Source organism: Fusarium musae, chromosome 6, assembly GCF_019915245.1.
Source record: "Fusarium musae strain F31 chromosome 6, whole genome shotgun sequence".
Lineage (NCBI taxonomy): Eukaryota > Fungi > Ascomycota > Sordariomycetes > Hypocreales > Nectriaceae > Fusarium > Fusarium musae.
Window position 1 is genome coordinate 1,555,185 of NC_058392.1, and position 134,872 is coordinate 1,690,056.

The window sequence follows — 134,872 nt, forward strand, 5'->3', positions numbered from 1 at the left end:
GTACAATTGGCGAGCCACGATCCTCTGATCTACACTCTATTCCTTCGCACCATAGACAAGCTGCACTGGCCAAGTCGTTGTTAGCAGTTATGACGTCGGAGGAACAAACGAAGTAGGATATTAAGCCACTAGGGATACCCACAGCTGAAAGGTACAGGGGGGCTTTGTCGATCGCAGTGCTCTTCTGGGCTGTAGGCTGCTAGGCAGACATTATTCGCTCCGTAGTGTACTCCGTAAAAATGCCTGAATAGAGTGAGCATTCAGTTGTCAGCCAGTCAGCCTAAAGTCACCAAGGATCCTCGGGTGAAGGTCAACAAGGCTGTAAAGACACCCTTTACTTGAATCGGGATATAATATAAGGTAACCACTACATCTAATAAATATTAGGTTCTGTTTGCGACAAAACACCGCGCAAGAGGAACATATCAGAGACAGATTGATAAGCACAGTTGAATAATGATTAGGTGCGGCCCTTGGATACTATGAATAAGCTGTTGTTTGAATGTCGAAACAGACTCCTTCATATCCGTACATATTGCGGAACCAATCAATGATTGTTAAACGCACGGTCCAATCACCCGCTAGTAAGGTACTGTATGGATCGATATCGTACGGAGTAAACAAACCCCAAATCACTGCCTCTCTCCAGATAAGGTAGGTTTCATCAGGCCTACCAACCTTGAACACCTACAAATACCTAGGGTATCTTAGGCAAGGTCAGCATAATTGCATCTCCAAAAGACTGCCTCGTGTACACGAGCATACAGCAAAAGAAGCCGTTGGTCCTTCTCTTACTCCCGAGTATTCCTTCTTCTGAATTCTGGGACGCGGGCGATCCTTCACCAAAAGAGAGGTCATCTCGTTTTCACCAGTTCGCAAGGAGATTCGAAGTTAGGGAGAAAGACTACCACATTACATCCAACAAAGCAATGACGACGCGGAACGTGAGTGGTTCACAGGTGCGACAGAGCATGGCCGCTAGTGGAAGTGCTGTCAAGACACGACAACTCGTGAGTTCCCTCAACCCTTGTTACATCACTGGTAGTTATCAATCAACTCCTTGATCGTGTGAATTTAAGGACTCGGGCTGCAGAGCGGACCTGTTCTAAATGAAAACAACATTTGATAATGGTATCTAACTTAACCCAGGCACAGCTAAATTCTCAACTCGCACAGTTGTCATCAAATCTGTCCGACACCGAGAACTTGCTACGGATGACAAGTGTCCAAGCAGAAGCTATGCGTGGACTTGGTAGTTGGCATGGCGGTTTGTAAGTGTTTTCGATCCGGTGGATGGTGGTGGTGTATGTATGAAGCAGAGTCGCTGACTTGATGGACAGGTTCATGGCAGCAAGCAAGGTCTTGGGAGAGGAAAGTGTCAAAGAAACTGGACAGCCAGGAAAGTAGCAATTGAATAGCCAATATAGGAGAGACAGAAAAGTGATTTTCTGACAAGGGATGGCGAAAATTAAGCATGAGTTATGTTCCATTAGGCGTATCGCAAATCGCTCTGAAACCGCTTTTGTCAAAAAAAAAAAACATCCTCTCAGCAAGAAGTTATGCTTCCTGCTGACTGATGTGTAAGAGCTTGGTAGAATTATAGCATCGATATCTTTATAAGCTTCTCCAGTGCTCCCAGCCTTAAGAAGAAGGCCGGGTGGCTTCCCAAAAGCCCTGGTCTGTAGTCTATTGTCAGCATAAAAATATGCTATGAGAGGATGGCAACCTCCAGCTAGAAAGCTTGAACTGCGATGGATATAGCGGAGAACACATATGTTCTAGTGCAGTTGAAAAAGTGCAGTTTCAATGTTCGAGTCAAGACTCAAGCAGCTTTCCCAGTCTCTGGCTTGACGTAATTTCTCTGAATACAACTTAAGCTGGGCTTGGTCCTTGAGCACGACGTCAGTCTATTCGTTGCTGGAACGACCTTGGCTTCCTCTTGTTTTCTTCAAGGTCCCGGCGTTTGGCCTGGCGTTTGGCCTGGTGTCGAGATGGGCCTTTCGTGTGGTGTTGTCTGGGCAGCCGGCCCTTGTACTTTTAATTCATTGCTGCTATGTTCTGTGCCTTCTTTATAATCAAGCTGTCGCATGTGCTTCCGCTTTTGTCTCGGGGCACAGACTGGGTATCTCTTGACATTACCACAAGTCTTGCAGTTGATATTTAAGATATCAGCCCATGGCTTTCGCCCTCCTTTGCTCGCATTCTCCACGGTTGATGTACAGGTGTCACCCTCGACCAGTAGAGTGTCGCAAAACTTGCAAATAGTTTGCTTCATAGCCGGACTTCGCCGTATTTGTGCTTTGAGAGTCACAGCTCGCAGGTCTGAAAGGGCCTCACGAGACAAATTCTTCAGCGCCTTTTCCTCGTTTCTTATTTGAGAGGAAACCTTGTGCCCGTGGCTTGAGGCTGATGATTTTGCTGCAGCATCTTGCCCAGTTGAGGAATGTTTGGTAAGATATGAGGCAGCTTGATAGAGGTACGATGCTCTAGAGTAGATGATGCGGTTCTGGACACCTTTTGGTTCCTTGCCTTTCGCCATTGGGACTTCTGAGATATGGCGGGTTTTTGCTGGTTATCAAGATATGAAGTGGTTGAGTCTTGCCTCAAGGTACCTACTACCTATACCTGAGGTTGCTGTGTGTTAGGCCAGTGCAGAGAAATGCCTGGCACTGTTTATATTCATGTCACGTGATTGGGCTCCGCACGGTCCTCTTTAGCCAGCAGCGACCTTGCTTGCTCCCGCCTGCTTTCTAGCACCTCCCTTCTCAGCCTCAACAAAGACTCTTTCAAGCCAACCTTGGAACGAGTATCCTGGTTCCCGACACCTTTCGTCATTTCACATCTTGAAAAACGCATTTGATTCTCTTTCTGTCATCTCAACAGCACGCCTGCGCCACTTTTTCGACACCCTACGACGACGCGACTCGAACATAATCGCGTCAGACTCGTCATCGCAACTTCGCTGCAAAGAACAGCTTCTGCAATAGCCTCCGCATCAACCATCTAACTACCTGTAAATCCCGGTCAACATGTCTCACGAAGAAGATCTCATTGATTATTCCGATGAGGAGATCGGTGGTAACGAAACCACCGCCACCACCTCCAACGGCAAGAAGGGCGAGCTTGCTGCCGGCAACAATGTCGACAAGAAGGGCAGCTACGTCGGCATTCATTCCACCGGTTTCCGCGATTTCCTTTTGAAGGCTGAGTTAATTCGCGCCATCGGCGACTGCGGTTTCGAACATCCATCGGAGGGTCAGTCTTGATATTTTAATACCCTAAGTCATCATATCCCCTCCCTTCAAGCGTTCGTCCATCTCGCAAGCAAGAACAAATGGCCACTTTTTTTTCGCAATCGTCATTTTCGTCATCGTCGGCGCGGTCAAGGCTGGATCTGAGAGATGGTCCATATCCGGGCGGACAAAGACCACGGGTGAGAGACGTGGTTCTCCGCAAAACCACAACATTGTTGTCAGAATTATCATGCGTAAGCGGATAATATGTCAATCGTTGTCGCGAACGGATTCTTCTGGTATATACGAGGGCAAAACAAGGAAAACGCGAGGCACCAAGACACTTCTTGGTGCTCCTAGGCTATGGTTGCTTGTGCAACCAACCGGCCTGTGAGCCCTTACCTCACGTCGATATAAAACTCTTCCAAATCCATATCAATGGAAAATGCGAGAATACAATGGCTAAGCTGCGACGATGGACGGACACTTGAGATTATACCCGTCGTTCGTTGCTTCTTAGAAACCCACTCTAACATCGGTTCGATCGACAGTTCAACAAACCTGTATCCCCCAGGCACTGCTCGGTGGTGATATCATCTGCCAGGCCAAGTCTGGTCTAGGAAAGACAGCTGTCTTTGTTCTCGCTACCCTTCAGCAGGTCGAGCCTGTGAACGGAGAGGTCTCCGTCGTTGTTATGTGCCACACCCGAGAGCTGGCTTACCAGATCCGTGACGAGTACAACCGCTTCAGCAAGTACATGCCCGATATCAAGACCGGTGTGTTCTATGGTGGAACTCCCATCAAGACCGACATGGAGACACTCAAGAACAAGGACACTTGCCCTCACATCATCGTCGGTACTCCTGGACGTCTCAAGGCCCTCGTTCGTGACAAGGCCCTACGTCTGGGCAGCGTTCGCATCTTCGTGCTTGATGAGTGTGACAAGATGCTTGATCAGCCTGGTGAGTCTCGCTCATGCAACCAACTTTCAACGTACGCTAATGGCCTCAGATATGCGCACGGATGTGCAAGATGTTTTCCGCGCTACACCTCCTCAGAAGCAGGTTATGATGTTCTCGGCCACCTTGTCCGAGGAGGTGAAGCCTATTTGCCGGAAGTTCATGCAGAACCCCACCGAGCACTACGTTGATGAGGACACTAAGCTCACTCTTCACGGTCTTCAGCAGTTCTACATCAAGCTGGAAGAGAAGGAGAAAAATCGCAAGCTCAACGAGCTTCTGGATGAACTCCAGTTCAACCAGGTCATTATTTTCGTCCGTAGCACTGTTCGTGCCACTGAGCTTGACAAGCTCCTCAGGGAGTGTAACTTTCCTTCTATTGCCGTCCACTCTGGCGTTAGTCAGGAAGAACGGTGAGTTGCCATGCCGGGCCTTTAAATGTTGTGCTTGCTTCTAACATTATCCAGTATTCGTCGCTACAAGGAGTTCAAGGAGTTCAAGAAGAGAATTTGCGTTGCTACCGATGTCTTTGGACGAGGTATTGATATTGAGCGAATCAACCTCGCCATCAACTACGACTTATCCAACGATGCCAGCTCCTACCTGCACCGTGTCGGTCGTGCTGGGCGATTCGGTACCAAGGGATTGGCCATCTCATTCGTCAGCACCGACCAAGACCAAGAGGTGCTCAAGGAGATCGAGAAGCGATTCGAAGTCGCCCTTCCGTATGTTGCTTCCTTCCTCTTTTCTTCATTATCACAGCGACTAAAAGTATCCAGTGAATTCCCCAAGGAGGGTGTCGATGCCAGCACTTACATGGCCTCTTAAAGGGCTGGATGAGACGGTGGTTCACACTGCAACAAATGGTGAACGTCTTGCGCTGCTGTAGGCCGCTGGTGAGAAGCTAGGAAATTGACGCTGAAAGACTGAGACGGTGAAGGGCAAAAGTTGCAAACGATTTCATCTTGGTCAATTGTATTCGTTATTTTTTTTCAATGGAATCGTATTACGATGCTCATGTTTTATAAGCAGCCTAGGCTGTTCCCTTAGCCAAAGTGTGTTACTTGCGAACACCAACGAACGACCTGCAGATTTAGCTACACTGTAGGTCTCGCGTAACAATTATGCCTTGAAGTTGACTCGCTCGCTTTGACTTGTAGCTTCACAGCAGTGGTCAGGTGGTTCAACACATATTCGTAACTCGGCCACGTTTATGACTGAAATACGGGAACTGAGAAGCGATGCCTCCCGTCAGCGTAGGTGAGTCCAACCAGTAGATTATACAGGTAGGTTAGGTATCATTTCCAGTTTACCGCGCTGATACAAAGAATGAAGGGGGGGTGCAGCATGGTGCACAAAGCTGGCGTATATTGAGGGCTGCCTATAATAATTTCTTCACTACAATCAAAATCTTCGTGAGATGAATCACATTCCCATCGACTTTCAACCTTCCCGTGATATCTACAGTGGCAGTATACGAACCGCAAAGCCAATGGCCGTCCTGTTGGCACTTATTCCTCGACAGGTAAAACAGCAGAGACATGCCGTACTCACGACAGCTTGACTGGTTCGGCGACATGCCTAGCAGACAGCTTGTCCCCATCATACTTGAGATGGTTCATTCATCACGGCTTTTTCCGTGAATCTCCTGTTAAGATCAGCGGCTCAGCTTATCTTGTGGGGTACAGGTATAATCGCGATCCCCTCTTCCCCTGTATGCGTTCGGATGCATCATGTACCTCAGTTGTCCAGAGAACATTCGACAGGTTTCGATGAGACTTGCATTTCCAAGTCACCAAGTCATCAAGTTCGTGGCTTGACAAGGAGCGATATCGGATTCCGACTACATTGCATAGTAGTTGGTAACTCAGTTCAGGCGCTTTTTGTGGCTTCTTGAACAATGCCTTTGTGTATAAGCCCGGTATTCAGGATTCAGCACAACAAAGTACGATGAGACTTGCATCGTTAACTTTAAATGGCAGGCCAGGGCACTTCTGATTTGATATGCACAGCGTGTGGCCAGCATGGACGTAGCTACCTAGGCAGCCACGTTCTCGAGCATGGAAGTTGTCTATCTAAGCGCGCGTTCGAAATCTGACGGTGAAGGAGTCGAGGGCGTGGGTCAAGCAGGGGTCGTGCTAAGGGACTGGGAAGAAGTGTGTTTTTCGGCTACCACAGTAACTAAGGCACGGAATATCAGGACAACTTTGAATACGTAGGCTGTAATAAAACCTCACAGAGCACCGCATGGTCGTAACCATACACAGCCATATGCACGTAGTAATAAGTAGTTTCTAACACACATCTTGAATATGAGAGTTTCCGTGGGGCCCCGAAGTTCCCGGACTGGGGGCCGGAATGTGGGGGATAAGCTTGACGAAGGGTTCACTCACTGTTCGAGGACTTGGTCAGAGACTGAGGACGACACGAACAGAGAAGGTGACTGTATTCGGTAAATCCCATTGTTTCTTTGATAAACCATTGATCCCGTGAGGGGCTTCTTCCTGCGGTGCGTCATGACATCTGTACTCAGCCATCCAACCGAAGCTGAGGCCTAGGCGGCGGTGCAACCTACACGCAACCTGAACCACTTCGCCCTCTGGCCCTTCACAGGAATACGTAGGAGGGTGCTGTGGGGCAAGCATTGGTATCCTATCCACCTTTCGAAGTGACTGGGCAGCCCCGGACATGCTAAACACTCTTTATTGTCTAGGGTAAGACAGCGAGCGTATGTTTCCAGACGTAACGCATACTGAATATATATTAATACATACACCAGCTTACTAATGAGATACTGTAACTACTTGAACGCCATTTTCTCGAGACGTTTGTAGTCTCGAGAGGCAACCGAGTGGTACTTCTTTACGATTCTCGAACTTACCAAGGGTGCTACTGTGGTGTTCATTTGTTGTTTAATAAGAGAACAAAGGTTGGCAGCACTGAGTCACAATCAATGGGCCAACCACAACGTCCATGGGTAGGGCAAATGGAGCCTCGGTCGTTGAAAGTTCACAGCTTCATCAGCACACAGAAAAAGTGTGCGTTAAGATACCCAGTAATTGTACCGTGATCATGTTACAGCGGGAGCACGATGCTCGTGGCGAGCCCTGGTTTATCATTCTAGCATGAACAGGTTACCTGAGAGCAATGAGCCTTGTCCATGCCCGCCCGGATCTGTTAAGGATCCGGTGACCGAACGGGTCCCGTTTCTGGACCGAGGAGGACACTGAACAAAACACAAGTGGAGTGTCGTACGGCGGACCATAGAGCTCGGTACGCGCGACTTTGAATCGGGACTTCTGGCGAATAACAAAGAAATTGAAATCTGTTAAGGGGCTGGTAGCGTGCCGCCACTTGGTGGGCGCACGAGCCGGATGAAGGAGCATTCATCATGTCCAAGAACATCGAGTACGTACATGACTGGAAAAGGATCGTGTTTCACCATCAGCGGATACATCACGAAGGAGAAGAAGTACCTGAAGAAACGAAGAAGCCCACGCTCACGCTCATGATGTGCAGCTGATGAGGAGTTGTATAAGCATCTGTGGGAGCAGAATCATGAAGGCGGTGTCTGTAAATCAGCCTTCTCATGATAGGCTAGAATAAAGAGAACACCAGTCATCACGCAGATGGAACGAGAGAGGTTTTTCGAGGTAGCACATGTGGTAACAGTATTATCACAAAGAAGCCAGTAATTTCGATGACGAAGCTCATCAAACTTAGCTTGTTGAGATGACCGAGTCAACTACTCGGTCAAGGTCCCAAGCAACCGTACGTAGCCCGACAAGGCTTGGTGAACCAACCAAGGTTAACACAAACAGAGGGACAGAATTCTCCTGGACACCACATTGGCGACTATATGATCATGTCGAAGCAACTCTGTCCTTGCCCTGCATGATAGCCTTTGAGGCTTGTGTTTCTGCAGTGGGCAACAAACCGAGTCGCGGAGTCACGATGTTGGTGTTGGATCACTACCTGCCTGTCTGCCCTACTGCCTTACTAAAATGCCAGGTGTTTGAGGTCTACTATGTAGTACCCACCTTGGATGACTGTATCGGAACCGTTCAAAGGACTTTAAGTCACTGTGGGATGGCTGTATTCCCCATAGATGTCCGATGAACAAAAGCCCAGAAATAATGGCGAGACCTTCTACAATAGATCACGCGTAAGTGTGAGGGGAACAGGAGCCTTGAATTAATCGACTGTGACAAATGCCAAACATGGTAAAGGCCAGAATCGACACCGGACTTGAACATGCGTTCAATGACCGTGATGCGATAGGGACTACTCCGTAGATAGAACTTTATATTTTATCAGTCTCGTAAATGCCTCTCGTTACCATAGGTGTGCCACCGTACTTTAGTGGCAAGATATTATGTACATACATGTCGATTTTTATTGATGCTGACGAAAGTAAACAGATGTCAAGTTTTGAAGAAGAGATCTCGGATTCTGCCAACAGACTTATTCGGAGGCGAGACAAGCTCAGACCGATCATTCCTACCCACATGTTTATACAATCGATTCTCTCGAGATTTGTGTGAGACAGGCTTCTTTCCATTGGGCAGATTGTTCGGCCTTCATTGAATGCTCCTGTGAAGGAAGCTAGTTACAGCGCAGCTTCGAAAGGCTGAGTGAACGATGTCCGGGCAACATCTTGGCGACAGTACCAGTATAATCCGTACACTTGCCGTCAAATGAGGACCAAACACCCCCTCTCTTGGCTATATTGTAACCACCATCATGAAATACCAGATTTACCAATGCTCACGAAGTGTTGGCGCACAAGACGGAGGTGTGCATTATCAAAAGCTGAGGAGAGGAGTCTTCACACACTCGAGCCAAGTTTTGGAGGGTATGCTCCCACCCAAAAAAGGCAAAAGGCTAAAGCGAAGCACTGGCTGTCAAGATTCAGCTCAGTAGCATTTAATTGAGCATCATACTGGGTAGTAAGGTATCAGCTTCTCAGGAAAGCTTGAGGTTTCATTATGCGTGAGGCCAAGAGTCCGGAAGTACATATATCAGGGGCAACCGTGTAACAACTGACTGATCCCAGGAGAAGATGACGAGAACCTAAAACGAGGATGGCTTCTTCAATTTCGAGCACAGGCAGTCGACAACTCAGTCAAGAGTCAAGGAACCAGAAAGGGTTGGTACGGTGACCAGGGTGGTCGGGACGGCAGGGATACGCGAGACGGACAAACCTGGCTGGCGTGCTAACCCAGTGAAGTGTTCAAAGATGAGGTGAGTCAAATCCAAGTCGTTGGTCATCGTCACGGAGCTCGGTACCTACCTGCCTGGCTGGCTAGGTACATACAAGTATGTAGCAATAAACCTGACGAAAGCTGCAGCAGAACAGAGCACCATCCCATTACTGACAAGGCTCCATTCGAGTTCATGATGATTGCATGAAGGAAGACCTGCGCCGTGCTTGTTCTCATGTGAGGCCCATCCAGCAAGTAAAGACCAAGTTAGACATACGTAGCAGATAGCTACATACAGCAGGCCTCTTAAACTTGACGATGAATCACACGTTAGCGATAAGTCAACCTCATACTTCTCCTCACCGTACGTACAAGTACGTGGAATTTCGATGCCAGGGAAACAGAAATCCGTTGATGCCTTGAGGCCTTGATCAAGACTCAAAAGCCCGGGAGGTGGAGGTGGAGGTGGAGGTGGATGGCGCTGTGGAAAGGGTGGATGGTGGAGGGGAAAGACACGCGCTGTTAAATATCGAGGACCAATAAGGCGACGCCAAAAGGCAGACACGCTTTTAGGCCCATCGTGGAAGGCCACGCATGTACAGGATGCGCGATCTATGCACAGTGTCGCACGGAGCTGGAAAAGAGGGGCTTCACGCCGTCCAGTGTGAGATGCCAGGGCAAGATTAACCAGCCCACTGACTGGTTGAAAGGCCTACAAGGGCTCGGTCGTACAGTACGGATATCTCTCACAGACACTTCTGCGAGGTACAGTACCTCGCGTGCTGGCCAGTCTTGCAGCGCGCCGTAGGTACCGACGCTCAACTCGCCTCTCCTCTTGGTCTTGCTCACGCTTTCGTTCTCCCAAGCATTCAAAACTATGCCATAGCCCGCTGCTGCCATCTCCCGCCTTTTCCCCCTCCCCCCATCGAACAGCATCATCGCCATAATGTTCGATTTCGCCCTCTGAATCCGTCCCCAAGCGACTCTCTGAAGTCTGCTCTGGATCGTGTACATCTCCACTCTCCACGGCGCCTTGTCTTCATCTTTGTTGTTGTTTTGATCTTGGTAATCTCCTCTCAAAAAACTTGTTCCAACCTTGCTCAAACCGTACCTCTCTCAGTCAGGCCGCAGCGGCATTCACTTGCACTCTGCGACTTTTCACTCAGACTCACACACTCACTCTCTTTGCCGCCTGACGCTGCGAAGAGTCACACTTTTGGCCTTGCCTACAAATTCCAGCACAGCACTGCCTAGGTCCAGCCCAGCCGAGTCCAGCCCAGCCCAGCCAAGCCCAGCCGAGCCCAAGCCTAAAAGGTTGTCCACTCGAGGGACCAACCTTGCCTCCCCCGGCCTTCGCCCGCACCCGTCCCAAACTCTCAGGCAAGGATCATTGCCTTCTATCAGTGAGGTGATTCCACCGAGAAGTGTCCTGTCTGCCACTCGAGTCACTCACTCTTCGTGTCAGTCTCCGGACTCGCTGTATTGCTCACTTGCCCGTGGCCTCTACCACCATCCCATCCCATCTTCAGTTTCACTCATCTATCGTCATTTCGTTCCTGTTGTTCTATTCACCTGCTCCAACCAATTTTCTGTTAGTGTTTCTCTGACTCTATTTCTGGTCACCTGTACGATTTCCCCGTTCACTGTCATTCCCCTGCCAGGCTGCAGCCCGCTATCAGTTCCTTCGCCACACTCACAGTGACGAACGAACCTCCTGTTAGTCATCCTTGTACCGAACCAGGCACAGGCTACCACCTCGCACACACTCTAAAACGCTCTCTCCGAGATCGCCAGTTGGCTTACACCTGCCACACGCCCCCGCCGCTTTTGCTCAGAATTGCCACCGTGCAAAACCAGAAGAGTCACATCCCACCACCGCAGGCTACCACCAACTCAACGCCTCACTCGCCCCTTAGGCCACTTAAGCAAAGAGTCACCCTCTTTCGGCCATCTAATAAACTCCCTCACCACCTCTTTCAGGTCATCTCATCTTCAGCCACACCTTCAACAGTACCTTGCATAATCAACTAACACCGACTTGATCTCTATTAATTCTCAACCTCTGAAATCGATTTCCACTATTCGATCGCCCTGATGGTAGCCTTGTTCTAAGACTACCATTCGCTTCCAACCTCACTCGAGATTTGAAGCCTTGCCGCAATGCCTGCTGAAAAAACATATCTTATTCCTGTCGCCGTCTCCGCTTCGTCCTCCGGTCTCATCGTTTGTGTTATCAAGTCGCTTTTGCACTTTACTGTCTAGAAGCTCTCTGAAAACACGACCAAGGTTATACCTCGAAGCAGCACTTACACGCGCTGCAACGGAGTATCGTTACTCGATTTTGACCCCGCGAACTTATCGGCAAACCACGATCTGATTGGTGGCTTAGCCGTAGACGGCGACTGGATAACCCCCTGAATTGATTGCAGTTCAGGATCCTTTTATTCACTATCCAACATGATGTGCGACGCAACCGTGTCGCCCGCTTATAACCTCTCCTCCCAATATGCACCCTACAACACCTCAATAGCTTCTTCCGCTTCGACTTCCACTACTTCTGTTTGGTCCGACACCACCTCTCAGATTTCCGACGACTCCTCTCTTTCCGCACACTCTTCCGACTCCGACTCTTGCGATTCCTATTTTTCGAGAAAGGCCGCCGTTGCTGATTGCAGTCTCAACTTGCGGCGTCGCGTCCAAAAGACACAGACGGAAGCACTCCCCGCCGAATTACGCCAGAACCCACGAAGAACTTCAAATGCACGCGCTGCGTGCCCCCCGGCTCTGGTCCGGCAGTCTGACCGAAAAGTTAACTTCGTAGATAGCCTTGTCGGTATGTTATGACTGGATTGTGATTACTCGTCCATACGCTTAGCCTTCACCTTTCTAGATTCGTCGACACATATCGTTGAAGCCATCTGGCCACTCTCCTCTGTCGCCTGCCGAAATGAGCTTGGAAGTAGGGCCGTTCTTCCCCTGCGCACATTTATTCAAGAGACTTTGCGCCGGTCACGAACCAGCTACTCGACTCTGCAGGTCGCTCTCTATTATCTAATTCTCATCAAGCCCCATGTGCCGAAGCACAACTTCACCATGGAACAGCCTGAGGACCGACACGCCGATCGCGCCCTTCAGTGCGGTCGTCGTATGTTCCTCGCGGCTCTGATCCTTGCCTCAAAGTATCTTCAGGATAGAAACTATTCTGCCCGGGCCTGGAGCAAGATTTCGGGACTTCACACTCAAGAGATCAACCAGAACGAAATCGCTTTTCTCCACGCAGTCAACTGGAAGATGCATATTGTCGATGAGGTCTTCCAGCGATGGACCGATATTGTTCTCAAGTACACGCCTCCTCCGTCTGGCCCTCCTTCTCCCGGAGGTGTTCCCCAGGTCGTGTCCCAGCAAGTCGTGGATTGGAAGCGAATCATCTTGGGTCTGAACCCGGAATTGACGAATCTCGCCTCATTGATTCCTGCAACTCCTGCTATCCCTAGGTCAAGTGATCTTTGTGCTTTGTCTCCTCGCAGTATTCTCAATATGCCCCACCAAGCTCAGAGTTCATATGGCTATGAATCTGCGGAAGCCACACCAACTCCCCAGCCCTACAGTACTCCTATGGCTATGGAATCAGCGGCTCTAGGATACACTTCTAGCCGCGCGGCCCCTAGTCTCGGTATGCTGCCAACTCCTCGACTTACCCCTCAGAGCAGTGGACTCTGCACTCCTGCAGCGAGTGCCGCTTCCCACATGCTTAATAAGTCTTCTGCGATGGGTTTGGCCATGGCTCAAGCCAACAATGCGAACACATCTCAGTACCTCGATCGTCTCCCTGCCACCAGGACATCGTCCCCTCAAGTCTACTGCCCTACTCGCCGATCTTCCCTTGCTACTTCAGTGTCAACAGCTTCATCACCCGAATCGATGATTTCGGATTCGTCGCGTTCCTCGCGCTCTTCTTCCATCTCATCTTCTTCATCGCTTGTTAGCGCGACCCTCAGTTCTTCCAGACTGGGTATGCCGTCGCGATTCCGAGCGTCGAAGTCATGTAACGAGAGATTGAGCCAGAAGCCGACAATCCCTTCGGTTCCAGAGGATTATGATGTGCACTGTGATACGTCCTCCCCCGAATCTTACACCGGCCCGGTTGGCAAGCTCGTGGACCTGTCTCTGGAGTCTTCCGTGGCGAGACGACAGCAGGAACTTGAGGATATGGCTCGCGATTCTGATGCCGCTCGTGCTTTACAGGAGCTCCATAATTATCGTGCAGCTGAGATTGTGCCCGCAACTGCCCCTAGAAGTGGCACGAAGCGAACTAGAACCGCCTCTATGGACAACTGCCTTCAGGAAAACGTTCGCGAGATCCTTGGTGGTCGTTGTTCTACCCAGCATCCTGCCTGGCCCGATACGTTGGTTCGCACTCGAGGGATTATCTCTGAGTCGAATCTCCAGATCCCCGTCCGTCCTAGCTTGCCTGGTACCGGCAAGCGAGTCTGCTGCTCTGCCGAAGCGGCTCAGGGCTACGAAGTTTCGTCTGTCCATCCTGCTATCGGCCTTCGGGGACCTGGTATGTTGGAGGGTATTCTCAACTAAAAAAAACCAATCACACGTTGGTAACGATATTCACTGTTCCAAACTTGATACCCTGTCGACTATAGATAAGCTATAAACGACTTGAAAGTCAAGAAATAATGTCGAATCAAGAAAATTCTCTTTGTTAAATATATTGATGTGGCGGGTGGAAGAAATGGAGTCTTTTGCTAAAAGGCCTTGATACCACATTTGAGAGATCACAATTCTGCTCTATCAGCGTCTGCAGGTATCTCGACTTTGGGCCGAAAAGCGTGTTCATTTGCCTGCATGTCTCGTATGGGCTACGGAGCAAGAGTGGTGGCGGCGACTGTCTGTTTTCAAGGGGTCGTTCGGTGGTGAAGAGTACATATCTTGTATGACTAGGACGACGCTGCTTTTCTTTGTTTTGTACTTGTTACTGTTATTTATTTGGCTTTTCTTGGTTTGCTGCCAAAGTCTCATGTGTGGACTTGACGGCACTGAAAAAAGTATCGCACGGCGAAGAGGAGAGGCGAGAAGGTTAAGGAAGGTAATCGGTTTGATTTGCTATCAAAACCGAGCAGACAAACCCGGTCATCCAAGAAGAACGACCCCGGCGTCAAAGAAGGAATCTGCAAGGTAATCGGTTTTGCATCAACTGGAGTTCAATTTGCCCTTTCCTGCAATCAAGACATCCCAAGACCGCATGTTGTCTTCGGAAACAGCCAAAGCTTGAATCCACTCGACCTCGTCAAAGGCAGACTTTGGGAACTCAAAAGGCAAGAAAAAGCAGTCGATTTCGGAAGCGGACTCGAGCAAAGGAGTCCCAAGAATGATCTGAATTGAGGAGAGCGATGACGCTATGGCGAAATCTAATAGCTAGCTTGAAACAGTCCTCGCGGTAGTGGACTCGTGGCAGTCATTTCCAATCCCTTATGGAACCAATTTTCGGATAGGAGAAGGACGCACGAGCAAAGCAAGACAAGCACGAAATCAAAAAGCATTATGCTGGAACACTAAATTGCCCTCGCCTTTCACGCAAACTGAAGCGAACCACTCGCCATTTGTGACTACGTGATGCGTCAGAATCGAATACAGACCAACATCTGCATGTCGATCCGGACTATTGAAGCCTGAGGACGCTCGGGGAATGAGATTCGAGAACCGGAGGAGGTAAGGCATGATTCTTACCATAAAACTCTACATTGAGCATGTGTTTAATTTATCCAAGGTTGCCCGATGTGTGCTTGAGCGAATCGCAGTCACACTCCCAAGCAATGCACGCTGGAGAATCTTTTCACTCGGAAGTTCCAGGAGCGCCTTCAACTGCCGCCGCGAAATCCCGGAATCGCGTGGTCCATTGGACATAATGTGCTAACGGCGTGAGTCATATCCCAACTCCTTGGCACAGTCTTGACAGTATGTATGTTACCTTGTTTACCCCTGTCTTTGACCTCTTTTCCTCAAGTGCGGTTTAAGTGGCATCATTAGCAAGTCTCGTGTGTAAGTGCATGCGTGTGTGTGTTTATTACGTACAGGGCTGGGCTTTGGTTGTTATCGCTAGGGGAACATCGTGAAGTTTAGTGCTACAAACAAGATAGGCCGTTGGCTGAGGTGGAGATGAAAGAAGTCTTTCATAGGCAATGCGACATTGGAGGTAGAGGTAAGTTTGCTATGAAGTAAGTCTTGTTGAGTTTAAGATGTTTCCATACGTGATATTCTGCGTTTCTTATTCATGGTGTTGAGGCGTTCCACGACATGTGGCCATTTCGTTCAAGACTCGAACCGTATGAAGCCTGGTGACATTCTATCACAAGGTGTACCCCCATTAATCTAGGAAGGTCTATTAAATACACAACATACTTCTAATCATGGTGAACTCGATTCCTTATTTTGAGATGTGTTGGCCCCGCAACCGCCAGGGCGTCCGGGTTTGTGCTAGTGATAGGATGCACGATGAGCCATTATGAGTTCACACGAATCCTGCTGAACCCTAGTGCGACAACATTCACTGCCCTGACTCTGATGTTGGCTGAAGCCAACTAGGTTATGATATATGTCGGCGAGCTGAATGTGGTAGCTCGAAGTGACAGTGCTTACCCGATTCTTGCGGGTGCAGATTTGGACATGAGGGGAACGGAACAACCGGGAGGCAGTGCTGTCTCTTTGGCCGAGAAACAAGACTACCAGCCGTTTATTTCGGGGAGCTTGAAGTGCCAAAGCCATCGTGGAAAATCCCTATTGTTCCATAGACCTGTCGGAGTATCTCCTTCGAAATGACACTATCAGCACCCCATTTCAGCCGTTGATCAATGCGTCTTCTTTGCTCTCTGGCAACATCTCTCGGTAGACCCTGACACAGTGCAGTGAGATCGATCAAATTTGTGATGAAGGCGTTAGGCTCCGGTGCGTCGATAAATGCGTTACGAAGACAGTCCAGCTGAATCTCCCACGATCTATCATGCTCTTCTAGGCCATAAACTAGCCCACCCCTGCGGAGCCAGAACAGGAGGCGTAGATTCTTTTCGTCCCATGGACCGGTGATGAGGGATGTAGGAATGCGTACCTTTGGGTGAATATCACAGCCACCCCATGATCCAACCCTTTCGAAAGGTTTCCAGGACAGAACCTCCTGATAATCAGCTTCAAAACACTGCTGTGAGTTGAAGTGCCCTACGCCACCTTCGAAATCATGGCCGTGTCCATAAATAAAGGGATCACCGTCATCATCCAACTGAGGAAGATAATGACGATAATGTTGGTCTCTGGCATACTTTTCTACCCAGGTCTGCTGCGCCTGGAGAATGAATTCTGCCGTGATCCAAGGTAGGCACAATATGGTTGACTAAACCAACAATATTAGACAGTGACATACTCTGAAGCATGATGGTGTTGACAAACCTGGAGTTGCCAATTGCCAGATACACGATTCTTATCTAGTGCAGCAAACTTCTCAGGGTCACCGAACGATTGTTCCCAAGTATCCTGGAATGCCCATATGATGAACCTGATGAGAGTAGCCCGCCCAGACAGCTTTGATCCTATGAGCGGCGCGGACCGGGGGAGGGCAACATTGGCGCTGTAAAGGAATATACTCTCCAAGATTTCGGCCGGAAGAGCCTGAATAGCCGGCCTGCAACGCGTAGATCGAGAGGCGAGGACATTTGATAGTGAGCGCTTCATTCTCTTGGGGGGGCTGATATTGTCGTCAGGGAGAGATGCGATAGTTTGCCGAGGAGACGGGTTGTCTCTCGATGGAAATTTCCGCTTGCTTCGAATACGTATAGGCGTAAGGCCCATGGCGCAAGATTATACAGGATCTGAGAGTGATGCTCATGAGATGGACGAGCCTCAATGGCCTGAATTACTTGAGGCCGATGTGAGCTTTAGAGAATCGTCTATGGCTCAAGTTGGCAATCCAAATACATGTCCTCTCGAAAAAAGAAAATATTGGCCGTTGACCTTTGAGGTGTTGGTCCTGAAACAGTCGACCTATAGAAAAGTTGTTGGGGGAACATTTTGCAAGAGAAAAATTGCCATATTTCGAAGATTCAAAGGGCCGTCGGCAATCAAGGCGGAGGCGTGAATTCATAGCGCCAACGAGAGTCAAATATAAATATTTATCCGAAAAAGACAGGAGGCATTCAATTCATCACATCTACGTAGGTAGGGCAAAATATCTACAAATTTGTGATTGTTTAAAGAACAATTCCTCTCTCGACATGTTGGACAGATCCCAAGTCCAAGGTAATAAATAAATAAGTCGAGGTAACTGAATATGGCCTGTGCACCACCATCCGAGACCCGCCAGAACCAGTGGCTTGGTCCCGATGACTAAGGCGTCTTTTTCGACATCGACTTTTCTTGATATCATCGATAACCTAGCCTAGAGCCTGTCTTCAAAAAGAAACGCCGCATCATATCCAATACCTTACCAATGCCGACGTGATACGGACTCCCAGTGATGCAGTCAGCCTTGTGCCTTCCGGTTCCATCACGAAACCTCCTGCGATTCCTTCGGAGTCAGTCTAAGAGGGCTTTCTCCAACGCAAACCATGGCCGAACCTCGATGACCACACCAGTTCCATGTTGTCGCACACGAACACTAGATACTATTACGACGCGGAAACAGTTCACAACCTTGGGAATAGTACGTCAGAGAACAGTGACTGTGCCCAAACCAACACTCTTCCAAAGAGATCCCACCTCACGGAAACTTCAGGATTGTCATCAGCCCTGGACGGCCCAACGCTGCTTCAGCACCAGTCGAGGTGCGCGCAAGTTATTCAAAGGCCAAGACCCAAACCCAGAGAACCCACCAACATGGGAACGATTCCTCAAATTCGCAGGAAGGAAGGATAGTAAAGACTTGAAGCCAGACGATCTCCCAAACCACGACGAATATGCTGATGGCTCGTCAATCTTCAACAACCGGCGAACGCTTGCGGCCAAAGCTGCATCCGAGCCTCGACTGCGATGCACGGAAGTCGACGAGCATGGGAACGTCATTCTCGTTGACGGAGAATTCAAGAAGACTGAGCTTATTGCAAAGGTACGGGTGTCTCGGCCGTATGGAAAGATTTCAAGGATATAACAACTAACAATGGATGTTTTCAAGTTCGGCTTGCTGCCTCGAGATTTGCGAAAGATTGACTCGTCAAACTTGCCTCATATCCTTATTCGCCCTTCGGCCATTTTGCTAAACCTACTACATCTCAAGGTCCTGATCAAACATGACCGAGTGCTTCTATTCGATATTTACGGCTCAAAGACATCGTACCCCCAATCGGCCTTTATGTACGACTTGCAGGGCAAACTACAACAGAAGAATACACAGGCATCAGGCGCTCTGCCATATGAGTTCCGGGCATTGGAAGCGGTGTTGACCTCAGTGACGTCTGAACTTGAAGCTGATTTCGAGGCGGTGCGTGAGCCGGTCATGCATATTCTTAGCGAGCTGGAGGATGACATTGATCGAAGCAAGCTCAGAATGCTCCTTATTCTATCCAAGCGAGTGAGCACCTTTGAGCAAAAAGCAAAGTTGGTCCGGGATGCCATCGAAGACCTCCTCGAAGCCGACGATGATCTCTCTGCCATGTACTTGACGGAGAAAACACATGATCTTTACAGGGGAGAGGACGACCACACCGAGGTTGAGATGCTTTTGGAGTCTTATCACAAGCTGACTGACGAAATCGTGCAAGAAGCCGGCAACCTTGTCTCGGGCATCCGAAACACGGAGGAAATGTAAGGAACCCTTACCCTTGACTTAATGTTGATCATATTACTCACTCACAAATATAGCGTTCGTGCAATTCTGGACGCCAATCGAAACGCTCTCATGTTGCTTGATCTCAAATTCAGCGTTGGGACGCTTGGCCTAGCCATGGGAACGTTCCTTGCTGGTCTCTACGGCATGAACTTGGAGAACTTTATCGAGGAGACAAACTGGGGTTTCGCTGGTGTCACTGGTGTCTCAGTCGTCTTCTCGCTTATCGTATGCTGGTATGGCCTGACAAAGCTGCGCCGCGTGCAGCGCATCAAGATGATGGATGACGAGCGACCGCGGATCCCCCGCGGGCAGGCCTATTTCCCCGATGATCGCTCGGCGCTGGGGCTCCTTGATAACAGGAACCGCGAAATGTTGCGGCGAATCAACATGCAGAAGGCCGTATCGCAAAAGAAGAGGTGGTTTGCATGATCTTTTCGTTCAGACAGACCTCCACTATGTTATTGCGATATTAGATTCCCTGGCTCAGAGGCACGGATTTAGCCACGTGTAAAAACTAGATATTTCTGGAACCTACTAGATACCTACTCATCTCAATGAGGTTGGAGTTGAAGCGAAAGATACCCAAATGCGGACAGCACACACACATCCTGACAGGCATCACCCTCCGTGAAAACACAACAATCTCGGACCTTAATGGCACATCGTAAATATGACGACCAATGAGGCCACCAGCACAAGGCCAAGAAAGTCCAGATTCCCCCATTTTGCCCATCTTGGGGGTCTCGATCGTCGTGGTGACACCTATGCCCTATCGATTGATCTCATCATGACAGTGTGACGTCAGAAAAGATTCCTCTTTAGCCCTCCATGAGTCCTCGTTTAATCCAAGCCTGGTCCTGGTCCTGGTCAATGGCGGCTGGCCGGATGGATAGAAATTAAGGTGGTGTTGTGTTACAACACACAATCTGCAGGTGGATAGGGGAGGCAAGGGAAGGGAAATCAGCCGAGTCATTTTGCAGGGAATCGTCTCGAACAATTGATTGTCCTGACGTTGAACGTAACCTCAAACAAACCCGCAACGGGCTACAGCGGCAATAAGATATGACAGGCCTTGTTTTTCTTGGAGCAGTAGCCACATTGGGAACGTCATCATGATGCTACAGCCAATCAATGATGACCTGTCATTTAGCCACAGCCGTTAGTGTGGCTGGTGGCTGGGTCATGAGGGAATCGGAGATCGCAAACTGACGTCAGGAAATAAACATGACGGAGGAAGGTATGATCCAAGAAAAAGAAAAAGGAAAAAAACATGCAGCAGGCGCGATGGCCAGCACAACAAATTTCAGATATATAAAGACGGGACCTCGAATAAACTTTCATCTTTCACAACACCAACTCCAGATCTACAACAGAAATCTCAGCCTTGTCTAAGAGCTCATCAATCACAACCAACCGAACACACACACAAAGCACCTACATCACCTACTACAACACCTCTACAAATATCCACAATGGGCGGTATTATGTCTTGCGTAAGTCACGCCCCCTAGATTCTCTCCAGGAGGAACATATGATATTGGTCTACACATCAAACTCAACCCATCCACCACCAACCCCAATTTCTTGTTCCTTTCTCCCACTCCTCCGACTTGGCCTCTACCTTCATCTCGCTCCTTTCAGTGACCCTCCCCACGCCGCTCTTTTTCTCTCCACCCCACTCTATCAGCCTCGCCTTGAACGACATCGCTAACAAGTCTCTCCAACAGATCCGGTCATGCCTCCAGACAATTGGGGATGTCATCATGGCTATCATCAGTGGAATTGGTAGAATCTTGACCGCCATCGTCAACGGAGTGGTCAGCTTCTGCGCTATTCTGGTCCGATTCCTGACCTGCGGCTATTGTGGTTCGAAGGGAGGCAGAGCGAAGCGCCGGGGAGGCTCTCATATGAGGACGACAAGGGTTTAGACGATGAAACACCAGAACGAACTTGTTTGTGATACCAATTTGATAAAGGATAATGGGGTCGGGAGAGCTATGTTAGTTTGCGGAGGAGTTTGCTACGGCCGTTTGGGATTTCTTTTCTGATTTCTTTGACGTTTATCTGTCAGCATTAGGATACCCAATCCTTACGATTTTTAGCAAAACCTTCAATCTTGTAACATTCCGTTAGTGCACAGTTTGAATTCCACTGGTGATATCACACTTTGATTGCGGTTGGTGACAAGGCCAGGGGCGGGCAAAAAAAAAAATTAACGCCTTTATCCTAAGCATTGAAAAGACTTAATAAAGACTCCCCTAAACTTAGACTAAATTGCCTAAGTTTATTCTAGTATCATCTTCTAAAGCCTTATCTTTTCTTGCTCCCTGCGGTGAGGGTGATGGTCGGAAACCGAGTCGACTTATATGGTTTATTGGTTCACTCCCTTCTACATGCCGATTCATTCTGCGGTATCTGTACATCGTTTAGCATTGGCTTGACATTAGTCGTCCTCTTCCATGACGTTGCGGTTAAAGAATCCATGGATCTGTCGTCCAGCCGTTGTGCCGACCAAAGGTGCCAGTTCTTGGACCGTCATGTTGGCAACTTCACGAATACTCTCAGTCTTGAGCACCAGATTCTTGATGTTTTGTGGAGTCACGCCTGGCACGATGGCAAGCATATCCTGGGGCTCCTGATTGAAGGCTTGCTCCTCGGCCCTTGTGTCCTTATCCAAGCCAGCCCTGACAGCGGCTATCGGATCAGGCTCTTCCTCCTGAGTCTTTAAGGATTCAAAGATCTCGGCCGTCTGGTACGGAGACGAAGACCAGATGATGCGCAACTTTGGAAATGCCAGTGTCAATAATACTAACTTGGATTGTAAGTCGGACGACATGTTGGTCGGAGCGACACTGTTCAAGCTTCCAGATAAATCGGCAAATGGCTCCAGAGTGAAGGACTTGTTCTGGTCAAACTCGATGAGCAGCATCACGCTTTTATAGTACTGAAACATAGTCTCGGCTTGACTGTAGAGTCGGCCATCCTTGAACGACGAGATCAGATCACTGATAGATTTCCGTTCTACACAGATATTTGGCGATAGGATGTAATCACCAACTGTGAGCATACATGGTACAATAACAATAGAGCGGCCGTGGAGGAGAGATGGCAGAGAGGAACGGAATTCTCGCACGTCTACCACAACACGTGGCGGCTCAGCTGTTGCTGCAAGCCTTCCACCACCAGCAATACGTGTGTTGACGGTACGGAGAAAAGCCTCTTCAGGATCCTCAGCTGGGTCCACGGTCATGACAAGGGACATGCTTGCCCTCTCCTTGATGAGTTTTGTAAATGCATCTTTTTCTCGTCGAACAGATGACAGGTATTTTTGCTCCTCCACTGAGCCGCCATAGTACATAAAGTATACCCTCACGTTTCTGTCGTTATGAGATGATCGGTACACTTCAACTCGGCGAATAAAGGCGGCGTCTGGCTCATACATAATTATGTATCGTGGCTTCGTTTCCTCAAGGACATGCTCGTCCTGGTCTCCATCATATGCGTGAATGACGACGAGGTCTTGCATATCATATAGTTTGAAGTACTCCTCCATGTTGTCGAGGGGATCTGCTACCACGTCTTCTTTCTGCTGTGCTTCTTCTTCCGTGATCTGTACCTCAGCCATGAGATCCGCAACTTCTCCCGGTTTCTCAATGTACTGCATAATACTGCCATTCTCAGCACGGCCCATGCTTACGCCGACATTTCCTCCGCCGCGCACTCGTCGTCGCTTGTTTGCAGGAGTCTTTCCACCTCTTGACCCTGCGAAACCTGGACGAGTGTCCATGGCTCCATTCAGAGCCTTCTGGTTTTCGGAAAAGAGAGTGGCGCTGACCTGAGCAAATTGTCTCTTCCATTTCAAGTAGTTCCTCAATCGCCGGCGCATCATGAAAGCGGCAGAGGGCTTGTCTTCATCTTCATCGTCCTCACTTGATCGTTTCTCCGTCTTGGGCTTGACGTGCATGGTTTGTAAGAAGTCTCGCAACTGTCTGCAGGTATCGGTGTTTGAGCACATGATCAGGATGGTGCCGTTGGAATCGTCTCGAACTGGAGGTTCAAAGTACAGATCACGATCAATTTCCTCCAGCACCTCAGCCAAAAGAGCCCACTTGGGTAGCTCTTCAAGCACAGGCCTTAGAGAGTCGATGTTATCTTCCCGAGCCGCATCCTTGGCACTAGCGGAGTATACTCTTCGTCTTGCCGTGTCGAAAATGGTCTGAGCAGCATCAAGGAAGAGCCAGGGTGACTGGGTTTGACGGGTCGACCCTGGAGGAGGGGAGTGAGCGGCATGAATGGTATCCAAATGCTGAAGGAACGAAACAGCATCATATGCCAGAATAGAGTTGAGCATGGTTCTGAGAACAGTCAAGTCATTCACAATCTGTTTCGTCTTCCAGCTCACGCGGTGCCAGTTGGGATCCAACTGTCTCCGAACCATGATGTCAAAGTTCTTGAGAAGAGCGCTGTCGAGGTTCCAATCGTCCATTTCCAGGCCACTGTTACCTTTCTTGAGCTCGTGAATACTGACTTCAACACATTCCATTATGGCGTTTTGAATCTCACGCATCGAGTCTGTCATAGGGACTTCGAGTTCAATAACTTCGGCCTTCTTCTTTCCTTCCAGAGATTGCGCGACTGTGACGTGGAATCGAGGCCAGAGCGAGGCTTTACGCAAAAAGAGGTTCCTCATCATAGTAGCCAAGGGTGAGAAGCCAGTGGTGAAGGGATCGGGGTTATCCGAAAAGGCTTTCAAGAACCCAACCTTGTTCTTTTGACGATAAACTCTCAAGATGAAGGCCTCGAGGGATGTTGCGACAACGCGATCGGCATGAAGAACAACAAGCCCTGTAATTGATTCAGGATTCAGCAAACCTGTGAGAAGGTCCACCACTAGAATACGGGATGTGATGCTGAAGATTCCGCCTCCAGAGTACATCTTTTCCCTTGCGCCGACGCTTTGAAAGTCCGTGTTGACGACTGTCAGGCCACGCGCTTTCGGGGACATGCTGATGGCGGCATGTTCGGCCAATGCTTCACCAATCCAGCCATTTTCTCGTTCATCAGCGGCGACTATAACAATAAGATTGTTTCCGCCGGCGTCATACGAATGGAGGAGATTGTTGACAAGGCGCATCAGCCCCAGGCCGCGTGCGATAACGACAAGCTCATCTTCAGCACGAAGCTCCTGGAACAGAGTCTGTTGGTATTCCTAAATCAATGAGCGAGGGATCATCCTTGAAAGTCATGGACAAACCTACGAGTGGGAGTGAAAGCTTCACTGGCTGGGGAGCATTGCTTGCAGACATGCGGGCCACCCAAATATTGGTGTTGACAGACGATGTGTTGAAGGGGTTGATAAAATGACAAGCTACTATAGTCGTGAATGATGTATTGAAGATCTTAGTGGGGAGCTAGAGCCATGGCGGGGACTGTGTAAGTTGCATGCATAAGACAGAGCGGCCATGATGGAAACGAATGTTGGTTGGTAATTAATTATAGATGGTTTCTTAGATAAAATGAAAAGAACTTGCTTGAAGTTATTTTTTTTTTTTTTTTTTTTTTTTTTTTTTTTTTTTTTTTTTTTTTTTTTTTTTTTTTTTTTTTTTTTTTAAAAAAAAAAAAACCTTTTATCTACTTATAATTATTATCTATGATATTAATATGTTGTGCTGATCATGTTTTCGGCCTGTCTCATACCAGCGACAGCGTCACCTTGTCATTTGGGATTTACCTGCGTCAGCTTAGCCATGGGCTAGTTTCTGACTCTATGTCATCTGTTTTAGATCGAGAGACCGTGTCAAATATCGAGATTGACATGATGGTGAAGCTACTGCAAAACATTGCAATTGTATGCAGCTGATCATTCGTTAGAGTACAAGGACCATGGCAAAGTCCCTCTATTTGGTACTAAGTAACGCTAGGTATTTTAGAAGTCATGATAAGATGAATACAGCTTAAACCCATTGAATTCTTGGAACTCTCCAGACATGACAAATGGGCGCATGACTCTGCCAGTGTAGATGATACACCCTTTTTCTCTGTTTCGCATTCCTGAGACCAAGCTGGCCAAGTTGACATACCTACACACCAAGATGTTTGTCCTTGATTTTCTTATTAGCGATATCCACTTACACACATTGTGCACACCATAACCACCATCTCCACGTCATTGTTCAAGATCCTGTAGTGTCCTAGATAGCACCTAGCTATGCAGTGATTTCAACAGTCGGCGGTTTTTGGGAACAAGGGACCAATGAGAGGTTGTATACATCCTCTTGTGACACTTCCCTAAAGAGTTTGCGTTTCTGGTTGTCGCAACATGCGCCACAGAATGGTCTTACGTACCTACCGGTACTTAGGTAGGTAGGTACCTTAGGTAGGTAGTCTAGCCAAAGAAGACGACGTCATCGCCTCATGATATGGGCGGGCCAGCGACTACAAAAAGACGTTGACGACCTGTAATTGAGCAGCCACAAGCTCTCGAATCAACCCAACAAAGAAACTGCAATCACAACAAGAACCCTTAACTTTCTTAAACCAATCACCAAAACAACTCTCAGAATGACTGGCACCGAGCAACAGAAAGAGGTGAGTTGACTGCACTGGAGTCTTGGTTACTGAACCCAACACTGACCGTTTACTTACAGGGCGAGAAGCAATTCTCCATCCAACCCATCAAAGATGAGGCCAAGGACAAGGTCTCTGCTTTCAACGCTCACCCCGGACCCGCCGTACCCAAAGATATGCCCCAAGAAGAGGGCACCAAGGAGGAGCGCAAGGCCAAGATGGAGGCTCTGAACAAGAAATAAGCGGTCGACTTCTGTGGCAGAAGTCGCTTTGTTGACATGACTGTATGACTATATCTGGACTTGGGACTGGGTTTCTTTACGATTTATTTATACAAACACTCAAGACATTTTGTCCTGACTTGCACTGGAACGTGTCGATTGCTAATCGTAGTCTCATGTTGGTATCATGGCACTGACCAACGGCAGCCTCGGAACCCCCTGCTGACACGCAGCCATCCAATATCTGCCCCTCATCGTTGGTAGACTAGGTAGATTTGGAGCCGAGACAAGCAAGGCTCGTGAGGTCAGACATTGGGGCTGGTGAAGACTCGAAGTCATATCAGAACATAGACATTTACATACACCCAGAGGCATGTAAAAATTGTTCTCGCTGCCTCCCAAGATGTTCCGTTGTTAGTCGATAGCTGGCACATCAACTTCGTAACACATCAATCAAGTTCAACGGCCTAGATGCCCCTAAATGCTCCACTACCTTAGGCGACTGCAGTTATCTACTAACCCAGGTATCTACTAACTTAAGACACCTCCCTTAGGTAGGCTGCTAAACTCTGGCTGCCCAACAGTCGACTGGTGCCATGCGAATTTTCTAGAACCTGGCAAAGTGGCTGAAGCGGTGAACCATTCGATAGGTAGGGACCTGATACATTACAAGTTGACCGCTTGCGTTGCATGCCACAGTCACAATTATCGCCATAAAAGCATCACTACCTACGTACCTAGCACACTACCTTAAGCTTCCAATTCCCTCCCGCCCACCAGAAAGCAAACTTGTCAAGACGTACGGATAGGCGTATCTAGGTTGCCCCGCCCCGAGAACTACAGTACAGTTAGTAGGTACTCAAAGTGGCTGTGGTACTGTAAATTAGGTGTGCTTCTGCAAGGGTTCTAGCTTGTGGCTGGTGCTCACTTCTCTCGTTGCGGACTGGGCTCTGTCTGGCTCTTTACACATCATCCCAACCGACCGGTGGCCCAGTCTGGTTCCTGTTCCCCACGGTCGACGAACACCTTTTGACGTGCGACGACCATCCGTGCTCGCCTACGCCATCCGAGCGAGAATCCTTTCCACTCAAGCCCGAAAGCCCGGGCGCTGCTCGCACACTCTCTTGGTCATACATGTCTATTCGGCGACAAGAGTTTGCACCTCCCATACCCCAAGATTTCGGTTGCCTCACGCAAGCGCCAAGCGATTCTGACGAGACGCTGCAAGAGGAGAGACCAGACAAGCGCCACTCCGCGCGTCCAGTCCAGGCGACAATCGACCAACTCATCCTACCTTTGGCTCATATCCGTCGTTACTGTTTCTCTGGCATATCCGATTACACGACACTGCTACAGTAATCAATACTCGATTGCGCCGCCACAATGCCATCTATTCTTAACGACGATGATAAGGATACCGTAAAGCGGTTCATCCCCAAGCAGTCCAACAAGATTCAGGCCGTCGCTGTGGCCAGGCTCTACGTAGCATATCCCAATCGCTCAAAATGGACATACACCGGACTACAGGGAGCCGTTGCGCTCGTCAACGATCTGGTCGGAAATACATACTGGATCAAGATGGTGGATATTTCGGTATGTCCACGATCCAATATCTAAATTGCTCCCACCACACCTGACCACCACATGCTAACTTGTTCAGCCTTCCAATCGAGGAGTTATTTGGGACCAGGAGATTTTCGATACTTGGAACTATAACCAAGACCGAACCTTTTTCCATACCTTCGAACTCGAAGAATGCCTGGCTGGTCTGAGCTTCGTCGACGAAAAGGAGGCCAAACAGTTCAAGAAGAAGATGGATGAGCGAGAGAAGAATGCAAGCCGAGCTACAAAGGCGACACCCTTCGGTGGAGGTGCCCAGCCAGCCCATAAGCATGGTCTGTTGGGAGGGCTATTCGGACATCGCCATTCGACTCATATAAGCTCTCAGCACACAGCCCCGACCCCTCCGGAGTCTCCCCGGATGCCACATAACTCCATTCAGCATCATGTTATCAACTCGACGCCCAATCTCAATGGCTCAAGACCTTCTGAATTTGCACTCTTAGATGCGTTCGATCCTCTGTGGCGCGAGCACTTTGGCGCAGATCTTCAAGACAAGGGTTTGACGGACGACTTCATCAAAGAAAACCAAGAGTTTATTGTCGACTTCCTGAGAGAAGAACAACAGAAGGCCAATCAGCCTCATTCGACACCGCCACCACCTCCAGCAGCGAAAGCACCCTCGCCAACGCCAACTGCGAACGGCAATGAAGGAAGAGGCTCTCGAGCGCCTCCGCCGCCACCGCCGCCCGGTGGTCGACCGCAGTCAGACGGTCCTCCAGCGCCCCCGGCTCCGAGAAAAGGTGGCCCCCCACCTCCTCCAGCCCCGAGACGGTCGGGCAAAGCCGAATCTCCGGCGAAGGATGCTGCGCCTGAACGAGCGCCGTCGCCTCCTCGACCCAAGTTTGGTGTCCCTCCACCATTGGCCGACGCTGGCAAATTCGCACGTCAAGATCCTCCAAGGGCTGTTCCAGCTACGCCCACTCCTGGACCCCCTCCTCCTCCTCGACCGGCCAAGACTCCTATAGAAACACAGAAGAATGAGAGTCACAGATTCGGAGTTCCTCCTCCCTTTCCTGGTTCAAGGGTACCCCCACCAACACCTAGCCGTGGGCCTGTTCCTCCTCCTCCTCCCCCTCGACCGGCCGATAACCACCCTGTGCCTGCAGCTCTTCCTCCTCCTCTGCCTCCCAAAGTACCGGCTTCTTCAGCTCCACCACTGCCGCCTCCAAGCTCCCGGCCTGTTCCTCCTCCTCCAGCAGCCAACAATCACCCTCCTGCTCCACCTCCCTTACCGGCGACAAGTGCTCCTCCACCTCCTCCACTACCACCAACATCAACAAATGGTGCACCTCCTCCGCCTCCTCCGCCCCCTCCACCTCCAGGAGGCCTTGGTGCACCGCCGCCTCCTCCGCCTCCCATGCCGCCTGGAACTGGTGCACCTCCTCCACCTCCTCTCCCTCCTGTTGCTGCAGGGGGGGATCCTGGCCGATCAGCCATGCTGGAAGGCATTCAACGTGCTGGCGGAATCAACTCTCTCAAGAAGGTTGATCGCTCACAGATTCGCGACCGAAGTGGTGTTCAAGTTGGCAGTGTCGGCGATTCTGGCGGTGCGAATGCCGCACCTGCAGCACCTGGTGCGCCTGGCGGTGGCGGCGGCATGGCCGATGCGTTGGCTGCTGCTCTCCAGAAGAGAAAAGAAAAGGTCTCCAAGAGTGGTAAGTTCAGCATGCGTTTGTTAGTAAAGAGTGATGAGCTAACACAATATAAGATGACGAGAGTGACAACGATGACTGGTAAGCTAAACCACATCAGCACAAAATCCAAGAGAAGGAAGGAGGAGCGTGGTAGATATAGTCGACAAAGGATTATCGACCTGTCTTTTATAAAATCTGCACTTATGGGCAACGACGAGGATTGTGACGAATCAACCAGTTGCAGACGTATCTTGGTTGCGAATCAGCACCAGCATCTGAGATCGGGCTTGTATCACCAAATGGTTCTACTGCGCCTGTAGCATTTCCAGTTGGCATGACAAAAGTTGGTTATGTTCTATAGACACCCATAGCATTAACGAGATTCTACAAGATTACAGAATGACTAGCCCACAAAATCAGCAATAGTTAGTGCGTTGCATTTACTATTCACGACATGAATGCAATGCGAGAATCAAAGAATATTTATGAAACCATAGTAAGCATTTTCCTGTCTTGTCTAATCTGTGCTTTTGAGACGAAGGTGATGATCGTAAAGCGTTAAGAAAAAAACGTGTTCGTCCAGTAAAAACAACCTAAAAACGGAACAAGACAGAAAATTCGATCGTGATACTGAAAGTCCAAAAGAGAACGACATGCCGTGACGTCCCTCCCACCACGGCCGTCTACGACTCCACAGCAACTACTGTCGTGGGACCCGACGCACAGAGCTTTGGGTGCTCGGCTCCGGGTTTGAGAGAGAAGACAATATCAACAACACCAGCCGCGAAATACGTTTGTATCACCCGGTAGCGTCGGGGGCTCGGTGGAGAGAGAGAAGGGGATTTGGAGGGGCTTTGGCGAGCTTAAATGTCGTCAATGTCGACCTCCTTCTTGTTGCCAGCGGCGCCATCGTCAGAGTCATCGTCTGAATCAGCGTCGCCGAACTCGAAGTAGGCCTCGCCATCCTCTCCCTGGCCGAAAGAGTCGGTTTCGTTGATCTTGGCGTTCTCAGGGAGCTCGCCATAAGACTTGAGGGTACGGGCTTCGTCGGCGGTGTACTTGAGAATGACGTCGCCCTTGTTGTCCTGGAAGTCACGGAGAGAGAGGAGGATAATATCACCCTGGTTAATCCAGACCTTCTTTCGCATTTTGCCGCGAATCTAAGAAGGGGATGTTAGCACGAGTCGTCGAAAGAAGGACATGAGCGTCCTGCTTTCGTTGCACCGCGTCCTAGGCAGGCAAACTTGGGGCGACTTACGTTGGCGAGACGCTTGCTTCCATCGAAGCACAGAGCCTCGAGACGACCGTTACCAAGCATCTTCACGACCTGAGCATACTCTTGGCCATCCTCCTTGAAGGTGAGCTCTCGGCGCTGGTCATCGTTCTCCTTGGTACCACGTCTGCGGTTCTTTCCACCCTGTCCAACTGTTAGAGACGGTTCCTTTATTACTTGCTGAAGAACTTGGGCGATGATGGTGGGGGCGGGGCAGGCGGTTGGCGCGTGAAAATGCGATCCGTCAATGAAAAAAGATGACAGTCGAGTATAGAAGGATATGTGTGACTTACCTTTCCCTTGTTCTTAGGCATATTGGCGGTTTGTCGGTATGCGTGAAGTGAAGAAGAGATGTGTTGGTGGAAGAAGAAAAGTTGGTGATGATGTTGTGGTGTCGTTGTTGGCTTGGGAGAGAAAGTGGATTTTTCCTGGGCTTCGCTGCTGACTGACACAAGAGGTAAAAGCTGGTTGGGCGCAAGACAAATGTGATACATTAAGTAGGTACTGTCCTCCACAGTGACTCAAGCGTGGCGCAGCAAAGGTGTTTTCAGTGCAATACGATAAACTTCCAGTCTGAAATCTGTAGCAAGAATAGCCAACTTAAAAGCTAGAGCGTATCGGTTTAATCATACATAGAGTTGATTAATTCTTTATTAAGTCTAGAGATTATCCTAAGAAGAGAGCATCATGCCTAAAGTCAAGTACCTATGCTGAATAATATGACGCAGATTGGTTAGCGACACAGCCACAATTATGTGGCGTTCCTAGTCGAGCATGTTGAGAAATCGTAAACTCATGAAATCGATTTGCGCATCGTGCTTCATCATGCTTGATTCCAACTTCCCTGGCGCACTCCCTCGCAACTAGGCAACGAACGAACGGCACCAAGTCACCAAGTCACCCAGAAACTCTCATCTCCGAAGAAAGTATCATATCCCACCTCAACATGATAGTATCCCGTCGAAATCTTGCATCATGACAACGGCACAAGTCTTGCCAGGTGTCAAACTCCTGCGATCGATACCCTCCCCCAGCTACCGACTTTACTCATCAACCCCACGAATATCTCACCAAAATACAAAAAACCGCCCTCAAAAGACTCCTAGCAGGCCAGGGCAGTCACCGAATCGAGACGGAACGAAAGGACGGCCTAAATCGCCCCGGATCTACATCCCACCAGCAAACGACCATGTATCACCATCTGGAAGACTGCTCACCACACCAGAAGTCTGGTCATTTCTTCAAGAAACAGGCATCGAGTACGACAACTCTAAGGCTACACGTCTGCATCTGGGGCCTGACGAACAAAAAGTGAAAGTATTATTCAACTGCCTTGTTCAATACTCGCCTCGATACATCATACACCCCTACCATCTGCAACATTTAAGGCCTGGAATAGCACCAATGCTACCCATAATCATGAGCAATTACCGACGCAAGCTGGCAGAGGAGCCTCTCTGGACATACACAATATGCAGGGGAGGGGGCAGTACCGTGGTGCGAAACCTGATGGCCAAAAGACTGACAGGCGCATTCTGGAGAGCCTTGAAAGATCTCGGATATTCGATGGATGGCCCGCGGGGAACGCTTATGGTGACGATCCACGATCCTTTGAAAGTCGCCCAAGCCCCAGCTCATATTTTTGGCGAGGCTGTTGCAAAGCAAGTGAAGCAAACCTGGGAAGAAAAATACATGTTGCAAAAGAGACATGAATAGCTGGGCATACTTGAAAGCCAAGACTGGATATATCGGCACGAACTATGGTGCATTCTGCGCAACATTAGTGTTTCGGAAATTGGTGGCATCCTCGGAAGGGATGTGAGGGAGTATCATTGATAGGGTTTTGGTTGTGGAATTTGCGGGATCCTTTGTCTGCATAGAGCCAACCTATCGGTAGACCTGAGGACTGGATCAGATTTGCGTGGGCTAGTAAGTCATGTGTGTACTTGATGCTATGATACCAATGTTTTTACCAATAAACTGTATATTACTATTCAGCCATGTTAAGTTGAGCATTAGTCAATATGTAAAGTAGTGAGCCTTAAGATGAGACATACATACCTAGGTAGGTATGAAAGGATAATATCCATGTGATACCCCCCGCCGTGGTAACACCCACGGATGGGAGATGTCCATGAGTTTTGTCCTGGCTCTTATATTAACTCCCGAGTCCCCACTTTGTAGTGAGGTGCCCTGAGGGCGGAGAGCCTCAGAGGGGCGCTAGTTAGTAGGTAGCAAGCCTCTTAGGGGCCCAGGGCCTAAGCTCCAGGCAGTCTTAGGTGCTCAAATTTGCTGGGCTGAATGGGAGCTGGAGCACTTTGTCTTTAGTGCCCTTGCTGGCTGGCGTGCGTGTCCTTGCTCATGCAGCTTGTCCCAACCAAAGATTCCACGTCGAGGTTCCATCCCTATCGCATTCGCAATTATCAGCAACCTTTCTCGCTTCAACTACAGATCAGATAGGCGATTTGGTCAGCGTCGTCTTTAGATTCTCCTTTTCGAAGATACCCTTGTTTCACCTTCTCTTCTCCCCTTGCATAATTGCCTAGAGACTACCCTCGGCGTCATCATCACCCTTTGATTGCTGCGACACTCGCAACGATGCTCGTCTCTCTCACTGTCGGCAAGGTCGATGCCGGCGTTACTGTTCTTCTGACACCGGACAAGCGCTTGGTGAGCTTGCAGCATCTTCTCTGTTTGTGATAATTGCTAATGCAGAGAGTGCCCTTAGATCGAATTCCCATCTATCCTCCTCCCTCCCAACATCTCGTCAGGCAGTATCGTCGACATCAACGTTTCGCAGAACGCGACCAAAGAAGCTGCTGCAGATCACGCATTCCGTGCCCTCCAAGACAGCATCTACAACTCATTTGGTGCCTCGGAGCCTTCAACTCCAGTGCTGCGATGCCGCAATGCAACCCAAACCTCGGTCGTTCTTGAGTGGGATCCTATTCAGCTTGCTACCGCCGACCTTATTTCTTTGAGTCTCTACCGAAATGGTCAAAAAGCTGGAAATATCCCTCGCCCGTTACAGATGCACAGCACAAAGATTAGCGGCCTTGCTGTTGATACAGAGTATACCTTCCACCTGGTCCTGCGCACAAGCGCTGGCACCTTCATCAGTGAGCGCGTCTCCGTGAGGACTCACAAAATGACGGATCTAAGAGGTATTACCATTACTACCGGTATTCTGCCTAGTGCCGTCAAGGACAGCTTGACAAATGCGGTTGAGCGCATCGGGGCCAAGATTGTTGATGGCGTCCGCATTGACACGACGCATTTTGTTACTACTGAGGGACGTGGGCAGCAATGGGAGAAAGCTGTCGAGAGCAACATTCCCGTCGTACGTCCCGAATGGGTTGAGGCTTGCGAGAAGAGTGGCCGCATTCTAGGTGTTACCAAATTCTATCTTGATGCTATGAAGCCAGGCCCCCCAGCCGAGGAGGCTTCACCTCCACCTCCTCCAGAGAAGGAGGAGAAGAGCCTGCCCGTGCCGCCTGCCCACAACGGCGAGCAGGCATCTCCATCAGAGGAGAAGCTAGACGAGAAGGTCAAGGAGAAGGAGGAAGAGGACGCGCGAAGGAACGGCGGAAAGCAGAGCTCCAGCGGTAGCAGCACTGAGGGCGAAGAAGAAGCCGAGATCGAGCAAAAGACGAAGACATCACCACAAGAGGAACAAAAGGTACGATTCGAGGATAAAGAGGAGCAGAAGGTTGCCCTACGACCCGCCCATAATGGTGAATCAAGTAAACCCGAACACGATGATAAGCAAGAAGCGTCGGATGACGACGCAGAAGAGGAGTCAAACGCGAAGACCGCACCTACACCAGATGGAGCATCCTTCCAAGAAGTGGAGCTATAGACCAAGAGGTACTTCAATTATGTGGTTGGGATTGACTTTGTTTGAAAAGATAGCATGATTAGGCAGTGAGTGGACAGTGGTCCCTGTCTGGTACGGTCTCATGTGGTTATGTTGACTGGCAAGATCTTGGTGAAAGGGCAGAGCAGATACTGGTTTAATAACTTGATTTTCGCGCAAACGACTCTGAGTTGCGTTATTCTTTCAGCTCTTTTAATGATCCACGCCTCACTTTATGGGAGGATCTCCTTGTTGTTCCAGTCCATACACTTGCCTCGCCCTTCCAGGGGGAGACCCGTTGCGACTTTTACAAGTCTGTCGACAGCGAATTCAGGGCTGAATAGTTTGCCCTCCTTTGTACTCTCCCAGAAACCCTTGCTCAGGTCTGTCTTGACCGTGCCAGGGTGATAGGCAATGGAGATGGCCTTGTCACCACTCCGCCCACGGAGAAATATGTCGTAACTCTTGCCCAGGCTGATAACTCCTGCCTTGCTCGCCCGATATGAGAACCATCCCCCAGCCCTATTATCTGATGTGGAGCCAACCCGAGCTGCCATACTGAGCCACACCGAATACGGAGGCATCTGTACCTCATCACTGTTGGGGCTGTCCTCGAGCTCAGAGCTCCGCCTGGGAAGAAACTTGTCAAAGTGTTTGATAAGGAGGAGAGGACCCATGGTGTTGATGCGAAATTGCCTCAAACTAGCCTCTGCGTCTATCTGGTTGACATTCTTCTCTGGTTTGAGGACCCCAGGAACCGCGCACGCAAGCCGCAGGTGATGCTTGTCAGGGGGGAACAGTTCAGCAGCTCTAGAAGCTGCATCAATGAGAGACCCCTCGTCTGTGACATCCGCGTGAACTATCGACAGGCGTTTGGTGAGACCTTCTTTCTCGGAAAGGCCTTCGAGAAGTGATTTCTTGACAGTTTCTGGGTCGTGTTGGAGACGAGCTGTTGCGAGTATAGGTAAGGATGTCTTCTGGAGGAGGTGTCGAGTGAGAGCATAACCAATTCCTCGGGTTGAAGGGCATACAAAGATCCAGGGCTTGCTCATGGTTGATCCACCTGGGCCGGATGTCCCAGAACTATCACATATAAGTCAAGTTGACTGAACAAATTGCGTGCTGTGACAAAGATGATGAATGTCAAGTACGACGAAGTTCTAAATTGGTGTCATTTGCTGTAAACTCAAGTTCACACCTCAAACGACCGTATAAATGATTGGTTGTCACTTTTCTTTCACCCTTCCCTTGACAATCATGCAGCTCCATGACATCTCGTGTCTTTGATGATGCGTAGACGCACGTTCGTGCGAGGAATCACCTACGTCATAGGATCTCGCTGCCCCTGAGCGGGCTAGGCGGGCTCGATCCAAGTGTAGAAGCTTGTTACCCAACTGACGATAGGTATAAGCAGAAGTGGTTGTGAAATTGAAAATTGATTCTGTGTTTCTTGACGTGCGAACTAAAGTGTAACGGTTAGCATTAGATAGATGCCGAGTGTTTAATTGTAAGTTAAATAAGTCTCATGGTTAGGATAGGATTTTGTAGGGGAGGAAATTAAACTTGGGGCCTTAAGCCTAACTGATAAAAAGATTTAGGTAACTTAGTGTAAATTTAGGATGCTTTTTGCGGCGTTTATTTTGTCACCCTAAACTTGGGGTAGACTTGAAGTCAGACGCTATGTTTTCCGTTCAATGGCTTAGTGATAACCTTGGATTATCGCCAAGTGAGCTGCCTATTTATTACTTCGACGATATAAAACAACAAACTAGCTGTTTCTGTGGTAGATACGATACATACTAGGAAATACGCTAAACTTATCGTGATAGGCGTCGGCTAAGGAAAATGCACGTTGGGTGCAAGACTATACTATAGGAACGTTGTCGAAAGTATCCAAAATCCAATGCTTCGCTCATCCTGCACACAAACCAACCAGCCATTCCTATACCGCACATAAAAACAGATCAATCTCCCCGTCTTCGTCTCCTGTTCTTGGATTGTACACATCGCCTAGCAAACCACTACTCGGAAAGAGAATGCAGTAATCCCTCATCATCCATTCCGAGTGATCTTGCTTCAAAACTTAGTCGAGATCGACCGGCGAGTTCTCTCATCAAAGGCTCTATCGTATCAAAACCGCTCATGTCATCGCTGACACTTCCAGCCTCAAGCTCCTCTTTAGTTCGTACAAGCTGCTCCAGAAACTCCCGCTCTGATGTCCCGCTCCTTGCCATCATGCGTCCTCGGCTCGATGGTCTCATTTTAGAGGTTGCGTGGAAGTTTGAACGGTCATCATCAGATATCCACCCCTTCGCCCCGCTTGGGTGCCCGTCTTGAGAATTAGCGAGCGTGCGGTTGAGATTGTCTAAGACTGGCACCAGGGCACGAAGCCAGACATCTCCGTTGCGCTCCAATCTCCTGATTCTGCGTTCCATCTCTCTGATGCGGTACTCTCGGTATGCCTCATATCTTCGCAAAACCTCCTTTTCCACGGTGGGCGCTTTGTCCCCGGTGTCTTCTCTCATAGTAACGGCCTTCCTCACCCTGGGTCGGGGACTGGCGTTCGAGGCAGCTTCTTTTCGTTTACGCTCTTGTTCTCGGGCAGCACTCCACTCCCGACGTCGCGAAAGGGACGTTCTATCCTGTGAGTCCAGTTTATGAGTTGGTGATGAGTGAGTGGATTGTGGAGGCGTCGGTGACCCGTTTTGATATGAGGGTGGAGATGGAGAAATTGCTCGACTGGACGTGTCGTCTTCTTGCTTAGGCGCCGCCTCGTCCGGCTTCAACTTCACAGCAAAGGTCAAGTCCTGTTGGTTTGTGGTCGTTTGTCTCTTTGGGGATGCTGGGATAACCGCTGTTGGGGGAGGTGATGGCTTGACATTGGCGACAACCATGATGGGGCACATGCTTTGGCGTTGGGGAGACCTGAGTGGCAATGGTGGTGGCTCTTCTACCTTTTCTTGAGGCGACTCTTTGATAGTCTCCTGCTCAGAATCAGGCTGCAGGTCCATCGAAATAGATATCATACTGCGCCGTTTCAAAGAAGCAGCTTCCATATCCTTCTTTTTCTTGTCCCTGACCTTGTCACGGCGGCTCTGCGACAATCTGGCTTCTGGTGTTGATGATCTCTCCTTTGTTGTTTGTTTCCTAGAACCTTGACGTTGGGCACGTAGTGGGCTCTTGGTGATCACAGTAACAGGAGGCTCCTCGATTTTCTTCGTGGTCAATCGAATGCACGATTCCCTGGCTGATACAGGTCTTGCCTCGACCGGCCTAGCCTCTGCAACAACAGGATCATTCTCGCTTGTTGTCATTATGCTTCTGGAAAGTGAAGGTTGGTAAGATCCATCCTGGGATACGGGGCGGGCAGGTGAAGTAGGAACCTGATGGGCTTCTGTCTTGGTTGACTGAGACATCATAGTATCGATCGACAGGTCGCCGAGGTGTACGAAGCGACCCCCTGTCAAGCTGGGACTCCGTGAAGGGATTCTATCGTGATTGTTTGGGCTTCCTGCATGTGTGGTCCCCTGTTCATTGCTTTGAAATCCTCGGCCCTGCTCATTAGCTTGTCTGACTTGGTCTGGGGTCAATACCCTCGGAGGAGGCGTTGCCAAAATGTTCAAATGTTCTGTTGCCGTACTTTGGTTACTGCTATTAATAGGGGCCGGAGTAGAGTGTCCATTGATCGATGAGTTTGGAGATCTTTGAGGGGTAGTAGATAAAAGAAGCTGAGAATTTGCCGAGCTCACCGAGGGCGATGATTCTCTGTCCTCGGCAACAGTCCGTAACACAGTCACGACGCCTTTGTCGTTCAAAATTGCTCTGGTAGGGGCATACTGGGAAGTAAGAGGCTTCACACTCCGGTGCTGGTATATGGGATACTGAGACCTGGGAGTTCGACCAAATGGCGAGGCGTCCAAGGGAATGGAAATTGCAATATGTCGATGTCCTCCTATCGTTGTGCCTGAAACAGCTGAGTCTGGAAGCCGAATGGTCTGGGGCGACTTGGAGAGTGATTTACTCCTCTTGCCCAACTTTCGAAGCCTGTACCATCGCCCCCTGTCCTCTGGGGGAATTCCATCCGGGATAGACATAAAGTTACTTGATGGGGGGCTGTGGTTCCTCAGAAAGTCAATGAGCTCAGCAAGGCCATCATGCGGTTCCCCGTCCCCCTCATGCTGCTGATCGATGAAGGTGTCGTCGTGAAAACGCAAGTCCTTGTCCTTTTCGGGGCCACCTAACAAATTTGATGCAGATTTTGCTCTCGGCCGGGTACGTGCTTGGGCTTGGGTTTGAGAGCCTGGCCTTTGCAGATACGAATACCGATTTGTTTTAGGGACAGTAGATGCAGATACAGAAGAAGTGAGAGCTGGGGGGGTTGTTGTGCGAGGATAGGAAGCGCCACTGCCCGACGTGACAGAGGCCTCAGGGTCAAGGCCAAGAACTTGAGCCATGCCAGGCCAGCTTAACATCTGACACGGAACATGGGATGGGCTTATACGCTTTTGCGCAACGATGCACTTGCATCCATGAAAGACAGGCCTGAGCTAGGTAGATGTATCAGCTGAGTATTCACGGGACATGGTTCGTACACGAAGGGATCTCTTAAATTAGTCTTACCTTTGGTTGTCTGTCTTTCGGGGCTTTTCTCGTGTCCTCCCTTTTGGAGGCTTGGAAGGAGATTAGGAGGCGGGTGGTTGCAGACCGGTGACCCGAGTGATAGTAGGTAGATAGATAGTCTGTGTCACCGCGAACTCATATGTATGTATATCTTACACTGGGAGCTGAATTGAGTTGGCAGCAACAAAACAAGGCCAAGATTGTGACAGAGATGTAAAATTGAGAAGTGATGGTGTTGAAAAGAAGAAGAAGAAGAAATTACATGTCCTGGGGGTGCTCTCCCCCAGTTCAGCCCAGTTCAACCTGCCCTGGTCAATCCCGGTTCCTAGGAAGTAGGGACCTTCCCAGCCGCGTCAGAACAGACAGACAGCGAGAGCAGGAGCATTAGAGAGGTCCCAGAGCCCATGTATGCCGTCACTCCCCCATAAAACCCTGGAGCGCCACCAAGACCAAGTGCCGCTATTTACCTTAGTCTTAGCTCAGGATCCGAAAGCTAATCAACTATGCCCGTTGAATTTAATGGAGTGGAAACGTCGTCGCTAATTCCCCAATCAGAGCCTCAGAAGCACAGATTCACCAAAAGGGAGATCGTGGTCCTTTGTTCTAACTTAGCTCAGCTCATCTCCATTATCTGCTGGGTCTCTTAATCTTTCTGATGTTGTAATTACGCCTCTTTCGCGATGCGGCACAACAACCCGGTTGTTCGGGATGCCTACCAAGATCGGCGAAGAAATAGTTTCATTTGTCGCTGGAGATCTCATTTTCCTGTCTCGACCCTTGGCTAGCTTCGTTCTCGTCACTTTTCCCCCTTGCTTTTTTCTCTTGTCACTTTACATATGCATGTCTCTTTGCTGGCCACCACAAGTGATGTATGGTATGTATGTACGTACAGATCAAGCATTTGGTGGACAGATCTTTAGATCCCAGCCGCTCGCAAACCTTTCCCTTGAAAAAGAAACAATTTACAGCAATTGGTTGCCGAAAGCCTTCGGTCAGTGGTTGCAGCTGGCTGGTCGTCGTCACCACCATGAGTTGTGTTACCTTCTCAGGTATCTCGGGTGGTTCACAAGAGGTCGAGGTATCCGATATGAACCAAGCATCAGCTGCAAACCCAAGCCATGCTCGCGTTGGCGGTTTGTCCTAGACTGGGCGACTTGCTGAACCACTTACGTAGATATGCACCAATCTACAAACTGTACAGTATCAGGAGATAGCAGAACTCAAAGCTTCACCCTCAATACGACCTTGCATGCCAAGAAGACTTGGATAAGCTAAGGCTTGCTTGGTTCATTAGTTTATTCCTGCTCCGTATCAAGAGTCTTGAGTCTTCTATATCTAATATCGAGGGAGTAGCCCCCTGTTCCAACATTTCACAAACATTTTACTCAACCCTGATAGGATGGTAGCCATCCCTTTTCAGCCCACAGGGTTCTGCCTTCAGGTCGTTACAACTTATCCAATCACCAATACCGCGTCGTTGTTGCTCAACCACCAAAAGCCCTTCCGAGCGCCACTGCTGATCTCCTCTGCAGGAGACCACTAGTGTCATCACCGTGCCAAGTTACCAACTGTTACCTAGACTGAGCGTTATCTCTAGAGTCTAGCGCCATCTCCTACTCTCTGTCGTCTTGGCATCCATATAAGCTGGGCCGAGCTGACCCTCTTTAGAAAAGCCAAAAGGCCACTGTCGTCAATAATGCCTTCATCGCCATCTGCCTTTACATCATAGCACAACCATCCTTTTTGTCACTTGTGATCGTGTATGTCCAAGTTGCCTCGTCTAACTATTGGCCGTAGGAACTTGACCAGGATCGGACATTACCTGACTTCATTCGTCACCAGGGTCCCTTGTCGTTCTCCCTGTCTTTTGAAATGACACGATCCCTGTCCGCTGATGATCGTCCTCACTACCGGTCGGTTAGGCGAGCTGACCCATGCTCAGCGCAAACATGCACTGCCATTCTCCTCCATTCACATTGTTTCAACGACATCACGTGACGCAATCAACCTCAACTGTAGACGACGAGATAGTGGAAATGATGCAGTGCTCTGCCATTACCATGTTCCAGCATTGACGGAAATCCCCAAGGGTCTCGTTGAGCGTCTCGACCTTAACAGCTGGCCTCAGAATCTTCCAGGCTGGTCAGGTTTAATGTTTGTTGATTCTGTTCTCCATCCGACCACCACAGGAGGGGGCCTCGTGCCCCCTTGCATATCACCGTAGGCAGCCCACACATGTATGATGTATGCCAGCCTACCGTATCTTCTGGCTGAAGCCAGGAGTGAGGCATGTTTGGCAATGTCTAATCCTCCCCTCTGGAAAAAGATTTTCGGAGGCTCTTATGCGCTATTTGGGGATGCCATGTACAAATGAAATAATGCACCCAACGCCCAGAAATGCTATCCTCTACGTATCATCCTCTATGCTTGCTATACAGAGTCTCGTTTTGTCATGAGATTCACCATTTCTTTTACCGTTTCTTTGGGACAAAGAGACTTGGCTTCCCCTTCTTGCGAGAGGGAGGCGGATGAGGTGGGCGTCGTTGCTGGGGACAGTATAAGCAAAGAGTCTCTTCGAACTCATAGTTTTAGAAATACCTGGTTGTTATTGTATTGCGGCCCTGGATTTGAAGGACCCGTCGGAATTCTAGGTCCTGTGGGGGCTTGGGGTCTGCTTGGTAACAAGGGACCAGTCGGCGCTGCTGCAGGCGGTCTCTCAGGTGGCGCCAGTCCCATTACTGACATTGCTGAAGGGTCGGTGGGAGCCTTGGGCGGCCGGTGCGGCTTGTTCCCAAACTTGCCCATGAGTCCACCGCCCCGAGCCTTGTCATTTGCTATCTGTTTGTCTGTAAGCTTACAAAACCTTGTTCTCGGCATTTGTTATGTTTGTGGACATACCCTTTTTGGAACTGGCTGATTTGAATCTGGTCCGTCATGAGGTCGCTTTCGTGCTTCTCCTGGAGGCTTGCTTGCCGAGGTATGAATGACAGGAGGCCCAGCAGAGCGTGGCAGAACCGCAGCCGGTTCGCCTCCTGCAATGCCAGGTATGTGAGTCGCGGGAGTCGTTGGCTGCTGAGCTCCCTCGATCTTTGGTGAGTTTGGGCGAGATGAGGGCAGTGACGATGTTTCCAAAGATGCATCTCGCATTGAAACATCACGGTCTGGAGCTTGGGGTAGCGGGGGAAGGTAAGCGCCCGGCTTTGCCTTTTCGAGGGGCTTCCTAAACATTGACAACACATCGCCATTAGTGTAGCGATCTCTGGCTTGGGCATCCTCAATAAGTTTTCGCCAGAACTCGCCCTGAACAAGCGCTCTGGAGTCACCAAGAATCCACAGCGATGATTTAGCACGAGTTAGACCGACGTTCATACGCCGAATATCAGTCATGAAACCGATGCCGCCAGTAGAACTGGCACGAACACAAGAGAAGATGATGATCTCACATTCGCGACCCTGGAAAGCATCGGTAGTGTTGAACTCGATTATGCTTGTGATGTTCTCGCCATATCGCGAACGGAAGCGGTTTCTTAACTCATAAAGTTGAGCTTTGTAGGGAGTGATGATACCGATCTTGCCTGTCAAGTCGCATTCGCGGTACTCGTTACTAAAACGATCGTACATTTGTATAGCAACGTCCAACTCCTTGCTGTTGACCAGTGACTGGCCCTTGTGGCCCCTCTCCTGGACACCCTGAACATCGAAGAATCGATAGGGACCAAGTAATGCGCTCTTGTGCCACGGCTGTTGCCTGAGCTCACGCATGTTCTGTCCATCGGCGAGTTGTCCTTCGTAGAACTCGCGGCTGGGGAACAAGCTGATCTCTGGATGCATACGGTATTGCATGTCCAGTAAATGCACCGATTGTGGGTGGTTTTGCTGCATTCGGACGAACAGACTTTGATCGTAACCAAACTTCGCCGCCGACTGTGACAGAACTGTAGGGGGAAGCTGTTTAGGATCTCCAACGAGGATGCATTTGTAGCAGCCGTATTTGAGTGGAATCAAGGCGCTTAGCTCAACGCACTGGGCAGCTTCATCAATGATTACTGTTTCGAACTCTACGTCCTCCAGGTTTCGAAACATCTCATGACCACTGCCACTCAGAGTAGCGCACAAGACCTGAGCGTTATTGAGGATTTCTTGCTGGACTTGGCGGCGCCGCATTTCCATCTCTCGGGCTACAGAATTGCCACTGCTCTTGTCGGCATCGATTTGTTTTCCATAAGACATTTGGCGTCGCTTCAATTCGTCGAATTCTCGAGATAGCTTGTTGTAGAGGGTTCGATCATCCATGAGCTTTGCTGCTTCCAGTTGGGGACGCAGTTTTCCCAGCTCTTCCTTTACCTTCCCGGCATTCTCGTGGAGTTGGTCACGGTCGGCTTTGGCTTTATCCTTGGTTTGATCGCCCTCCATGCGGGCCTTGACAAGCTCGTCTAGGGTGACGTCCCTTACAGCTGCATTAATGGCATCACTCCGACCGAGTCGTAGTACGTTGATATTCTTGGTTTTCCCCGATATCGTCTTGACACCAGCCTTCAGACGTAGCACTAATTCATCGACGGCGGCGTTACTTGGTGCACAAACAAGAAGCTTTTTTGAACGGCTTTGTTTGGGTGCCCCTGGTGCACCGTTCGGTCGCAGAGGTACACCCATGGGAATGCCTTGATTGCTTGGTTGACTTAGTTGCTCAGAAAGCAAAGTTCCAACCATGGCCACGATGGTTTTCGTTTTTCCAGTACCGGGAGGGCTGCCTATATTAGCTTCGTCATGACCAAGACCGAGAGACTTACCCCTGAATGAGCGTGAAGCCATCATTGTCGTGAGCGCCTAAAACCGCCATAGCCTGTCCTCGGTTGAGAGCATAATTGTTCATACAGCTGTTTATCTTCTCATCTCCGTACTGCAGAATAGGAGACGGTTCAGCATTCAGGATTTCGTCCATTAGATCATAATACGGCAGACTCTCCAGCGCAGCGAATTCTCGCTCGATTGTTGTCATGTTGGTGATCTTCACTCCGAAGACGCTAACATTCGGGGTCAACACCTGTGTCATGGGATTGTTTCGGGAAGCCACACGATATGTGATCTCGATCAGCTCCTTTTTGTAGGTGATGCGGTGAACCCTAGCCAAACAATGTCGAGCTGTCTGATCGATCAAAGGTTGTTCCGATTCCGAGACGAGAAGGATGTCGCCTTCAGAAACACCGCGCTCTTTGCTTTGGACCACTGGCATCGTGAAGGTCGCCTCCAGGTAGCTATCGACGCTCGCACGGCTTGCAATCTTCATACCGAACGGCTGAGACGTGAGCTCATCCTTGGCTGTGACAAAAGAGCGCCAAGCTTCTGAAGCAAGCAGGGGGAAAAAGGTATCCTGGTACGTTCTAGGTTCAGAATACTTGGTGGCAACTTCTGAAGCTGCTGGGCCATTCGGAGGATCGTTACCTCCATGGAAAATGTCCCAGGCTAGCACTGTGTTGTGTAACCTGTCCATGGGAGGGATGACTCTGGCTCTCCTATCCTTGACCGAGCGCTGCTGTCTAACCTTCTTCACTGGTCTACGCATTTTGTCTTGCAAAGCCTTTGCCATGCGCCGCTTGTTAGCTTCTTCCAAAGCTGTCTGGCCTCCCGTGCTAAGGGCAGCTAGTTCGTTATCGGCATCTGATACATCTTCTTCTTCCTCAGATTCTTCTTCGGAACTGTTTACCATTATCTCACTTCGGCCGTGATCTTTGCCAATGAGGCCCAGACTAAGCAAGCCGGAACCCTCACCAGGGACAGTTTCCCCCCTAAGAGCTTTGGCATTCGCTATGACCGCAGCATCGCGCTTCTGTTTTTCAAGTTTGGCCTTTTGTCTGGCTTCCTTGATTGCCGCGATCCCCTTCTGATCCGGGGCAGTCTGGGTTCTAGGCTTGATCATAGCTTGAGACCTTGTTTTGGCCTTTGCCTGATCCTTAGCTTTCTTGGCCTCCAGCTGCCTAAGGATGGGGCTGTCTATAGATTTGCTAAGATCGAGCACGTCATCACGATTAGATCTTGATGATGCTGCCGTGGTTGTACTGCTAGAGGATGCGCCAGACTTGGACCAAGCGTCAAGTTTGCTTTGTTTCTTGATCCCATCTTTGGGCCTCTGTACTAATGGTGTCTGCGCAATACCGAGCTGGTAGATTTGGATCTCATCGTCTGTTTGTCCAAGGGCTTGAAGAAGTTCTGCTCGCTGCTGGTCAGTCATGTTGGTTGACCTGACAAACTTGCCCGGGACATTTGTAGGTAGGCAAGCATCAGTGATAAGCTTCCGGGAGGCAGGGTTAATCTCATGGTTGTTTTCTCGAAGTCGGGTCAGAATCTTGCACAGGACTCTGACTGTGACATCAACGAGCCACTTGTCCTTCAGACGAATCATGTTCTCCATTCCACCAAAGTGTTGCTTTGCAGGAATAAGAATTTGCGACATGGTATCCTTTTCACTTTTGTTCAAAGCCTTGGAAATTGCTGATGTGATGAGACCATCCTCAGCGACGAGGGCTTCAGCGAGTTCCATAATTTCTCGGCAGAATTCTGTCATGATGGCGTTCTGAATGTATCGAGACCATCCCTCAATGTTTCTGCACGCAGTAGAGACAAAACGCCACTGTTCGCTCCACCAACGCAAGACCTTCGCAGCCGACATAGGCTCAAGGGTCTTGACTCGCAAGACTCCGGACATTGGGTCAGTCAAACCACGGAGGATATCTCGACTCATATTTAGCATGGGCCTGATAGGACCCCAGGGGTATGGAGGTTTCAAAACTCGCTCTAGGGCCCATACTATGGAGGAGAGGGTCTGCTCAGGGTGCAGCTGCGACATTTGCTCGAAGGCGCCGCTCTGGGAATACTCTCCGGTCCAGCTCTTGAGCAGCTCGGCAGCTGCTTCAGCAAGTCCTGCCTCTCCATGGGTAGAGAGTGTAATAGTACCTTGGAAAGCCAGGCGGTCGTCAAAGAAGGTATTCAGGTCTGTGGCAGCGTCTAGCATTTCGGACATTCGACCAAGAAGATTCCCAAGAATATCCACTGTTGCAGCAAGAGACTTGTTGAAGTTCTTGCTCGAATCACTAAGTTTATCGTCGCTCTTCAAGGCCCTGATCTGTTCCACGCCAATCAAGGGCTCTAACGACAAGACGATATCTCTTGCAAGATCGACCTGCTCGGTTGACAAATCGAACATCTCAATAATACCTTGCCAGAAAGCCTTCGAGTCCCTAGTGACAGCGGATTGTAGCTGGCTACCCTCCTGACAAGCTATATACTCCTCCGCAAAGACTTTCATATCGAGTTTCATGGCAGCTTGCATGACCTTTTTAGCTGCGTTTGCTACCTGAAAGGTGACCCAGCCTTCCCTTTCATCGCCAGGGGCACGCAAGTTGCGGAGAATGATGCCCTTGTACTTCATAACGAGGTTGAACGCACAGCATGCGTAGAGATGAGTGGTTCCCGCACCAATCTTCGTCTCTGGGTCGACAAAGGTTGATATGGTAAGCTGTAAAGCATCAAATCCAGCTCGAATACACGCCGCACGACCCGGTTCCCCGATAGTCTCGTCTTTCGCAAGTGATTCGAAGAGAGTGTGCATTAAGATCTCGCAAGCGTTATATCTGCGATCGCGGCCGACTGACTGAAGCCATGGATCGATCCAAGACGTAGGAAAGGGGCCACGAGAGACATCGTAGCCAGTCCAGCAGTCTTCTAAAGACTGACGAAGGAGATTCTTGTATCCGGGACTCGCAAAGATTAAGTCAGCGATAACATTTGGCCGGGCGTCACCGATGACATCCCAAAAAGCCCTGGGTGCCTTCTTTAGAAAGTTTGTGAGGATTGTGATGGCCATCACCAAGACACTCTCTGCAGGGCAGAACTGGATATGGCGGAACAGAAGGTCGTAGATGTGACTGACTGTGCCACTCAGCTCAAGATTCCGTAACCGCTGCATAATGACATCCGCAGTCAATGTCCTTAGAATTTCATTAAATCCTTCCCAGAACTGCGCCATTTCAGGCCATGAGTCCATAGCTGAAGCCTCTCTTTTAGAAACGTCCTCAATGGCCCTTGTCAGACCGCTGCTGACAGCCCAGTCGAACTGTTCCAATGTCATACTATTGCTGTCAAGATTTCGATAGTTATCTGTTGCCCATTTCCGGCGATCCTGGTTTTTGAGGTCAAAGATAAAGTAGGTCATTCCAGGCAAAGGCTCTTTGGTCCCAAGCTTGAGGCCGCTTTTCCCTTGAAGTCGCTGGAAAACATACTGAAAGGTCATTCTTCGATCCGCATCCTCCATATACGGCATGCAGCATAGTGCCTCGTATATAGAGATATGGACCTCGGGTAGATGCTCACCGAGTTGGGATTTCTTGAAAGTAGAGCCTTCTGAAATGATCTTCTCAATAAACCCCTTGGCCCATCGCAGGCTTAGGTCGATTCGTTCAACATCTCTCTGCTCCAACATCGACCGAATGTCGACTACAACTTCTTCATTCCATCGTTCTTGGAATTGCTGCAAGAGTTCTCGGCGCTGCATATGCCAATTATAGACACAGTCTGCGCAATGCTTTAGGCAACCGTTAAGCCTCTCGCTGAGCTGCTCTCCCCATTTTCCTTGGCTTGATTGATCGAAGCCAAAAATCAGGCAATTCCAGTATGTGACCTCGAGTCGCTCCTTTCCTGCCTTAATTCGACTATTCTTTTCTTCTGGCGTAATCGATGAGTCGGGGTCGTCCACGAGTTTGTAGTTTTCATTATCCTCGTCGTTGATGCGTGGGCACAGGAGATGACATTCCTCATCGAAGCGTTGAATCTTCTCGTACCATTGGCTGAGTTGCTCATGAAGATCCATTGTAGGGTTCGCAGGTACGTTGGCGCATCTCTTGGGATCGTGGCTAAAACAAAGAATTCGGGGGTGATGTGGGAGGTCGGGTTGTCATGAGGTTGCGACAATTTATTTTCAAGTCTAGCGAGGATCGTATTCAACGAAGAGAAGGATATGTCCAAGAATGTCGCAACGAGTTGAAGGTTGGTTTGTCGTGGCGGTCGAAAATTCGAAGTTTGTGTTGAAGGATCGTTGCTGGGGCACTCTGGCTTCAAAATCAAACAACCCCTTCCGTAAGTGTCTGATCATTTGCGGGACAACCCTAGGAGATAAAACGGTGATGCGAATAGAAATCTGAGTCGCGGAGAATATATGGAGTCCCTTAATATCCTGTCGGAGCTTGTATTCCAGCAAGGCAATGAGCCTACGGAGCAATACAAAAGAAGAAGATCAGGTCAGGATAGGAAAATAGTTATAACGCTAGTAGGTCAGAAACTGGCTGGGCTTTGACGCGCTTGGGTTGCCGCGTTTTCTGCAGGGGGTTTAATGAGAAATAGCGGGCCGTTCGTTGCTGGCTGGTAAGGCACCTAAGCCACTGATGTCTAATTTGGGTGAGATGGTTGCTGAGATGGCTTGTGATAGGACACAGGCAGGATAATGCAATGCATGTGTAAGAAACATAGGTACTTTGTTGCACGAAATGCTGAAGCGGTGCAACTTATTTAACGAAAACAACCCCCAATTATCTAACTACAGGCACTTAATCACTGTCCTCCTCCTTCAGCTGCTTCTTCAATCCTGCTTTCCCTCCATACTGCCTCTTCCCCGTTCGCTCCATCAGCCCATCAAGAGGACATTTTGATTTATTCCATTCTTCGCTCCCCTCGCTTGTGTTTGCTCTACAGCGGATACAACTTCGTCCGTGTTGAACGAACAGCTTGTGCAATCCATACTTCAGATGATTAGGGATGCGCACCTCCAGATGACTAAATGTCTGATCTCGAGTGGCTTTGGGGGGTATCCATTTCAGCCATCCACTGATGCGGTGAACATGGGTGTCGACTGCGAAGCTGGGTTGTTGGAGGCAGAAGAGAATAACGCAAGATGCTGTCTTGACGCCAATACCAGGGAATTTAGTGAGTGTCTGCATGGCTTCATCGGGAGCCATACCATGTATATGGTCTAGTGAAAGAATATCTTGGTCAGTCTTCAAGATTTCAAGATCTTTTTGACCTTGAGTTTTGTTGTCCGCTCCGGCAATACCAGACAAGTTTCCCCCTTTTTTCTCTTGCATAAAGGCCTCTCGTCGTTTGGTGTTCTCTTCATGAACTAACTCCAGGATTGCCTTTATGTCTTTACCCTTGACTTGAGCCAAGCCGCCTGTCTTGATTGATTCAACGATGGTGGGCAAAGGAGCAACTCTGACCTTGTTCCAGTCAACGCTGCCTTTCCCAATACCTTTGTCAACAGTGCCGAATGTGGTCACCAGCCCCCTGAATGCTGCACTTGAGTTGCGGTTGGAAGTGTTCGCGCTTAAGCGGGTACGAATTAAGGCATCGAGAACAGATGGTACCTCTCCGCAACCCGACACTTCCAAAGATGGCGCTGGTATCTTCTCGGGGGCTTTTGCTTCTCCATGTATTTTTGCCAGTCGACGATAGACCTCTTCACATTCTTCTGCTGATGGGGTACTCCACTCTGGAAAAGGCGTCATGCCGGGAGTAAGTCCATACGGGTTATCCTTCGTCTTTTTGACCGTTTTCCGAACTGGTGCTTCTATTGCCACCTGGAGATCCTCATCCGTCAAAAGCTTGACTTGAGACTTAGTTGATGTCTCGTCATCAGATTCAAAGTATGAAGATTTTGATGTTGATTTCCTTGGGCGAAGGGATCTTCGGGTTGCCAACTCCGTGACCTGGGTCGAACCTTGCTTCGCAGCTTTCATCTCCGATTTGGCCACAGGTGAGGCCTCTTCAACTTTGGCACTTTCCTCCAAGTCCTGCATTTCTTCCGAATTTTCCGGGGGTGTAGGAATCGACTCGATTTCCTTCCTGGGAGCACGAACAGGTCCCAGATTGCGCGGTAGGTCATCCAAATACTCATCCTCCACCTGGTGCTTGGTCTTCCTCCCGGTCTTCATTTTCTTCACGGGCACCTCCTCTCTACCTACGTCCTTACGTTTCCGTAATGTTCGAGCAGCCATCTCGACTTGCGCAGAAGGTGTAGAAGTGTGGAAGTGACGAAAGATTGGAGATGATGTAGGTAGACTCAGACAGGGGTGCAAGGTTGTCCAAATCTTGACGGCAAATAGGAAATAGCTTTTCATTCCACAAGAGCAGGCAATATCTTGATGTTCTATATCAACATCCTGCTCATTTTCGTTCTGGTCTTGGTAAGTGTCTGATCAGTTTTGCGATTACTTATACCTTAGGTATCTACCTAGTTGATCGCATCAATGACCTCAAGAGTCGACACAAGGATCGCTGGGGACTATCTCCACACTGCAAATCGTCGCTCTGCCGGGATCCACTGAACTAGTACCTTAGTTAGTGCCTAACCAAAACCTAGCTAGCTGGTCAGAGTGGCTTTACTGTACCTGACTTACCCTGTGCCATCCGCCGCTCTTGAAATAGCAGCTTCAAGGGGCATTAGAACACAATAGAAACATTTATTATGTTCTTCAGAAGTTGCTTCAACTTTTACAACTCCTTTTTCATTTTTTTTTTTTTTTCATTCAGGGATCACAAATTGTTACTCACCGGACTTCCATCATACTAAATGAGGGCTTAGCGACGCTTTAGCTTTAGGGAATGAAATATTCAAGAAAATTTCAATGTCAATACATCTGGACAAATGATACACAGTAGAGTCTAGTAAATGGCCCAGCGAAATATTCTCTGAAGACATTCTCAAATATAACCATGTTTATAGAACTCGATCTGAACAGCAGTGGGTTCATCCATCAGATTCAATTTCCACTGCCTTATAACATCTTTACAACACATACGTTCGACGCTGGATCCATCATTAAGAAGCTACTGAATATATATGATAGCTAGTAAGACTGTTTTGAATCATTAGATAACCAATATGGATGTGGTCTATATGCTCTCAGATTGAGTAACATAGCTAGCAGATCTCGTGTGGTTCATATGTGATGAGCACTGCCCAAGAGTGAATACTGGTGGACTGGAACATCGATTGGAGAGCTTAGACCGAGTAACAAGATCTGTTGATTCTATAATACGCTGGTGAGCTATCTCTCGCTGTGGTATAACGGAAAGATAGAGGGGATGGGCTCCTACACACATACAAGCACAGGTAAAAGGCAGTGCCTACGAGTGCTGATGAAATGATGGTAAGGAAGCATATATACCTGTTATTGTAATAGAGCTGTAGTACAAGCATCATGAAAATATGATACAGTTCTCAAGAACATGACTGTTGTTTAAATATAAATGCTTAGCTGGTTAATAGTACTGATCCCAAGGTTTCAAGATGAATAAGAGCTTTGACGAGACAAACGACCCATAGGCCATGTTGCACGGACCAAATATTCTCAGAGCAAGATATATGTTGCCCCAGATACCAAGGAATTCAACTCAACTTGAGGACCTAACCGCTTCTGATACAATAAAATGCTTCTCTGGCTCTCTCCTGCAACCAACCATCGCTTTTCACTTTCTATTCACTAGTCCAAGGCAACAACTGCCTCGTTTGCTCGCGGTATGCAATGATAATCTTTTCTTTCTCATATTGTGAATCACAGTGAACTAACGCAACAACGTAGACATTTCTTTTGATCGCTAGGCTCAGGCCGATTCTCAATCATGCCTATCGAAAGAATCGACCTTGAGGCGCAACAAGAGACGGATGCCGTTTTATTTCTTTCTGAAGAATACCGTGGGACTTTTGGTCGTCGAAGGCGTCTCTCATCTTGCACAATTGGAGATGAGGATACCAGCAGCCACTCAAACACCCCAGCCCTCCTCCTCGAACAGGGTGAACTTGAACTCAAAGCAATAAGGCTACAGAATAGGACTATACAAGCCGGTTCCTTTCTTGAAGTACGCTCATTTCTTTCCGGAAAATATCTTGTTGAGTTTATTCTGGTCAAAATCCTATTTCGATGCCGGTCTACAAATGCGGTCAAAATCCGTGGCACACCGTTCCTGAGAAATCGTTCAGCTTTAGCAAAGCTTCCAAAGAAGCCAAACGAAGTCTGCATGCTGATATGTCGAGATTTCGACACGAATAACGAAGAAGAAACAGACATCAGTACATCACAAGTGGTACAAATGCACACACTGCTGATAACCAACGCCAAATACCCCAACTTCAACCGGGCTGTCTTCAATCCACAATATCCTGCAGAAAGGGGCCGACCGAATGTGCAGTCCACACACTTAACCTGCCGCTAGAAGCTGGAGGTTTGTTACGCTGGACAAGGGAGCCGTCGGAAGCAGGTTGAAGAATCTCTTGTTCGTATTGACCCCAGCGAAGTCTCGCGGAGAGAATATAGAATTTCCAACGAGATACTCCGCAACAGATGGCGAGGAACTACCGCCAAAGGAGGCTCATGGAACCCCTTTTCAGGCGGTCACCTCATCGACCTGGAGTCTGAGCGGCCCAGCGAGGAAGATCGAGGCCACGGTCAGCGGTACACGATATTTGACTCTTGTTCCGGTGCTGGCGGGGTATCGCGAGGAGCCCTCATGGCTGGTTTCAAAGTCCAATATGCATTGGATAAAGCGCCCGAGGTTTGGGATACCTACCAAGCAAACTTTTCTGAAACCGAACTATTCAAGATGTCGCTTGACCAATTTCTATCCAGCCCGCAGACGAGTCATATGCGAGTTGATGTTCTACACTTTTCTCCGCCCTGTCAATTCTTTTCGCCAGCACACACACACGCATCAGAACATGATGATACAAATATCTTTGCCTTATATGGCTGCAATCAACTACTCAAAAAGTTGCGTCCCCGTATAATCACCGTGGAGCAAACATTCGGGCTTACGCATGACCGGCACGAGGAGTACTTCAATGGCTTCCTCGGGGACTTCACACAGCATGGATACTCCATACGCTGGAGAGTCATAAGGCTTTGCACGTGGGGAGCTGCTCAAGACCGGAGACGCCTAATCATTATTGCCGCCGCACCGGGCGAGAGACTTCCAACCTTCCCCCAAGCTACACACAGTCGTGAGGGCGGCAATGGACTGCTGTCCTACAATAGCATCGGAAAGGCGCTAAGGGGCATCCGCGCAGGAGATGATCTTCATGACCTTGATAATGTCCATTATTTCGATCCACCGCGAGCGCCATATGACCCAGAGCGCCTGGCAGGGACCGTCACCACTGGTGGAAGTGATTTTTACTACCCTGACGGCACACGAAAGCTCACTCTCAGAGAGTATGCAAGCTTGCAGGGATTTCCGAAGTCGCATCAGTTCCTCGGTACGAAAACATCCATCAAACGGCAGATTGGAAACGCGTTTCCCCCAAACACAGTCCGTGTTCTATACAAGCACTTAGAACAATGGCTCTTGAACGAAGACCGTATGAAACCATTCACCAGCAACCAGGACACCATCCTCATTGAGGATGATTCCGAGGCAACAGCCAATTTTACAGATGATTCTGAGGATAGGTCACGCCACTCTCCGGACATGATGGACGGAAATATTGTTGAGGCTTTCGATATCCAACAACATCGACGCGGCAGATACCCATGGGCAGTCGAGGACATGGTGATTGACTTGACCTAGCGCCTGAGCAGGTTTGACAAAGACAACATGTTACAGAGAACGAGATTAGCGGTTACTGGCTTGGTATTGTAGCAGCCTGGAAACTAGATGACAGTTTTTCTCCTTGGAGAGGGCACAATGTGGTAGATAACTGTTATGTTCGAGTTATAGATCCATAGACACCTACCTACCTTAACTTAGCACTCAAGGTAACCGTCACGAATACAGTGTTTGATTACATTACCTTACCTTATAGGCACTTTAGTACTTTACTTGGCACACACGCTTTCAGGTTGGGGCCGGAGATAGGTACCCTTTGTAAGAGAGAGCCGATTTTGAACTAACACCTGCTGTCACTGCCCTCTCTCTCCCATCTTTGCCCTCGAAATCCCTTCCAGTTTTTAACAGTGATTCACAGCTGGCGCGCAGTGCGGAGCAGCGCGTCGGGTGCCTGCCGCAGTGGCCCGGCATGAGCACCTTCTTCTAATAACAAACAGCGAGTGCAAACGCTGCTCCTCCTTCCCTCTTCTTTTCTTCACCCTCCCTTCTCTCCCGTTCTTTACCCTTCATCCTTCTTTGCAAGCTTCTGCCTGAGATTAGCTACCAGAGGGATCATATTCTCCGAGTTTCCGTTTCCGTTTCCGTTTCCACTTCTACTCTTGCTTTTTATATCGTCAACTTCTTCGTTCGGTACTTTAACGAGTCTCATTACGTCTTGTTAGTATTCGATATGGCATCATCTGCTTCCATCGTGTCGGCCCCTGTAGGACGAAGTGTTTCTACCTCTGGAAATGTGAGTTCGGGTCACCCGGCCCTAGAAATTATGTCACTGACATTGTGCTCTCAGAAGCCACTGGAACCATTGTACGCTCTTTCTGTGAGCGAGTATGTGAATAGACACGAGAATGGTACCATGATCGAACAACGAAATGAAGAGACTATATTAAAACGGTTTAATGATCTTCGAACCCCCTTCAAGGCCTGGCCCATAGCCCAAATTGATTCCTTGGCCAATTCTTTCACCACGACCTGGCTCCTCCTTGTCCCGGTCCCTAAGCAATGCGAAGAAGTCATCTTTCCCGCGCTCACTGACAACTTCCGCATCGAGTTTGAAGAAAGAATAAATCTTTCGAACAAGACCTATTCTCTGGTCAACTTGTCAGCAACACGTGTCAAAAATCCGTATGAGGATATGGAGACCATCGTCGGACCAGAAGTCGTGAAGTGTGCGGCCTTCAATATCCAAGTGCCACGTGCGGTGAAGAACGACGAAGGTGACCAGGAGGTTCTCGAATTAATGGATCATATGAAGACAGCCTCTGCACTTGATAACTTTGAACACATTACATTGGATCCAACGAGTCAACGACATGTCTTCATCACATGGGAGACGTTTTCGAATACCTACGAGGCCGAACTAGCTGCACTATATCGCCTAACTGGAGGTTGCCAAATTGAAAGTCGACAGGTCAGCCCAAAGTGCAAGGCTGCTTTTGAGACAATACTGAAATTCAAGCGATCAAACACGAGTGTTGTGAACCTACACGACATTTTCCCGCACCTTAGGAACCCGCACCACCCAGACCATAGGGTTCGGAGAGCCATTCTGCGACGATTCCGATCCTTTAATAAGGACCACGTGGCAGCATTTCAAGGATTACAGACCATACCGAACGGTCTCTATTTTGTGAATGGATGTCCCGGTGCGGGCAAGACAGAATGGAACATGGTCGTTTCTGCTCTGATTCAGTCAGTACGTCGTCCAGGCGCGAAGAGGCGTTACAATCCCATTCTATTTCTCGTCGACCTCAATAAGACTGTCGATGATGCTGCGGACCGTTACTGGACCTTGGCCAAGGAGTGTGGCCTTCATCTTCGCATCATTCGAATGCACGGCTGGCCTTATGAAATGAAGAACAGCGAGAGACTGGGCACGAACCAGGCACAAGACAGTGAACAGCAGGCAGACTTCACAAAAAAGTTTTTGACAACTGGAAGCATCGCAAAGGCTTTGAACGGAAGAAACCCCAACAAGGCGCCAACGCTGGATGAAGCTGCCTGGGAGTACTACGAGAAACACAAACATGGTGGCTTTGTGGCGCTCAAGAAGGTGCTCACGCGAATGGAGGCTAAGGAAGTCTTGCACCACGACGACTGGAAATGTCTGCGGAACGAAATTACCAAACTGTACACCGCGGTTTTGAAGCAGACAGACTTCATAGCCACGACACCCGTGGCCGCTTATGGCGGCTTCGCTAAGCTTTTTAAGCCGGATGTCATATTTATGGATGAAGCACCCCACGCCAGAGAGCTCACGACGCTCATACCTATCGCCTTCTTTGAGCCAATTGCTTGGATATTTACAGGTGATGTCAAACAGACTCGACCTTTTGTGAAGAGTGGCGATGCACGCGATGCCTTGAAGAAAGGGCTTGAGATGAATCCATATTCTGAGCAGCTACGTCTTAGTCTCATGGAAAGGGCCAATCGACTGGGGGCGATCAATTGTTCATTGTTGATTAACAAGCGAGCGCACGGCAACTTACACAAGCTGCCGTCGGATCTCTTCTATGGCGGAAAGATGTCATCTGGTTACCCATCATCGAAGCAGTTCCCCGAAACGGTTAGCTACCTGAGACGACACCTTGAGGCTCTCGGTAGTGGACAAAGATTGAACGCGAACCGGGCTGTTGTTGCCCTTTCGGAAAGCAAAGAGGAAAACCATTGTCAGAGTTTCTGGAACCCTGTGAATCATCGTTGGGTCTTGGCTCAAGTCAAAAAGCTTTTGCAGGACGCGGCATTCCGAACGATCACAGACGGGAAGCCTGGACGTGTGATGATCGAGACACCATATAGTGTCTCGATGCGTCAATACGCACACGTGGTGAAAGGTTGGCCAGTTGAGTGGCAGGAGAGGACAGAAGTCTTGACAGTAGACAAGGCTCAAGGTAATCAGGCAGATGTGGTTTTCCTCGATATGGTGAGAACCACAAAGCCCGGTTTCATGGATGAGGCACAACGCCTCAACGTGGCAATAACCAGAGCCAGACAAGCGGAAATTGTCCTGATGCACCCTGCAATGACTTTTCGCTTCCGTCAGGGTAAGCGGGTACCAACTGATTACACATCGAAGGTCTGGGAGGATGCAGTTGCGAACGACCGCTTATTCGTGGTCTGATTGTGAAGTCTTCGAGAGGAATTCGAGGATGATGAAGAGAAGCATGTCTTTCGGTGTTTGTAGCTGTTTGTGTTTGAGCACTTAAAGTTCAGTTGGTTGATAGGACAAATTGGGTCTGTATTTTTATTAATTAAAGGATGTTGGGTTGAGCCAAAGCCGAAGTGTATCGAAGCTTGTACACCGTTTTTCTAAAAAAATGTTGAATGAAAGAGAAATGTCGACAATTATTGCTACCCGCTCCCCTCCAGTCAAGATATGAAGTTAAAACAAGGCCACAGTGCTCCATACCCGATGGACTAGCTTAGTATGTAGTGTCTTGGAGGCAATCGAGCCACACTGGGGTCGGTGTTGTGGGTGGTGGGGGCATGGCTTGGCAACGAGATTGGGGATCTTGTGAAGCATGAATGTTGAATTGAGAAATTGGGATAAATCTTCATGTCCGAGTTTTCACTGCTTGCGAGACGATGGTAAATGTGACGGTAATGTTTAGCGAAGGGAATGATAGTGCTTACTCGAGAAAACCGGCATTAGCTCAGGATATTCCCATTGAAGAGAAGCCAAGAATAAGGGTCTAATGGATCTAGGTACGTAGAACAATGGCCCAAGGTTGGCTGCAAGGGTCTGAGAATTATAAAGATATCCTTTTTATCAGAGATCGGTCCACTCTTTGAATGTAACTAATTATTATTTATTGTATTTGCACGATTTTATTACAGATACATGACTTGATAAATATCCAAACCCAGCCATGGATCCTATTTGATATGATGGGTAATAATTACACCTTATCAGAGACGAGAGTAACGGGATGACAATAATCTCGCACGATGAGTGCCAGCAGACTGATCCGAAATGGCAATTCTCGATCCTTGCCTTACTCCCACTCGCTCACAAACACTGGAGAGGACGGGGCTGAGTCTTGGCTTGTAGGGCCAGCGAATAAGAACATCTTCCAAATACAGAGCTATCAGATCTAATGGTAGCCCACCGCGAGGTTTCAGCAAGGAGGACATTATGCAGCCAATTTGACAGTTCTTTGAGTAATCATTGCTCTCTCGATACCTACGTATTCACAAATGCATTTATTTATAGGACTTGGCTGCAAATTATCATCGGCATTATGGGGCCAGTAGCTTGAGACCAGCTGCTGCTTGACGAAACCCGCGGTCGAATGAAAACAAGGAACAGTGACATGGCCTCCCGATGTGACGATGTGATTGTTGCTGATGCTGCTCATCTTCAACCAAAAGGAAACAAGGTGAGACAGATCAAGAGAAACGATCCTGACGTAGTAAATGAAGTAGGTAAGCTGAAAATTATAGACAGGACTGTTGAAGCCAAACAAGTGATTGAATCGTAAATTGTGTTGAAACTGGGTGACCCTGATGACGCCAGGGGTGAGTTGACAAAGTCAAGATGAGTGTGGCTTAGACTGACGGAGCTTCGGGCGGGAAGAGGGGCCTAAATGACCGCCCATGTCCAATGAAATATCGCCTCCGTTGAGCTACTTTAATCTGGCAAGGGGATACAAGAAAACTGATGATCTCTATTCTCAAGACAAAAACAAACGGGCATTAGTCACTGTAAACGTCGTGAGTCATGGACTAATTATTTTTGATACCCCCTTACAGCGCTGAAGGTTTTCTTACCCCCAGGGGCCATGGGCAGTTGAAGACGTTAGGAGCCCTGAAAAGGCGCGATAAAAACCAATTGTCAGAAGGTGGTCGCTTTGCGCTTGGCCGCTGACGACCACTCCCCGGATTCCGCCATGACATTGCATCTCACTCATGCATGAATCTGTCTCTCACAACGATTGATCATGAGTACACTAACTTCCTAACACTTAAAGTGATCATCCCTTAATCCCCACCATATCTTCCGATTCATCGGCTGGACCCTTTCAACAAAGCACAAGCCTTCCACGGGGCTCGCTGTGTCTCGCGCGACTGCGACGGCGGCCTCCCAAGACCAAGACCAAGACCAAGACCAAGACCAAGACCCGAGCACCCAGTGTTATACCGGCCACCCCGCCCCATTAACCTAACCCAGCAATACGAAAAGAAGCATCACCACTCGATCAGCTGTCCCAGTTCTCAGCTACCATCAGCTCTTGCCGGCTGCTGCTGGCTACTTCCCCATCCGCCACTTATTCCTCGAACCTGGCGTGGTCCAATTAGATGGATACTCTGCGATGTCTAAGTCGGAGGAAGAGCCATGCGATGAGTAATCTCGAAACCAGAGGCGTCGTGTTGAAACGCCAGCTCAGCGATGGAGGAATCGCGGGTGTTGTTGTTGGTGTTATCGTGGGCATTGCGCTTGTTGTTCTTTGCTCGTATCCCTTTATCATCCGCCGCATCAGACGCCGAAAACAAACATCTCTCCACGGCCCCCCTCACACGAACGACCTAGAGATTTGCGAAGTTCCAGCAACTGGAGCCCCAGGGATAGATGATAATCAACGCCGCCTGTCCTCACAAGACTCTTTCAAACCTTCAGCAGAAAATACGCGTGGGGGAGTTGATGGATCTGTCAAAGACTTGAATTGGACAGCCCACGATGGATTTTTGCAGCAAACCAATGGACAAGGTCAACCGGACTACGTTCCTCGAATCGACACAAATTATGGCTTTGGAAATGCTCAGCCAACTGCCGCCGACGACTCAATACCGCGCTCAGCACCGTTCGGCTCCGATGAGAATCATCATGAAGAGTACATGCCGCAGTCTATTGGTGATGCACCCCGTGCTGTTCTTAATGGGACCAGTGCGGATTACTATAGCCCATCCGTCCCCTCGGAGGCATTTGGCATGTATTCGACTGAGGAGCCCCGACCTCAGCCTGAACGCTCATGGTCGCATGGGAGCTCCTTGAGATATAATTTAAAACATATGTTTAGTCGCAAGAGCACGCGCGACCAGTCTCTTAACTCACCAACATCGCAATCCCTGGCTGAAAACCTCGATAGCGTACCCAGAGCACAGGATGGAAGTTTTCAACGGATCACTACAGCAGGACGACCGACCGAGTCTCCTACTGACATGACTGCTCCGGCGACCGATTCTTTGCCTGTACCTTCGGCTACCCAAGCCTTGGGCTCCCCGATCGCTTTACCATCTACCCTGCCAAAGGGGGCTGTGCAAAGTCCCCCAGATTCCCCACCGATCACTTTCAACTTCAACGCGTCCCAATCCCCTCCTAGCCATCCCGCTCCTGGTACCGTGAATCCCATGGATATCATGCCTGCATCGACAGAAACCGAAGTATGGCACAGGAACGACTACCAATTATATGTATCGCAATCCTCACCTAACCAGCCACCCCCCTCGGCAGGGCCTGCCACGCATGAAGGACCTGTGGACTCGCCGTCGCCGTTAGCCCTCCCTCCTAGTGATCCTCAACCCCAGCCTGTGCCCATAGTTCACTCACCTACACCGACCCAGAGTCAAATAGCGTTTAAAACGGAGGAGGTCGATGACAATCAGGATATCTCTATGTCTGAAATTCCAACGGCCAACCGCTTGAGTCCTCTACCCGACAGTAGTATTCGACACCCCAGCTATCCCTCTGATGCGTCTACCCCCTTGCCTGGACCGGCATTCACCAACCCTTCATCGCTCAGTACACCTGCGACACAGCTTGATACCCCTTCACCTCATTCTGGTACATCTTCCGACTACCGACATAGTGTGTCACCAGGAAACACTGTGAGCAACCCGTCACCAAGCAATGGTTCACACGCATGTGATGAACCTGGCTGTAACCAGGTGTTCGACCAGCCGCACAAACTCAAGTAAGCTTTTCTTTGCCTGACTGATCCAACTCGCTCATTGACCCAACAGGCATCATCAACGATATCATACGAAAGATCACAAATGCCCTTATCCAAACTGTGGCAAGGGATTCGGGACTAAGACACATCTCCAGCGGCATGTCAATGATCGACATGAGAGAAAGAAAAAGTTCCACTGCGCTGTGCAAGGCTGCGACTATTCAAGGCAAGGGGGAAAGGGGTTCCCTCGCAAGGATAACTGGAAACGACATATGACAAAGATTCACAACGTGGATCAGAGAGACCTCCCAGAACCTGTGGAAGTCGACCAGGAGATGGGCGGCACATAAGGACACCTGCTCGCGACTTCATCTTATTTGCTGCTGTAGATATGGGATATGCCCGCCGCATCTTGCATTGTACTATGTGCCATCTAAATCGGCCACTGACTGACAAGCCTTAGCACTTTTGCTGGGCTCTCTGTTTACTTACTTTCCTTTTTCATTACAGCCATTTGATTCTTACACTCGTTCAAAGTTGGCATATTTGGGTATTAGAAGTCAAGGAATCAGCACAAAAATCAATGTTAGGACATGTAGGACTATTCGGGCGTTAGGTCATGGGAAAACACATATTCGTCTAGCAACGGACGAGCCAGGCGTGTTCGTTCTTGGGTATCTATTAATTCGACAGTGTACAAATGAACTATTCCAATACAAAGGGTGCTATTGGGCATCATGGTTTCCGGCACATGCTCGCTCCATTCAGCTTAGGTCTTTGATGATTTTCCTGACAAGCTTCTTCTGTTCTTCGACATCTAATCTCTTCTCATCAGTCTCCAGTACTGCCCTCCCAACAGCGATGACCGTTTTCACATTTTCACTGTCAACCCAGAACTTGCCATTGCGTCCTGTAGCTGTCTCAAATTGAAGGCCCGCGTTGCCGAGCTCTTCCAGCACCACAACCTGGCCTTCTTGCACACTCTTGGGCATCATCAGACGTCGAGCCATCCCAAGTGACACGGTGTAGAGCATTCCGCCTGTTAAAGGGCCCAGACCCTCGGATTTTCCTGTTGAAGAAGATACGCATTCGATCTCTGGGTCCATGTGGCGGTTGGCGAGAGCAATCCGTGCGTACACCAGTGCACCCGCGGTAAGCTGAGGACGGGTCTTCTTCGTGGCGCCTTCGAAAGAAAGTTGTGGTAGAAGAGCAGGCGCGGTATAGTCGGAGAGAGTAACATAGAATAAGTCGGCAGCGCTGCGCTGGACGGTCCCGATGACGAGCTCACCGACGCGAGGGGTATACTGTCGATTGGTTAGTCGACGGTCTACGGCCTGGAGTAAATTCAGAGGCGAACCTTTCCTCGAGCATTCTCTACACGAATTGCATTCTTTTGCCGATCAGTTACAAGTTGGCCAGCGACTGTGGGAACGATGTCGTTGGGAGGCACATGTCGTAGGCCAGGACCGAGCCGCAGAGGCTTCTTAGGATGTGAAGGAATAAGAGACGGATCAATGATATCGCCTGGCAGTACGAACACCGCATCAGATGCCATGATGGGAAATTTGACGAGTAATGCTTCGAAATGTGACAGTTAAAAGCTGGAACTCCGATGTGACAACTTCAAAACCATGAGCAAAGGCGGCATGTGGAGAACCGATAACGATAACGTGAATACCTATCAGTGGCCGATCAAGAAAAATGTGGGCGATGCGATTAGCGGGCAGTTTTTTTCCAATCTCTGAGGGAAAAGAAAAGAAGCCCCACTAACATCCATCACCAACTTGCACTCGCCCTCCAAAATCTTGACACCTTTGAACCTCAACTCGACAGAAGCACAGAGTCTTGACTATCTCTTCCTTTCCATACGCATTCACAAAACTCCCTTCCGACCGACCTAATGAGTGACAACGCTGGAGCCAAGGGCCCTGAGCCTGGCGATCGAGTTGCCATTGGTATTACCTTTGGTAACTCCAACAGTTCCATTGCCTATACTGTTGACGACAAGGCCGAGGTGATTGCCAACGAGGATGGAGGTATGTTATAGACCGATTTGAGCTGTGCCCCGTGATACTGTCACTAGGTCGCGTGCTGACTGTTAGCTGCTTGATAGACCGACAAATTCCCACCGTTCTGTCTTACGTCGACGGCGATGAGTACTACGGTGGACAGGCCAAGAACTTCCTCGTTCGCAACCCCGATAACACCATCGCCAACTTTCGAGACTTCCTCGGCCAAGAGTACGCGACCTTTCCGCCACAGCCCCAATTCTGGAACCAAGGACACTGACAAGATGCCTTCAGATTCAAGTCCATCGACCCTACCCACTCTCACGCCTCCGCCCACCCCAAGGATGTGTCTGGCACCGTCGCTTTCTCCGTCAAGGACAAGAATGAGGAAGAGACTTCGACCGTTTCTGTTTCAGAGGCCACTACTCGATACCTGCGACGGCTTGTGGGTTCTGCCTCCGACTACCTGGGCAAGAAGGTCACCTCTGCCGTTGTTACCGTTCCCACAAACTTCACCGAGAAGCAGCGAGAGGCCCTGATCAAGGCCGCCAACGATGCCGACATCGAGATCCTCCAGCTTATTTCTGACCCTGTCGCCGCCGTTCTGGCTTACGATGCCCGTCCTGAGGCCAAGATCGAGGATAAGATTATTGTTGTTGCCGACCTGGGTGGCACTCGCTCAGATGTTGCCGTCGTTGCTTCAAGAGGTGGTCTCTACACTATCCTCGCCACTGCTCACGATTACGAGTTTGCCGGTGTTCATCTGGACAATGCTCTTATGGACCACTTTGCTAAGGAGTTCCAAAAGAAGCACAACATCGACCCCCGAAACAACACTCGCAGTCTTGCAAAGCTTCGCCTTGAGTCTGAGGCTACCAAGCGAGCTCTGAGCCTGGGAAGCAACGCTCAGTTCAGCGTCGAGAGCTTGGCGGATGGTTTCGATTTCTCTGTTACTATCAACAGGATACGATACGAGATGGTTGCTCGCAAGGTTTTCGAGGGCTTTAATCGACTCATTGAGGGTGTTGTCAAGAAGGCCGGTCTCGATGTTCTTGACATCGACGAGGTTATTCTGTCAGGAGGTACTGCTCACACCCCTCGTATTGCTAACAACCTCCGTGGTATCTTCCCTGAGACTACCGATATTCAGGCTCCCGCCACGAGCGTGTCCGCCATCAACCCTTCTGAGCTCCTTGCTCGCGGAGCTGCCCTCCAGGCCTCTTTGATCCAGGAGTACGAGGCCGCCGATATCGAGCAGTCCACTCACCCTGCTGTCACCACTGTCAAGCACATCTCCAATGCTATTGGTGTTATCACCGTGGGTGCTGACGGCGAGGATGTCTTCACCCCCATCATTGCCCCTGAGACCGCCGCCCCTGCCCGTCGCACTATCCATATTCCTGCTCCTAAGGAAGGTGGCGATGTTCTTGTTAAGATTGTTGAGGGTAACACCCACATCAAGGTCACCAAGCCTGAGCCTAAGGCTAAGGAGGAGAATGAAGACAAGGATGAAGACGACTCCGATTTTGATGATTCTGATGAAGAGGAAGAGGAGACTCGGGAGAAGATCTGGAAGATCGGCAACCCTCTTGCCGAGGCCGCCATCAAGGGCGTCAAGGCTGGTGGCAAGGTTGAAGTCACGATTAACGTTCTAGCTGATCTAGGCGTCACCGTCACAGCCCGGGAAGTTGGCGGCAAGGGTGGTGTGCGAGGAAACATCTAAGTCTGGAAGCGCTGGACTCAAAAGCAGGAACTTTGATTGAAAAGCCGCAATGATTTTATGAGTGGGTTTATAAAGGGGGGTGGGTTGGCATGCAAAAAGCACGGGATTATTGGTAGATTCTAGAGGACACAATAGAGGTTTGTCAGGGATGAATTGAAACAAAACTTTTAACATTTACAAGAATAATGTCGAACCATTTCGGCGGAAGCCATCCAGGCAACATGATTAAACAATCAAGAACTCCAGCCACCTCTTCGAGGCCGTGAACAAGCTCAGTTTCGACGTCTAAATTAGGCCCTCTCTTCACATTACCTGGTTACCATCACCCGGTAATCGCCAAGCTATAAGGTCGTTTCGCATATCATCCTCTCTAACCTCGCGGGTTCCTTTATAACTCACTTCGCGCATTAGGTCGCTATCAAGTGTCATAGTAGATGTCATGCTCGCCATGCTACGCGCGTGGTCGAGGTGGTGCTCATGAATGCGTACACCTTTGCGTCGGTTCGACGGAGTAACTGTAACTGTGGAGAAGCTCTTGTCACTCGAGTTACTTGGTGTGCGGCGATGTGAGGAGCCAGCTGGGCCGTTATTTTGGTGGTTGTGCGAAGGTGAAGCAGTTCTGTGTGAGTGGTGGTGATGATGGTGATGAGGGTGAAGGAGATTATGAGTTATACGGCGAGTATCGCGGGCTCGGATGGTATCACGTGGACCCATATCGTCGCCATCGTCTTCTCCATCAGTGACAGGCGAAGCATTATGAGGTTTAGTTTTCCAGCCGTTACCTCCGTTGAAAATGTCCTCAATGACCTCTTCAGCGGAGTGCTCGTTCGGTTGCCGGCTCCACGAGGCAGCGAGAACGCTTCGGTATAGGTCTTGGAGCTCAGCGGCGTCGCGAGGCTTAGACAAGTTGGGGACCGCGGCAGCAATTGCTATATATTGTCAGCAGCACGGAATGATATGGAACGAACCAGTTCAACTTACGCCCAGCGTCATCCTCTATTGCCTCGCTCATGATGCCTCCAATTCCTCCAAAGACGGGAGCCGTTTTCAGAGGAGGAGCTACGTAACTCCGTTCGCCGTCGACCTGGATCATGAGGATACTAATCTTCAACGTACTGTTGACTTTGCTATCCTGCATGAGATATCTCCTCACGATGCCATCCTCGACAACATCTGAATCACGGCGCGGCCGTGATGTACCACCCCTTGTCGGGCTGACTCCCATACTGTTACTACGCATGCGACCAGGCGATGCGACATCCTTGACGAAGGCCTCGCTCTCTTCCACGTACTCACTCAGGTTCAGGCGAACAATACCAAGGGTGACCTTTTCTGTCAAGCCAAATTCCTGTATGACCTCAAACTCCATGAGACATTCGGTAAGGTTGTTATTGCGGTCTATCGATATACGGATAGAGGGTATTGCGGTGACGAAGCCCCATTCAACTCTGTGGTTGGCGATAGGGCATTTCTGCGTGCGCCCGCGATGCTCCGCGGTCATTGAATGAGAGAGGTGCCATTTGACAAAGGCCTGACCAGAAACGAGCGGCACGTTGTTGAGGTCGTAAATCTAGGAAGTATAAGTCAAGGTTTCCTCATAGAGTGGCTGGATGTACCTTGAGGTGAAGGTCGAATTTTGGCTGGAGTACGAGTTAACCTGAGTTGAATTTGAATATTGCGATAAATCCTTACCTTCCGGGCCTTGCCAACTTCAGGTTTGAGAAAGCCCATGTTAGCAAAGATTGTCAGGATATTCCCTCTCTTAAGGATTCGCAATGCCTAAGCTACGACTATATGGGTAAGGTAGGTAGGGATATAGCGAGCTCGCTTGAGCGTAACTGTGACGGTATCTAATCTTACGACAGACCTCCGTAATGAGACTGCAGTGAGTGAATGGGTGCTGGTTGCAATATCGCCGAAGCTAGATGCCAGAGAATATATATACTCGAAATGGCCCGCGTAATGCACCGGAAATGCGAACCTTGTGGGGATGCGGCTTACTTAAAGAGGCCATCCCCCTCTGGATCTACCTCTGCTTAGGTTATTTGGTGTGGGCTTTGGCTTTGACTTTGACTTTGGGTTTGGCTCTGGTCCGCCAGGCAATTCCAACTCTAGTGGGCTCTACCAGCGACTGACCTAAAGATACGGAGGTCCCCTATGGCGCTGTATCTGGTGGAACGGTTGCGGCCGTTTGAACGTGGAATTGAATCTGACCGTAAGGTAGTCAGCGATGATAAGATAAGCCCGTGATTGAAAGTTGATGATCCCAACGTGAATGATGAGGATATCGTCATATGCAATTCCAGGAATCGGATCCCATGTTGGTTGAAGGAAGGGTGCCCCCTGTGACTTTACGCCACGAGAGACGCAACAAGCATAGCCACAGGAGGCTGATGGCCCTCCTGACGGGATTACGTACCAAGAGTATCTACTTCGGGAGCCAATACCTGTACCGGCCCCGGTGCGTCAGATGTCACGTGATATCTACACTGGGCCCGAAAGATTGGAAGTGCCTCTAATGTGTCGTAACAGACGGTCCTAAGATGGGACCAGGAAACGAATTGAAAGACAATTGACTGTCCTTCGGGGGCAAAATAAACTTAGCAAATAGTATCCTAAATTTAGCAAAGGTACCTATCTGAAGCCTAGCAAAAGGTATCCTAAACCTCACAAAAGTTATCCTAAACCTAGCAAAAGGTATCCTAAACTTATACTAAGTTACCTAAATCTTTATATCAACTTTCCATGAAATCGGCAGCTTTTCCATGGGCGCAGTAATTGGACTTCAACCTAAACAGCAGGGCGTCTGATTTCTTAATGCGTTCAAACAAGCTTGTGGCATGCTGAAGGCCAAAGAACGACTGCCAGTCCTTGCGGTCCAATGTCGCCACGACGGGCCCGAATTACTTATTGTCTCCGACAAAAAGAAATGATGCCTCGGACATTTCGCCACAGGGATGAGAGACAATGATTCTGGCATTCCAGCGGCTTCATTGAGGTCAATAAAGTTGTACTCAAGCCCAGTGTGGTTTTTGATCTGACCGAAGGCAACCGGCGTACAGCCAACGATGACTGTTAAACTGGCGGCCTAGATGAGGAGTTGGCGGGCATGCTGCTCATTGTCATCATGGTTAAGGATGAATGCCTTGGGGTCTGTGATCTTCTGATGGTACGCATCAAGGTAATCGTTCCACTCAGCGGGATTCTCACGCGCAAGCCTCTTGGCATATTCAGAAAGTGTAGTCCGAACCCAGACAAGCTGATGACTCGTTGAACCTATCCTGAATCTGATGGTTGATGTAGTTTCTAAGGCATCTATCCCCGCGAAGTCGCATGTAGCTTATTTTCTGTGCTGATCAGGTCGGGTTCCCTACCTATCTGATTAAGAGAATGTGTTATTCATCTCTTTCTTTTCGAGGCATGCCTGAATTCCTTTTAGACATTCGGACTTGGGCATCATTCCAAAGCTGATTCTCTGTGACAAGCTATGCGGCTCTGTGGATGATAACAGCGCCTATAGCCTCCTCCTGCTGATTAACCCGGGGTTCGGTTTCCCAAGCTTTGGGGAGTTGTGGGGGACTCTTTGCTGAGTTTAGTTTATTATTAGCATCCGCATCCTCTTCTTGAGTCCCCAGTCCTCTTGCTCCCCAAGGAGTCAAGGACTGGTGAGAAGCTCTGCTGAAAACGACTTAGCTTCTTAAAAACCTTGTTCGATTTTGAGCTGAGAGCGTAAGCGATCCTGGCAAGGCGAAATAGTCTGAAACAGAAGAGGAACAGGGGGGGGGGGGGTAGTTAAGCCGGCGAGAGAAGAGATAAGAACTATTCTAGGTACCTATAGTTATGGACTGAGAACCAACGATGAGTTATTGCAAACAGAACTCTGAACATGATGTACTATTCTCAACCTTGATAGTAAGTCCGGAGAGAAAGTCTAGGCTAACGGCATGATTGAAGTCTTTCCTGGTTATAATTCTGTGCCTTAACCGCCTGGCCTGTGTGACCATACAGGCCCAACAGTTCCCTCTCCTCACGGGAGAAGAGATGACAAAAGAGACAACTTGTACTATTTTGCACAATCTTCTCTCTCGATCCTCAAACACCCATTTCCCGATCTGTCCTTAGGCCCCCTGCTGCATTGCAGGTTGCATCGGTTCCCTACGATGGCGTTCTCAAAAGAAGCAATATACAACAATTATGAGACCTTGGAGTCCGATGCTTCGGTAAGATTCCTCATCGGTCACCTCTCACCATGGACCTTTAGCATATTTCACAACAATGTGATCGAATAAAAGTGAGAGGTCAGACATGTATTGTGGAAGCGATCCTGCAAAAGGGGGACGATCGCCGTTGAGTCCTGATCTGTCTTTGTCAAAATCATTTACCTTGTTGAGAATGTGTGACTACTTCTTTGTATGAGCTCCCTCTTTGCCTACAGTGAAGGTGGCCCTCTTGCTAACCGCCAAATGCAAGGTCGAATTTCGGTGCCAACATCATGCTTGGATTGTTCGAAAGTGGTGCCCAAAATACGAAAGATCGCAAAGGCCATGTACGCCTAATGTTGTTGATCCCCCAGAATTTTGGTATGCTCTCTTATGACATCGATCTGCGTTAGATGCGTTGAGACACTAATAAGCTGATCGGGTTCTAGGGGCCATAAGATGTGTTCCAAATGCCAACCTCCGGGACAATTGGCAGAAGCAGTGAGGAGACATTACAGTGTTACGGGATGGAGCTAGAATAGACGATTCAGGGAAGCTCGGTGGCCTCATCATCACGCCTTGATCAGAATTCATTTTCTCGTCATGGCTTGGCAACCAAGTTGAACCAAATATCTGATCGTCTCAGATTGGCAACGTCTAGGACGATTATCTGGCGAATGGCGCAAACTTGACAGCTTATTATACCCTTACTAGAGGCGTTCATATGTATTTCGATGTTGGTGTTTGAGAGTTTAAATATTGAAAAAAAGAATTGCTGATTTAATCAACCATTTTGTTGCAAAATGTGTCAAAGCCCATGTTGGACAAGCTCATCCTATATAAATAAAGGAACCTTCGCATGGTGGCCAGCTCAGAAGAACTGTCCTGGCCTGGTGGAACGGAACTGCATTGTGGCCAACGGTCTATCTTTTGCAGACAATAAATAATGAAGGGAAAAATAAATCGACCGACCCGCCCTCTCCTAATAAATCAAGCTCCCCTACCTCCCTGCCTAAGGTATTCACATGTCATGATGGCGGTTCAGAAATGATGGCTTCCATGGAGGGTCCGTCAAAAGCTTATCGATAAAGCTTTTATTTTCTTTCCGTCGCGTTTCGACGTTCACTTGAAGGTGACCAAGAACTCCCAAATTTGACATCTTCACGACAAATCTCTCACCATGGCTCCGGGATCTTCTACCGGAGCCCAATCTGGGCCGGACAGTAGAAAGCGAAAGGCCGACACGCCGGTGTCGAATGGCCGCAGGGAGAAGCGCTCTGTCGTTCATTCTGCGCGCAGCATCCCTGCACAACCCGCCGAAGCTGCACTCAAAGATGGCGAACTCGATCTCCAGGCTTTTGTGGCCGCCCACGAGTTCGAGATTCGCGCTCTTGAGCAGAGCATGGCCACATCGAAAGCTGTTGCTAGCAGTCGCGCCTTTCAGAAGGTACCCAGAGGCTTACGCCGCCGCACAGCGAGTCACAACCCCAAACGGGTACCGCGCCGACTTAGAAAACGTGCGCTTAAAGAGATGAAGGACGACAACACTCCGGTCGTCGAAGCCAGAAGGAGGAAACCCAGAACAACGCGAGCAAAAATAAGATCCGAAACAGCACGAAAGTTGGGAATATTAGCAGCGAGGAAACGCAAGGCTAGCCTAGGGAAGGCGAAGCAAGATGGAGATGTCAGTAAAGAGAAAGCATTAGCTGTAGTAGGAAGACCGCCGAGACCAAAACTTCGACGAAACGAACTCAACGAACCTCCAAAGCCAAAGTCCAAGTTCCGCAAGCGGCAACTGAACAAAACATGGTTACCAACTCACTCATGGCATGCGAAAAGAGCACGCATGACTGATCCGTTGGAACCTTTATGGCGGTTCGCTATCCCATTGTCGCCAAACGAAAAGATATACCGACCTACACATCGAGCTCAGGGCGACAGAGGCGCGGTTGTATGGGAGATGAGCTACATGAGCACAATTGGACTTTACGGTAGGCGCGCTGGCATAGAACGTGTGTTGAAGCGTATAGGGGTTGTTCAGGATTCATGTTGGAACGACAAGGGAAAGAAGTGGAGGATCGGAACCCGCTCATGGACCGGTGTTCTAACTCGGGCAATTCAAACCGGACAGCAGAATCAAGTCGACCGAAAGATGATCGGACCATGTACTATCTTATGGAACCCCGAGCCACCGGCACAAGATGATAACCAGGAGCTAAAACAAGAATCGAGACAGGTTTTCTTAAGGATCCACCCATCAGCCTTCCTCGAGCTGTTTAACGAGTTACTATCTTTAATAAAGCAGGAAAACCCTCGGCTTTACATCGAAGATCTTCGATTTGAGATTGGAAGCTTAGACTTGACAGGACCGGGATCTACAGAAGCTCTGCTAGCTATATTGCGTACTTATCCTGTGAAGGAAAAGAAGGAAACAGATCATACCGAGCTTTTTCAAGGGCTGGCCGGTTTGACAAATGCTGCCACTCTCCCTGCTGGCGCGGTATTGGGGTTCTCGGTGCAGGATCCCCGTCTTCAATATCCCCCAAGGCGCCTGGAGGTCTCCGAAGACCCAGAGTCGCAACTTCAACTCCTCGAAAGGATAGCGTCGTGGTCGGCCGAGGAGAATTTGAACCCGTATGCCTTATTCGATCGTGACACTCGTCATGCCGCGTCCTGCCTCCCTTCACAGAAACAAATCGATAGACGAAGAGCAAAAAGTGCTCCCGGAACCATCTTGAAACTTACAGGAGATGATCCCCCGATCCCGGTCATCCTTTTGGCCTCCCGCACGGATAGAGGCACACAGAAGCAAGGTACATGGACTTTGCTTGCACCATGGAAGTGTATACAGCATCTCTGGTACTGTTTGGTACATTATCCCCTTTCTTCAGGGGGCAACCCGCGATTTGCAGGCTTGAACGAGATTCGACAGGTCACCTTCGAACGAGGTCAGACTTGGTTCCCTGGGGATTTTCCTGGAACCAAGGCTGGTGCTGCATGGGAGCTCGAGGAGCGTCGAAAAAGAAGAGCCGCTTGGGAGAGACGACCAAAGAGCAAGAGAACCGCATGGGAATCACTTGATCTGGGCGGTGGAAGGAAGGGCGAGATTGGCGATGGTCTCGCTAGCAATTTTGAGCTATTGTTCAATGCAGGAGATTCGCGCACCAGCGAAGAGAACAATACGGAGGTTGCGATGGACGTAGACCAGGACGAAAATCCAGCTTCAACAGAATTATCGAAGCCACAAGAGCCACGCATTTACCAGCTGCACCAAATCACGAAAGCGGCTTTTAACCAAGCCGTCGCATCTCCTTCTACCTCTTCAACAATACCGACAAACGCTCTTCTTGGCGTCCGTATATCTCTGATCTCTAGGGGCGTTGCCACATCCTGTGCTCGCATCTATCGCCTCCCATCTCGTCCTACCACAGCTCCACAGTCCTCTGAAGCCGAAGTTCCTGCCACTATCCCCCCAGGTTCATTATCTACACCCTCCTCGCTTCCCTATGATCTTCGGACCCAATGGCTTTCTCAAGCCCGGCCGTCTCTGTCTACAAAGAACAAAACATCGAGAACCTCGGTGCCCCGCGACTTGGACTTTCTGAAGCGTCAACTTGCCGCTGAACTCGTCTCTAAACCTGCGCCTTACCCTCTTACGCCGGCCAATGAATCCGACATGGATGGCCATCCCCTTGTTCCTAACGCCGACGATCTCGTTGGCTTCGTCACCACCGGATCATTTAGTCTGAGCGAGGGTCACGGTATGGCCATTGGTTCAATCGCGATAAACAAGGTTTTAGACGATGTCAAGGAAAACGCAAAGGAAGGACGATATTGTATTGTTAGAAATGCGGGCGAGAGCGTCGGGTGGCTTGCAAAATGGGAGGCTATCTAATAATGTTACGATATGAACATCAACCGGCATACTGACCCGGTATTTGCATTCTTCTTTACGGATATCATGAGTGTGATTGGCGAGGCATGCATGCATTTATACCCATGCCTAAGCCTGATACGCAGGCATTAGTTTACTAGTAATGAGAATAATGACGCCAGGGGTTCTGAATTTATAGATGTTCATCAAGCAGGGAAGCGAAAGGCGCCATTGACATTCTTGCCGCGGGCAGAGCCCTTGGATGAGGGGTCACGCCCTTCAACACCATGCAGTACGACACTCAACCCTCTTCCTCGTTTCATTGCTTTTAATTTCGAACACTACGGTCTCATTGCTACTATCACTCGTATAAAAGAAACCCAATGGCCTCAGAAGAATACCCTACAAGCGTCTCTGGCGGATGTCTCTGTGGCTCAGTTCGCTACAGGCTGACATTTCCATCTGGCCATGACTGGAAGAGAAGCGTACGTCTCACTTCCTATTTCTCAAATCTCACTGTACTAACCATCACTTGGCAGTGCTCAACCTGCCAATGCTCCCAGTGCCGTAAGAATGGTGGCTCTCTCATTGCATGGCTTCAGTCAGTCCCTGCCTCCAGCGTAGAGTTCACCTCTCAGGCGACGCTATCGCGATACCACGCGTCACCAGACGCAGCGCGGGGCTTCTGTTCCAGTTGCGGCAGCTGGCTCTTCTGGCGCAATGAAAAGTCGGAAAAGATCAGCATGTCTGTTGGAGCATTTGACAAGGAGGACCTCAAAATCTGGGGCCAGCAGTTATCGTATTCGAAGGTCCATCTTTGGTCCGAGGATGCGATCGAGGGTATCACGGATCATTTGCCTGGAGAGAAATGGAAGTATGATAATCAAGGAGAAGGGGCTGAGAGGATAGCATGAGTGGCACCACACGCAAAGTGTTTTCTATATATGGTTATATTCGTCATCGTGTGTTTGCTATAGAATAGGGTAGCCAGAAATGTTAGATAACTGATGCCCTTCGTTTGTATGTATTTGCTGTTTGCCCTAGATGCCTATATGCAGGAAGCCTATCTAGGTTGCTATAGGCAATCTAGCTTAAGTAAACACTTTAGGACTATTATAAATAGTCCTCTCTTTCTATAGCTAGTTTATAAGAATCAAGCCTTTTCCTTCTATTAAGAAGAAATGGTACTAAGAGTCGTACTGGTGGTAGTGGCAGTGGTATCGTCGAGTATTCCCTTGAAAATGGCTCTTTTCCAACGCCTGGCCAACATCATAACCGCTGTTTCTGGCAGTGTCTGTGCCGTATATCCCGTGGAAACGCCGAATATAAACAAATCTAAATCGAAAGGCCCAATGAACCAGAACCTTTTTAGTCCTCTTCACTAATCTCGCTTTCATCCCCATCGGGGTCTTCTTGTTGGCTGTTCTCCAGGTTTTCGAATGCGTCCTCGAGTTCTTTGGCGAGATCGACTTCTAGCCCTTCCTCTCCTTCCTCTTCCCCGTCTACATCCATAGGGTCGGGCCCATTGTCATATTGGCTACGGTTGTTGACAGGGCTGGGCAGCTTGAACTCAAAATCTGGATCATCATCTTCCTCGCCATCGGCATCATCACCTTCAGACTCGCGCTGATCCATGAATTCATCAAAGCGGCGCACAGACGGGAAGGCAGGCGAGAAGTCAGTCCTACGCGCTGTGTTGGGGTCGGCGCCAGGATACTCGACAAGAAGACCACCATCGTCATCATCCTCGTCCTCGTCCTCCTCTTCAGGGGCTGGTGTACGCTTCTTGGGTTCGGCAGATTTTGACTGTTCGTTGGATTGAGGTACTGGTAATGAGAGCTCGATATTCCTGGGGGCCTGCTTCTTCTCGGGCTTGCGCTTGATATCCCTCTTCTGTGTGGTGGGTTTGGCGCGTGCTTTGGCATTGGATTTGTCGGATGCACTCTTTTCAATCTTTGTGTTTGTTTTTGATGCGCTATTTGACGCACTATCAATGTGAGGATATTGACGACGGAGACTGTCAGCATCGGCGTTACCAGGCAGTCGGGTGACGTTCATGTTGAAAGTAGAGTCGACAAGATCGAGGATAAAGGCCTCGCGGCTGGGGTCGAAGTAAAGAACATATTGGCCACTATCCTTATTTCTTGTCCCTGTGAATGCATACTTTGCGTCGTTATCGGTATATGTGAGATCGTAGGATGCCGTCTTTCCGGGGATAGAGGGTTTTATGCGAGCCAAGTTGGGGGCCGAGTCTGACGAGAGTGTCGGCTTGTGATTGTCTTGGAGTATTGTAAGTACCATGGCATGACACGTCGAGCTTGGAGGTCAAGAAAGACTTACACTTGATACCGGTGAAGATCTCGTTGGATGTCTTGCCTAAGAGAGCATCGCCGAGGATGACGGGATAGTTGCCCGTCTTTGTCGGATCGATCAGGCCAGCCGCTGCCATAGTTTGATGCGCGACAGGGCGTGAGGTAGCAAGGCGCGAGAAATTGAGGGTATAATACCGGTTTCTATGATGAATAGTATGGTAATATGATATATTTTTGCTGAAGGATATTGTCTCGAGTCGTTCAAAGTTCAAGTTGACGCGCGGGTTGAGGAAAGGGAAGTCTGGAGGAGGAGGGTCTAGAGTCTAGTAGAACCCGAGAAGATGGGGCCGAGTGGACGGGTTCAAAGTGGGGAGACGCCAGCAGGGGGGAGCAGGCCACTAAGGTACCTAATAAGAGGAGCAAGTGGAATAAATAAATGTTCGTATTTCATCAACGTCGATAGAATTACGATAGGTACTGTCGATAGTATCAACAATCTCCAAGTTGAATTGGGAAATGGCAAATCACGAAGGTAGAGGCGAATATTGATTGCATGCTTTCAGGTCGTTGAATCCTTTGTTTTGTACTTGGATCCTTTGATCAGGGTTGTCGCGAGCTGACTTGACTTAAGGTAGCTTAGGTTCCATTAATAATAGCCTGACTCCCTGTTCTGTTGTAGCCTGCTGAGGCAGTGAACCAACTTGAACAAAGGGGCTCACCAAAGCCCCCATTCAGAGCAGCAGGGAACAAAGCACTTTCAGTTCCACTACCAAAGCTCATGTGATAAGCCTTGTCAATAAGCATGTCGATAAGCATATACTGTCCTCGATTATTAGAGTGCCAAACTCCGTGCCTCCAATGAATAGCCTTGAACCCCTAGCAGCCGATTCTTAGTTAGTAGGTACCTAGGTTCGTGACACATCTCACAAATAACCTCAGTGTCGCCGTTGCATAGGGCAGTCTCTGTTCTAAATTCACGCTGGATGTAACAAAAGAGCATTAACTTAGGGGTAGTAACTCTGCTGAGAAATCTGACTGCGTCTTGGCTATCGCAATCTGCGGCCTCTTCAAGATCCGTGACCTGCTTTCTGTCTTTCCAAGCCTTAGGGCTCTCTCAAACCATTGTCAACAGCTGTCTGACCTTGCCGCTATTATGTCCGAATATTTCGGTGCTTTTGATTCGTGCTGTCCATAATAAATAGCTTCTCTACCTTGCAAACGAGTTTATGGAAGTGATATATATCACTTGAAATGATAGGCATACGTCTAAGAAAAATTATGGATGAGCTAGAAAGGGTGTCGTAACTCGCAAACATGCCAGAGCAATGTTTTCATACTAGCAAAAACATGTAATATAGCTTTATCCTAAACTAGATGTCCTGCTATGTAACTTGTATACATCCTGCTCATCATCTATTGTCCGAAGCAGAACGTTTTGAGAGCATTATAAATGGATCGCCAGTTGGCTGGTTCAACAAGAACGTGATGTTTCCAGTATATTCGACGCCTAGTGTGAAGTATGCCTCACCAGAAGATCAGTATGCATACCGCCAGAATCTGGACAAGAAGCTGAATAGCCAGAGCTCCAGTAGTTACAGAAAACTATTTGGCACACATCCAGACTCGGCTGGGAACAGTATCAAGTGTCAGTGTTCATATGGCTATTTTGGCTAAACGATTAGTTTTGATAGATCCTTGGTGTGTGAGAATATCACAAGTGCTTTGGTTTTGAAGTTCATGCATGTTCCAGATTGTAATCTCCTAGTTTGTGGCAGATATGAGAACTCATATTCGATATATGTAGGTCGGCGAAGTTCACAAGCCTCCATCAATTCTGTTTTCTTTATGCAAGGTGGCAGAGCAATGCCGGCACACCGACATTCGGCATTTCTTTTGCCCCCTTCCCTTACTTGCGTCTGAATCTTCCATACTCACGTACTCAATACTCTTCTTCTCAAGACCTCAAGACGCATTGGCTATAATAAGCTAAGTTAGTGTGTGGAGTCGCATATATGGAACCACGTTAGAGAACTACACAAACTACTATAGCCGACGTCGGTCATGCTGGCAAACATCGAGATCCCTCTTTGGCCTATTTCTGATCTGCCCTGTCTGCCTCAATGGTGCATTGCTGAAACCCGTGTGCTAGTGGCCGGCTGGCACGAATAGGTAAGAGACATCCAACAGCCATTGGTGATGAGTCAAGACATCGATCAACAATAGTGCACGCTCTCATGTACCGGTTGCTCGGGGCTGGCGTTGATCACAACGCCGGCATCGAGCCTTGGGCACGGAAATGATGATGCACGGGGTTTTGAGATTCAGAACAATCCCAATACCGTGCTCCCTTCCGAACAAATATGTATTGTTGAGCATCCGAGTGTCTTATGCGCTATAGCAAGGGGGTTAATAAGAAGTCAGCTGTCGGCGATGGGCTTCGGGAATCGTCGATCCGACGTCGATCACTCATGCAGCCCGCTTTTGTTCAAGGACAAGCGACCTGTGGGGATATAACAGAACAAACGAGTCCAGATTTCCATCGTTTCAACCGCGATGCTGAGTGGCCACGAAAGGTTCTGAGGCCTGCGTAATTATAACGAGGTGGCATTTCTTGTCTCGAACATACTCATGCCTATTCGTTGGTTTTTATCAAGTTTGGCAGTAAATCGTATCCGCCGAACGTTGCAAAACACTATACGCTGAAACTAGATAGTTCAGCTAAACCAGACCTAATTTCTGGATGATCTCGTCTCATCCTCCCTTGTGGTCCGGGCAACGTGATTGGAAAGCGAGCGTGTTTAGGCTTCACATCCCCCGCTAAGTTTATGACTCGAATAGCTCGATTATGGCATAGAGTTCAAACTCGCAAGCCATTGGCTAACGATAGCAGTTTTTAGTTCCCGTGAGCTTGTTCTTGGGGGGAAACTCAAGAGCGTAGCTCCCGCCAATCGACTTTTAGTGTTGACCTTCAAATGGCGTCGGCTGGTAGAGTGGTCGCAGCTACTGGGGGCTAAATAAACTAACCATTAACTGATCGGCCGATGCCTCGGCCGGGCGGGAGGTTTGAAGGCTGAAGCCTTGTTGAAACGAAACTCAAATGGGGTCGGGTGCTTGCAGAGTCTGCAGCAACACGAATACTTGGATGGTAGTTATGGTGTAGTTCGTGGTTCAGAGTTTCCGATATTTGGCAGAGGCTATACAGGGTCCCATTGAAGGGTTGGCAAAAGAGCACTTGTGTTAATTAGTCCTCCTGCATGCGCATTATGCACATCATCTGCAGCCATCACTAGTCCGGCCGGGCAGAAGGGCTGAGCGAGAATTTGGGATATAGGCAGGCACCTGAGCTTTGGGTTAAGAGTATTAGCACAAGTTACATTGTCCTCCACTGACCGCAAGGATTGCTCGAAGTCAAGACTGACAGCCTTTGATGCGAGTTCCAGACATCCATACCCATTCTCATGCCGATTTACCCATCTGCCACCTCCCTTATTGTCCAAGTCTCAGAATTCACTTAGTTATACGATACGACAGCTGAACAACAACAGACTGCGGCACGCCCTCACCGGACAACAAGAGCTGAAAACGGACCCGATCTCATCCAAAGGTTAGCCGGAACAGCAAAACTGAACCCTTGCGTAAAGGCTATCTACTCTTTGAGGTTGTCGCCCCGAGACACGCGGGTGATCTGCCGTCTAGGGATATCAAGATCTACGCTTGTCACAAACATTTCACATTCTCATCTGACACAACTTCAGCCATTGATCGAAAATTCCGAGATTCGTCACATTGCGGCTGCATATACGCCTGCACAATGTTCACCGCTGCCTCCTCTGCGGCTCATTAACAGGAGATCGGATGACTTTTTGACATCCCCCCGGAGTGTCGTGGTAGTACGGAACCGACGTCGCCCAGGCCAGACAGGTAGACGGACAGTTGGGGAAATGAACAGGCGATGATCGTTGGTAGAAAAAGCATTTACAAGCCACATTGGATCGCGGCGGTTGCCGTGAAGCAACTCGTCTGAGCTTGGCATTGAAATTGATAATTCGCTCCAAGAACCATAGCTAATATTCGACTATCCCGCGTTTCGGAGAGTAAACTGCGGAGTGATTTAATGCTTGACGAGGTGGGTCAAACTCCACGGTCGTACGTTTTATACACCGGAGGGTTCCTAGCTCAACAATGGCAAAATGATACCTTAGCGATACACCTAAGGTAGGTAGTGTCATGCTAGAGGCCATCGTGAGGGAAATATCGAGTCAGGATGCCAAGTACTTCAACTTCCCTGCTTTGGCGTGGATGTCACAACTCGCAGCTTGTGTCTGGATAAGCGACTCGAATGGAGTTCGCGAAGAGAGTTTATTGCAGTAGGGATCTACATATCGGCAATCCAACGGTGTCTTTGAATGTGGAATAGTTGAACGCCGCGGTATCAAATGACTTGTGCCAATGATAAACCGATCGACAAGAGAGGTTTAGACGAACAATTAAGCAATTGGCGTTGGAAGTCTCGACGTCATGATAGGCGAGCCGATCAAGGCATTCCTAGCTTGCGACTGGAAGAGTTTGGAGATACGAATGCTACTGTAGGTGCTGACTCTTGTTCGGCAGATGTAATTGTGGTCTGTTGTTTATTAGGAAGAACACTGCAGTATCGCAGCTTGCCGGTCCTGGAGCCAGAATAGAGAGAGAAGCAAAAAGAAAGGAGGAAAAAAAGAAAAGAAAAGCACTGGACTCCTGCCAAAGAATCAATACATATGCATATCGGCTAGTAAAACACCAACAGGAGGGGCATGTGTAAGAAAGGCGCTTCAATAAACTAAACAGACAAGATACGTAGTGGGCTTCTTGGCAATGGAGACGCCCCGGCCGAGTGCCCCCAATCATCTCATTCGGCAGCCCCCCTGTTCAGCCTGTGGCGTCTAAGGTCGCCTGACTGCCGGGAAGACAGGAACAGAAAGGAACGGCTACTGTACCTATAATTTGCAAAGCGCAGACGATGAGCCTGCGATATTCGAATCGGATCAGCTGCAATTGTCCTCTCCCTTCGGCTTTTCAATTGACCATCTACCTAAGCTGTACCTGTAATTGATACACCACCTTTCTCATACTGACATACTGCGTGCTGCCAGGGGTGATTCACTCTGATTCACTGTCCTCCCTACATTGTTTACGGCTCTATTCTCCATTTCTCAGACCTACCTTACTCTGCGTCTCCATTCCCACTTATACACATTCTTCTGTTCGCCCCCTTTTTCTCCAGTTATCAAAATGTATCAGTGTATGTAGGAATCTCCCTCAAGCTCGACTCCACAGTGAGTGTCAGAGTCCTCGCAAAGAAAGACTCAACTTTGAATGTGTCATTGATGATGTGATGATGCGGATGGCAGGCAAGGAGAGAGTCTAGGACCCTGGTCCCTCCCCCTCGAACCCCCTGTATTGTCTTCTGTCTTGCCGCCCTTGTCAGCCCGAACCCTGGCATTAGAGGGACCCGCCTTGTGACCGACCGTGAGCTGATTTGACTGATGTGACTGGATATTTGCTTCTTTCTTGGGTCAGCTTGGCTGTGAGTGTGATGGATGCTGATTATCGATTGTTTTGGTGGACATTTTGTATTACCTCAACCGCTCCCGATCACGAAGCATGGTGGGCATAAGCCGAGTCGACGGTATAGATAACAGCCGGCTTAGTATGATACAAGGCCAGAATTGCTGCATTTACATCAGTTCAACAGAGGCTGAAGTAAACAGTCTACAGTGTAATCCGGCAAGCTGGTTCATATTGTTATCCATGTTGATAGGTCCCTTGACGCATGAGAAATAGTTTATTCGCGGCTTTTGATGTCTTATTTCCTCACTAGCAGCACTCATCATTAACTAACCCTGCTTGTTTCTTTGCTTTGCTTTGCCTTACCTTGCCTTGCCTGCTCGGCCTTGTATCTTGGATGCCCACTCTGTTCTCGTCTCTGATCTGCTCTATCTTACGCATTGCGGTTTGGCCTGAACTTTTGACATCTCTTTTCGGAACAGATATCCCTCCAAAGTGGAGGTTCCCCCGACCTCAAAGTCCCGTCCCGCTCCCACCTGTGACTTTATTAAAGTATTATTAAGGATCATATCCCGGCCTCTTTTTTTCCCTCCTTCTCTCGGTCTCTTTGGATGTCTATCGACCTCGACCTTTCCATTTGAAGCTTGCCTGTCAGAATCTATCTATCTGCACTCTCCCGACGACTCCATTTCCGATCCCATCTTGTCCTTGGCTACCTACTTACCTACTAATCCTGACCTTGTTCGTGATTGTCTACGGCTCACCTTTGCGCCCACCACCAGCATCTTGCACTTTTATAGTCGAGTACGGATTAATTGTTCACATAATTAATCGTCCTCCTGTTTTAGTGCTTTGTTTTGACGATTTTCCCTTTTCAACACTTTTGTATTCCTACGTGGATACTCATGGTGGCGCATTCTCATCTTCATCGCTGTCACTCGTATCTCTCTAATTGAAATTGACCTACAACGGTTCCGGACGGCAACCGATTCTCCCTCTTGGGCACTGGTATTCAGTTGAATGCGCGAGCAAGATTTGCATGTTCCAAGGCTTGACTCAGATCCAAGAGAGTTGTCACTTGTCAGACATTGTCAATTCCCCAGAACCGAACCGAACCCAACAAAACCCAACGCACAGCAACCTTGTTAGTGGGCAGCCGTATCTCCCTGGCTTTGTGTGATTTGTTCCATCATCATCATCATCATCGAATCGTCAATCTAGACGGAGCCATCCAATCCCAGAAGACCTCGCCAGCATCACCCCACGCCCACGCCCTACAACAAGTTCAACCACACGACAACTTCACTAGGTAATCTTGGTTGCTTTGCTTTTTCCTCATCTCACCTCATTCCTGCTTGGGCATCACACATTTTCTCACAGGGCCTCGTCTCTTCCCTCAATGATGCACTGAGAAAGCGATACCCTCGGACTCGACTCGAACTGAACCTCACCGCCACATTTTCATCTCCCCTGGGTAAAGAGTCGCCGTCCCCGGACCATGATCACCGCGGCCCTCCGTCAGAGCCCGATCATCGCTGTCGATATGGCCAGCTCCACCACGACGACGCCTTTGACCACCACAAGCGTTACCACTGGCGTCAATAACAGCGCAGACACTGACACGGGTGCCACAGCTCCCGAGCTAAGCGACCTCGACTACTTCATCACCGTACTCCAATTGCCGCATGGTCGAACGGAGAACCAGATCGAGGATGACCTCGTTTCCAAGGCGAATGCACTCGGTATCTCGAGTGCGCCCGTTACTGATAAGCGTATCACCTCAAGCGTCGAGTCAGCCTCGACAGTCTACAATGCTCGAACATTTTCCATGCTCTCTGGCGGATCCACAAGCACCGCCCTGACCACGCATTCATCTATCTTTGGTCCATCTACGCCTGATCTGGCGCTTTCCAGTGCCCGGCAATCCAAGGACCTAAACTTTTCTCAGTATGATCGCTATCTATCAGTGATCGATCCTCACCACAACCATTCAAAAACCACAAGGGACTCACAAACGCCCGATGCCACTGCACAGAGTATATTCAGCGGCAAGACGAAACGCAGCCTTTTCAGTGTTAGGTCGGGCTTCAGATTACGATGGAAGAAGAAGGCATCCCCGCAGCCGCTCCAAGTCATGTTGTGCGTCCCTAACCCGGTTTCCGACTAACATGGTATCACTAAACCAGAGTGTGCTGACTCTCGTCATAGGAACTGTGCCAGCTGCCGTGCGGACTTCAAGAGCTCCAAATCATTACACAGCATCTCATGTGGCCACACATACTGCGATAACTGCCTAAGATCGCTCATCCATACAGCCATGTCCGACGAATCGAGCATGCCACCGAGATGCTGTGCTCAGCCATTGCCAGGATCCTTGATGAAGGATCTTCTCAGTCGCGACGCCCAACAGGAGTTCTTGAAGGCCATTATACAATACAGCACACCCTGGCAGGCAAGGATATTCTGTTCCAACCCTTCATGCGGAGGCTTCATTCCACCACATCAAAAAGTGGACTCCAAGTATCCTTCCACTGTCACTTGCCGTAAATGCAACACGAGAGTTTGCCTTATGTGCAAACATAATGCACATCCGACAGGTAAGGACTGCCCGGAAGATTGGGAACTAGATCAGGTTATCAAGGAAGGAGGCAAAGCTGGCTGGAAACGGTGTTACAAGTGCCAGAACCTGGTGCCACTTGATGAAGCCAGTACACACATGACTTGTCGGTGCAAAGCCCAGTTCTGCTACACATGTGGAGGTGTATGGGACGCCAATGCTGGGTGCCCGAACGATTGTGATGGGGAGGAAGAGATGGACCGGAGGAGAACGGAGGAACAGGCTCAACTAGCCGAATATGAAGACGAGAAGGCCGCACAGGAAGCAGCCGCTGCAGCGGCGTCTGCCGAGCGCCTCGAAGCCGAAGAACGAACGAGAAACAATGCTGATTTCTCCCATCTCGCCGAGATGCATCGGCAAGAACTTGAACGGTTCCTCGAATTCGCTGAACAGGGGAGGGAGCAAATGAGGGCACGGTTTTCCGAGCAGAAAAGTTCGATGATGAAGCGTCATGCCGAGCTCAAGGAGAGCATGAAAGAAAAACATGCGAAAGCTGTGAGTCAATTGGAGGATCGGCAGGTAGCTGCCGAGATGGACCTGAGAAACACTCTGGAAGCGAGTGAACGAAGTGTCAGGATTCGACTGAAGCATATGGAAGCTTACTGTGATGGGTTGGGACGCAATGGTGCGAACTCAAGCCCCGGCTCGGACTCTCAACCACATAGAGTGGTTACGGAACGCGATCTTCGAGAGCTTGGGCAACAGTACAATATTCGCGATGGCATGGAAAGATCACATCAGGCCAAGATTAATGTGATGAGGGACCGCCAGGCTAAACGCATGGAAGAACTCATCGACCGACAAGAGGCTGAGTACGAAACCTTACTCGAGCGGAATCGACTGGAGCTCGTAGAGTTGCATGCTCAGTCGGTCCTGGAGCAAGAAACACTGGCGCACACATTCACTGCACGAAAATCCAAGCTTGTGCGTCGATGGGAACTTGCCATCGAGATCCTGCGCAAGGAGCTCGAAGACCAAGACGGTGTCAAGTACGCACCAATTCCCACCCCGACATGGCCTGAATAGACCTCGCATGTTCTTTTATCTTCTGGGTACGATAATTTGCATGCCTATCAACAGCATCACATTTACTGCCATACGACTACCTTCATGATACAACGCATTCTTCGTTCTATGTTAATTCACGATCAAAAGCGAATCTGCGCCTTACTCTTTTATATTTTTTTTTGTTTCAACACACGCATATATCTTGTACAGCATTATACCAGGCGTCAAGACCATGGGGTACGGACGATTCAGAGCAAGTTTTCGCCAGTTTGTCTCTTTCTGGGAGTTTCAGGCATTTTCTTAATAGCATCAGCATAGCATTATGGCCGCATATTTCATTCATATATTGGTGGGGGCGGGACGAGGTCGTTATGAGACGATGCTCTGTCCGCAGCCATACTCATACCCAGACATTGCTCTTGATAGAGCGGATATCCGAAGATCATAGAACAAGGAGAAGAGAGTTATCAGACTGCGGGTTTCGTTCGCATCCTGTTTGCGAACGGATTTGAGTATTACGAAAGTTCTGGAGTGGGTGGCCTGGTTGGATGTGCATGATTGTAAATACCCCGGGCTTGATAGATAGGATTTGAATGATTAACCGAATGGATCAGAATGGCACTTCGTCAAGCCATAGTACCACCCACCCGATAGCATGTGTTTGGCAAACGGCATCTGGCTCCGGCAACTTGCACCAAATTGGCCATCGAGAATGATGTCGCACCAGCGGATGTAAGTCAAAAGCTGTAGCATCGCAGAAGATTGATGACTCGTTTAACCAGTAACACCAGACATGCACTTGCAGTGAGGTATCAGCAGCATTGAAGGGAGGGCTGACGTTGGCGCCGGACCCTAGCCCCTTGTTCCATCCAGCAGCCAACATCCGTGTGTTGTGATAACGAATATTTGGGGTGGGCTGATGTGTATTGTGAAATCCGTTTGGTCTATTTGACAGGCCTGGGGTTGCATCGTTAAAGAGTGGCAAGCACGGCCTGCTTGTGCATTCGTTTGTCGGAGAATACAGCCATCCTCTTCCTTCGTGGACACATATGTATGTACTGTAGCAAGGTGTTTTTACAAGGGTGATCATAAAAGACTCAGAGTGTATCCGTACCGTACCGTAGGACAAAACCACCCAATGCGGGTGATGTTGTTTGTTTGCGGCTGTGGCTGCATATTGTCTTTCTTGTTTTAGAAACAGGCGTCTCGGCAATTCGAGTAGACTTTCAATAGTCTTGTGCGCGTATCCTCTGCTGGAATAGAATATGCTAGGATCTTATATGAAACACGAGGTCTAGTTTGAGGATTTTCAACACTAGCGGTTATAAATAGGAGAAGCTATGCCTGAGCGACAACCCCAAAGTTTCAAAGAGTTGTATGCTCTGTTGGCAGGCTAGGACATTCCCTTTTTTAAGCATATATGATAGATCAACCCTGCTGGAGCTTTTGTGGTTGAGGTGTGTTACCGTTATGGGGTATCATTGTAAGTGAGAACGCAACACAACCGTTGTCTCGCCTTTGCAGATATGGCTGCATAAGGCCGCAGAGGGTAATAGCACTGCGGTTCCCACAGCAGGCTACAATTTGTGCGAGAGATTGGCTGTTCTTTGATAGACGAGCTAATGCTGGCGCCCGCAGCCACCGAACAAGACATGTTTCAATCGGTAAAGAGCCCTGGGGTGGAACGATAGCCACCCGTCAGCAACGATGCATATCATATCAGGAGTCAGAGAACCAGGTGAATATAGATAGTATGGTAGGTAGGTAACGTTTTGAAAACTGCCGTCAGCCGTTGTGGCTTTTGAACTTGCCCAACTCGCCGCCAAACACATTGCGAAAAGAGTGGGCGGGGGTACGTAAGTAGAAGACCTCCCATCCATTTGCAATCTAAAGGTATTACCTTAGGTTAGTAGGTAAGGTATGTATGTATGTATGGTATAGTACCTTAGTACTTAGGTAGAGCTTGTCTTGGCTGAGTAGCGGTTCCCTGTAAGAAATCATAGGCAAGGTACGTAGTGAGTGGCTTCCAGGCATCGTTTGTGAGAATCATGGGGTAAGATGATTCGGCCGGGTTCTTGCATTCGAGGGGCTTTTGTTTGTGCGTGCTAGCTTAGAGGAAGTGGAGGTAATAGCTAAGGTAAACAATGCCAAGTCCTTGTTCTGGGTGAAGTCGAGATCGGGGTTATCGAGCTAAGAGAGACGAAGCCACCAAATAAAGGGTCCCGTCCCCTCGTCCCCTGGAGGCGTCCTGTGGAAAGAGACCCTAACACCCGCTAAAGAACCGCTCCGAGAGACTCAGTTGGTGGCGTCGGGTCCTTGCCTTGAAACCCGAGGGGACAAGAAATAGGTGGGCTCAGCCACAATCAGCCCAATTTATGGTTCCATCCAATCCGTCTACACCTCACAGGCTCAGTCAGTCAGTCAGTGAGTGAGTGTTTCCTTTCCATTCCCTCCCCACCGGCCGGCCAAGCGATCTCCATCTCCATCTCCATCTCCATTTCCATTTCTATTCCCAATTCCAACTCCATTTGCATTGCATCTGCATCTTTGCACCTCGGAGGTATATTCGCCTCTCTAATTTGGCTCAATCTCTTCTGTCACCTCTTCTTATACAGTACGGGTGCGTATTCGCCTGCGTCGCCTTGGGCATCCCCGCTGTTCATCATTTCCGAAAGACCGTGCTGCCTCGACGACAAATCGGCCCAGCCAGCCTGTCCTAGCACCGAATCATTGATCTCCCCCCGCCCCTGCGGATTGCGAAGCTCTCCCCATCAGAACAGGCACACAAAGCTTCATTCGCCAATAGCTGCTCCAACGTTACCATCACTGTTGTCGCCTCGACGCAAATCCAATCTGACTCGTTCCTCGCGATTGTCACAGTGCTTATTGCGCTCCAATTCACTGCTCCTACCTTAAATCTGCGACGCAACTGTTCCTGCCCAATCTCTACTCCACGACCTGACCCAACTCAAGGAATGTGAGCGTCCACTTCAACGAAGTCTGACTCAATCAAACAACTTGGACAGTCCCCGGCATTATAAACTAAATATCTGTGTTGGTCGCCTTTCCAAATTGACATCGGTATCATGAACGAATACCACCCGCCGTCGGCGAACGAAGCCTTCTCTCCTTCACAGGAGCGCGACCGATCCGCCAGCATGTCCTTGGGCAATATCCCCTTGAGTCCCCAGGGGCCCCCATCAGACCACGGCGGTGCTGCAGTCGACGACGCCATGAACAAAGACCAGAAATCCGACGCCGATACCACATCGCCTACGCAAACATCAGGTCCATCCGGTGTGAATTCCGAACAGATTAAGCAAGTTTCGGACGTTTTATCTTCCGAGGTATGACATACTCCAGGCAAAGAATAACATGCTTAATGCCTGGATAATGGGCTAATTGTATTCAACAGATTGGCATTGTTACGCTACTGAATCGTCTCAAACAGAGTATAGCTTCAGCAAAGGTGAGAGACCAACTGGCTTTGAACCAGCTTCCAACGCTCAGGTAACCCGATTTACTAACATGGGATTCTAGGAATTTGCATTGTTCCTCAAGAAACGATCGAGTCTAGAAGAAGACCATGCCAATGGCATCAGAAAACTCACCCGTACCACCCAGGAGGTCATGCGCCGACCTGACCATCGGCAAGGCACATTCGGTAACGCATACGAGGCTATGGCAAGCACCCACGAACGTATGGCTGAGAATGGCATCGAGTTTGCCAAAGAGCTACACCAGATGCATGATGAGCTTATGGAGCTCGCTGGTGTTGCCGAGCGCAGCCGGAAGTCATGGAAGCAAAACGGCTTGTCCGCTGAGAACAAAGTGGCAGAGATGGAGCAGACTATGCGTAAGAGCAAGGCCAAGTACGACTCTCTTGCTGAGGATTATGAGCGGGTTAAGACCGGCGAGTCGCGCCAGAGCGGCAAAATGTTCGGCCTCAAGGGGCACAAGTCAGCGCAGCAGCATGAGGGTGAGCTGCTGAAGAAGGTTCAAGCAGCCGATTCTACCTACCACGGGCATGTCCAGGCGTTGCAGGCTGAGAAGGCCCAGCTTGTGTCAACGACACGCCCAGAAGCCATTCGAGCGCTTCAAGACTCGATTAAGGAGATTGATGCAGGAATCTCATTGCAGATGCAGAAGTTTGGTAGGTCTTTCCCCAAGTATTCTGGGTCGTACAATCGCAGCTCATTTGTCATTTAGCCTCCTTCAATGAGCGCCTACTATTAAGCAATGGTCTGAGTGTCAGTCCCATTCAGGGTCCTGGGGCCCAAGGCAGCTCTGCTCAACGCAGTCTACGACAGGCTGCTTCTTCGATTGACAACGACAAAGACTTAAATGACTATGTCACGGCACAGCACAGAAGTGTGCCTCCCAACACTGGTGAAATCAAATATGAGCGCAATCCAGTAAGTGGCCACTGGCAAGTAATCGGTATTGTGACTAACAATTTTAGGCACTGAACCCTCCGGGCTCCAGCAGCCAGCATAATCCAGGAGGCCCTGTCCAACAACCCGCAGCTGTTGTGCAGTCACCGGTATCACAGACGCAGCCCCAAGGTGGTTTCTCCGGGCCACAGCCTTTAGGTCCAGGATCAAGGACTAGTACCCTTGGTCTTGGCCCTATCACTGGCGTTACTGGTGGTGACCCTTCATTTCCCCCGACTGATGACCCTCGACCTTTTTCGCAGCCTCATAATAGGAGCTTTAGTCAAGGTAACATGCCAGTGCAACAGGGCACTCCTAACCAGCAATTTCCAGGTCGGGGCCCCAATCAACAACAGGCACCTGGTCAAAGATATAACAATGGGGGCTCTATCAGTTCGTCCGGGCCACCGCAACTTGGTGCTCTGCCCTTCCAGCCTGGCGGTTCCCCTCCTCAACAGCCGTCTCCTGGCCAAGCTCCTCATGAACGTTCAGGAAGCGGGGTAAACTCGGGACAAGGACCTCCAGGTGCTACACGGTCACCACCTCCCTACGGAGCTTCTAGCCACCCTCCTCCTGGGCCTGGGCATTCCGGCCCTGCCAGGCCAATGTTCGGCTTGCCACTGAGTCGTCTCTATGAACGTGACGGCTTGGCAGTACCAATGGTTGTTTACCAATGCATCCAGGCGGTGGATATGTACGGCCTTAATGTGGAAGGCATATACCGCCAGTCTGGGTCCATGGCTCATATCCAAAGACTAAAGAATATGTTCGACACAGGTTCGTCATGTTCTACTTGCAGAAAGGACAGAGCTAATCACATAGCAGAGTCATCCAACCCTGCGCTCGATTTTAGGAATCCCGAGAACTTTTACCATGACGTCAATAGTGTTACTGGCCTGTTGAAGCAGTTTTTCCGCGATCTCCCTGACCCGCTGCTCACCCTCGAGTATCATGATAGCTTCATCACAGCTGCCAGTACGTCGCTCCAATTCCTCCCTTTCGTGTTTCTACCTCTCTTCGGCAAATACTGACTGATATGCACAGAACAAGAAGATGATACGGTGCGTCGCGATTCGATTCACGCGATCATCAACAGTCTTCCTGATCCCAACTACGCTACACTGCGTGCTCTCACTCTTCACCTCTGGAGAGTCATGGATAACAGCCACAACAACCGCATGAACTGCCACAACCTAGCCGTCATTTTTGGCCCGACACTCATGGGCACTGATCCCAGCACCGCCATTGCCGATGCGGGCTGGCAGATTAAGGCCATCGACACTATCCTGCAAAACACGCTCCAAATTTTTGACGAGGATTAAACTTGAATGTAAGCGCCTCGTGTTGGTTAAGGGCATAATATGTAACGCTTGTTGGAAGAGGCGGGGAGGGATGTTTATATCTATCCATGTTGGCTGTTTTTATGTTGCATGGCGTCTCGTATCTAATGCACGTTCGTTTCTTCTTGTGCTTGGAGGTTATTGTAAAATCACTGGGTGGCAAACGTGAGCGCTTTTTTTCTCTCCTGTGCTTTCTTTTGCGCTTGTTCAGTTTATCTCGTACTTGCTTCTTGCGTGTGACGGCATTTTGTACGTGACAGGTTAGACTCGCAGTCATAAACAAGCAAGGTAATTTAAACGGTTTGCTGCAGGGTAGGTGATATCACATGGCGTTTCTTCAGTCTTCACATGTGAGACTTTTCAACACTCGACCGATAATACCTACCTATAAACTATGCAATGTAGGTGCCGATGGCTATAACCAAGACTTTGTCTACTGGTGTCGATGGTCTGGTTCTCCCGTCACCGCTGGTTGTAGGAACTGGGCTAGAACAGCGTTTAAATCACTCTATACACATGATTTTCACGAGCACAGCCAGTATTGACACCTTTCGTATGACACAGGAGCGATGGCTGTTGATGATGTCTCATGTTCATGGCTCTCGAACCACTCCCACGGGAGCAATCACGGCACCAGACTCACGCATCACAGGGTGTGTGTATCAGTAAAATCACCGCTTTCTAGTATGGTAACCCACTAATCAAAATAGTGATATGATGCTAATCAAGTGACTTGATTGAAGTTCTATGCTATTCTACTCCAACGAGTAATGTAGATGAATGCAGCGAGCCTTCTGCCCTCTGTTCTCATCAGACACCAACCTTGATTTGATGTCTTTTGTACATGATAAATGCTCAAGTATCGTGCGTGTTCTGTGCTCGACATATCATCAGCCGTTTCACCAGTCCTCTTTGTAGTCAGCGCCATGCAAAAAACAAGCAAGCAAACCCCAAAAAGCAGAAACAAAAAGAAATGCGTCATCTTCCCATAAAAGACAAAATAAAATATTCGACGAGACCATTGATGCCCTATGCCCCTTGTAGCCCAGAGTAAACAATACTGAGAAAAATATCCGTGTTGCAGTGCACATTATCGCTTATGCCAACATGCCTTTGTTCCGTAACAGGGGTATAGACGTGAGATGAAGGAAAAGAAAACTTAGATACAGTCGGGCACATGATAATGTTGGTGATGATGATGGTGTAGGGAGAAGCCTGAACGCTGTTCGCGCCATGCTGTATGAAGGATGTCAGTCTTTGACATCATAGTTTGGTTTGTGGAGGTAAGAAAAGATTCAAGCCTATCTTGAACAATCTCACTGAAGCTTGATAGCTTCAAAAAGACCTAGACTTAAGCTCGTATCGTTCTCACCAACATTGGGAGTCGGTTCGCTAAGCACCTCCCAGCGACGGAGAATGAAGGGACTCAGGCGCTCCTGGACTACTGGCCCGATGCCGTATTGCGCGCCCATGCCACGAGCGGCAGCACTCTGAGGCGTTGCTGCTTTTTCTCGGTGGGACAGCATAAGATTATCTGACGGAGACGGTGGTGGTGAGCTGAATAAATAGTAAAGCCGAGGGTCAGATGATGTTCCCTGGTTGGGCATTCCGCCTGGGTTTAACAAAATGGCCTTGGCACAGTTGGCTCGCAGTTCCTCGGGCAGGGCATCTACCAGGAGAATAGCAATGTCGAAGACCTGCTGGACAAGGGAGCCAACAGTAGCTGGCGGCAGTGTTTCCAAATCAAGTAGTAACCCGCAAAGAACAAGGACAATGCGTGCTCGAACATCGTGCACGGGTGGGATAGGAGGCCGTGTCGCCGAAGCCGTGGGAAGAGGGGCTGATGGTGGCTCGGACGACAAGCTATGGAGGTTCACAAAACGAAGCATAGCGGGCAGCCAATGCTGTAATACGGCAGCGTGACAGTTGGGACGCTCCTGAGGCCCTGCTGCGACGATTTCCCACAGGTCTGTCAGCTTCTCGACCATGCTCAAGGATAACTGTGCCATCTTAGGGGGGGCTTGGCCCGAGATAATAGCCTCCACGACTTCTAGTAAATTCTCGGCCATGCGGAGGGACTGCCGTGACACAGTGTCGACAAAGTCAGGAGCCTTCGACGAAGGAACCAGGTCGAGAAATCCAGTTTGAGCCTGTGTCTTGAGATGCTGGGTAATGTCGTCACTCAAACAAGGTAACAAACTGGTCCACATGATGTTGCCTGCTTCAATGGCTCGATCCATCGCCCTGGCGAATATCTCGAAGCGAGAGGAACTCTGATCTTGTCCCTCAATTGCGCTAGGCTGTGGCAATGACAGATCTAAGTTAAGCTTCAGCTGGCAGAAAGGCAGCGTCAACTCGTTGGCAATCTGTAAAATATGATCGAACGAAATTTGAGTATCGCCTGAGTCTCCAGGAATAAGGAGTTTCGTGGTCACCTTGCGGACGAGACCTACAGCTTCAGCAGGAAGCGCTTTGATGCCTAAAGCATTTGAGACTGCGGAGGAATCCACCAGAACCAGAGTTCGTAAGGTCTCGAGCAGACTTTCTTGGCACTCAATATTGTCAAGAGGAAACTCGGTGCCATCGACATGGTTTCTGACAGTCGAGTACTCGAGCAAAGCGTTTCGAACAAGGTTCAGCAATCCTTTGGACTGCTCAAATTTGGCGCACTTTTGTTCGGTATGGAAACGGTAGGCTTCCTCAGCTATAAGCCCTGTTGCTTGGGGAAGCGGCATGATGACGAGTTGTAAGAGTTCTTGTAAGTAGGTCGCAGGACCTCTGGACGACTCTGGGGCAAGGCTCTGGATATTCGCGAATGGAGGGCTTGCAGTGCTCATTATAATAGGCATTGTCAGACACCCTGTAATGATAAGAAGTGGGAATAAAGTAGAAAGGGAGGAGCGGTTCGGTATCGAACGAATATGACTTGTCCAGTCGGTCATGAGTTTATCAAAATGGTGAGCATCAAAAACTCGTATTCTCGCGAGTAAAGTTGCCAACACCCGGCGCGTATCGTCCTCCTTCTCCCACCCGCGCTCAAGAGCAGGGATTATCATTCGGAAAAGCTTGTTCATTGTTGGAGGGTCCAACCGTGTTCCACTGGAAAGTGTTTTCTCGACTTCTTCAGCCACGTTGTTTTCAGCTTGGTGAGAGGGGGTTGCTACGATGTCGGAAACCGGCGAGCAAGCATCAATAGCGTTGTTGCGATCATTTTGGACGAGTTCTTGGCGAAGCTGGCTGGCAATAACCTCATGACCAGCCATACGTTGCGCAAGACTGTCAAGAGCTGCAAGTAGTGGTCGTGGAACGAGTCTTTGCTCCTCGTTCATCATTCTAAGGCGCTCGATCAGGCTGTTAAACAGTTCATCTGCGCTATCCAAGGCGCAGAAGATTTGCAAGTTTGAATGGACAGTATCGGCAACGGACGCCAGAACGTCAGGATCGGCGGTCTTCGCGCAAGCTCCAAGAATGTCGGATAACATGGCGTAATCTTCGGCAGTTTCCATAATGTCTCGAACAGCGGTGAACATAGTCAGAGATAAAGGGTGGCCCTTCATGATGAACTGCCCAGTTAGCTCATCGCGCAAATGTGCCCCAATGCTGCTCCTTAGAGCAGTACTGCTACCGCCCATCCGTTGCAATAGCCTCTTGAGTGACATTGGCTTCCGCCCTGACAATGGATCGTTTGAGAGTAAAGGGAGCCCCACAACATGTTTCACGACCCTGATTGCATTGGCGATGTCTTGCTCCTCCTCAGCGACCGAATAGTTGCCAGCTCGTCTTAACAAGTTTGCTCTTTCAGCCCTTTTCCTCTCAGATAAAGAATGGAGCGGAAGTTCGACTAGCAACCTGCTGGAACACGGACCTGACACGGGGTCGATTTCCGCGGCACAATGATAACCACCACGAGCGATAGTCCACTGCATATATTGAGACACGGAAAAGTGGCCTGTTCGAACAAGCTCCGTGACCAGGTGATAGACGAGGTTTTTCCGTGCCTTGTCATTGGGGGCGATGTTGTCGAGTGTCTCGAGGATGGGCGTGGTAGGGTTCACACGAAATTGGCTCCATTGCCGAATTAAACGGGCGGCGGCATAAACCTTGGCTAAACCTGGACGATGGAACGAAGTTGCCCACTCAACTACTGTTCTCATTATCAAAGCCTTGTTCTCACTTGTTGCCCAGCATGCTGCGGCTAAATGGTTATCGCTAGACTCTTTCAAGGCAGCATCAAGCAACTTGACTAGTTGACTTCGCCCAGCAGGAGGAGAAGCAGTACTAGACACTACCAGACGTGAGTTTCGTGAATTAATGGCATGTAGTGCCTTTCGAGCCTGCTCATCATCAGAGCGCAGACAAGCATGTAAGGTATCCTTGTAAGTCGACCAGGCTCCAGGGTTGATGAAGCTCTCTGGGTTAGAACGAATTAGTGAGACGAGCAAAGCTGACAGTCTACTGGAGAGTTGCACGAGAAGATCCCTATCAGGGTCGTTGGATATCTGGTCTTGCTTAGTCAAATCGTTTAGAATAATAGTTGCGTGTGAACCTACCACATGCAAGTGGCTGAGTAGAGCAAATACAAGCCTCCGGCCATACTTGCGTGACCTGAGAAGGTCTTTCCAGTAAATCTGAGCAATGAGCAGCCACATGGGAATACGCGACTGAAGGCTATTCTCAATTCCAGATACAACCCAGTCAAGGTAATGATCTCGATCTAGCAACTGCTCTGAGTAAAGGTTCGTTGCTAAGCGGATGCTGTGTGACAGTTAGCTGCTGTGCTTCTAGACCTAGACGCATATCAACTTACGCATATGTGACTCGGTTCTTCCAGTCATTCTCACCAAACCCAGCAACAACGGCATCGACAAATTGCTCAACAAAAACGGTCCAGTCGCGAGCCCATTTCAGTTCACCACCCATGACAAAGGCACCATTGACACCCTTCCTCTTCAACCCTCTGATCTCATTGGCACCGACACACTTTGCCAACCAAACAGCTCGCTCGGCGGGAACGTTCTTGTTCAAGCATTGGTCGAGTAACGTTCTTCCGCGAATGCCGTGGGGGATAGTTCGGCTGAGGCGTCTAAGAGATATCGCGGGATTGGCCAGGTCTTTGAGCCAAACCTCTCTCTTCGTATCCGTGAGCGTAACTCGAGGTGGTGGTTTGAAAGTCGAGGGCGCATTGATCTGTCCTCGATGTCTACGCTGAGTCAGAACTCCCATAAATATAGTAGACAGTGCATTCAGGCCGGTCTTTTGCTTCAGAGCCGGGAAGATGGCAAGCTTAGCAGACGAAGTTTCGGGAACATTCAAGTTCACCTTATCCCATGTCCCTTTTGTGATCGCTTCGCTGCTCCACTCGTCTTCATAATGTGCTCCATTCCAGGGAAAGAAATCGGCGTATCCAGAGTTAAGACCTTTGCTGAATGGGTCAACGGGATTTCGTACTACGGTTTCGGGTCGGTTGGCTGAGAAGTATCGTGGCGCGACGGAGGGAATCTCGACGGTGTATGGTTTTGGCCGGACATCTTTCTTGGCTGGCGCTGGCGCTGTCGCTGTAATTCGAGGAGCGAATCTGGGTTGTGAAGGTACCGGTCGACGTGTCGGCATCGGCATAAAAGTTGAGCTGGCGCTGTCGGCAGGGCTGCCGACCATAGCTTGAAAGGGATCGGAATTGGGTATTCGCGAGGGTGTAAGAGACTGCGGCGATTCGGATGTAGGTAAGGAACTTGAAGAAGCATTGTGTGACAACTCGAGCCGAAGACGTGAGCCTCCTCTTCTAGGCGTTGTGTGATAACGATTAGGGGTAGCATCGCCGGCGTCGGCGGTTAAATCGATGAAAGAAGCATCCTTTCGAACTGGCGAGGCGGCCGCCATAAACTGCTGCTGATGTGATAATGATCGCTGTGGCGGGGGGCGCTGGACAGGTAACGATGATGAGCTCACGGAACGCTGAGGCGGCCGCGGATGAGCGCCCATTGTGGTCCGCGAGGTCATTTCTGAGTCGTGGGCGGAGGCGCCATTCCGAAAAATCTAAATAAAGAGGATGTGTCGACTTGTGTTGTATGTGATGGTGATGGACAACCGCAGTAAACGCGACTTCTGGGAACGGTACTGCGATGCCCTACAGTATTCGGTGGCGCCTCAATACTCGAAGGTGAAATGGGGTTCAAGGTTTGCGTTCCCTATAGTCGCGTTGTCGTTGATACGTGGTTTGATGAGCCAGCCGCGCAACCAGAAGCATAAATGGACAAGTAATCAACGTGATTCGAGAATCCGAACTCGATTGTTACCCATGCCTTCTATCATCCCCCAAATATCACAGCCGCCGTTGCCGTTGTTGTTCCGGATCGATAGAATGGAGCCACGCACGCGAATGGCTTCGATTCGGTAGAGTTTGGTTGTTCGAGTCAAAGAGGAGGAAGATACGGATGCACAAACTGGAAAGAATAGTGTCGAGATAGCGAAAGTATGTACACGAGCGGCACGGAACCCCGACCGAGAGCGGCAACTGTCGATGAATGAATTATGAGATGTACAGATGTGGATGGGGTCAGACGGGGCGAGGTGATGTTAGGTACTCCGTAGGTAGGTTGAGTTAGAGCGTTTCTGAGATGAGGCAAGGTTGGCAAGGTACTAACTTAAAAAGGCCCTCGAGAGGAAATATGGAGACGAGACAGGAGCGGAGATGGAGGTAGAAACTACCAACGGAGAGATGGCTAATGTGCCGCGACAACAGGGCTTTTGCGTCACAGGACCACCTTGAACACTAGATCCGCAAAGTACCAATTACATAGCTTCGATAAGTTTTACATGGATCCCCCCCCCCATCCGGGCTCTCAGCCGTCGCTTGGCCAGTCCCTTGAATCGTTTATTACGCTGGAACCCTGCCCGGACATTTTGAATTTGGAAAGGGTAGGTAGCTAGGGTAGGTATTCTTCGTGGTGCGGGCCCGACCCGAGCTACGGGCTTAGACTACGGCTATGGCTGCGGATAGGGACCGACGGGGTTTGGGACTGGGGAATCAATTCCATTACATGAGAGTTATTACAGCGCAAGTCTTGAGGATTTGGGATAAGATCGATTGGGGGAGACGCTGAGCGTCAAGTGGCGATATATTGTGAGAGATGACTCGTGGCGGGATCACTGAGAATTCCTGAATCACAAGCAACCCTCTATCCGTGCAGTGCTACGTGTTGACTCTCCAAGGGATAAGCGGGTGAATTGCTTGAAAGGATTGAGATTGACGGGCGGTTTGAGGTGAGAGCGTTCAGGTCACATCAGAGTGCATAACGTTGTTGTGTTATTCAGGGGTTACAGTTGGCTACCTACCTGCTTGGCGATCAAATAACATTACGGCACCCCCAGCCAAAAGCCATCAACCCCGCTTGGAGGCACACAATCGCGCAGCTTAAGATCTCATAGAAGCATTTGCCTCGTGGAATGTGCGTTATCTATTGGGGTCTACACAACTAGCTGTACAGCGCTTGTTGGGGGTGACTGATGAGAGGCCTCAGCTGTCGTTTGACTCTGGTGAAATATTATCCAATTTTCCCTCCAGAGATATTCGTGCAAGGAAGTAAGTCAACCAGGAAATACATTGCGCTTAATCTGAGCACGATGCCGAGTTTCTTTCTCCCAAAAGCTTGTTCCACATCAGTATGTATATGGATGTGAGCCATTATTCGGCCAACCAGGTGAAGAAGACAATCCAGCCATCATTTCTCGAGGTGCTTCCAATGACGGAATTCAGCCGGGCGAGAGCGCTTCATTCGATGGCATATCACCTTTCCAACAGCTTTCAGCTCCCCCCTCTCAAGCCAAAGCCTAAGCGAATGGGACATTCTCACATGGATGTCAATTACCAACCCGTCACCATTCACTTAGTTTAACCCCCAAGCCAAGCCATTGTAAATAATCGACCGATAGTTCCCCATCCAGAACCTCCATCTAAGAGCATCAGCGGCCAAGCCGTGGACTGTGTCCCACCAAAACAACTCCCCCTTGGCTGGCCCTTGCTTCTCTTTTCCCGGCGACATGGGCGTTGGGACTTGGGCTTCCGGGGAGGGAATAACACCACATCGGCGCTGACAAACAGCGAGATGCCTGCTGTAAGCCACTCGCAAGCCCCGATGACTGTGTAGCTTCGCGAACGGTAGATAACCCCTCGCCAGCGACTTGATGACTGTCGTCAAACTTAAAGGGAAATTGAATAAGTCTATTCGCCGGAATGATTGGACGAGCCTGTTTTGCCTCAGGACTGAGAGGGGGACTGTCTTGTGCGGATCATGGGTTCAACTTCAATATGATGCTGCTGTTGGCCCATGCCAACCGCTCTTGGCTTGGCTACCTACCTATCATCGCTTGGGAGCAAGACAGGGTCGTGCGTTTGCGTTGCGGTGTGCCAGTTGATGCGGAGAAGATACCCGTAGATACGGGGGGGTTAAGTGCCTTATCAGCTCACATTCAACGCCGTCCCATGCAAAACAAGCCTCCTCATGCATGTATCACGGCTAATTTTGCAGCAGCAGGTCAAACCGACAGACTCCCAAAACTTGTCTCCCAGCTGGTCCGACTTCTTGGAACGGAACATCCTGTCTTTTCCGTCGGGATCCAACCCCGACCCGAGATCCTGTACCGATTGACCAGTAGGGGTACTCGTCAGCTGTACATATGAGCACTTACAGTCTAAAAATCAGTGATTCTGTGAGTGAGTGAGTGAGGGATAGACTAAAATTACTTCCAACAGACAGTGCACCAAACCTTCCTCTTTGGGGGAGATCATTGTGCTGCGGCAATGTTGTTCCGTAATAAAGAAAGGCACCTTATTAGCAAGACCATTTCATATGCAGAGTTCCGTAATTCGTTGCACTGAGCCGTTCTCATGTCTCTTTGTATTGAACTGCAGATCCTTTGTACATACGGAGTACTTGTGCCCCTGTGCGAAACGGTACCATGAGCATCATGTACGGCTTGGCTGAGTGTTTTCTGAGACACCGTGATAGGATATGTAAAGGCCGGCAGAACAACTGCATCTTCGCAGTAGGCTGAGATTCCGATGGCTTGCTGCATTGAGATATGCTATCAACAATAGGCTACGCTAGCTCATCCCGCGTTTCTCACACAATATTGGCGCATGTTTTCCCCACAAACATGCAGTTCCAAGTCAACATACATGCTATAATCAGAACTCACGGGTAACGCAGGGTATCGGATCGTCCGTGGCCCGCCGGATCAATCCGTGCGACTATGTATGTACATATGTGTGTACGTCGTGAACCCCCGACTCTCTCTCTATCCCTATCCCTTCGTAGCCCTTGTAGCCCTTGTAACCCTTGGACCAACTGGACCAGTTAAGAAGAGGCATGACATCTTTGCCCGTCCAGCCGTCCCTCCCAAATGCAGTCAAGTGTACGGTCACATAGTGAAGGGAAAGCGACACCTTGAGTTGTTTGTGATGGGACACGGATCGTCACGGGCTCGGAGGCCAAACAGCTATGTCCCGACCATTGGAGGTGGTAGCTGGTGGCGACACCACACGTTGCCAAGCCCAGCGACGCGGCTTGCCAAACGTTGACGCTGTGTGAGACAAACACGCTCGTATCTCATTGCCAATCCCGTCCGACCGTAGCACATACAGCAGAAATGCATGTCAAGTGAGACAACATGTCTCCAAATTGTTCAAAATGTGAATTCGGTTATCTGCGTGCCGTGTTCAAGAATTTCCTTGATAGTACAATTTGTCATCTCAAGGGACACAAGGAAAAGGAAAATGTTATGCAAGAAAGGCTCGTACTACCATACCAGATATTGCCGCGCCAGCCTATGTAAAATCGACTCCTCTGGTGTGGACCATTGCGACAGCCATTAAGTATGACCCTATATTCGTAGCAAACACATATGCAAAAGAATGTTCCCGCCCCAATATTGTATCCTCTCAAACAGGAAGAAGACAAAAGGAAAAGAAAGGAGCGCGCCCGTTCGGATCAGGCGATGCCACTACTACAGCTCTGCAGTATTAACTGACCACTCACTCCAACCTCTCTCCTCGCCGGGAAGCTTGATGCTCTCCCATTCATCTCTGGTAACGCTCTTCCACTCATCAACGGGCAGCCAGCCGATTCGGGCGCGGTCGCCAAAGCCGCCAACCCAGTAGATCTTAGTTACGACCAGACGCGCCCAAGCGCTCTCGTGGATCACATTGCCAGGCAGCCAGTACTTGGCGTCCTGGTGCTTGCGTGTGAAGCATGCCGCAAGTTTCAGTGCTGATACCGGTGTGGTCTCAATGGGCTCAAGATACCCAAAGAGGGCAAAACGTGGCAAGTTGGCCGCAGAGTAAGGGACAGTGTCCGGCACGGAGAGCGACTCCTCCAAACGGCTGTTGTAACCGTGACTGGAGAGAAAGGGGATATATGCTGAGAGTCGTGATAGAAGGGAGATACGCTTAGCGGGCGGGTAGGGAGGGACCCAGTTCATGGAGAGGGTAAGATTTGATCCAGCCCGAACGTTTCTAAACGTGGTTGCGATCTTGATCTCGAGAATGGTAGGGTTACCTTCATCCTCACAGTCCGCCACATAATCCATCATTCCGATAGGAACGCCCTCAAGTCCATTACTGTCGGACTCGAGTTCTATATTAGATCGTCCGGAAGGGAAGACGGTCGAGAGTGTCGCAAGCTTGGTAAGAGCAAGGATGCGGCGCGCCATGACAACGGACTCGTGGACCGTTGGGATCTTATGAGGAGCATTTGCATCGGTGTTACCGTTGTCTCCAAAGATATTGGACGCCGGTGTGAAAGCCTGGGCTGTGGCAGCAAAGCCTGCTATGGCATGCGAGAACTTCATGACGTCGTTCTTGATCGTATCGCGTAGGCAGAGTCGATGACACCGAAAGGCTGATGACAAGGTTGACCTATGATGCGCTGGGCACGGTTAACCAAGAATGAGAACACGGGCAGGAAGAAGGTGACAAAGGTAAGCCAGGCGAGGCGGTGGGAAATCCGATGGCTTTTGGCTTTGGATTATGCTGGCGCGTGAGGAAATTTGCTAGTGAATAATGGCGGAAGTTGGCCGCGCTAAGCTGAGGGGAACTGATCCCATGATGGATGATGTTACTCTCGCCAAGGCTCATGTCAGTAGATTGATAAGATTAGATCCTGCACGTTATCGGCTGAAACCGGTTGGCAACCGTTCAACTGTCAAAACCGACCCACAACATTTTGATGTTGCAAGTACCTAGGCCGATGAGGAGCCTTTGATTCAAGTTCTTGATATGGATCAGCAATATTTTACCAGCATTGTACGAGCCAGCCGGCGAAGGACGAATGATTCGCTTTTATTCTGCTAATGAGTGTCCAAAAGAGACAAGCAACTTATGACCTCTGATGGCCTGATCTGAACGGCGAGACCTAGTCAGGTGGGTTAGTATAACTTAGTAGGATTTTGAACCCGTAGTTCGTCTTGGCACTATGGATAAGTTTTCTTGCTCCCTGTGGGGAGTTTCCTCAAAGATCTCCTACGTCCAAGCTTGGTTGTGGGCAAGGATCGTATTCAAGCAACATTCCAGTTTGAGAAGTCCGTAAGTTGCTTCAAGGTTAATGATGTATCTTGTTCGACGCTCATCTGTCGCTGAGTATTGTGTGAAGTCATGGCCACAGCACAGTTACAACTTATTTGTCACCTTCGAGGCAGCTTTGCGACTTGGTAAATCATACCGGACTGATGATTTGGAGCTACAGCAACAAACCAGGCTCGGCTTAACGAATTTAAGGTCATTTGAACTCAAAGCAGATAAATTTGGTCTATTTGATGATCATGTGTGGGTCGGCAAGTTGAAGTAAAAATCATAAACCTCCCACAACATAGATATTGTCATATCGAACTTCATGCTCTTGAATACATTCAACTATCTAAGAACCAGCAATTCCTCTCCAGATTTCATATAGCTTACCGAGTAGGTAGTGCATATCATCTTAAATATACTACTCAGGGGTAAGTCGAAGTACAAAATTCATCATCAGCTCAGTTGTATATCTGCCCTCAACCTCTCAACGGCGTTCAGATATAATAGTTATGCATTATAACTGCCGCATACAGAATCGAGGTCAACTTCTTTTGCTTTTTGTTCAGACGACCTGGCTACTACCATTGGGTACCAAGGTATGACCGACTTAAGACAAAGTACTTAGCTAGGTTGGAAGTGCTTAAGATTTCAATTGACCAAAATCTCGGTCGCCATACTCCATGTTTATCTTAAGTTTGGTTGATGACAGGTAACCAGGTTAAAACAGGTCGTTGTAAGCCCCTCGGATCAATAGTTTCAAATCATCCAGTTTGACTGATGCCGACTTCGAAAGGTTTCTCAACACAAAGTCGAAAGACAGTCGACAAAATGGAAACCAGATCCTGGAAAAAGGTAAAGCTTAGTAAATTCCATGATAGTTGGTATTCATGTACCGGAAAACCGTCTTCAGGGCCGTGTATCGTCATGTATCCAGACCTGGTTTTCTTTTCCCCCTCACCAAGGATGAGCTTGACTCACGTAGCGTGTTCATAGGTAGTCAAGTTGGTGTATTTGTTGCTCTCGTCTATTGTTTGCTCTATACTACTGCTTGCTGGCCAGAAGATTGGACTTGAAGCTGCTAAGACAAGTTATTGAAGCACGATGTCTTTTTCATATAATTCTTCGCTCTAGCTTTCAGAGGTGCATCGATTTTTCCAGGCAAGCAGGGGAAACACTTCTTTAGAGACTGCTCAATCATAATCATCTAGCAAAGTTTATAGAACCTCTGGCTTAATACTTAGACAAATCAGAGTCGTCTTCTCATCCTTGTCCATGTCCTACATTTCGAGCATTCTAGAATGTTGGCGCCATGAGGGCCATTGACTCAGATCCAGCTGACAACGACCACCTTTAAGCATTACCGGATTCTGAGTTTTCTTTACTGATTTGGTGGTACACACTAAGTATCAACGACAGCCTTACCTAGCTTTTGAACTCGGGTGATCTCTCAGTGCGAAATAAGAATGAAGCCGAGTCCTCAGCGCGACAATTACATCCGTATCATCCTCGGCTTAGAATTAATGAGATGAAGTTGAAGAAAATAATGCGGCTTATCCAAGAAGCCACCGGTGTAGTACGATACCCTAGCCATGTATTCCAGCAGTTCAACAAATACTATGTGAGCTAGTCACCTTTGTCTTACCCTACGGTTGGTGCTCAACTTATAGGTAGTTGAGAAAAACGATCCGCCTTGTGGTTAGGTAGGGCATAAGGTACATGCTTCAAAATGGTAGACTATCAAAAAATTAAGATTGCGTGCCTTGCTCAAGCGACAGCACGTCAGCCGAATGGAGATCATTCCATTTGATGGGCGGCTGTTTAGGCAAGGTCTATCGATCACTTAGGTACTTACCTTAGTGGATTGGAGGCTCCTAGGCATGTACGTCTTGGTTGCAGTAGCAACCACCCCTAGGTGCATTTGAAGGGATAGCCAATAGCGTTTCAAGTGGGGTCCTGCCCGATCACAGTGCTTGTAAGTTGTTGATCGATCTTCATCGAGCACCCAGGTTCTTGCCATTCGGACCTGTCCTCTCCAATTTCTTTCCCTTATTCGGGCTCAGCTTCCATTTGACTTGAAATTCCGTCAAGCTCCATCACCATCAGTAAATTCGCTTTTACAGCATCTATACAAGTCTTCTTCTTTCTCGGACTTCACTTCCACTGCCATTTCAGTGTTGATTGTTATTCTTATCTCTTCCCCACTCACCCGCCTGTCCAAGCCCAAGCTAAACAAAACAGAGTCCACCCGCTAGTCTACCCCTCGACTCCAACTCCAGCTCACATCGCGACAACTAAACATCCCCACCATACATATACTGCAGTAACGAACCTTCTTCTTTTTCAAAATTCCCTCGCTCAATTAAGCAGACATATCCGGAAGAAGACAAGCAGCCATGGCGAGCTTCATGTCCAGTTTCTTTCCCGGAGGGAAAGAAAAGAACCCGGCCAGCGAAAATGGCAGTTCGCGACCTGCTACGCCATCCACCAGGGTGGACAACTTCCTCAACCCCGCGAGCACACCTCAAGGCAGCCCGAGCAAGAAGACCAACCCTCCTGGCTCACACGACCTCCCGTCTGCATTCGAAAGTGCCCTGACACTCAATCCTCCTGTCATGGAGCCACCCCTCAAGTTGGGCCGCCCTCAAAGCGTTGTAACCCCGCTATCACCTGGCAAGACCAAGGTTCAGCCCCTCGACGAGTCCAACGTCAATGTCGATGAAAGCGTCGTCCACAAGACACGGCCTGCAAGCCCCCAAAAGAAACAGGGCCAGGAGAACACACCTCCTACTTCTCGATTGGCTGGCACCGATTCTCCCCACCAACATAGCCATGCTGCTGTCACTCGTCAACAACACTATGAGCACAGAGAGCGACCAAACACACCTGCGACGAAGAAATTCAACACCGCCCGAGGCCTGACACCCGAAGAGCGCGAGATTCTTCAGAAGCCCAACGTTAAGCGGCTCGTCAATGTTACTCAGCTTTGTAGGCATCCCCCAAACCCGTCGATTATGAAGGGCATCTTATTGATTGGTCTCTAATAATTTGTTAGACTTTCTTGACTATTACTTCGACCTCCTTACCTATGTTGGATCAAGACAAAATCGACTGGCAGCCTTCAAGAACGAATACCCTCCGCCCCCAGAGACTGATGAACAGACTCACAACCAAATGTGGACCAAGTACACAGGACGAGAACGCGCCAACTTGCGCAAGCGTCGAGTTCGACTTCGACATGGTGACTTCCAGATTTTGACACAAGTTGGTCAAGGCGGGTATGGCCAGGTTTTCTTGGCTCAAAAGAAAGACACCCGTGAGGTCTGTGCCCTCAAAGTAATGAGCAAGAAGTTGCTGTTCAAACTCGACGAAGTTCGCCATGTTTTGACGGAGAGAGATATTCTGACCACCGCCCAAAGCGAGTGGCTCGTTAGGCTCCTCTACTCTTTCCAGGATGAAAAGAGTATTTATCTGGCCATGGAATATGTGCCTGGCGGCGACTTCCGCACCCTGCTTAACAACACCGGTGTGTTATCCAACCGCCATGCCCGTTTCTATATCGCCGAGATGTTCTGTTCCGTTGACGCCCTGCACCAACTCGGTTACATCCATCGAGATCTCAAGCCAGAGAACTTCCTTGTCGATTCTACAGGACACATCAAGTTGACCGACTTCGGTCTTGCTGCAGGTGTGCTCGCCCCGTCCAAGATCGAGTCAATGCGTATCAAGTTGGAAAAAGCATCCGAAAGCGCAGTTCCCTTCGGCAAGCCCATGGATCAGCGAACTGTGGCCGAACGCCGAGAGAGCTACCGGACAATGCGCGAGAATGATGTCAACTACGCCAAATCCATTGTGGGATCGCCTGACTACATGGCCCCAGAGGTCCTTAGAGGGGAGGAATATGACTTTACAGTGGATTATTGGAGTCTGGGTTGCATGCTGTTCGAGGCACTCACTGGATTTCCTCCTTTCGCGGGCGCCACCCCGGATGAGACGTGGCGTAACCTGAAGCACTGGAAGGAGGTGCTGAAGAGACCTGTATGGGAGGACCCCAACTACTTCCTGAGTAACAGAACTTGGAATTTCATTTGCACGTGAGTGAACTGCACACTCTTGATGTCTGGTCATGGCGAACTGAAGCTGACTGATTATCCCTTAGATGCATCAACTCTCGCACAAGACGATTCTCGAATATCAAAGATATATATGCTCACCACTACTTTGCTGAAGTTGAATGGGATGTTTTGCGACAAACTCGTGCGCCCTTTGTACCAGAGCTGGACTCGGAAACTGATGCGGGCTATTTCGATGATTTCACCAACGAGGCTGATATGGCCAAGTACAAGGAGGTTCATGACAAACAACAAGCTCTCGAGACAATGGCTGAGCGTGAAGACCAAATGAGCAAGAGTCTCTTCGTCGGATTCACGTTCAGACATCGCAAACCCGCAACGGAAGAAGGCGGAAGCCCCAGAAAGCGCATTCCCACTGATGAGACGTTTGGGACGATGTTCTAGGACGAGCCCCAAACTCCTCAGAGCGTGGTTGGCTGGCGAGGTTTTGTCAGCAAGGGAACAGCCCTCCTCTGATGTGATACGAGCAGGTTGCCCCAGGCCCTTAATTCCGAGTCTCAGGGTGTGACATGCATACCGTTATGGGGATTCTTGATGTCTTTGTTGGTACTTGACACCCTGGTACTTTTCTTCTTCGATGCTGCTGTATTATCACTTCTGATACTGTATTCGACACTGCAAGTTCTGCAGCTCTGTTTTTGTGTTATTCATTTTCGGCAGGCAGGAGTTCTATACGGACCAGGTTTTTGTATGCACGGTCTGCTGGTATGAAGCCTGCGAGTTGTCAGGCAGTCCAGCCTACGATAGTTAAGGTTATGTATGTATGTTTTGAGAATAGTTTCCCTCCTGGCTTTGGCAGGTATGAGGCCAGGGGCATTCCGAAGATAGAAATGGCAATACCTTCGTATTGGTTCTGCGACCTAACGAGCAACTAATTTTGACTTGACAAGACCGTTTTGTGAGAGCATGTTCGCCTTTATGTTAACCACATATGCCAACCAACCTAACATGACACTGGCCACTTAAGTATCTATTGACTCGGGAATCGAAGTCACAAGGACATGCAGTTAAGACTCGAGACGCTCGATCTGTTTTCTCGTGGAGCTGGTCCCAAGCATTCTCAAACCTATTGGGAGGGTTCCATTGATTTATCGTACGAGGGCAAGCAAGGAAGAAAGGATTTGTGAGAGAATGAACAAGAAGTATATAATAGACTTGAGTGGTATCATCAAACCTCTTTCAGAGGGTGTGTTCGTTGCGAAATCCTGTCCCATCCATCAAATTTGCACCATCAGAAACCCTCCCATTCGCTTGTTTCCAGGCCATCTATAAAATAATAATAAAAATTGGAAACCCTCGGCCAATCGTCAGATCTATAAGGAGACGTCGGGATATTGGAAAATTGTCGTGACAACTGCGCCATTTCTTGACAACATGCAGGTTTCGGCATGTGCATGATTACCCAGTAATAACCACATATCAAAGGCCATTCCCTCCCATATAACTCCAGCAACATCGGTAGCGGTACGATCCGCCGCAAGTATCCAAGTAAGGTATCAATCCGTCATATGATCAAGTCTCATAGAAAACGCCACCATCTAAAACGCCCTGAAATCATGCCCCATTTCGTCCAAGCGTATCGTTCGCAAAATTTGTACCGTCGTTCAAGGTGAAGTTCCCAAAATCTCCATCATTATCATCAAAGCTATTTGATTCTGTGTTGTTGCGATCACAGACTCATCGTCAGCCATTCCCATTCCTGAGGACCGGCAGAGCTACCAATCAACGAGCTCGTTTGCCCACCAGACATGCTGATCATGCCGGTAGCCGACCCTAGCGTACTGGGTCGCTGGTTCAAGTTGAAGCTACTGGCGGACATGCCACCAGGCAAGCTCGAGAGTCCAGCTGAGGAGCCAAAGGGACGCGGGCCGTCAATAGAGCTGGTTGAATCGGGACTGTCGATATCCATCGACACTGGCACATCTCCTCCAACGCTCTTGCTGTGCCGGCGTTGCCGTTTTGAAGAAGCAGTGGCGGGACGCTGCATTGACATTGATGAGGCACCAGGTCCAGGGCTAGTCTTTGGGGGCGCAGCCGCGATGGGGACAACCCCTTTACCACCCACAGCACCGGAAGAGGGTCCTGGACCAGCAAAATGGCTGTTTGGAGTGCTTCCAGCGGTGTTGGCACCCGATGTAGTACCACTTACTGGGCTATCGATATCCTTACTGCTAGCGGGTTGACTAGTAGCAGGGGGTGTCGTTACTTTGGGCGTCGGGTTGTTGCTGTTTGGTTTGGTGCTATTTGCTGTCGCAGTGGACATCGACAAGGTCGAGTTTTTGCGAGAGTTCAGGGCACTCGCCGTCTTCTTGGACCTCGTACTGCTCCCACCAACAGGTACATTGGTCCCGGAACCACGGTTTCGCTTCTTGATCACGTCCGTCTTCAAACTCAACGGCCTCACCACGCCGTGCAACTTCAGGAAAAGACCACAGGCGTTACACAGTGGCTGACCTTCAGGGTTTCGCCTCCATAAAGGCGTTGTCTGGGTGAAACAGTTCGTACACGTGGTCGGAGCATTTCCGTCGTTCCCGTTACCGGCAGCTGACTGCAAGTTGGTGGTTGAGCCCTGCTTTGACATGGGAGGCGAAGATGGTCTGCTTGGAGCCACAGATGAGAATCCTGACATGGTCCCGTTTCCATCACCAGCAGGAGAGCTTTGCATCGACTGTGCAAGCTGCTCAAAACCATTCTGCTGTCCGCCAAAGTGAACTGGCGTAGATGCATTTCGCGGTAATTTAGGATGCTGTCTTCTGAGGTTTCCTCCTCTGAAAGACTGTGACTGGGATCGCTCAAGGCCGTTCGATTCCCAGTCTCCATTATTGTCGACAAAATCAGTTGTTGTTCCTCCAATCATCACCTGCTTGCGAGTAGGTCCGCCGGGGAAACGAGCTGCTTGGGTGCTGAACTGGCCTGGTAGGCTGGCATCCCAGCCCATCGCTCCTGACTCATCAAGTGATGAAGACATATCCTTTTGCATTGAAACATTACGATCAGCAAATGCGTTGTTGTCCTCATCATCGGAGTCGGCTCCAAAAGAAAACATGTTATCTTGCGGCATCTGAATCGTTGGTGAAGTGACAGCTTGTTCACTCTGGAACACCTGAGAAGGGTCGATATGCCCAAATGAGCTGGGGGCAGTGCTATATGCTGACATTGACTCCGATGCAGTGCCTGGAGCAGAGAACATAGTGCTGCCGCTGTTGCCGTTCGAGCCACCATACATGAACTGTTGGCTAAGCATACTGCCAATGCTCTGCTGAAAACCCTGTGGACGCTGCGCTCGCGCATCTTGAGATCCAAAATAGAACCCTTCCTGCTCAGGCACAGGATGAGGAGTCGAGACATTCGAGGGGTACGCAGACGCTGGTGGCGAATAAAAGTCGCTATTGTTGTTGTTGTTGCTGTTGTTGTTGTTGCTCATAGATGCTGAAGGGACAGATGAATTGTGGTACATGCCAGAAAAGGGACCATGGGGTATCATAGGTGATGTCGAAGGAGAAAATGAGAAGTTCTGCTGGAAATTTCCATTGTTGACCATGGAGTCATTTTCCATAAAAGTATCGAGGTTGAAGGGAACATTACTGCCATTAGACTGCTGAGGGATGCCGGCCTGGTTGGGCTGGTCTAGGGAATAGTCATGCAACTCTGAATCAAGATCCAGGTCATTCTGCGCGGCAGTGCTGTTGACAGCTGGGACTTGGGGGGAGAAATTAGCAGGTCGCTTTCGAGTCTGGTTGTGTAGGTTAGCATTTGAGCGCGAAATAAGCGTGCTGTCACATGTAAAATAAAGAAAGTAACGACAAATTTGGAGGTTTGCGACGGACGAATGGCAATATGCGCTGCTGGTCACACAAAGAGGAGGGGCAATGAGTTACTCACCCTGCGATCATCGATGCTCGTTTTTCGAAGATGTCGGTTGACATAGTTGAATTCGCTACCCTGAGCAGCCTGGTGAGCTGGCTGGACGGGGACCGACTGTGGGACAAAATTCTGGAGAGATGGTTCCTTGCGGGATTTGATTGGGATGGCCGACGCCATTGAGCTGCCCGACCTATCGTCAACCATTTTATCGCCTTCAGGAGACGCAAAGTTGATAGGCGAGCCAGAATTGTCAGAAAAAATGAAGTCGTCAAGATTCATGGCATCAGGTTGAGCCAGATTGTTTTCAGAAGACTTTCTCAGTTGGGCAATGCCGCTGGGAGAGCTTTGCATCATTGGGCGTCCAAGCCTGAGAGCCCTTGTTAGCACGTCATGGATCAAATGTAAGAACGCGATTCGAAGCATAAATGACGTTGTAGGAATAAGAGGTGATTTACATACCGGCTGTTGGCGTCCATGTTCTTTTTTCTTCGAGCATCCGCCTCGTCTTGCCTCTGCTGCTGCTCTTCCTTGTGCCTGCGTATGTTGAGAGCCATCATACGCCAAGTCAGATTCTCCATGCGGTGCTGGCTAGGGAGCTGGTGCTTGGTCCTCGCGAAGAATTTCCAGACCTGAGTCGCAAGCGGATCATCCTGCTGCATTCTGTCGATACTGCGATCGGAGTCGGCCAAGCCATTCTGGAGAAATGGGAAAAGGGCGCTGCCGCCCAGTCCCTGCCGGGCAAGGGAATATGTGGTGGCCATATCGGTCTTGTGCTCCTTGAAGCTGGCCGAAGCGTCACGAGAGTTTGGGATGCGGTTCGAGTTGCCGCTGCGCTGAGTGTGAGCGTTGTGAATAGCAGCGCCAGGCCATGCACTTGGCCTTCTTGGAAAACGAAAGTCGTGCTCTGTTATTGTTGGGTTCATTGTTAGAACAGGACTTGAGGTTGCGATTGAGATAGATGTGCTCATGGAGGAAATATTGGCCGGCTTGTGGTGGAGCGAGGGCTGAACGGGCTATGAAAGAGAGAAGAGAGTATGAGTGAGGGTGAGCGAGAGGCTGAGGTGACGAAGAGAAGGGCCCCCCACGTAGTAGCTTTAGTGGGAGGGTGTGAGAAGGTTCGGGTGTGGGTTGCACTGCTGCAGCTGCTTGCAGTCCAGATGCCGCTCAATAATTTACAGCGAGCATGTATGGGGTGGATGGCACTGTAAGTTACAGAACCTAGCTGCAGCTGCAGCTGTAGCTATAGCTGAGAGTGGTAGGGCCCTGAGCAAGAAATCCAACCTCGCTGAGATCAGGGCAACCAACTCACCACACCCAAAAGCGGCCACCTCAGACCGACTGGGATGCACCAGGTTCGGGGCGGGTGGGGTGCTTGTTTTTGGGGGATGCTCCGGGGACTTCAGTGGGCACCCGGCGTCAGTGAGGAGCGGGTGAGCGGGCGCTGTCCACCGGAGGAGAAAGCCCAGAGCGATTGAAGGGGTTAGGTGTTGGTGTTTGGTGTAGGTGCAGAGGAACGATCGAAGATGAGAACGTACGTACGTTACCTAGGTACAGTAGGCACCTTCGAGTTGATGATGTATGTACTCCGCACTATAAGTGCTGATGCCAGTAAGGATAGGTATACTTGTACCGTCGAATGAAAAGGACCTTGACTGGTGGAAGGATGAGAAGCCAAAAACTTAGATGTAGAGGGGGAGGGGGGGAGGGATGCGGAGGGTTTTGAGAGTTGAGTTGAGTTTAGGTTTGTCGAGTCGAGTCGAGTCAAATAGGATCTTGAGGTTTACAAAAGGGTAATATTCATCGAACCGATGGAGAGAAGGAAGACAGAAGGAACAGAAATGACTGGCTCGTTTATTTCCGTACAGAGGGTAATCAATCGTTAGTGCCCCACGTTACTACTGCCAGTCTCAGCAGAGAGCGCATCTATCGCACATCGACCCCCGACCAGAAAGAAACCAGAATTAGACTAGACGAGGACGAGGATGAGGATGACGGGTATTCGCCAAGCCCTTCATCGTCTCGACAGGTACTGTACCCATCACAGCGGATCCCGCCACAGCACTTAGGCCCGAATCCACAAAGATGAGCCTGCTACTTTGCTCCCGCGACGGCTGAACTCGATGCGCTTGGAAGAGTCACTCACTGAGAAGTCAAGGGAAGGAAAGCCGCAATCGCATTAGGTCCAATCCAATCGATTCAAGTTTAAAAACCAGCCCACCTGTGGGTATACCTATATACACTAACGCGCTGCCGATTCCTATAACCGGACCTCCACGTCCCCTCCAGAGGATACCTTACATGTGGCCCATCGATCAACTACGGAGCCCAGGGAGCCATGGCCGCCGATTGTTGACGACTGCTTCAGATTTCAAGGGTCCAGGCCCATTTTCTACATGTACGTATGCCACGGAGAGTGGTCGCGGGAACGCCACATGCAGCAGGGACGAGCATTCAGGACTTTGCTTTTGTCCAACCCCCCAGGCAATGACATTGTGTGTATGTATGTAAGTTATTCATTGTGTCAACTGTCGACGTCTTGGCTGAATACCTCGAAAGACCATATTATGCTTCCTTGGAGGGAATTATTTGGGATTTTCAGACACTTATCAAACTCATCTCATCTTTCTTATTTATCAATTAATTAATGACAATTCCTGTTGCACCTACTCCGCACTTTTGTCGTGATCCTGAAAATCTGTCGCCGCGAGCTCGGCGGGACTTCCTTCTTTGTTTTTCCCTCATACCTCAACCTCCTCCGACTGCGGATGCGAATGCGGATGCGTTTCGCAGCCAGATGGGATAGTGCCTTCCAAAACATCAAGGCCCAAGCAGGTTCCAACGCTTGGAGAGGAAGCTACCTAGCTCTCTTGTCTTGCCTCGATTCTATTTGTTTTTCTTGTGGAAATAAGACGAGAAAGAGAGAATCATCTCACGAGACCTCAAGTTTAGCCACCAACAACTCAGCATGGTTGATCACCAGCTCAAATATACATACAGTATAGCTGACGAACCCCGGAACCATGAGTGGACAACGATCATTCTTGCTCGGGCAAACACCGCCAACTTTTAGGACCCACGATGTTGGGCTTGTCCAGTGCGTCAAGAATCGAGAAGCTTGCTCTTCAGCCGTGTCAATGGTCAAGGGGCGCTAGGCACGTCCGACCCAATGGGCCTTGAATTTCCAAGATCCAAATACTGATCTGCTCTGCTCTACTGGTTGTACCAAATAACACCCAGCCAAGCGGATAGACTATCGACCAAAGCGCGATCTATACTTTGGTGTCGTTCTGCAGTGTACATGGCATGTGCCTGCTCGAAGTTCCGTTAACCGCCTCAAGCACACAACCCGGCCGTTCTCGCAAGCATGGCAGCCTACGCTTGCCTGAATCCGGACTGGTCAGAGTCAACCCTCAACAGCCGGATATCGCTTGTCTGCATGTATTTGTTACTCTTCTTGACCAAAACACCAGTTTGAAAGCCGAGTCATGACGCCCGTTTCTAAGCTGTGTTTCGGCATTACCTGCTAGGGATTTGGTTTGTTCATATTGATTTTCGATATCACTACATGGAAGTCACCACGATTTGAACCATCCTATAGCATCGCGTCTGTCACTCACTGGTAAGATGTAGTATGCAAGTTGAAACATATCTGGTACCGAGGCATCTGCACGACTTCGGATGATGGCTCAGTGGAGTCTGAACATTACTAGATTTGTCCATACTGGCGTTCGCGTCTGTGGCAATTTACCGCACCGCTCTCTGCATCTCATTCCTTCATTGAGGCAACTTCAGAAATGGATATTGAATATCGGGGAATGAGAGAGCTTGAAAGTTGAATGAATTTGGAACGCTTCATCAAGGCAGACCCACGACCGTGCGTGAGCTTGGGCTAGGGGTCGCCCTGGCAGATTTAGATGGCGGAGCCATACTACCAGCCGCCACATACATACAGTTCAGCCCAGCAAGAGGATTTTCAGGGTACCTGGTCGCTGGTTGCTCGATACAGACCAAGTTCATGGGCTTGTACACCCGTCGCAGCGAAACAAATTAATACTCTGGTTTGGGGCTGTCACCTCGGCTTCTGGAGATGTACTTTCACAAGTGAGGAAAGGATGAACCGCACGACGTTAATTCTCCCGTGGTGGCTGCCAACTAAAAAGACAAGACCAGAGGCTCTTCAATAACACATGCCGTCGGTGTGCCTATCCAGACGCTCATTGGACGAGGTGGTTCGTCGCAATTGCGGCTCCGAACCACCTATTTGAGACTTCGTTCTGGAAACATGGGCATCGAGCAACACACGAACGAGTAGATTCGGGGAATACGGAGCTGGGGGGATGGGGAATTGGAGCATACGTCTAGATGCGCTGTACCACCATTTGTTGGCGGAGAACTCTGGGGACCTGGCTAGACTTCGTATCGTGTTACCAAACAAGCACCAGACAGTCCTCACAAGTCAAAGTACAAGATTTAGGTACCAATCTACGGATACTAAGTTTGAGGTTCATTCATGGATGCTCCGAAAGACAGGGTATCGGGCACCTAAATTCTTATTCTTCCCTTGGACAGATTTGAATTGACAGGGTTTGATATTGACTTTGGCCAGCTTGTGTCTTTTGGGAACTTCACCAACAAGCTATTCAATTTTCATTAGAAGAATCAAATATTCAAAGCATGCATTAGCCGGCAGCAGCAGGCAAAAGCAATCCCTGGCTACATACAGATGCTTATTTTAGCCGCATGTGTAAATCCCGGTGAGCTGCACGACGTTGGACGGTTCGAGACAACAGCATTTAGTGGAAGTATTGAAGTTGGTGGAGCACAACACATCCACACTCATACTCAAACTCTCTGTCTCACACACGTACACATAGCGAGAGCACTTGCATCAACCCCCACTTACTACCCACGAGCCGGCAGGGATGTTGACGGGCGAGCTAGGAGGGTTAGGGGTACCTTGCTAGTGGTACTTGGGCAGCAGGTATGGTTGTTCCGGTATTTTCCATCGTCATCACCAAGACATTCAGAGTCTAGACTGATGATATACCTTTGATAGACGAGTGCAAGTCAAAGCTGGTCGTTGACAGAGCATGTGCAGAATCTCGTCTTTGCGGTGTCTATCATCGTATAACACCGCAGCCAGGAACGCGATTAACATGAGCTGCATGGGCATAGTGATTCTGCAAAACCTACATCGCGATTGCACCCGGAGACTTCTCGCCATTGCCAGCAAATTTAACTCTGATACCTAGTACATGTTCAATTTGAATGAGATCAAATAATAACACCGAAAACGAATTCTATCCTCCTCGGCCCGGGAAACATGGACGAACGGGAACCCTTGTCACTTTCAGTGTCTCGTTCCTGTTGATGGCTTGCAACCACTCGGCTGTGAGAGGCCCGTGTAAGCGTTGCGCCCGCAAATGATTCAAATACTGCACTAAACGACCGAGCATGGTGTCAGCGGCTTGACCATCCTAGTCATCCATGAGAGTGTGGGTTCGATCTTTAGCCTATTGCTCAAACAAGCACTGAATCAATAATAAATTATAAATCCACTGATCAATAGGTATTATCGACATCCGGCAAAACAAAGATCCAAAGGCTTGAAAGGCTGTTCGCTACAGAATACATACTGGAGTCTGGAGGCTGGACGACGCCCGCCTCAGTTGATATCGACCACTCGGTTCAGTAAACAAGTTCAAGCGCTTGGATAGCACAGGAATAACAGACATAGCCAACAAGGGCAAGCAATTCCAGCAAAATGATCATTGATAAAGTGTTCACCTTAATCAAATGGTCAAACTGGTCACCTTAGCCCCCAACGTCGCCTCGAGTCCCCAAGAAAGATGGTATTATGATGGAGAGTCATGCGGGAATAGGTTTCCGTCAAGCCTGAATCGCTTATTTATAACGCTCGAGATTCTGGGCAGTTCTCCGCTTCCTAGCATGAAAGAAAGCATGTGTTGAGTCGATGCAACTTCACTTCTCATCAGCAACGACAGCGGGAAACAAAGCTCTATGCATATATCCTTTCCCCACACGCCGTTCAGCCTGCCAGACTGGGAAGTGGTGATCAGGGAGAACAGGGCCGGAGGACCTTCAAAGGGAAACCCGGTGGCAGTGAAGGAACAAATCAAGTGGCTCATTTGATGGGTAACACGATCTGTAGACTCAGTCAGAGAGTCTCGAGCGGATCTCGCACGAGAGAGAGCCCGGAGTGTCGCCCCACTATAGCAGTGTGGGCCAGAGATAGAGACAGATATTAATATGTCATGCCTGCTTGTGTCCCCAGACATTAGGAGTGGGTTGACCGATCAGATCTCTCAGCGCCATTCTCCAACGCCCGCAACAGTACCCTAGCCCGCAAATCAACATGTGAGACGCACTCGAGCGGCAGAAACCAGCAAGGAAAGTAGGCCACCAGGCCTGTCGTGAGCCATTTGCTACGTTAGTTGCTACCGGCATGACAGTTCTCTAGCTTCGGTCAAATCCCTGAGAACCACTTATCAACAGAGACAGTCAAATTTGAGGGATGATGAGTGCCAGTGCCAGTGCCGCCTCGGTGCAGATTCACTGTTTTGAACCCTCGGGACCGGTTTCTGGCTTCCTTGCATCCGGTGGGAATAGACCTGGGAATCAACTTTGAATATTGCTTTGCCTGCAGGTGGGGGTCGCAGTTCGAGTTGGGGGTCCACGGAGGAGCATTGTGTGCGAGTGCAACACTCCGGACGGACGAGGCCATGTTATCTCCTATCTCAAGAGGCATGCTGCTCGGCTGACCTTGGCGGTTAAGGTTGCGATCATCAGGCAGGGGTTGCCAACGGAGGCGAGTTGGACCATGATGCGCTCATCTCATCGAACTGCACGAGCATCACCGGTGAGGTTGCTGTCCGGAGGACTTGCTTGGAGCCCATGCCATGCTGGAGACTCCTTCACCACTGCCAGGCTTCTCATCTCGTCTCAGAGCCAGCGCTGAGCGGACCAGGCGTCTTCCCAGCCGAGCTTGTTTGGGGTCTAGATACGGTATGCTCGGAAAGTTGGATACACAAAGTCCGGGGTCCTCGAGACTTTTAACTTATGTGTTATCTCTAGCACGTACCAATGCGAGTCATCTCTGCAATCCTACGTGGCTGTTGACCCTCGTCGCTCCTCAAAGGTTCTCAAGGCTGAAGATTAGATAACCAGGTTCCCCAATCATGACCTGTGTCTGGCTGTGTATATACGGGTTTATCAGTCCGGAGATCCAAGAAACACACTATCCGCATTACAGAACAAACGGCCGCATATCAGTTGAAGCCAGTTGCTCTGTAACCTTATCTCAACGCCATCGCCCTGCATATCTGTGATACCATAGCCTTAAATTCGTCGATGCTGCTGCTTTGTCACTTCTGCCGAAAACAACTGTTGAAGGGACTCTTGTCCTACGTCTATTTTTGCTGTCAAAGAAAGAGACACGAGGCTCCGTTGGTCTTACAAAATGCTCAGAGGTCAATGCATACGAGACCGTAACCGTAGCCATTCTTTGTTTTCCTCATGCCTAAGGGCCTGTACTCTTTGTTGAACGAGACCGATCGAGACACGAAACAATGTTCTATACTTGGCCCGGTCGAATAGATAGTCATATGGAGGACCGATTCCCCGAAACGATGCGAGCGACGGAGTCCCAATACAATATGATAACAAAGCACCTCGATATGGCCTTTCATGGCGAGCTCTGCCATGAGCTCTTCTCTTTGTCAATTAAGTCAGGATGATGTTATTCTTGCAATTGCTTTCAACATTGTAAAGGAAGATCCTTGGGGATGAGACGTCCTGCCCAAGCGTTTATAGACCGATGAACCCCATGGTTCGCGACGAATTCAGAATGGCCCCGAAGCATATCGACCACACGAACGAAAAGCATGCATATGAACTCTCCGATACGACTCCCGGTATTTCTATTTGTGGTCTTGACCACCCGGTATGCGTCGGCGATGCCAGTAGTAAAAGGGCCTCCGGTGTTGAGCAAGGAAAATACCGAGTCACTGGTATCTCACGCCCTTAGAAGCTTTACAAGCCTGGACCAAAGGAACAAAGAGACTTCGCAGGACAATTACGCAAGAGACTATGCGAGGAGTGGTGCCAATAAAGGTGCAATTGTGGGAGGCACTGTTGCTGGCGGAATTATCATTTGCTTTGCAATATTTTTCGGTGTTCTCGTCCTCAAGAAATGCCTTGTTCCTCAAGGGAAAAACAAAAAAAGGATAGTTGATGAGGAACCTTTACGTCCAGGTACTGAGACACCAGGAACAAAGACCTCGGCTCACACTTCATGGCGTCAGACGTTCAACCATCGAGTATCGGTCCCGTATGCAGACTCTGCATACTCTCAGAGATCTCTCGGAGACACCGCAGCTGCCACTCAAACGAGTAGGGCTTCAGTCCAACCGATCCAGCTGCCTACTATACCGTCAAAGGCTGCCCAAATGTTGGGGGTTGAAAATACGAAGTCAACAACGCGGCTTGCAAAGACACCTCTGTCGTCACCTCGATTGCCAATTACACCTCTTTCGGAGAACTTTATGCCAGAGACTCCTATTCTTCAATACTCTTCGTCCCAGATTTCTCCGAAGCAGAGTCCTCTACGAAGGAACCCTCCATTGCTGCCCCCTCCGCAGAATCCTCCTCCTCAAGGTCCGCTGCCGCCTGTCCCTACCCATGAGCCACCAGCTATTGGGGTGTCCAAGTCATCCGGTAACCCCCGGGATCGTACATCTTCAGTCTGTACCATGAGTACTCTTGGTATGGAACTTCTCCACGATGTGATGCAACCCCGGGACTCAACTACATTCCGCCGACCCCCTGAAAAGGCGACCTTCTCTCGTTCACCACCGCCAATTTCAAAAACAAATCAGCCGCCTCCGGTGGCCCTGAGAAATTCCAAAGGGCAGAATACAGTGCCTGATAGACGATACTTTGTACCCTTGTTCAAGAACAATGGACAGCTGCCGAGTCCGACATCGCCTGACGAGGGAGTGCTTTCAGAAACAGGGGCAAGGACCAAAACGAAGAATATTACCAATCTCAAGGCGGAAACAGTATTAAGAGACTCTTCGAGGGCCGAGTTATTCTCTCTCGGTTACAACAAGATATGAGCCTTGCAGGCCGAGGCTAGGTGGAATTCATGGCATTAATGAACGTTTGTTACACTTACATCAACTATACCAAGCACTATTTATTGGTCTAGCGTTATATAAAACTCAATATACCGTATAGTTTCGATTACGATCTGGCTTATATCGCACATGAATGTCAAGTATATTGGTTCCACATCGCAGGGCCACTGTTAGGGCCCGCTCAGCTACACACGCTCCAGCGTGCGAATGGAATACCAATCCTGGAGGACAATTATCAATTTAGAGACCTTGAGACATACTTCACAAGTCCTGTGCCGTTTCTAGGGGCCTGAAAATGCCTTGCTGCCCACTGAAAAGGAGGATCACGGCTTAGGTATGAGGCCTCGCTTTTCTCCCAGGTATAATTCGACAAGAAAACTGCATTTTAATAGATGCCAAGCAGTCGCTCTTTTAAAATACCGTCTTCATTCATATACCAGCTCACCATCATAGTGTCTATCGGACAAGAAACACAAGTTCCACTTCCATCTGCCAACCAAAAACATGCTGTACAAGACATCACCTGTCGTGTCTAAGCGCCTTTGTGATCACCCCTAATAAACTCCGTTGTCAGTGTAGGAAGCTCCGAGTACTCTTGGCCCTTTGTTGCATAGGTAAGCAGTATGGAAACATCCGGTTGATAAGCTCCTTCTCAGGATATACGACAACCATTCATGAAGTCAACCAGATGAACATGGAGACATGTCCTCCGGACAGCAGATATCCCATTAGAAACCTTTGAAACCCGCCGATCGTCCCTCCATACTCATACCATTCACCCTTAAAACTACGCATGTCAACAGTCATGGAAGTAATCATTCATTGTTTGCCATCGCACCCACAGTGATACTGTCTCAAACACCTCCGTGTTCATCACTCTGAGTATACCCTCCAGTCGCTCCGGATTTCATTTTCCTGCCTTGAAGAAGACCAACCTCTGGGCTAGTTCATGCCATGAGTCATGAACCAAGAAGATCATTTACTTCCGGCGCATTCCCGAATCCTCATACCCAAGTAGTCAAGGGTCAAGGATTTCTTAGTGTTTGAAGGCGTTTCTTTAGAACTGCTTGAATCAGGCGAATAAGCAGGTCAATATCAAAGTCTAATGTGTAATGGGGTATTATTCCAAATATGCTCACAATGATAAACAAGTTAACCATCAATACCGGACATCTTGTGGTAGTGCCCCTCCTCCCCTAAATTGCCTCCAAACCCGCCCCAGTCCAGTTGTATATGATCCTTCTCTTCCGACCAGACATTTGTGAAAATGCCGTTAGTATGAATAATGTGTGTAAAGATATATTATATCCCGTCGCGATGTCACCCTCACGGAGAGAAAGACGCCCTTGCGAGTGAAACATCCGCCAGTCGTTGTAGGTTCAAATGAATGAAGTGCCCCTGCAAACGCTAAGCTCCCCCTTCCTGTTGGTGATTTACTTGGTTCGTACCGCGTTGTTACAAATGAGCGTTCGTTTCTCTGATGCGTTGCCCCCTATAACTAGAGACGGAAAGGGCGTCTAGCCGCAAAACATGACCGAACGCCGTAATGAATGAAGTAGAGGCCGTTTCTCATCGTCCTTGCGCTGCTACTACTGCCGTATCTGGATCGAAATACATGCTCGAGTGCGGCGGTTGAACAGTGACCAGGAAACGCGGTGCCAGTGCATGCAGGATTAAGCAGGCTGGTACTGCAGGGATTGTTGGATGATCAATTCCTTGGTGCAGACTCTTCGGAGGATTGAGGCCGATAACTCTCGGCGTTGGCGTGCAATTCGTCGACTGGCTGTTTGTCGGTCGACTTTGAGACGCAAAACACCTGCTGTGAGCCTCGACCGTCCTCTATCCGATGACAACTCGTGCGCCTTCTTTGCCCAATACACCCCTTTCTTTCGGCTTGGGGCTATTTGTGCGACCCTTCTTGCCCTTGAGAAATCCAAACATACCGCCGGAGCCTTCATTCTTGCCGTCGCCAATATTGTTAGCATCTGTAGGCAAGGTTGCATCCTGGCGAGCTAGTTCAGACCAACTACCGCTGCCATCGAGAGTTACTTGTACGCCACCAGTAGGACTTGTCATCCGTTGGCCGGCAACAATCGGGACATGGCGAGCTCGGAAGTCATTCTGCAGTGGAGGTGGCGGAGCAGGGCGTACAGGGCGTCCCTGTCGGCTTTCATTGCTGGTACTTGGGTTAAGAGGTGATGACTGATAACCTCCATTGACTGCGGGCATAGGCGTTGCTTCATCCGTTGTGATCGCTTGAGGAGCGTTGTCCGAGTCGGGATGCCCTTCTGGATTGACACCAGTACCCTCAGTGATTCTGTTCAAGTTAGCAAATCGATCTCATAGCAGCCAGTCTAGGAGGTCATACCGTTTATAAGCAGCCACTGTATAGTCGAATGGCTTGAAATCTGTCTCAATCATGCGATACAGCTCGTCTTCCCTGATCTCTTTCTCAGTTGCATCGTCCTTTAGACGCTCTCGTGGTTTCTGGCGTCTCGCACGGGCTTCGAGTGGAGCCTCCTCTAATAGCAACTCTTCGAGGTCGTATGTGGCATCGAAATTAGTCTTCTCGGATGAAGGAACAAATATGGGCTCGATTCTCTTAAGCTCGAGTAGCTCGAAATCAAAACACTTGAAGAATTCGTTTTGCGTGAAGCTCTCCCATGTTGAGCCCATCCGAGTTTCGCGGTTCGGGTCGAGCGCGGAGCCGATTGCGTAGAGGCAAGCGAGGGATACAGGCGGCTGCGTGACGGGGTATTTGGGAGAAGCGGCCTGGATCTGTTGACTAAGAGATCCTTCGGAGCCCCCTTCGAACGGGCGCTATATCAAATGAGAAAAGACGTATAAATGAGTGGCGCAGTTTAACAAGCTTACCTTGTTGTAGATACACTCGTAGAAAAGAACACCTAAGGACCACCAATCTGCCCGCACATCGTATCCTTTGCCAGCGTAAACTTCAGGTGCAAGATAAGCCAATGTGCCGGACTTGCTAGTAAGTGTCCTTCCTGGAACGACGTCGGAAGCGACGTTCTGTTTTCGTTAGTGTTAGTTGCATTTGAAGGTAAGAAGAGCTTACAAAATCTGTTAAATGGACATGGCCATCCGCATCAAGAAGGACATTGTCGGGCTTGATATCTCGATGGATGATATTTTGACTGTGCACATATCGCAAAGCACATCCAAGCTCGGCAATCCAGAATCTAACAGCCTCTTCGGTAAAGGTCTTTCTCGAAATATGAAACCGCAAATCTCCGCCAGTCATTAGATCAACCACCAGATACCTGTTATCGAATGTGAGCTAGCACTAGATGGTGCAGATTAAAGGAGGGCGTACATGTACTCAATATCTTGAAAGCTGTATCTCAAGTTGCAAATGAAAGGATGGTTAACATATTCCAGCATTCGACGTTCGCGGATGATGTTTCGCACGCTTTCGGATCGTACGACTGCGAGGTAGAAAAGGATTAGCATTGTGTCACAGAAATGATAGAAGATTCCATCAGATTGATTATTGCCACCGATGGAAGTGGTACATGGACCAAGATCTCGGGTCCAAAGCCAAGCGTATAATCTGTAGGGAGCGCCCTGAACTTACCTTCATCTTTACGGATATATTTGAGGGCAAAGGACAAGTTCGTGTCCTTCCGCTCAACAATTCGCACCTTTCCAAAGGCACCTCGACCGACGACTCGCAACAGGCGGAAATGATTCAAGTTCACTAAAAAGCTGTCAGTACCACTCACCAATCACAATGTCACAAAATTAAGGAGCAGGAGTATGTAAAGCTGCGAGAGCCAAAAAAAAAAAAAAAAAACACAGAGAAACTGGTTCATGAAGAGCGTGTATAGAGGTTGCATGATACACGTGGGAGACAAGATGACGCCAAGTAACATGCGGCTGAAAGACAGCAAATGGCATGCAGGATGATGGGAATCCCAGATAAACCAATGGCGACATAGATTTGAGGGGAACGACAACAGAAACGGATACAAAGAAGCTTCTGAGCTGAGCTCCTTGACGTACCTTCGCCGTTCAGGTCGACGGGCTTTCCTTGGCCATTGCCCATCGCGAGGGGATCGATATGTTGGACAACGTTGAATTATCGTGAAAGATAGCAAAGTCCCATGCTGAGTCTTGAATCTAAGGAATGGATCGGGGGTGGAGTCGGAGCGCCGTGGTAGTATCTCGCAGGGCACTCTATCTTGCGGTGTAAATCGTGGAAATCAAAATTCGGTTCGAGACAGAGGATGTATTGATGGCAGCAAGTTCGATGATGCTGATAGCGACGACGACGACGACGACGACGACAACGACGACAACGACGACAACGACGACAACGACGACAACGACGACAACGACGACAACGACGACAACGACGACAACGACGACAACGACGACGATGATGATGGCAAAAGGATCAAAGTCGCAGGGGTACAGCAGCAGAAGCAAATGCAGCTCAAAAGTCAGCAAAGCAAGATGAGGCTTGGCTTGGCTGGGTTTGGACTGGCCGGGCGCTTGTGAAGTCGAATCGAATCGAGACGCGGACAGAGCAGGGTCTGGACTTTAGCGGACAGCGTAAAGCAGGGAAGGCGAGAATCGGATTTTTCTTGTAGTGCAATTCAGTCCAGCTTCGATCTTTTTGGGGGGGGATGAGACGTCGTTCGGAGGTCGGTGGCGGCGGGAGGTCAAGGGGACGGCGTGCGACTTTGGACTTTCTTGGGGAAGAGAGAGGGGAGAGAAGATGGTCTTTTGAGGGGGAGAAAAGGAGGCCCGGTGAAGAGGGGGCTTGTGGAGGCGTTTCGAGACGTGGGATGTCAAAGTGCTCTAGTTCTAGCTGAGTTGCCTAGCAGACTAGACTCGTAGGAAATGGAGAAGAAAATGTAGGTACTCCGTACTGCTTGTGAAAATACAAGAAAGATGGAGAACAGCGGCAATAGCGGAAGGGAAATGGTCTAATATGGGCAATAAATGGCGATAAGACACCTAGCGGTAAAGGCCTTTGACTAAGTGCAAGTTTGAGAGTATGTATGGATATTCCAGGGAGGACGAAGAAGAGTCAATGGAACAAATGGAAATGGAGGGTCTCGGCACTAAGTTTACCTCCTTAGTAGGTGGGAGGAGCCAGCACCCTATTAATCAAGGGTGTCGTAGCTCAGTGAGGTACAGGTAGGTCACGGCAGCGGTAGCAGTAGCGGTAGCGGGCAGCTGTGCTAAAAGGGAGAGGGGGACGGGAGGGTCCCTGTGTTTGAAAGGTGTTGACCTGATGCTGCACATTAATCTACAAGTCGTCGAATCAACAACGAATCGCACCTACTGCAGATATGGAAACATCACAGGAGAGCCACATCGTCAAACGAAGAACTAATCAACTAGTGATGCCACTCTGAGCTTTCAGGGCGTACGTGTCGGCTCCCGTCCCTGACGAGCCGTACCAGTACAAGCAACTCCTTACTTGTATGTAGAAGCGGGAGTGCAATTCGACACGGCCGAAAGTAATTCATGGTCTGTGCCTATTTAATTCCGTCCTTCTTGCAAACTCAAGTCGTCTGTTGTCTGTACGGATACATAGGTATGGTATCTCTACTAGTTCCCTTGCAATCCAATGTAAGAGAGCACGGACAACTGCATCCGCTGGCAGGGGTCCAGAATAATGAAAAAGCTAAGAGCCGGAGCAACAGCACGAAAGAGGTCAGAAAGCCACGTCCAGAAGAGCAGTGATTTTCGGTTTTCTGCTCGCTTGTCAGACATTAGCTCTGCCCGACTCTTTGACATATATATGTATATCTGGTTGATCAACGGGGAAACAGGGGGTGTTTCCCAAGCCAAGATGCTAGTTAGGTAGCATATCAACAGATGGCGTCGAGTTGACTCCAGAAGAGGAATTCTTGTCGTCTGGTGTAAGACGGAGGATTCGACTTGACTCGACTTGGTGGATGCCTTCATGTGTGCTAGGAGGTATAAAACAACAACTAACTTGCAGACGATGTTTGCTATGACTAGGTAGTAGGACAGAGTCGTGTACTGCAGAGTACCAGAACCGACAATTACCATTACTGTACACAGAACCAAGTGTGGGCTAAATAACCGACCAACGATAGTGGCCGGTGGCAGTCCAGCCAGAAAGAAGCTCCTGGTTGTTTGTTAGCATGGGATGGAATGGCTTTTTGGCTCGGCTTGTGGGATATAATGGCATGAGAATTGAAGAATAACTAGAGAAATGTCATGGCATGACTTTACTTTACCATTTATTAGAAAACGTGTGATTGAAATTGGCTAGACTGCTGAGGCTGCTTGGAAATGATGTTTGAAGTTGTCAATCTCTACTTTCTAGCCTTATGTTGAGATATTCCACAACTCCTGTGAAAGCAGCCTTCCGTCTCCTTCTCTCTCCCAACTCTATCTTAATCATCTCACATCACACAAGATGCCGTCGTCGCATTGCCTTGCATGGGTGAGTTTGTCTCTCTCTCGCTATTCCCATTTTCGTGCTCAGCTGGCTCAGAGTTGAGTTCGTTCATCTGGCCCCAGACCATGACAAGGGTCCTGACTCTTGTAAGAGAGCCAGCCAAACATGACAGGGGCCCGTATGTACGACCTACCCTGGTTCCACTGTCGTTCAAAAAGAGCCCAAGATGCAGAGAAACGTCCTGCGTCCCTAGGTGCAGCATCGTTGACCTGCAATGTAACTATGCTAAAGGTGCACTATACCACCAAAGATCATCACCACATTCATCTCCTTTCTTTCTATTGACAAGTACTCCGTAGAAACACCCAGTTTCATAATCATATAATTTTCATTGTTTCAGGAAGCCACACACATCCGGCATGTTTCCCTCTCTACGGTTACCGCTTACTACCACCTTGCATGTTCATCCGTAAATCCGTAACATAACATTACAGTACATTACTGACCAACTGATTACCTCCCCTCTTGTTCGGCGTGTCCGAAGGGGTAGTGCTTGTGGATAGGCGGCGCGTGGCGGAAACCAGTCTAACCACTGATCAGCTTGACAACTTGACTAACAAGACCAGACCATTTCGTGCCCCGTCGACACAAGATGGAAGATACGCATGCTGTTAGTCGCATCCCAAGTACCTTTCGGCATGTGCTTCACGATGCAGAACATTTCTGACCTTAATCGCCGAGGCGAATCAGCTGCCGGGCGTGTGAGAGTCCCCTAATGAGTACAGTACTCACTGAAGCTGTGCTCACGATCTACATGTCGAGACTGGATGCTAATGTTGACTTGGCGGCCTTACAAGTGCTCAGCAACCAACCAACTGTGACCTTTGTCGCTTATTGGCCAATGGGCCGGTTCTGTTTTAATCTTGTTGGATATTAATGCTTTATTGAGGAAGCCGGATATGGTATTCACACGTTCAACCTCTCGGATTCCATGTTTCTATTGCAGAACTCAAAACTCCGATCATGGCTCATATCGGCACGGTATTGGCCCTTGAAATAATCGCAATTGGCCAGCTGAGCAAAGATCTGCTCCGCCTCAGCTCAAATTTCAACCTCGGATTTACGGGATGCCTAGGTTCACCGGAGACGCATTCCCCTTTTCGCCTGGACTCAATACATAGCACTCTGCTGCTAGTGATCGTCTCCAATGTTTGAGCTCTTGATGCTTCGTGGCGTAAACCAATATGGGGGGGCGCAACAGTAGAAAACCCGACAAAGGCCGGATGGACGGCCAGGTACGAAAAGACAAGGGTAGAAGCTGACACACGACGATCAAACTGCGTTCTCTGTTAGGGATTGATGGAGACAGAGACGGAGACGGAGACGTGGAGTAATAGCTCTTGTTGGTCGCAAGGTTGACAGGGTCATTTAGCATCACTACCTATTAGCCAACCAACCAGAAACGACAACTCTCTACTGCAACTATCCAGCCAGTTGGGCCTTTGATCATTGATGATGCATTCTCACATCTCATTTGGAGGACGGGCCCCTGCATGAACGAGAGCGACTCCTGTATGTTTGCTTCACAAACAGGCCTCCACTGGTTTATGCTTGTGTGACCCTAACGTCGTTCTGGAAGGCTTCTTTCGGGTCACATGCTAATAACACAGAGACGGTCCAGTACCGCTACATATGCATGAGCCCTTCGGTTATGAGTTGGATTTGGATTCTGCAAACGCCGTTCATGTGCAGATAAGCGACGGAGATGCCCGTAGTCGGCCACTGGTGACCTGTCGTGTAAAGGGACATTGTGGCGTTCCTCATGACTTAACAACGAAGCAGCCAAACCGGGGCTAGTTTGGCCTGCCGCGTTCCGATGCACATAGACCGGCTTTGTTTGCCATGTTAGGACTGACGTATCTTTCACTTACTCACTGCTCATAGAGAGGCACTGATATAGGGGAGCTGACAGCTGCCTGGAAGCTTTTACAGGTCAGAGATAGTGCGTTCTGCAGTATCGCAATATCGTGGTGCGTAGTTGCAAATTGCACATATCTCACTTACACCGATCCCTTGCCAAGGTGCTGGATCGTGTTGGACGGTGGGCACAACGCAACGGGCTGCCAATTACACCGATCTAAGAAAAAAGCAAAGAAGCAGCTCTAGCACCAACAGGTAGTTAGTTGTTGTACCTGTACCACCATCTCGGGTCCCTGCTCCAGCTTCCAACGGCGCCGCCTCTTTGATGCAGCAGGCCAGCCAACCACATTTTGGAGCAGCCGCATCAGCATTCAAAAGATCCCCTGGGAGCTAGTTAACGGGCGGATAGGTGCTGAGGTGAGGTGCCGGGTGCACAGAGATGGGAGGTGCCTCAACCGTGTTTCAAATCCTGTAACCTCGGCGGTACTTGCAAAGTTAAGTATGGATGGATGCTACATGTACTGTATGTTCCAGCCTGTGAACGTCATCACAGGCACAAGGCTGCCGAAGACGTTCATCTGCTGCCCCGGTCCCTGTCCCTGATACCGTTCCAGAAGCCGACCCATGTTTGCTGATCCTCCTATTCTTTGACGCCGCAGCCGTGTTCAAAGTCTTTCGTGTTAGTTCGCTGAAGTCTTTGTCATGATTGCATACCTACCTACCTACTCCGTAGGTATCAAGTCCAAACCTAGAGATGGAGTAATTTCAAATCCACTGCATGAACTCGGAGGAAGCTGATACTCGCTTAGGGCGATAGACAACTCCTCCCTCCTATCAAACCTTCAGCAGGGTTGATCCCCAGGCATTTCTCCAAACGTCAACTCGAACTGTCTCCTTTTGACTCCTATTACAGTCAATCCCATCGCCTCAGCAAACGGACTCCGTTTGATAAACCACGTGTAGCACTGGCTTCTTTGTATTCTTATCTAGCTTATGTAGTTGTTGCTTCTATGAAAACAAAATTAAATTGTTTTAGAACAACGCTCCAAGACGTTAGTGGCTTGGAAAACGCCTCTTGGGCAGTGCCGCGGCCGGCCAAGAAGCATTTTATATCGAATATTGGTATAGACAAAGAATCACTTCTCCGATATGATGCCTCTTTTTTCCGGCTGAATGGCACTTAGCAGGAGTCTAATCCTCCCATCGTGGTGCCATTTATCCTACTTGCCGGTGATCTAACAACTGAGGCGCAACGCCGCCTGCCAAGGTCTACAGTTCTCACGACAATTTGGTGTTTAGTTTGCCTAGTTTCGTCCTTGCGTATCGGCGGTGCGGGTATTTTTTTTCTTCTTTTTTGTCAAGATCATACGTTTGTGTTCTAGATTTGGGAAAACAAGGATTTAACTGAATCGCAATGGTCAGTTTAAATAGCCTGGTGCGCATAATTGAGCAAGTTGCGCAAGCCTAATTCTCGACGATATCTCACAGTCTTTTTTCTTCTGTATGCCCCACTATGAAAAGTCAATCTGCAGGTCGAAACTGTGAAATAATACGGGGAGATGCTGTTTTTCCTGAGTTACGGAGTATATTCGTATTATTTGATCAGAAGACACGATCCTTCTGTCGACGAGGGTCAGATGGCGATCTCGTTTCAGACAATAACTTTATTTCGTTGTTGTTCTCTGTGCAAACGAAATTCGGCAAGTCAACTGACTTCTAATCCTTACGTTATGGATCCTACCTTGACGGCAGTCATGATCGTTCAACTACCGATCAGATGGATATTTTAGATGAGATGGGTTGCAGCAGACTCGATGTCAACCTCTATCTACCCTCTGCTACCTGAACAAATCATATCTCATCATGGACAAAGCACCCTGGTTACCCGGAGCGAGTGCTCCAGCCCTGTTATAGTCATGATGAAGAATTCCCGACACCATTGCTTCATCATTCTTTGACCCGTAATTATATATCAATTTCAGCTACGAGTATTAAAAACCCCCCATGTGATTTCACTGCACAATAATCGCCTAGGCATGGTGTAGGTTAGTCCACCTAAGTTGAGTACAAACAAATCATGACGACTGAGATCGCTTAGAGTATGATGATGCTTGATGACGTAGTTGAATTAACATCACTCCAATTTGAGCTACATTGGAAGCCCAGAACTTGTCAAATTCATTTTTCAATTGCTTCAGAAGACTACACAGATTACCTATAACATCACTTTAAGCTCAATTCCTACCAGAAACCCACATCTATCGCCATGTCTCTCTTCCGCAATGTCCTCCGCACAACTGCAACCACTATCCGCCCTATTCACACAACAACACGCTTGCAAATGCCGTATAAGCACGATCAGGAACGAGAATCACTGCGCCCAGTTGTGAATGAGAACACAAAGTCAGGAACGGACGATCAAGTTGCTTCCGAGCACGCAGACATCGCCTTTGACCCTAACACGACACGGCCTGAGGAAGCTGCCGACAAGACCAGGGAGAGGACCAAATCCAAGGGTCGAGAGGGAGAAGACGCCCTGAACGCGAGTGGTGCGAACCAAGAGCTTAGCACACCCATGGGTGATGAGAAAACGATCAAGACCAAGGGTGCTGGAGAGGAGATCTCAAAGGGGGGATCCAGCGGAAGTGGAAGTGCGCCCAAGAAGGGAGATCTGCCCAAGGCCAAGTAGGAGGTGGGAAAACGAAGCGAGACGTCAACTGTATCTCGTGTACTCCTCATGATGGCATATGTATTACCTATTCGTTTACCAGAAGAAGAGATCGGAGGCTTAGTTGCGTAGGTATCTAGATAATGAAGAAGGAAAAGCCCACCACACCAACCTCGGCCTCTGAAAAACGTGGATTTTTTATCTCAATAAGTAGGAGAATGAATCAATTTACAGAGCTCCCAGCTATTTATAGCACGGGCGGTCACGGCTCCTGCTAACTTACCTACCTTGCCTAATTATTTTGGGTCCGCAAGTAAGGTAGGTAGGCAGGTAGGTAGGTAGGTGGTGAGCCAGCAACTGCACAAACGTCGAAGGAAGCTCCCAACTGATAGACCTCGCCTTGCTTTGCTCACCTGTCAAGCTCACAATTACATCTGTTTTGGGTAAGTCGCATTATTGTTCCGAGTTTGATAGCCATTCAATAACGCTCGAGTCAAGTTCAGTATTCATCATCCCTGATGGAAATATCATTCAACAAGCAAACGAACATCATGGAAACCCTCAAAGCATCACAATATAGTATCGACCTAGAAGAGCTGGTAGCCGACGACGAAGTGGACAAGTTACACCCCGACATAATCGATGAATTCAATCGAGCTCTGAATACTGAAGACAGCACCCAAGATCAAGCTGCTGATGAAGCTGATGACCAAAAGGAACCAGAGCCTAGTGGAAGTCGGTCTGGAACTGGATCAGACCAAACTCCGAAGGAGCAACAGCTTGACGACAAGGCGCAGAAGCTCGCTCATAGATTAGACGAGCTATGGTAGAAACATGCCCCTCGCAACCTCAACACCGAAGCTGGCACAGCGTCTGGTTTTTATTCAAGGTTCCGGACTGCGGTCTGGAAAGTCTTCCGAGAAGCTCCTCGACGGATTCCAGTTGGGGATGAACGTATTGATCTCCTTGTATGCACGATAGATGCCCTCGGGAAAATGCACAAAAATCCAACGGCTCCTCAGGGGATATATGTCTGGAAAGGCTTACTGGAACTGAAAGAGGCTTTTCATGAAGTTTGCAATGGCATGTTTCTGGGCTTGCTCTTCGTCTAAACCTCTTGAGCCACACTGACTGTTACCTAGTTTCCCCCAACGACGCTCACCTGCGTCGAACGCAAGATGGATGGGTGTCTTTTCAGTCTTTTTGTGCTCGTCTCGTTGCCAAAGGTATACTGCTAGATGACAGGCCTGCCCTCCACGTCATGAAACAAGCGCTGGAAGATGTATTACCACCCGAGCCCTGGATGGCTGACGTTTACATCCGTGGGGCCTATGAATGGATTATACAAGCCGGCCGGCATCTATTTGTTCGGATTGGGTGTATCGAAATGTTACGGGCACATGAATTAGGACATTGGTGGTTCGGGCAGGGCGCAGTCCCCAGAGACAAATGGGAATCCTGGAAAATGCGTCTCAGAGTGCTGTGGGGAGGGCTCGGGCCTGGCCAGAAAAGCTTGCAGGATACACTGTTCAAGGCAGGGATTCACATGAATTGGGTACAAGACCAATACATGTATGATGAGTTGGATCGAAAGGGCCAAGAGTATCAAAAGTTTGTGGCATCAATACGGGGACAACGAGAAGATGTAAATGTATGGTTGGGTGGTGTATAATTTGCCAAGATCCTGGGGAAGGGCAGGATAGCATTAGCAAACTGTAATCACTATTACATTCATCATGCCATGAAAACATCAAGCCCATAGTGGCTGAAACTCCCGACGCCAGACTATGCATATCACTACTTACGCACCAATGCCTAGGCGTACATCATGTCGCCGTCCTCCTCCTCATCATCGTCCTGCACTGCAGGTACCTCCTTCTTCTTCCCCAAGTCTTGACGGCACATGGGACATGTACCCTTGCTGCGCAACCAAGGTCCGACGCACTCGAGATCAAATCGATGGCCTCCTTTGCAGGGGAGCTCAACAACGAGGCAATACTCGTCTTCTAAATAGGGAACCTTGCAGATGGCGCAGTCGTCATCTTTCTTGAGGGTTTTGCGATTAACACGGTCGATTGAGTCAACGAACTCTTGCGACACGCCATGCAAGCGCGTGGGGGGGTCGTTGATATCATCTTCGAGATTCATTATCAGAGACTCTAGAAAATCTCGGTTATCGTCTGTAGGAGCAGTTGTGTGCAGCAGGTGTAACTGTTCCTGGAGGAGGCGGAAGAGAGCAGCCGTGTCGACGGGAGTGGGCGTGGCGTGTGGGTTGTGATGAGGAGTTTGGCTGCCTGAAGGTTCGGCGATCTGATCGAGGAGTGAGAAGAATGATGACATGTCTACGCGACGGCCTGAGCGGCGGCCTTCGGCAAACTTGACATTATGTTCGACTTTATCATGGAAAGTTAGCTATACGATCGAATGGAGGGGGTTGAGGAGGGGTTATTTCCATGTTACCTTCGTACTGAGTAGCCATTGTGAATCCTCGAAAACAGCGTTTGATTGTTCGTACGCTACTGGTGTAGATATTGATAAAGGATAGTAGGAATATTATGCAGGGAGAAGAGAGGGCGCGCTGGCATCAAGACGTGGTTGTGTAACGGTCAGACCTAGGCAGAGATGATGTCGCAAGTCTACGGATAGAGCTCGCTCTCTCTCTCTTGAGTTGTGGGGTAAGAAATGAGTGGGGAACTGGACCCCTGCTTTGAACAGTGCAGGACGCCACAGTTGTGCAGTAAAGTTGAGATGCAGACAGACAGGGCAGAGCAAGTCTGTTGTACGATTAGGTTCTCACAGCGTTACATAGATAGAAGCTTGGCCCTTGAGATCAGCTAACAATGTATATCCAAGAACAGCCAAACCAAGTCGATTTGAAGAAGAATTGAAGCTTCTACAATAGAGCAATTGACTCGATTGAATATGATATTATCACATGTCGACTCAGTTTAATGTGGCTGATCCCCTGGTCTAGGTATCCCGCATGGACCATGTCGTCACATCATTCAGTCCCAAGTTTTCCATCTAACGTTTTAAATATTGTACATACTTGCGTCTGTCTTGACTGCCTATCGATTGATCAGCTTGTGTTTCAACTGATCGGTTATCTTCCGCTTTTCTTCCTATCTAAGTATCTTGCCTTGCCTAGGTAAATTCCTACTGTTCTCATCTTGATACCCTCATCTCTTGTACAAACCCTTCACCTAGGTACCATAACCACTAAATAATATACCCTATCGCCATGTCTTCACCCTCTGCTGCCATCATCGGCTCAACCGGCCTGGTCGGCTCCAACATCCTTTCGACGCTGCTGGCCTCCGAAATCTACAACCCTGTACATACCATCACTCGACGCGCTCCCAAGGCGACATCACCTCACCTCAATGCCATAGTCGATGCCGATACTGCCAAATGGGCAGAGCTGCTCACAAGGCTCACACCCAAGCCATCTGTCGTTTACTCTGCACTGGGCACCACCCGCGCTCAGGCAGGCGGAATAGCCAATCAGTGGAAGATCGACCATGATCTCAATATCGAACTCGCCAAGGCATCCAAGGCTGCCGGTGTCTCAACCTTTGTCTTTATTTCCAGCGCTGGAACACGGTCTCTCCTCTCCTCATCTTCGCCGTACGCAAAGATGAAGAACGGAGTTGAAGATGCGATCAAGGAACTCGACTTTGAGCAAGCCGTGATTCTCAAGCCCGGTATGATCCTCGGCCACCGAGAGGCCAGCCGCACAGTGGAGGGTATTGCTCAAGGGGCAGTCAACGGTCTTGGCTATCTCAGCGCTGGTATCAGAGATACCTTTGGTCAGGATGCCGATGTCATTGCGAAGGCGGCCGTGAGGGCTGCGCAGTTGGCGAGTGAGGGAAAGGCGCCGAGTAAATACTGGATTCTTAGTGGAAGCGATATTATCAAGTTGGGAAGGGCTGAGTAGCTGGGTGCCTAGCCAGAATTCTACGGAGACGAAAGACCGAGGATGCTGCGTAGAACCTCTGCGAGAGTAGGTGACTTGACATAATATTGTGGTACAGTCACGGCTGTCTCTCTCTAGGTACTTTTGTACAACCCTTTTGCAGACTGTCAGAATCAATTGGCCATTCAACGACGTCCCTTCTCAAACAATCATTAATACAAGGATGAAACCAACTGCGCGATTTCTAGTTCATAATGCGATTTCTCCTCCCTCTGTAACTCAATGGCTCTTGCAAGAGAATCGCGCAAGGTGAGATAGTCTTGAAGCTATCGAAACTTTAGCTTAAGGTGTTTCTCTAGAGGAACCTATGAATGAGACATAATTCACCTTTGAGAGTAAATGGTATTCTTAGTCTTTTTTCTGACTTGTACCTTATAGATTTGATATCATTGGTTACGATTAGTTGCTCAATTCCCATCTCACCAAGGTGGGTTCTTGGCATCAGAGCACAACCCTGTCTATGGTTCTGTACACCTTGTGTTGCGTTCCACGAAGCCATGAGATGCAGTAATTCCCCCCTGCATGAATGAGTGTTCACGTTGAAGCTGGTATATAGTTATCAAAGGCCTTCTACTAGGCAGTAAGCAAGTCTTGATCTTTACTCCGATCCATCGCACTTCGGCATCGCTTCTCTCCGCCCCCGCCATTCGTCGGATCTCATCATCAACTCCACTCCTCGACTCTGATAACCACCACCAGCTTCTATCGACTTCTCACTCACTCTCACTCACTCACTCACTCACTCACTAAGCTTCATCTTTTACTACCACCACAACTGAACGTGGGTTTACTCAAGTAGGCTCTCACCTATAAACATACCCTATTGACACACTGTACTCATAATTCATAGCCCAGTGACACATACCCGCCCGCTATCGAGCACATCTTCGTTTGTGATTACATATCATGTCTTCCCGTCCTTCAGTCGTCGGCCCAGACTCCGGCCCCGAGGCCCCTTATCCGCTTCACATGGAAGGCAAAGTGATTTCTGGTTTTGGCCGCGGCTCCAAAGAGGTACGTCTCCTTCCATACATCACTTGTTTTACTCACACCTCTTAGCTCGGCATCCCAACTGCCAACCTCCCTGTTGACGAGGCCCTCACACCATGGATCGCCAACATCTCCTCTGGAGTCTACTTCGGCTATGCCTCTCTCGCTCTGCCCACGACACACCCGGACATCCCATCGGCTTCATCCAACGAACCTCCCAAGGCTGACACAGAGGATGCTCTCCTCGCTGCCGAAGCCCCTGCTAATCCTCCTTTCCACATTTTCCCCATGGTTATGTCCATCGGATACAACCCCTTCTACAAGAACACAGTTCGCAGCGCAGAGGTTCATGTGCTGCACAAGTTCACCGCAGACTTTTATGACGTGCCCATGCGTCTCCTCATCCTCGGCTTCATCCGTGAAGAGAAGGACTACAAGAGTCTGGAGGCTCTGATTGAAGATATCAACTTTGATTGCGAGGTTGCAAAGAACAGCCTTGCCCGAGAGGCCTGGGCTCCTGCAAAGGGACGTGTTGTTGGCGGTAAAGATCTTGAGGGCAAATTAGATGTCCAGTGGTTACTTCGAGATGCCT

General features: G+C 49.3%; 35 protein-coding genes across 35 annotated transcripts in view; 20 read left to right on the forward strand and 15 right to left on the reverse strand.

Annotated features, from left to right (window-relative positions):
* Positions 1–3,029: 3,029 nt before the first annotated feature.
* Positions 3,030–5,020, forward strand: SUB2 (Suppressor of the cold-sensitive snRNP biogenesis mutant brr1-1; the record flags this gene model as incomplete). The annotated part of the gene is made up of 5 exons (XM_044825974.1): positions 3,030–3,255; positions 3,785–4,195; positions 4,245–4,605; positions 4,660–4,917; positions 4,972–5,020. 5 exons carry the CDS (start codon positions 3,030–3,032, stop codon positions 5,018–5,020), a joined length of 1,305 nt encoding a protein of 434 aa, XP_044678891.1.
* Positions 5,021–11,856: 6,836 nt separating this feature from the next.
* Positions 11,857–13,986, forward strand: J7337_008356 (uncharacterized protein; the record flags this gene model as incomplete). Its single annotated transcript, XM_044825975.1, has 2 exons — positions 11,857–12,229; positions 12,287–13,986. The coding sequence occupies 2 exons, from the start codon at positions 11,857–11,859 to the stop codon at positions 13,984–13,986; spliced, it is 2,073 nt and encodes a 690-aa protein (XP_044678892.1).
* Positions 13,987–16,138: 2,152 nt separating this feature from the next.
* On the reverse strand, positions 16,139–17,244 carry J7337_008357 (uncharacterized protein; the record flags this gene model as incomplete). The annotated part of the gene is made up of 2 exons (XM_044825976.1): positions 16,139–16,741; positions 16,846–17,244. 2 exons carry the CDS (start codon positions 17,242–17,244, stop codon positions 16,139–16,141), a joined length of 1,002 nt encoding a protein of 333 aa, XP_044678893.1.
* Positions 17,245–18,013: 769 nt separating this feature from the next.
* On the forward strand, positions 18,014–19,645 carry MRS2 (magnesium ion transporter; the record flags this gene model as incomplete). The annotated part of the gene is made up of 3 exons (XM_044825977.1): positions 18,014–18,496; positions 18,563–19,191; positions 19,249–19,645. 3 exons carry the CDS (start codon positions 18,014–18,016, stop codon positions 19,643–19,645), a joined length of 1,509 nt encoding a protein of 502 aa, XP_044678894.1.
* A 2,014-nt stretch (positions 19,646–21,659) lies between these two features.
* Positions 21,660–24,522, reverse strand: J7337_008359 (uncharacterized protein; the record flags this gene model as incomplete). The annotated part of the gene is made up of 2 exons (XM_044825978.1): positions 21,660–24,425; positions 24,475–24,522. 2 exons carry the CDS (start codon positions 24,520–24,522, stop codon positions 21,660–21,662), a joined length of 2,814 nt encoding a protein of 937 aa, XP_044678895.1.
* A 1,255-nt stretch (positions 24,523–25,777) lies between these two features.
* J7337_008360 (uncharacterized protein) lies at positions 25,778–26,025 on the forward strand (the record flags this gene model as incomplete). Its single annotated transcript, XM_044825979.1, has 2 exons — positions 25,778–25,804; positions 25,864–26,025. 2 exons carry the CDS (start codon positions 25,778–25,780, stop codon positions 26,023–26,025), a joined length of 189 nt encoding a protein of 62 aa, XP_044678896.1.
* Positions 26,026–27,387: 1,362 nt separating this feature from the next.
* Positions 27,388–29,364, forward strand: J7337_008361 (uncharacterized protein; the record flags this gene model as incomplete). The annotated part of the gene is made up of 3 exons (XM_044825980.1): positions 27,388–27,597; positions 27,665–29,282; positions 29,336–29,364. The coding sequence occupies 3 exons, from the start codon at positions 27,388–27,390 to the stop codon at positions 29,362–29,364; spliced, it is 1,857 nt and encodes a 618-aa protein (XP_044678897.1).
* Positions 29,365–30,124: 760 nt separating this feature from the next.
* On the reverse strand, positions 30,125–30,848 carry EIF1AY (Eukaryotic translation initiation factor 1A, Y-chromosomal; the record flags this gene model as incomplete). Its single annotated transcript, XM_044825981.1, has 3 exons — positions 30,125–30,421; positions 30,520–30,678; positions 30,828–30,848. 3 exons carry the CDS (start codon positions 30,846–30,848, stop codon positions 30,125–30,127), a joined length of 477 nt encoding a protein of 158 aa, XP_044678898.1.
* A 2,284-nt stretch (positions 30,849–33,132) lies between these two features.
* J7337_008363 (uncharacterized protein) lies at positions 33,133–34,393 on the forward strand (the record flags this gene model as incomplete). Its single annotated transcript, XM_044825982.1, has 2 exons — positions 33,133–33,204; positions 33,263–34,393. The coding sequence occupies 2 exons, from the start codon at positions 33,133–33,135 to the stop codon at positions 34,391–34,393; spliced, it is 1,203 nt and encodes a 400-aa protein (XP_044678899.1).
* Positions 34,394–34,623: 230 nt separating this feature from the next.
* Positions 34,624–35,442, reverse strand: J7337_008364 (uncharacterized protein; the record flags this gene model as incomplete). The annotated part of the gene is made up of 1 exon (XM_044825983.1): positions 34,624–35,442. One exon carries the CDS (start codon positions 35,440–35,442, stop codon positions 34,624–34,626), a length of 819 nt encoding a protein of 272 aa, XP_044678900.1.
* A 969-nt stretch (positions 35,443–36,411) lies between these two features.
* J7337_008365 (uncharacterized protein) lies at positions 36,412–38,844 on the reverse strand (the record flags this gene model as incomplete). Its single annotated transcript, XM_044825984.1, has 2 exons — positions 36,412–37,797; positions 38,140–38,844. 2 exons carry the CDS (start codon positions 38,842–38,844, stop codon positions 36,412–36,414), a joined length of 2,091 nt encoding a protein of 696 aa, XP_044678901.1.
* Positions 38,845–41,590: 2,746 nt separating this feature from the next.
* Positions 41,591–47,873, reverse strand: J7337_008366 (uncharacterized protein; the record flags this gene model as incomplete). Its single annotated transcript, XM_044825985.1, has 3 exons — positions 41,591–41,848; positions 41,909–43,757; positions 43,801–47,873. The coding sequence occupies 3 exons, from the start codon at positions 47,871–47,873 to the stop codon at positions 41,591–41,593; spliced, it is 6,180 nt and encodes a 2,059-aa protein (XP_044678902.1).
* Positions 47,874–48,606: 733 nt separating this feature from the next.
* Positions 48,607–50,049, reverse strand: J7337_008367 (uncharacterized protein; the record flags this gene model as incomplete). Its single annotated transcript, XM_044825986.1, has 1 exon — positions 48,607–50,049. One exon carries the CDS (start codon positions 50,047–50,049, stop codon positions 48,607–48,609), a length of 1,443 nt encoding a protein of 480 aa, XP_044678903.1.
* A 1,627-nt stretch (positions 50,050–51,676) lies between these two features.
* Positions 51,677–53,617, forward strand: J7337_008368 (uncharacterized protein; the record flags this gene model as incomplete). The annotated part of the gene is made up of 2 exons (XM_044825987.1): positions 51,677–52,066; positions 52,268–53,617. 2 exons carry the CDS (start codon positions 51,677–51,679, stop codon positions 53,615–53,617), a joined length of 1,740 nt encoding a protein of 579 aa, XP_044678904.1.
* Positions 53,618–54,419: 802 nt separating this feature from the next.
* Positions 54,420–56,774, forward strand: J7337_008369 (uncharacterized protein; the record flags this gene model as incomplete). The annotated part of the gene is made up of 1 exon (XM_044825988.1): positions 54,420–56,774. One exon carries the CDS (start codon positions 54,420–54,422, stop codon positions 56,772–56,774), a length of 2,355 nt encoding a protein of 784 aa, XP_044678905.1.
* A 2,219-nt stretch (positions 56,775–58,993) lies between these two features.
* J7337_008370 (uncharacterized protein) lies at positions 58,994–60,568 on the forward strand (the record flags this gene model as incomplete). The annotated part of the gene is made up of 1 exon (XM_044825989.1): positions 58,994–60,568. One exon carries the CDS (start codon positions 58,994–58,996, stop codon positions 60,566–60,568), a length of 1,575 nt encoding a protein of 524 aa, XP_044678906.1.
* A 739-nt stretch (positions 60,569–61,307) lies between these two features.
* Positions 61,308–62,098, reverse strand: J7337_008371 (uncharacterized protein; the record flags this gene model as incomplete). Its single annotated transcript, XM_044825990.1, has 2 exons — positions 61,308–61,847; positions 61,901–62,098. The coding sequence occupies 2 exons, from the start codon at positions 62,096–62,098 to the stop codon at positions 61,308–61,310; spliced, it is 738 nt and encodes a 245-aa protein (XP_044678907.1).
* A 345-nt stretch (positions 62,099–62,443) lies between these two features.
* J7337_008372 (uncharacterized protein) lies at positions 62,444–64,275 on the forward strand (the record flags this gene model as incomplete). The annotated part of the gene is made up of 3 exons (XM_044825991.1): positions 62,444–62,579; positions 62,657–62,783; positions 62,847–64,275. 3 exons carry the CDS (start codon positions 62,444–62,446, stop codon positions 64,273–64,275), a joined length of 1,692 nt encoding a protein of 563 aa, XP_044678908.1.
* Positions 64,276–64,578: 303 nt separating this feature from the next.
* Positions 64,579–66,006, reverse strand: J7337_008373 (uncharacterized protein; the record flags this gene model as incomplete). Its single annotated transcript, XM_044825992.1, has 3 exons — positions 64,579–65,204; positions 65,257–65,845; positions 65,968–66,006. The coding sequence occupies 3 exons, from the start codon at positions 66,004–66,006 to the stop codon at positions 64,579–64,581; spliced, it is 1,254 nt and encodes a 417-aa protein (XP_044678909.1).
* A 3,648-nt stretch (positions 66,007–69,654) lies between these two features.
* Positions 69,655–72,369, forward strand: J7337_008374 (uncharacterized protein; the record flags this gene model as incomplete). Its single annotated transcript, XM_044825993.1, has 1 exon — positions 69,655–72,369. The coding sequence occupies one exon, from the start codon at positions 69,655–69,657 to the stop codon at positions 72,367–72,369; it is 2,715 nt and encodes a 904-aa protein (XP_044678910.1).
* A 362-nt stretch (positions 72,370–72,731) lies between these two features.
* J7337_008375 (uncharacterized protein) lies at positions 72,732–73,262 on the forward strand (the record flags this gene model as incomplete). The annotated part of the gene is made up of 2 exons (XM_044825994.1): positions 72,732–72,833; positions 72,912–73,262. 2 exons carry the CDS (start codon positions 72,732–72,734, stop codon positions 73,260–73,262), a joined length of 453 nt encoding a protein of 150 aa, XP_044678911.1.
* A 454-nt stretch (positions 73,263–73,716) lies between these two features.
* Positions 73,717–74,797, reverse strand: J7337_008376 (uncharacterized protein; the record flags this gene model as incomplete). The annotated part of the gene is made up of 2 exons (XM_044825995.1): positions 73,717–74,600; positions 74,689–74,797. 2 exons carry the CDS (start codon positions 74,795–74,797, stop codon positions 73,717–73,719), a joined length of 993 nt encoding a protein of 330 aa, XP_044678912.1.
* Positions 74,798–81,705: 6,908 nt separating this feature from the next.
* Positions 81,706–82,403, forward strand: J7337_008377 (uncharacterized protein; the record flags this gene model as incomplete). Its single annotated transcript, XM_044825996.1, has 2 exons — positions 81,706–82,346; positions 82,394–82,403. The coding sequence occupies 2 exons, from the start codon at positions 81,706–81,708 to the stop codon at positions 82,401–82,403; spliced, it is 651 nt and encodes a 216-aa protein (XP_044678913.1).
* A 121-nt stretch (positions 82,404–82,524) lies between these two features.
* J7337_008378 (uncharacterized protein) lies at positions 82,525–83,850 on the forward strand (the record flags this gene model as incomplete). The annotated part of the gene is made up of 1 exon (XM_044825997.1): positions 82,525–83,850. The coding sequence occupies one exon, from the start codon at positions 82,525–82,527 to the stop codon at positions 83,848–83,850; it is 1,326 nt and encodes a 441-aa protein (XP_044678914.1).
* Positions 83,851–86,918: 3,068 nt separating this feature from the next.
* Positions 86,919–89,587, forward strand: J7337_008379 (uncharacterized protein; the record flags this gene model as incomplete). Its single annotated transcript, XM_044825998.1, has 6 exons — positions 86,919–87,179; positions 87,373–87,985; positions 88,042–88,247; positions 88,295–89,042; positions 89,091–89,240; positions 89,310–89,587. The coding sequence occupies 6 exons, from the start codon at positions 86,919–86,921 to the stop codon at positions 89,585–89,587; spliced, it is 2,256 nt and encodes a 751-aa protein (XP_044678915.1).
* A 1,334-nt stretch (positions 89,588–90,921) lies between these two features.
* Positions 90,922–95,584, reverse strand: J7337_008380 (uncharacterized protein; the record flags this gene model as incomplete). The annotated part of the gene is made up of 2 exons (XM_044825999.1): positions 90,922–94,360; positions 94,413–95,584. 2 exons carry the CDS (start codon positions 95,582–95,584, stop codon positions 90,922–90,924), a joined length of 4,611 nt encoding a protein of 1,536 aa, XP_044678916.1.
* Positions 95,585–99,607: 4,023 nt separating this feature from the next.
* Positions 99,608–100,450, reverse strand: J7337_008381 (uncharacterized protein; the record flags this gene model as incomplete). The annotated part of the gene is made up of 1 exon (XM_044826000.1): positions 99,608–100,450. One exon carries the CDS (start codon positions 100,448–100,450, stop codon positions 99,608–99,610), a length of 843 nt encoding a protein of 280 aa, XP_044678917.1.
* Positions 100,451–103,561: 3,111 nt separating this feature from the next.
* On the forward strand, positions 103,562–105,682 carry J7337_008382 (uncharacterized protein; the record flags this gene model as incomplete). Its single annotated transcript, XM_044826001.1, has 3 exons — positions 103,562–104,153; positions 104,221–105,259; positions 105,325–105,682. 3 exons carry the CDS (start codon positions 103,562–103,564, stop codon positions 105,680–105,682), a joined length of 1,989 nt encoding a protein of 662 aa, XP_044678918.1.
* Positions 105,683–106,967: 1,285 nt separating this feature from the next.
* On the reverse strand, positions 106,968–110,130 carry J7337_008383 (uncharacterized protein; the record flags this gene model as incomplete). Its single annotated transcript, XM_044826002.1, has 3 exons — positions 106,968–109,031; positions 109,181–109,529; positions 109,622–110,130. The coding sequence occupies 3 exons, from the start codon at positions 110,128–110,130 to the stop codon at positions 106,968–106,970; spliced, it is 2,922 nt and encodes a 973-aa protein (XP_044678919.1).
* Positions 110,131–120,159: 10,029 nt separating this feature from the next.
* Positions 120,160–122,386, reverse strand: J7337_008384 (uncharacterized protein; the record flags this gene model as incomplete). Its single annotated transcript, XM_044826003.1, has 7 exons — positions 120,160–120,637; positions 120,689–121,140; positions 121,195–121,350; positions 121,397–121,601; positions 121,655–121,766; positions 121,916–122,038; positions 122,344–122,386. 7 exons carry the CDS (start codon positions 122,384–122,386, stop codon positions 120,160–120,162), a joined length of 1,569 nt encoding a protein of 522 aa, XP_044678920.1.
* Positions 122,387–128,912: 6,526 nt separating this feature from the next.
* J7337_008385 (uncharacterized protein) lies at positions 128,913–129,335 on the forward strand (the record flags this gene model as incomplete). Its single annotated transcript, XM_044826004.1, has 1 exon — positions 128,913–129,335. The coding sequence occupies one exon, from the start codon at positions 128,913–128,915 to the stop codon at positions 129,333–129,335; it is 423 nt and encodes a 140-aa protein (XP_044678921.1).
* A 530-nt stretch (positions 129,336–129,865) lies between these two features.
* Positions 129,866–130,144, forward strand: J7337_008386 (uncharacterized protein; the record flags this gene model as incomplete). The annotated part of the gene is made up of 1 exon (XM_044826005.1): positions 129,866–130,144. One exon carries the CDS (start codon positions 129,866–129,868, stop codon positions 130,142–130,144), a length of 279 nt encoding a protein of 92 aa, XP_044678922.1.
* Positions 130,145–131,129: 985 nt separating this feature from the next.
* Positions 131,130–131,793, reverse strand: J7337_008387 (uncharacterized protein; the record flags this gene model as incomplete). The annotated part of the gene is made up of 2 exons (XM_044826006.1): positions 131,130–131,707; positions 131,775–131,793. The coding sequence occupies 2 exons, from the start codon at positions 131,791–131,793 to the stop codon at positions 131,130–131,132; spliced, it is 597 nt and encodes a 198-aa protein (XP_044678923.1).
* A 762-nt stretch (positions 131,794–132,555) lies between these two features.
* Positions 132,556–133,251, forward strand: J7337_008388 (uncharacterized protein; the record flags this gene model as incomplete). The annotated part of the gene is made up of 1 exon (XM_044826007.1): positions 132,556–133,251. The coding sequence occupies one exon, from the start codon at positions 132,556–132,558 to the stop codon at positions 133,249–133,251; it is 696 nt and encodes a 231-aa protein (XP_044678924.1).
* A 945-nt stretch (positions 133,252–134,196) lies between these two features.
* The window catches only part of FMN1 (riboflavin kinase), a gene marked incomplete at both ends in the record, with an annotated part of 678 nt that continues 2 nt past the window's right edge, over positions 134,197–134,872 (forward strand). Inside the window, 2 exons of the mRNA XM_044826008.1 lie at positions 134,197–134,304; positions 134,350–134,872. The exon at positions 134,350–134,872 is cut by the window's right edge and continues 2 nt beyond it. Of these exons, the coding sequence (XP_044678925.1) occupies positions 134,197–134,304; positions 134,350–134,872 (631 nt within the window). The remainder of the gene's footprint in view (positions 134,305–134,349) is intronic.